The following is a 138,315-nucleotide window of genomic DNA, read 5'->3' as shown; positions in this document are numbered from 1 at the left end:
CCAGCACCCTGCTGAGGATGGGAGCAAGTGAGACTGGTTCATAGAGAGTTGGCCCCAGTCAGGTGCAAAGCACACGGACCAAAAGTCACCCCAGTGGAAAGCTTCCTGCTGTTTCCACTGAGCAGAGTGCTGTCCGCACCAGTTCAGGCAGCATGCTCCGGGACCCGCCAGAGTGGAGGCCTCATCACCACACACTGCCCATGCTGAGCAGCCAGCCCCTGCCAGCAGCTGGAGCCCCGTCACTCAGGAAGTTCTCGGGCCTCGTAGTGGCCAGAGGCCAGGCATGGCGAAGTGCAGGCGAGGGGCCATCCTGGGGCTGGCCCTAGTTTAAAACAAAAACAGGAATATTAGGGCCATCCTCTCACCAGCCCGCCACAATCCACGAGACCCTGTCCCCCTGCTTAGCACATTCCTTCTATTAAATCCAGAAGTGATAAAAACAGGCAGGCATTAGTTTCGTTTTCAGAACCTTGTCTCTTGTGCCAGAGTCCTCAAAAATGAACTCTGCCTGGATGAGACAGCCCCACACAGTAAGAAGCCCCTGGTGGGACCCGAGGCTCCACGGGAACTGGGCTGGATCTAAGGAACAAGGACAAAGGCAGGACAGAGCCGCGGTGGTGCTGAGGCAAGGTTTCTGTCCGTGGGGCAGCCCCACTGTTTGCTGTAGGATCTCAACCCTGTCACACTCCATGTGCCAGGGGCACACTTTGTGGCAGAAGAGGGGTCTTGGGAGCTGACGAATACGAACCCCCTGCTAAGTGGCCCTGGGGGTCTTCCTTAGGCCCATGGAAAAGAAGCGATGGACGCTCCTTGTGCTGGGGTCTGTTTTCATCTTGGGCATGCCCAACAGCCTCAGCAGAATGCCACGCCATTCCCATCCATCTAGCCGTATGTTACAGGTCGTCTGTGGACTCGGGGAAAACGTCTCCACGTTTTGCAGGCGAGGTCCCGATGGAAATTGACCTCCTAACGATTACTAACCCTGTCACTACCAACACCACACCAAGCAGTGGCTCCCGGCCGGAGCGGCATGCCTTCGGCAGCTGCACCCTCATTTCCAAGATCACCCCCAAATGGCCCACCTCAGGTTTCACGTCTGCTAACGGCCTCTGATAAATTCACAAAGGCGGGGGGCCAGAACGGAAGATGGGGGTAAAAGCCAGGGCACTTGCGCAAACTTTCAGCCTCTGGGCCAGGGTGGGCCAGACCTTACTGAAACGGTGCCCTCGGTCCTCTGGGCTCTTCCCTCGGATCTGGGAACCAGGCAGCCGGAGGAGAGGGAGGCGCCAGGCAGGCCTGGGCCACTCAGGCCCCTGTCCACGTTCCCGGAAACATGGCCTCCAAGAGCCAGCTCACAACTCTGGGGTGTTATGGGAGAAAGCCCTCCCTCTATTTTTTTGTGGTCAAAGCCCCCAGCAAGGTTGCCCAAACCACATCAATAAGGTGGGGGAGTGCGGAGGGGAAATCGCACCTGCGATACGATCATATTAAAAAGCGGGCTTAATCCCCCACAGTTATGGGTTTCATTTTAACAGGAGAGGGACCTGCAAGTTCAAACATGCATTTAAAAATCCCCAATAACTGGAACCAACAAAGTAAAATAAAATGAGGACAGTGCTGGCCTGCAGAGACTGCCGTGGCCTCAGAAACCCAACTTTGAAGAAATTAATTTCGGCGTTACCTTAAAACCCTGTAATTACGGCAAACGCGCATTCCTTCACCCCTGCCTCGCTCCCCACAAACTCCCCAGGGCCGCTGGCCAGGCCTGTGTGTGAGCCACCTATAAAGGGGGATTTATTACGAAAAGTTATGAGTTGTTTTTCGTTTTATGCCACCATAAACAACAGCTTCCACACAAGGGCCTTTCACTCCAGCGGCCCCATCGCTGCCAAGGCTTGACCGAGGGCCCCCCGGAATCAGCTCTCCATAAACGCCGGACCAGCAGAAAAAAATAAGAAGTAGCAAAGATTTCGGAAGTGAGTGAAAGACTTCAATTTTTCGACAAAGAATTGTAGCTTCCAAACAAGCCTGCAAACACATCTAACCTGAAAACAGACGTTTTCTCTTCTCGTTCTATTCTGTTTTGGATGCCTGCTAACGCTATTTTACGTGTTCAACAAAATTCTCTCTGGCAAACGGCCCGCACACCTGAGATGAGCGGCTGTATTTCACAAATTCCAAGTTCCAGAATCTTAACGACGGCCGTGGAGTTCTTGAAAGCTGGTGCGGCTTCGGGTTCCAGAGCGACCTCGTCCGTGTGTCCCCTCGTCGGTGGAAGGCCTGCCCTACAGAGGAGCTCTTCTTAGAAATCCCTTCATTAATATTTAAATAGCCACTAAGTAGCGAAAGTGAGAAATGCACTTACCGTTCTCAGGAGTCGCCTTGAACCCGATCGCGACCCGGGGCGCGCAGGTCGACAGCCGTGCCCTTGCTGGAGGAACGCGCTCGGAAGCAGCCGGCGCTAGGCTGCCGTGCCCGCGGCTGCAAAGGCCCTGGGTCATCGGTCTGAGTCCTGGGTTCCAAATGCTTCCCTCCTTCAGGCGCCGAAACGGCAGAGAGCAGAGCGATGCCATCTCCCGCAACTCTCCGCAGCGGGGACGGCTCCGGGGCAGCGCCGGCGAAGCGCACGGCCAGGCCCCACTTCCCCGGTCCCGCATCGCGCCGCTCCTCTTTCTCCCGGCTCCGGCTTTCCTGGATTGAACGACCGGACCTCAACGAAGAGTGGCCCGCAGTACCTGGTCTCCGTGTCTGCGACCAGCGCCGCGAGGACCTTTGTCCCGGACGAAAACGAAAGCGCGCCTGGCGGGGGACGCCCACGCCCTGCCGCGGAGGTCCGGGCCGGCGCGCCCCGCGACTTTCTCCAAGTTCACGTGCATCCCGGGGCGGGCGGGCCGGCGCCGCGGGCCCCAACTTGCAGCGCCGGGCCGTCGGGCGCGCTGCGGGTTGCGGCCGGGCTCGGGGCGGCCGGGCGGCGCGGGCCGAGGGCACAATGGGCGCCGCCGGGCGACCGCGGGGACAGCGCGGGCCCGGCCTCCGCGCGGCCGCTCGTCTGGCGCGGCCCGGGCGCCGAATGCGGCGGCGGCGGCTTGGCACAGACGCGCCGCGCGCCCGGTGCATGCTAATGGCCGGCGGCCGCGCCATGAATTATTCAGCAGCGGCGCGGAGAGGGTGAGCGCGGCGCGGAGGGCGGCCCGGCCCGAGCGTCCCCCGCCGCTGCGAAGCCGCTGCGGCGAGTTCCCAAACTTTCCCCGGTCGGCACCGAGGATGCGGCCCCCGCGGCGCCTCCGTCCCCGCCCGAGCGCGCCGGCCGCGCTTCCCCCGTTGCCGCCTATTTTATGTCTTTTGTCTCGGAGTTGGCACCTGTCCCAGAGAGCGCGTTTCCCTGCCCACCCCTTCGCCGCCGGATCGAGGCAGGGGAGGGGGTACGGGAGACCCGGAGAGGAGGGGACGGTGGGGGGAGCAAGGCGCCTCTGGGCCCCGCAGCTCCGGGAGACCGCCCGGGGGTGGTGGCCGTGCCCGCGCACCCTGGCGCCCCTGTTCCGAGGGGAGGTCAACACTTTGGCTGTGCCCAGAATACCAACGAGGCCTCCCGGGGCCCCCGGCCATGCCCGCTACGGGCGAGGACGGGGCGCGGCCCCTTCCCGCTTCCCCCCTCCGCCGCGCACCCTCCTCTTCGGGCCGGCGCGCGCGGGCGGGGCGGGCGGGGCGAGCAGCGGATTCGCCGCCCGGGCCCCGCGCCTCGTCCCGCAGCCCCGCGTGCGCGCCCCCGCGGGCATGCCGCCCCGGGCGCTCCCCGTCCGCGCGCCCCCGGCCCGCGGCCCCTCCCGCCTGCCCGTGCGGGGCAGGGGGCACCGCTCCGCAGAGACCCATCAGCTTTCTGCTTCGCCCTCTGGGGCCTGCGCGCCCGAGGGGCGCGGACAGGCGCAAGCCCCGGCCCTAGCCCGCCCTCGCCGCCCTGGCACCGAGGCAGCTGCCGAAGCGTGCTCGGCGGCTGCGCTCCGAGGCGCCGGCTGCCATGATTGCGGGCAGCAGGGCGCGCGCGCGCACGCTCGGGCCCGGCTAGGGGATCCCGGGCGGACCGACGGTCCCTGGCCTGACCGCAGCCCCGTGCGCGCCGCGGACAGCAGCCACAGTCGCCGGGCTCGTCCCTGCGAGGCCGCTGTGCGCCATGGATCTCCAGACGAGGTCCCAGGACAGAGGTCGGGGTCGACGGTGGCAGCAGGCTTCCCCGGGGCAGGGCGCGCACCAGGGGCGACCTCCCGGCGGCTTCCCGGACACCGCCGGCCCTGTGGAGGGTGGGGCACGGTGCCCGGGATCTGGTGAAGTGGAGGAGGGCAGTGCACAGTGCCCAGAGATGGAGGGGGTGCGCAAGGTGCCTGGCGAATGGGGGGGGTGCCCTCACGGTGGCCCGGGAGGCGTGGGATGGGCGGGGGCACCGTGCCCAGAGCTGCTGCCCAGCTCCGAGCTCGCTGTCTTCCTTCCCCGCAGAGACAACTTCCTGCTCCCCTGGCCCAGGGCGCAAGACCTGCGGGAAGAAGTTCTAGGCCGCAGCTTTGCTCTTTCGGAGCCGGACGACTACGCTGTTGCCCCCTGGCAGCGCGGTTCCTCCCCGCGCCCTTCCCCGGGGCCGCGACCGGCTGGACTCCAGGGTCCCGACACTGGTTAGAATGCCAAGGAGGCTGAAGCAGCTTTTCCTGCAGCCTCCGCAGGGGCGCCTGAGTGGTTTCCCCGCAGAGGGGCCGGCCTGGGCCTCTGGTGCTGGGGGACGCCAACACGAGGTCACTGCGCTCGGACCCCCTCCCCCAGCTTGGGCATGCCCTCGCCCAGAGTCAGATGGACCTGGCTGTCCCCAGACGCCTGCGACGGGGGCCCAATTGAAACGAGGCCTCCTGGGCCCCATCCCAACGTTTCTGTGCCTGTCTCCCCCCCAGCCCCCCACCCCCCAAGCCGGCCTTGGCATTCTAACCAATGTCCCTTGACGTCACATCTCGCCATTTCCGTCAACCAATTGAAACTTCCCCGTTGTCATAAAAATATATATACTTTTTATGCCATTGGTAAATTCAAAAGTTCCTCGTGTGCCCTGCTTCCCAGGAAACTCTACTTCACGTTGGATTCACTGCTCAGGAAGAGAGAATGGCCACATGGACAAGGCTGGGCTGGGGCAGCTGGAGCAGCTCTCCCAGGGCCTCAGCTGCCCACTGGCCCACCTTCGAGACACCCTGGACCTCATCCTCGAATTGTGCTGGACACCCCCACACCACTGCCACTACTCTATGACATACATGATTTTGAGGCGGGAAAGGGAGGGAGGGAAAAAAACCCAGGATATATTAAGAAATCTCCCCAAATTGCTTTCCTTGGTGTTAGACTCTTACTGTGGCCTCTCCTTTCTAGGGATAGCTTTTTTTCCTATGAGAAAATTCAGCTTTTGAAAATGTAGTAGACATGCTTTCCGGTTAATCTTTTCACTGAAATCCTGACCAACTTTCACTTTCCATAGCTGCTGACAAGGAGCAGAGACAGCCCAAACAGGGGTGATTTCACAGTGGGGTGGGTTTCACTCTTTCCCTGAGGAAGGTCCAGGCTGGCTCTCCCAGTTTCGAGGGCTAGGGGGGTCCAGAGCTGGAAGCCCAGGAATTCTGTGTTCCTCCTTTCTCAGAAAAAGATGGTTCTCTCAGCAGTCTGAGCCTCGGGAATGCCATACCCACATTCTAGCAATACGCACGCAGGGAAAAACAATCTCTCGTCTAGCATAGTCCTTTGTAATTTTCTTCACTATTATAATTCCCAGCCCGACTGGGATGTGCAGGGTGAGCAAACACGTCCCCACGAGATGAGTATGTGCAGGGCAGTCCCAAAAACCACACAGAACCCGCTATCACCCTCCTCCTGCTCCGGCCACACCAAGGAAGAACCCAGCCACTAACGGCCATTATAAATTCCGCCTGTCCCTCATCTTAACGGTATGGCTCAACTACTTTAGAAAACATATTAAAGATATTTTGTGGTTTAGCAAACTTGAGGACTCCAGAACAACAAAACTGCTTTGAAACTAGGCTGAATGCAAAGATCTAAACATCAGAAGTATCGGGCCCTTTTAATACCGAATCTTGTTTTTCCAAAATAATGAGCAAGCTCGGTAACAACTGAACGGGGATTTTGAAAATAAATATATGGTTACTGTTCTCACGTAAAACCGTTCCCAAGTGCAAAACTCTGGAAACACTGCATACCTTTGAGATATGTTCACACACACATAAAAATATTGCATCCACCAACCACACTATAATCTATTTATAATCACTTTCCTAAACACTATAAATATTATAACTAATGTGATATATGTTTTGTGATTAAATGGGTGGATTAAAACATTGAATTAAAAAAGCCACAAAGAAAAAGAGATTATCTTCCATTATGCCACTTACAACTTGTGTTCCATTGGCACAAATACAAATTTGACGACTGTATCATTACAATGACTAAATGCCAGGATATTAGCTTTGCAATTTCCACCTGAAATCATTGTATAATCATACCGGCTTACTAACCTTTTTATTAGCTGATTTATCTTTCCTTGCTCTCACACACAGTAATAAGTTAATTTAATGCCTTTTTCCTCCTCCCAACTTTTATTCGGTAAAACAAGAAATTGGGTGAGTCAGAACAATATTCAAGAACACACACTGTTTTTTTTTTAATCCCCTCTATACTCGGCAAGAATTTACATATAATTTGGTTGCAAATTCAGAAATCAAATTCTGCTTGAGTCAAGGAAAATAATAGGATTCAGGTAATTCCAATGGAATTCAGGAATTCCATTCAGGTTGGTTTTTTAAAGTCTTTTTCTAACTCGCTATCATATTATATTATTCAAAATAAATAATATTAAAAAGTGTGCTCAAATTATCAAAAAGGAAACCTGGAAAATTTACTTTGTTGGTGAGCCTTATGATGGACAAGTTTCCCGAAGGCAGAACTTGGTCTGAGCTCTGGGCCACACCAGAAAAATAAGTCATAGGAAGGCTCTTGCTGTCCCAGGATGTTTATAGTATCAGCCTTATACGGTTATTTTTTCCTGATTTCTCCCAAGATCTGCCTAATGGGAATGCAACCGGCAACTTCCTGCTATGCCCCCCAGCCCATGCGTCCCCGCTCAGGCTTCGGCCGCACTTCAGCCTCAGAAGGCTGGGGGCACTCGGGGTTTTCTTATCTCAATGTAGTGACATTTAATAATTTAAAATTTTTCGTCTCCAAGGCATTCCGAGGACTTCGTAAACAGATGCATCTAGTCTAATTAAAGCAAGTAGGATGAGCGTAACTGAAAGCTTACATTTTCACATTGATTTTGAACATCCAACCTGCACACCCAAGAACAATGATGTTTTTAAAGCCGGCCCAAGACATTTGAGATGGCGAGCTGGTGGCAGCTCCTGAGTAAGATGCCACTTCTTCAGTCCTCCCAAGGCGTCCTTTGGAGGAGTCGCTAAGAAGCTATATTTTTTTTTTCTTTTGCCTTTGTCTCAAAGTAGTCTGCAGCTTTGGGATTCCATTTTGACATGCCTATGTCGTAATCACTTGTACTCCCACTTTACGAAGGGTCCAGTTTTGCTCTCACTTATTTACGCACAAACCTATCATCATCAGTTCACCTTGGGTAAGCATTTTTGTTTTCTTATGCAGATAGTTCAGGAAGAGGAGAGGGAAAAGAAGCCGACTGGCTTAGACAGAAGTCAGACAGAGTTTACAGGGTCTCAGGCTGGGCAAGGAAAAGTGAGGCAGCATCCACAGAAAGGGTTCTTCCTTCCAAACGTAATGAAGGGTTTTTCCGAATCTTTCGCTTCAGTTCACTCAGTTTCATGTCAAACTTGGCATTAGTTAACTAACAACAGAAATGAAACTCTGGCCACAGGACAAGCGTGTTTGCGGAACAAAGCACCGGGCAGGAGGAGGCATTAGCAACCCCTCGCCCTCTAAAAACCAGCACCTGCCATACCAGTTCTATACCTTCTTTCCTTTTTAGAAAAATAGAAAGGACACAGTTAGAGTGCCTGCAGCCGGCAGTGATCAACAGCATGCCCTCTGTTCCCTCCTGACCGATGGGCAGTAACCCCACAACTGGGCAATCACACGTCTGCTTAGAAACGGTCTGTGAGCTGCTGTTTCACCATATTTTACACAATTTGGAAGTCCACACATTCACTTTTCATCATGTGTTACCTGTGTATGTATATATAAAAAAAAGTCTAACAACCCGGAAAGCATTCTTGAGGGGTTATTATTTTTCAAATAAAGGAGAACATAAAACAACTAGACGTCTACGATAAACATGTGTTCAATTATATATATAAATATGGAAATATACTGTATGTAATACATACATGCTGGCATGAAAATTTTCCCCTTACGGATGAGGAATTACGATTAATATTTTCCATTCCAATGTACTAACAACACAAATCAGAAAATGTGAATTGAGGCTGACGGGCCAAGATCTCCAGTTCTATATGCGTACATCAAATGCCAAAACTTGATTCTTGGCTTCATATCAGGAATGAGAAAAAGCACAATACAAGCTAAATTTTGAAAAAATCAAAATTACCTTTCAAAGAGAAGTGGGTGCTGAATTTATTTTAATCTCTCAATCCTGCAATTTCTAAAATGGAATCATCATAAATTTAGAGAAATTAACATTTTTCTAAAGAATTTATCATGCCACTTATAGGAAATGTTTATTAGCAATTAAAGATATATAGAATTTGGAGTTTAACAGTTTCTGGGAGAAGGAGGTACCGATTTCCACGAAAATGAAAGGACATCAGAAAATTTGAAAAGCATTTCATTCCTCAAATGTCCAAAGAATGCCTTCCTTTCACAGTTGCAAAGCACTGATTTATTTGAAGTATTTTTGCATCATATCAGTCCTTTAAGGGGCCTGAAATAGTCGTTATTTTAATGACCCCATATGCTTTTTGAATTACATCTAAGCAGAATTTAGATATGAAAAATTTAAAGCAATTTTAAACTTTAAAAACTATCAAATGTTTAGTTAAAAATGTTTTAAATAATGCTGAAATACTAATGAAAGTCAGTTTAATTTTTTTCTTCCCCACAAATGAAATGAGAACTTCAGTATCATTTCTTAGTCATACAGTTATTTAGTGAGCTAAGTAAATTATAAGCCCTCTAGAATAAAGAAAAAAAAGGAAAGGAAATAAACCCTGATTTAGAACTCAAACAGTTCATTGTCAAATTGCAAGGGACAGCAAGAACTTTTTTTAAATCAAAACTTCACAGATCACTTCTTTAAAATGGTCGCAACGAAACCTAAACTGCCTGCAAAATAATCACATGCAGAATGAGGGTTTTTTTTGGGGGGGGTCAATTACAAGTTGTTTGAAATTTGACCACGCCGGGCTTATTTATTGAAATATTCTCATTTTATTTTTTACAAAATCTAATATGATTTCATACAACACAGGTGAGTAATTTGCTTTAATATGTAATAGTTTCATTCTCCTGACTATGTCTAAATATCATAGATTTTAGATCCAGTTAACAGAAAGACAAGGTTAAGGTGGGATTTTTCACATATGCCCTTTCTACAAAAAGTGAAGAAATAGCTTAACTAAATCTACCACTGCAAAACAGGATAATATTTAATAGCCGCAAAGAAAAATACTAAAAAAGAAAGCCACTGCTTTTGTCCTGTTTTGTTTCCTGCTATTTATAGAGCAACTTTCGGTGTAATTCCCAATTTTAAAAGAACATGAAGTTTGTTTTTTTTTTAACCAAAAGAAAGTGGTAATGTAAGCAATCAGACAACGGATGGCATTAACCTTGAAAATAAGAGTCTATATAATTTCCCCATGATGAACATATATTTTTAAAATGGATTTCAACAGAATGGGAGAGGCGGACAGGCATTTTCACTCCCGTGCTCGGTTTTTGACGATGATCACGGGCAGGGATTGTCAACCACCATCAAAGTTAACGCCCTTGCTCATATCTTATCCGTTAACCAGTTTTCAACTCTGAATTCTAAATATGCTCCAAGATCCTGCTCCCAAAGAGGGCCCTTCCCAGGCTCCTGGTCCAGCCGGAGGTAGTGGACGCAGGCACCCAAGCCTCTTTCCCTCTCTCTCACAATTTCTCCGAAACTGGCAGTCTCTCACACGTAGAATGCCGGAAATTTCTAGGAGGACTCCAAGGCTCACTGGGAAACTTCTTGCGCTGGGAAAAAACTTCTCAACGCACACCTGGATCTACAGATTCGGAAAAATTAACCAGCTGTAGCCAAAAACCAAAACACTCAACCACCCGAACACAGTCTGCAAGAAACACAGAGTTCTTTGACGTGACAAGAAGACTTATAAATAAAATAGCTCCGAGGCAGACAGGCTGAATGAGCCTTTCAAGACAGTCTGCTGGTGCCTCAAACTTTAATATTAGAACATTAAATGTTAGCAACACGAGGATAATATCCTGGGAGGCGTGTGCGCGCGCATGTGTATGCACTTGAGTATGTATGTGTGTAAAGAAACAAAAGTTTTGCTGCCCCTACGGCTTGGGGCGGATTTGAGGGGCTGATGGCGAGCCCCCAGCCCAGCAAAGGCAGGTCCTACCCGCCATCTCCCTTTTTCAGTACACACATACAAACACCAAAGCCGGTGAAAACAGAACCTGCTGTAGATAACAAGGATGGACCTCAGATGCAAGAAAACTTCCCCTGCAGTACGAAATTTTGTGAAGGGCAAACCAAGCTGACCTCACTCATCGTCGTTAGCACAAAGCAGCCATTCGGCGTTGGGGGGGGTGAGGCAAGGGGCCCGGGGCTGAGGTGTGCACTCTCTGCCCAGACGCTCTGGAAGCCACTTGAGCCTGACCCCTTGAGCCTGAGGTCAAATTGGGTGGACTGGGTACAGGTTTGGGCACTCGGACCCTTACCCTAGCCAGGCTGGGCGCGGCTGCAGACAGAGTCTGGCCTTGGACCTTAGGATAAACATTCAGGGTTCCGAGGTGTACAAGCCAGGAAAAGGAGGGCCTCCAAACCATCAGATCCAATCCCCCAAGTTGGGGGCCATCTTGTTGTCATTGTCAAAGGCCTTGAGGGGACTGGCATGCTCTTTATCTTGCTCAATTTCTCATGCTCGGCCCATACCCTTCTGACAGCCACTGCAGAGGATTTCGATACAGTTCAAATCAACACAAACTCCCAAGCATTTGTAAGTGCTAGGTGCCACGTGAGTCGCTAACATTTTAAGCACAAAACAACAGCCTCACAGCGAGGGTTTTTCCTAAAGTGATACCCGAGAGGAAGACAGAACCAGAATTGTCACATCTCCTTACAGGCCAGGGAAACCGAGGCCCAAGAGGGGAAGCAGCGACTTGGCCCAAAATTGCACAGACCTGGGACCCCCAAGCACACATGCCACTTTGTTATTTTTGCCTTTTTTTTAAGAAAAATATCACCACCCACTTCTTCGCACTCATACACACATAGGCTTATTTCATAGGTAAGAACCGTTCCCAGGCAAAACAGAGCCCCATTGAAACGTGGGTCTCGGAACAGCCTTCAGCCGGCCAGCTTCGCACCCCCCTCCCCCGCAGCCGGCCGGTCATCCAAGGTGTCCACCCTTCCCTGCCAGGTGCATCCTGATCACCCCCTCAAAACTGGGCTGGGACGAGTCCATCTCCGGTGTAAAATCGCAGACTCGAGCTCCCTGCTGGGCCTGCCAGAGTCCTCGTAACAAAGCCGCCTCGCCTGAGCTGAAGGGTCACGACGCTCTCTGTCCACTGCCCTTTCTGCTGGGGCGTCAGCGCCCCGCAACCAGGGGCTCCCCGCCAAGCAGCCAGGGGGGCTCTGAGCCCCACCTGAGCCCCACTCTGCTTCTGGGCCTCTGTGAACCTGGCAGGCCCCTGCCCGTGGTCTCAGCGTAAAAGACCGAGCGGGTGACGAGGACGACCTGGGGAAATCTCAAAGTCTCATGTCAGCAAGGAAAGGGCTGATGAATGGCTCCCTGCGGAGAGCCTCACCGTGGCGGTTCTCTCCCGGAGCGTGGCCAGGGTCCCGGGCCCGGACATCAGCATTCTGCAGTGGCACATCTATGCCGACCAGATGGAGTTATTGTTCCTCAGAAAAGAGAAAGGACAGGTGGGCGCTGTGACAGTGGGAGGAAGGACAGTGAGGAAGGGATAAAGAAAGAGGAATTGGGGTGTTTGGGGAAGAGGTCTATGGAAGGCCACAAGAGCAGGGCACGTCTCCAGAGGGCTCCCGTTCCGGCAGATTAGCACCACCCCTAACATTTACTGATGCACCTGCTCCTTCCAACTCGTGGCACACGCAGGACCCCCACCCCAGGCTCGTCCTCAGGAGAGCAAGACACTGCCCGGTGACTCCAGAACACCGAGTCTTCCCAGAGCCAAATTCCGCACTAGAATATTCCACCCCACAAATGACCAGCTCAGAAACAAACAACATTTTTAAAAGTCTCCCTGGCAAAGCCAGGTGAACAAAACAATGAAGTAAATGAAGACTGGGCCAGAGGGCCTTGCCTGGCTTGGCCAAGAATTGGAAGCTACTCAGTCCGTCTTCAAGGGCAAAGGCTTCCAAGACCCCTTTCTCTTGCTTCCTTTTCGCACCTAATTACAAGAGAAAGTGCTTTTAAAAAAACAGGCAAAACCCTTGGGAAAAAAAAGTTACAAGGAGCTAAGTCTCAAAAGCTTCTTGGGATAAAAATTATAACCTTGTCCAGCATTTGAGGAAAAAACAAAGAACCCAGAGGACAAGGAATAGTCAAGGCCGGAACTGAGTGTCAACTGCCTTCACCCACGGGCATCCCCGGGCTTGCCCAGAACTACCCCAGCCTCTGGACAGGCTGTGACGTGGAGGGAAAAGAAGGGTTGAGGGAGAGTCCACACAGAAAGGGTGTCTGGGGGGGTCCTGTCCTCCCTCCCCGGGGATTCTGCTTTCCCCGGCCCCTCTTCTTTCCCACCTGCCGGACTCCCAGCGGAAATAAACAGCAAAGAAAGCAAAACAGACACCGTCGGCCTCTCTTCTCTGGGCCACCACCGGGCTGGCGGAGGTCCTCAAGGGCCCTGCAGAGGCGCCTCCCGCTGCTCCCGACGTGGGCCCCGGGGCAGCAGTGTTGCTGCTGCCCCCTCACCCCGCGCTGGGTGACAGGCAGCCCCCGTGGCCGCCGTGGCTGCTTGAGGTCCGTCTGCGGGACAGGCGCGTCCGCCACCGGGGCGGGAGGCCGGCCAGGGCTAGGCTGGTCAGGGCGGGTCCGGGCGGGGCGGGGAGGGCCCCGCGCGCCTCCTCCAGGCAGGCCCCGGGCTCGCGGCCCAGGGTGGCGGGCAGGGGGCCGGACGAGGGAGGGGCCAGAGCCGGGCCGGGTCGGCCTCAGGTCTGAGGCCTGGGGTCCGCATCCAGGGGGGCGAGGGGCCTGACGTCTGAGCCTGCGGCCGGGTCCACGCGGGCCGGGGGCCGGGTCCGAACCGAGGCCTGGAGTCTGAATCGGGGGCCCGGCCAAGTCTGCATCAGGCGAAGGTCGGGGTCCGGGATCTGGGGTCCGACTCGGCGTCCGCGCCCAGGCCGGGCGGGCGGCGGCGGCACGCGCCCCAATTAGCCGCGGGCGGGCGGCGGGGGGCGGCCCCATTGAGGGCGAACAAAGGGCGCGACCCCGGGGTCAGGGAGTCGCGGGCCGGCGGCCGCCGCTTTGTCCGCCCGCCCTGTTTACTTTGCCCAAGGAAAGCGCACAATATATTGACTAAAGCGGATTAGAGGGTCGCGCCCCCGAGGCCGCGGGACCTCCCAGCCGGCGCCTCCCGGGCCGGCCTCGCGCACGGTCCCTCCCGGCCCGGGTCCCCGCCGGCCCCGCCCGCCGAGGAGCCGGGGAAACTGAGGCTGCGCCGGCCGGGCCTGCGCGGTGAGCGGCGCGCGCGTCCTGGCGGGGGCTCTGCGCTCGACGGCGGGTCCCCGCTGGTCCGGCTCACCTGCGCCTCGTGCAGCCCGAGCAGGGGTCTCTCTGAGAGCCCCCCGCCGGCCTTTGAAGCCAACCAGGGCACTGATATTTCCCGAACCCCCCTGCATGTTAAAGATTCGACCCTTCCCAACGCTGCTGGTCCCGGGAATTCATTTCACCGGGAAGCAAATGGCACTTGCTGGAAGGCTCAACTATTTTAGATGGAAACATGGACAGATTTTTCCATATCACAAAATCCTATAGCATTATGGTTAAAAAGGAAAATTCTTGTGTCTTATCTTGACACAAGCGATGCACCCCTGGCCCTGAATCAGCAGGTGACTTAAGTGTGCAGAAAAATATTTTGAGATACAGAAGTCCTGGGAAGTACAAACTGGGGGAAAAATTTTTTTCGTTCTTTTTTTAAAGAAGGCAAATGATGAGTATAAATAAACCCCTAAGATTTCCACCCAAAGACCACAGTTTATCATGTGGTATTATGAATCCAAGATCCATATACTTCTCCAGATATGACCCTGCAGAATCTTTTAAATTGCCTTTAAACACCAAACAGTAAAAGCAGAAAGCACAACCTCAAAACTGAGCATAAAGTCTAACCATGGGAGGGTGGTCATCCGACCAAGTATCCAAGAATAACGAAAATGCCTTTTTTTCCTTCTTAGTGCTATTGTTTAGGAGACAAAAACACTTCTTAAGTTCACACAAAATCTTAATTGAGATTCTTATGCCTGAGTTGTGCAAGTACATATGTTTGGTTAAGGGAACCCATGCAGTGTTTGATTAATCATCTATCAGTGTACGAATCTTTTATAAGAGAACGAAAAATATTTACTTACTGTTCATATTCGTTGCCTAACGAATATTTCTGCTACATGCCATCTATCCATTGCTCTTTGGAGAAAAATATGCCATTTGTGTATATTTCTACTCACGAGCCTTTAAAAATTTTTTTTCCTGCTTATAAAAATACCACGTGTTTAGAGAAGACAGAGCAAAGGCTAAATAATTTCAGAGTAAAATATAAAGATAGATATTTAAAATAATTTAAGTAGTGAGTATAAAATATAAATAATTCAAGTATAAAATACATGGAAAAAGGAAGATTCACCTACACGCCATTATCCAGAAATAATATTCTATTGTGTTTCCTTCCCAACAGTGAACATATGCATACAATTACATAATTTACATACATATTTACCGTTTGTGAAATGTTGTATCCATACGTCCCCATACCCTTACAAACTCTTTGTCAACAGCATTTTAACAGTGACAAAATATTCCCTTATTTTGTTATGTGATAATTTACCCCAGCATTCCCTATTATTCCAGATTTCATCTCTTGCTAATAATTTCTCTCCTATAACTAACACTACAACCAATGGCTTTGCCTGTGAAGTTTGTCTGCAGTGTGGGTTACTAATAAATCTCTAGTGATCTGTTGTTAAGACATTGACGCTGCTGTATTATTCTAAGGAGGTTAAGGCAGACCCCACAGACTCCATTTATCCTATCAGAAATGAACTTGGAAATTCTAGAATTCCTGTCAGGTCACAGTTACTCCAGAAAGCAATATGGAAATCGGTTTGTTTCCCTCCAGAGGCCTGGTGATGTGGAACTTTTGCCTGACGGATTTGTGGGAACAGCCGAGGCACATGCCTGATTGCGACACAGAGTTCGGGAATTGTGCCCTTGCACGAAAAAGCTGGCCTGTTTCTACCAAGTCCCTTGGCACTAACCCCCAACTGCTTAGTGGGTCTAAGTCAGGACTATAAAGCTGAACACCTTGAAAACATTATCTCAACAGTTCTGATGTCACTCTACTCGTCTAAGAAATAGCACATCCCATTCGGCCCAAGTGGCTTTCTTTGCCGAGAATTCAAACCTCAGGCCTGCCTTTCACCACTGCCCACATGTTGCAACATTCCCGCCGTCTGCCACCTCCCTACCCTCTCCTGCCCGGCTCTCTCCATCTCCACGGCTTGGGCCCTGCCAGAGGCTGTGTCTTATGCCACTCGCCCCTTCTCCCCGACGTCCTGAGTCAGCCTGGGCTCTGCCATGGGGCTGTGTTCGGAGTCTGTCTGGCCTGCCCCGACACAGCTCCCACAACAGCAGGGGAAGAAGGCTGGGTACCAGGGAGCCTGAGGTCTTCTCCCCGAACACCAGGGCCTGTGCCCGGCTTGCCTAAAGGAGGCAGCCTGCAGGCCAGTGAGGAGGAACTGCCCCTGAAAGACAGAAGCGCCAAGAGGACAGGAGGACCCCGCCGAAAAGTGTCACGGAGTTATCCGAAAATAGATGCTATAAGAATCGACAAGGCAGAGAAGAAAGCCTGGAAGGAAATACGTGGAAATGTGACCAGAGCTTGAATGGGGAGGATGCTGAACCATCTTCCCCTTACAAGCAGTTTTCTGCCTTTTCCAAATTTCCTACAATGACCCTATATTGCTTTCATAATCAGAAAAGGATACAACCGATACAACTATAGTTATTTTAAGTAAAACCGATATAATTCATTATAAGAATAAAATGAATTCCTTTTAATATTTATGAGTTTAACATAAATAATCATCATCATATATTGCCAGGAAAGTTATTCAGATGATAACGGTAGTTCACGTGTCTCTAGCACTGTACCCTTTAGAGAAACACTCTCAAACAGAAAATGAAACCGGCCAGCTTTGCTAGGCAAACATTGGCTGCCGTTGTCATATTCCTGCAGCAAGCCTTCACGGTGGGCTGCGAGGGACCCTTTTCTTCTCATTTCACATCTGGGAAACTGAGGCTTGGAAGAGCAAACTGAAGAGTCCCAGGCCTTGCATGGAGGCTTTGGATCTCCCAGGTCCCCGAGGCAGCTCCCAGACCTCAGATCCCGGCTCCTGCAGGGGAGACATTTTCCCCAGGCATCTAGTGTGTTTCCCGTTATTCCATTTTTTTTTTTTTTTCCCATTACTGGAGGAGGTGCCTGCAGCCAGGGCAGAACTGCAATTAGTGAAGATTTTGTTGGGTTTGCTTTAAAATGATAGTATTTGCATAGGCTCTGTTTATCACTCGAGAGGTGTGCTCCAGCGTGCCAGTCGCACCAGGAAGTGTCAAGGCTGAGGTGTGCCGACGCCTTGGCCAGGCAGGGACTGTCTTTTTCACACGATGACATTAGAGCCAAATGCCACACTCCTCCAGGGAAGGAAAGAACACGGAAAGGACAGTGACTCACGCCCACGTCTGTGGAACCTCTGGGGCTTGAGTCCACCCCAGAAGAACTCATTCTACCGGTGTGCGAACACACTTTCTCTTATTTTTTTAAAAACGGGTCATTTCCAGCCCCTTGATAACAATGGCTGGGAACAAATCTACAAATCAAACGTATTTATCTTAAGTATCTTTCTTTAAAAGTGAGTTAAAAGGCAAATCAGCATGCTATTTTCTACTCTAAAAGGCAATTTCTAAATTTGGATTTTGAAAAAAAATTGTACTCCAGCTTGAAAATCCAATGGCTCTCAGAAGGCAAGTAAGATACACCACTCTTTGTGCTAAAATCATCTTAACTGGTTTAAAATAAATGAGAACAAAATGATGTGAGCGGAACATATGTCTCCCATCGCCTGTCCTCTGGAGGCAGAGGTGGGATGAGCTGTGGCACACAGACCGAGTTCCGTCCGAAGAGGGGACAGGGCCTGGAGTCAGTGTTCTGTGATTTTTAACAGACAGAACCACATCTCGTGGACCACAGACCCAGGCTTCTTCTATTCCAAAGACATCCTCAGTTTGAGGCAAGGATTAAATCACAAAATGTAATCAACAGGTAAGATGCATAAATTGGAGACATTTATTTCCTCCAAGAAAAATGCCTGGCACTCGGAATTTTTAAGCTGTTAAGTAGATGGGCACATTTTCAAGAGTCTTTATTTTGCTTGCCCCCCTCACACAGGGCACAGCAAACCATCCCTGCCTTCTACAATAAAAACACATGCCACTTTAATTTAGCAAAGAAAAGCCAAAATACAGAATCTCTGCACAGATAATTTTTAAATTAAAGAGAGAGAGAGACTGTTAACTGCGTTTTACACCTTTTTGGGGGGCAGTTACTGTCTCCCCGTGTTAATAATTTAACTGTCAAATCACAACAAACAGCTAATTCCATCTTTGAGACGCTAGGATTACAACTTAGAAGGGCAGATTTTAACCGTAACTACTAAATAGCAAATGCTGACAGAAGTCCTGCTTTCAAAGTATCCCCAGACAGGGCTGGGACATGACCAATTTATTTTATCTTATCCATCTAACTATGCACAGGATTAAAATATTTATATCAGGCTTCTCCCTTTAAAACATGCAGTGCAGGCACCAGCTTCGGGGCCACTCCTTAATTTTTCACAGTTTTGGCTTTTCATTGTTTCCAGAAATGCACAGCCCTTGCTGAATACTCTCCAATGCTGCTGAGATCTTTAAGCAGGGAGCCAAGCACACAGGGCGCCCTAACTCGTACGAAAACCCTTCCTCGAGCTGCAAAGGCTGCACAGCCACGGTGACGGAGCTGTTACAACTCCTCCTTCCCAAGAGATGCCAATGAAATCATGCAGGCCTGAGGCCGGCTTCTAGAAGGAGTTTGCCTCTGGCTAGGCTGGCTGATAGAAACCAGAGCCTGGTAAGGATGTCCCAGCCAGGCGGCCAGGTAGGCAGCGGGCAGCAGGGGGTTAATCGGGGAGTAGGGCAGGGATGGGAAGCCGGCCGGGAAATTGGGCTGCAGGGCCCAGCCCGAACAGGCGCAGACACAGGGAGCTCTGTCTGCCTGCCCGCTGCCCGGCACTGTGACTAACCGCCCCACTATTGTACCCTGAAGCCAACCCTTTGTACCATCCCCCTGGCGTCTGGGAGCACGGCCGAAGAACCTTTTACAGCAGTCCCCCCTCGTCCTGGAAACTTGCAGCCTCAACACCCTTTCTTTCAGCTCTCAGGGCTGCTGGGGGCCTGACTAGCAGGGGAACTGTCCTTTACTCTGGTCAAGAAGGGCGACCAGCAAAAAAGCAGAAAAATCAGTCTCCCCAGCTCTAGGCGGGGGGTGGGGGGTGGGGGACACGGACAGGGACAACATGACACACAGCTTGGGGACCAGCTAAACCTGTACTGCCCAATAAAGCAGCCCCTGACCACATGCTACATGTGGAAATCGAGACTTTGAAATTCGGAGAGTCCATCTGAACTCTGGGTTTCAAAGACGTAGTATGAAAAAAAGGTGAAACATCTCATTAATAATTTCATATTAATTACACATTGAAATACACTGTTTTGGATATATATTAGATAAAATAAATTGTATAATTAAAGTGAATTGCACTCATTTTTACTTTTTAAAAAATGTGGCTACTAGAACACATTCGATTACAGATGTGGCTGCATTTGCGGCTCACCTTACGTGTCTACTGGATAGAGCCGGGCTGGGCTGTGGGTATGGCGGGTGGGCTGTGAAGGGGCCTCGCAGCCTGCTTTCTCCCAGGGAGACAATGGCTAGAAGACGCCACTGTTGTCTCCCCACCCAGTGACAACCCCTCACCCAAGGGCCAGGAACACCAGGCCCTCCTGGCCACACCTGACGCAGGCTTGTGTTCACCCGTCTTGATAATTAGGTCTTGCACACTCATGTGTGTGGGAATCCTTTGTAAAACACATATGTATGCACAGGAACATGCACACACATGAGAGGGCCCTGGCCCCTCTTCACAGCAGGCAGTGCCAACCCATCCCGGCTGGCCTTCAGAGAAGACAGATTCACAGGGCACCCAGATGGCCCCCAAAGGCCCCCCTGGAGCCAGACATCTGACCCTTTGTCCTGGGACAAACCGGACCAGCCCAAGGCCCCATCATGACTTTCATGGTCCTTCCTCCATAAATATTAAAAATTATATTTTATGACTGCATTGGTATAAAGATGAATATAATCCAAGCTGAAGTCATCATTATATCTCATTATTATTATAGTCAGTTTTTTCTTCTAATTCTAAAAGATGTTAAAATTAAAACATATTTGTGGGCCCCATGCACTGTGCCTCCCTGGACCATCGCTCTGACATTGCGCCCACTCCCCGCCTGCATCCTCACCCTGTGAGGTGCGTGGGCCCCTCCTGCTGCACTGGGGGCCTGTCTGCCATCCCTGTGGTGACCAGACCACCTTCGTCACTCTGAATTCAGTCCTTAAGTCCTGCCCTGAATGTACGGTGTGTGAAGCCCTCATCAGACACTAGAAAACTTTCTGTATTATTTTTAAAACACAAAAATCAGTCACAAGAAAGGCCCAGAATGCTATCAAGGCTGAAAGCCCCAAATCAGAAAGAACCAAGACCCCCCACAGTGCAGTGCTGGGGTCTCATACCCGGTGCCCAGGCACCAGGTGATGAGCCAGTCAAACATGCCTTATGGTGACATGAGAGGTGACTGTAATGGGGCCCAGCGGCCACCACATGCCAGAGCCATGCAGGCCCTGGGCACCCTGACCCCAGTCCTCACACCCCTGCATCGGGCCGTTTCTGGACATGGATGCCTACAAGGCCTGGCTTTTCAGCATCTCCCAGAAAGAGGCATCTAACGCTCTGGCCCTTCCCTCTCCCGCGGGACCACCATGCCAGGCCTGGGCCCAGACCCTGCTGGAGAGGGACGCGGTGCAGGAGATGGTTAAAATTCTGCATCCTTTTTGCATCCGCCTCCAGAGGAAGCACTGCGTTTTTTTCCTCCCAAGCAGGAGGAGAAAAAAAAAAAAAAGCTGAGAGCAGCAATTTGCAGGCCTTGGGATGTTTTTCTCCTTGACAGCGCTGGGCCCCGCCTTGCTCGGCCTTCCCCGGCCCCGCGGCCACAGCGCCGTGTCTGCCTGCCGCGCGGCCGGCCGGGGCCCCGTGCACGCGCGGCCTCCCCGCGGAGCCGGCCGCCGAGGGAGGAGGGAGGAGGCAGCGGCGGGGATGCCTGGCACTGCCCGGCTTTGTGCCCGCCTCCTCCGCGGCCGCGCTCCCCCTCCAGGCCTGCTCCGGCCCGGCTGCCCGCCTGCTGCCCGCCGAGCGCCCGCCCCGCGCCCACCCTGCGCCCGGGTGCCCTCACCTTCTGGGCCCCGGCCTCCCGGCCTCGGGTCCTGCTCGCGCCCGGGGCGCCCGGCCACGTCCTCGGCGGTGCCTCCGCTCGCCCCACCCTGCTGCCCGCGCTCGGCGGCGAGCCTGGCACGGTGCCAGGCTGCCTGGGAGCCCAGCCCGGGCCGGGAACTTTCCGGCGAGGGGTGTGTGGGGAGGGGTGAGGGGTGCAGGCGGTGCCAGGGGAGGGAGAGGCCCAGATGCCCGGCGGCCGCCCAGAGCCCCGGGCCGGCCCGCGGGGGCCTCCCCCTGCCCGCGTCTCCTGAGCCCCAGAAAGGCACAGACAACACGGGCGCTTTAGTCAAAACAGTCATGTGCAGGAGCCGGCAAACAAACAAAAGCCCTTATTTATTTATTTAGTTCACACACTCAGATAAGGAGACGCCTTTTGTGCACATAATTTCACACACACCAGAAAAGAGGCGATGCCATGATGCTCCCCGCAGCCCAGAGCCCCGGACCGCCCGCCCGGCCTCAGGAATAATGGCATCGCCCGGCCTGGGTATTTCCATATTTAAATTGGGCAGCAGCGTATGATTAATTAAGAAGGAAAAAGGCAAAAAGGAAGAAAAGCGGTGGGGGCGGGCAGCACGCCGTGCCAAGGTGCCCGCCGCAGTGGCTTAACTCCTCCCATGCCAGGCCCAGGCCTTGGCCCTGGGGTTGGGGGTGGCTGCAGCAGGCAGCTTGGAGGGAACGCCATCTGTGCCCACGCTGAGTCCCAGCCTTGGGGTGCACATCCTCACCCACCATCGTGGACCGAGTGCCACCCCAGCTTCAAACGTGGCCCTGGGAACGCTCTCTTATTTTCTCATTCAAAGCTGCTCAGCCGTGCACAGGTCAGCATGCTGTGCCGCAGCTGGGGAAAGAGACACCCCGAGGGCCCCCAGTCAGTGCCCAGACCAGGAAGAGCCCCTGCCATTCTGGCTGGGACAGACTGGTCCTTTGCCATCCACACCTTCACCCCCAACATGCAAGCCACGGTGAGGCTCTGCCCCGGTGGGGCTCCCAGATTCCTCCGCACTCACACAAGCCCACTAACAAGGGCTGCCCCACGGCCCTTCTGTCCCTGAGAGAAGCCGGCTGCTCTGGGAACGGGGCAGGAAGGGCTGCCACCCTCGGGAAAGAATGCAGGGCTGTGGCTAAGTGAGAGCCAGGGAAGGCCATATCCCCAGAGGCAGGCGGTGGGCCCCGTGGAGGCCTGGGTTTAGGGTCCAACCATCACTGACGGTTCAGCCCTTGTACTTGCCAGCTATGGGGGAATGAGCACATTTTCTGGCCTCTCTGGGCCTCAGTTTGCCCACCTGTAAACTGGGGATAATAGTGCCTGCCCCATGGAGTTGAGGAGAGGAAGAGAAGCTTCTGGTTGAGCAGAGAATCTGCCCGAGTTCCCAGAACCTCTGCCTTGAGGTAGGCAAAAGATGGGGCCGGTGGGGCCTCTGGCAGGAAGCTCCTCAGCCCAGGAACAAATCCAGAACAGTCCAAATCCAGTCGGCAGGTGGATGAAGTTGAGGGCCGGGGGCTGGGAGAGCAGCTAGGATTATCCAGGTGGGGCCAATCTGATCACATGAATCCTTAAAAGTGAAGAACCTTTTCCAGCTGTGGTCAGAGAGAGGCACAACATCCCTCTTAGGAGATGGAGGAAGAGGCCATGAGCCAAGGAATGTGGCACCTCTAGAAGCCAGAAAAGGCTAGGAAAGGGATTCTCCCCAGAAGGAGCCAGTCCTGCCCACGCCTTGATTTCAGCCCATGAGATTTTTCAGACTTCCCACTTCCACGATGGTACGACAATAAACTTGTGTTGTTTGAGCCTCTAAATCAGCGAACTCTGTTACGGCCGCAATAGGAAACTCATACAGCCCCTGCCCACCAACACCCCAGAGGCCTCTGAGGGAGACTGAGGGGACGCGGCTGCTGACACCTGTGCTCCACGCACCGTGCTCATCTGTCGCGGGCGGGGCAGGGCTAGGATCAGCAGACCTCATCCCTGCCCTCGGAGCCTTCCACCAGGCGGCCAGACGCTCTGCAGAGCCTCCTGTCCCAGGGGCTCTAACCTCACCTCCTGGCAGCTGCTCCTCCTCCTCCTGCCTATCCTCCTTGCCACCACTCACTGAGTGTTGCCCATGAGCAGGCACCGTGCTAAGCATTATCTCGTGCCATCCCCACCCTGACAGGCTCAGCGGAACCCCCAATTCCTGGCCCATAGTTTGGGAGGTCGAGGGGCCGTTTTCTGCTTCAGAATCATTCATGTGTCCTTCTCACAACAGGACAGGCAGGAGGTCCTTGGGCCAGTGCCTCTGCTCCTCGGGCCCAGGGTCCCCGTTCATAAGGGGCTGATGACAGCACCTCACAGGGCGGCTGTCAACATGGGCAGCCGGTGCTGCGCATGCAGTGAGTGCTCAACACTGCCCTGTCAAGTCAGCTCCGGGGAGACTTGTGTTTTTCTCTAAAAATAAGATGCCAGGGCTAGCCCCCCAGTACTGACCCTACACAGGGCCCTGGGGGCTGAGCCCTTGGCCAGGGCAGAATTCAGAGACAACCCTAAGAAGCTTTTGGAACCTAAAGGTCTCTTGTGACAGCCTTCACTCCCTTAGGAAATAAGCAGAAATGTGCATACAAAGGGTTGTTTATAACAGGGAGAACTGGAAATAATCTAAGTGTCCAGTAACAGGGTTAAGAAATCCATGTGATGGAATATTAAATAGTTATTAAAAATCAACTTGTAGAATACTATCTTCTGACATAGGGAATGAGTTGTGATAAAATAGTAAAACAAGCAGAAGACAAAATGATACATATAATAAGATGCTAAGATACTAATTTTGTTTAAAATTCTATGTTTACATAAAAGCTGGGTGAAGTGTTCCCACTGGCTACCTCTGAGTATGGTTTTATAGGTGATCAAAAATTTTTTTTCTTCTTTTGTGAGGATTCAAAATGTTCTAAAATATACATGCAACATCAGTGATGGCAAAAAAAAAAAAAAAAAAAAAAATCGGCACAGAAAAGGAGTCCTGCTCCTTCAACAGAGCTGCCTGTGGGTCCTCAGCACGTGTCACGAACAGGTGCAAGGAGTGGGGCCAGCTCAGTGGGTCTGTGACGGATCTGCCACACAGGGCCCCACCCTCAGGGATGCCCTGTGCTCAAAGGGCCCACGCTTGGGTTCATGCTCTGTCGTCACCATCTTGAAACTCTTAGTCACTGTTGAACAAGGGCTCCACGTTTTAATTTTGCACTGGGCTTTGCAAACTACGTAGCCAGTCCCGGCAAGGAGCCCCGGGCCTCTGGACCTCCACTTTGCTTTCCAGCTTCCTAAGCCGAGCAGCCAGCTTTTCATACCAGGTTTGTTTTACTCCCCACTCAGTGCCTCCTTCTCTTCTTCTCCTTGCTACAAGGGCCACCAGTAAAAACGGGAGATGGGGCTGAGTCCTGTGAAAGTACATATCCATCACTTGCAGCGCTTTTCTTGGAGACTCAAATTAGCACCTCACCAAGTTCTTAGGACCTTCTTACCAGGTGTGTGTTTTCCCCATAAAACCAGCTGCCTCAGACCCAAAGCCACTGCTGCGGACCTGTCCTCCACCTGGTCCTACCAGTGAAGGCTCAGGGAATACCCAGGAGGCTTCCTCCTACAGCTTCTGCAGCAACACTGCCAGAGAGGTGGTGAGCTGCTCATCTGTGGGGGCATTCAACAAAGACTGCACGGCCAACAGCAGGAGCACTATACAGAAAACACCTTCTCTGGATGGGAAATTAGCCTGGAGAACCTCATCCTGGTGTTATAATTGCACGGGCATCTGGCAGCTTCTCAAGGTAGGGTGCATGTCCGACCTACCTCTCATGCCCAGTGCTCAGCCCAGGGCTAAAGGCACAGGGGAGATAAGAAAAGACACACACAAAATGAGGAGAGGCAAGCTATTGAAGGTTGATATGAGATGCAAGAAAGAGAAATTCCAGAACTGCCCCCGAAGCACGTGGTGGGTGAGAGGAGTCGGGATCCACGGTCCACCTTGACAACAGTAAAACAGCAGCAGCTAACGTTTAGCCTGCTGTGTGCTGGTGCCACGCTAAGTGTTCACGTGGCTATCACAAGTCTCCCAACAACTCAACTGAGTCAGAACCATTAGTAAGCCCATTTTATGAATGAGGCAGTAGAGGCTCAGAGAGGTGAAGCTACTTGTCTGGGGCCACCCAGCGAGCACTGGGTGGGGCAGTGCTGGGGTTTGAGCCAGGCCTGGCTCATTGCAGAGCCAGACTTCGATGCAACGAGATGCCCAGGCTTTTGTAACTGGTGGCGGCTATACCGCCTGGGATGTGAAAAAAGTTCAAGTTCAGGTTCACTTTCTGCATCCTGTCTCTCCTTCATCACACACTGAGCACCTCGGGCACAGCCTGGGGCGGGGGGGTGGGGTGGGCACGGAGGCTCCCCAGAGGATTTGGGGATGGGGCAGCAGCTCAGGAACCACATTTTAGGGAGACTTTAACTTCAAATCAGCTCACTTGAGCAGATCTGGTCTGAAAGAGGCAGGCCGGCTTCAGCTACCTGGAGGGCTCAGTGGAAGCCGACACCTCCCCATGATGCGGGGTAAATGAGGTGCAGACGCCCCTCCCTCCCTGTGCCCCACACCTAGGGGGCATCCTCCTCAGACCTTGGGCTGGGGCCGGGGTCCCTAGGAAACTGGCCTCCCTTTTAACACTAACCAGCTCGTGTGTACACAAGGGGTTGCCACCTGGGGGGGCCACAGGGTTCAACCCAAGGATGTTTCCTCTGTCCTGTGGTAGTTTCAAATTTTGGACATTCCACTCGCAAATCTGGATTTCCTTCTCCTCAAGAGTCAGAAGCTCTGGCACTCCAGGCCCTTACCCTCTTGGCAGCAACTGGACGACCCGATGTGTGGCGTCCCCTTAGGGCAGGCCTGGGCGCTCTGTTCCCACAGTCCCCGCAAACTCTTCACTGTGCCCCATCTGGCCTGCCGGACCCTGTAGGCTGCCCGTTTGAGGACCCTGCTGGAGCATCCAGGGTACAGAGGGTGGGTGACCTGACCAGTCCCCGGCTAGCCCAGGCATTCTCACTCCTGTGCGGCTGCTCCCTCCACTGCCCCTGCAGCCTCTCACCAAGGAGGGACTTTGGGGTCCGGGTGATGGAGGTGAGGTTAGCAATGGCCTCTGGAAGGCTGGGGACCTGGCCACTGCCAAGAGCAGGAACAGCCAGATGGTCCGTTCTGTGGTTGGGGGGCATTAAGTCAAACTCACATCCCCAGGCCCAGGTCCAGCGTCCAGGGCAGAGCTCTGGGAGCTTCTGAGGCTTTGCCACCACCATGGTGGGGTGGCTTCCCCACCCTGTGGGTGCCCCCCAGGGATCAGGCCACGCAGAGGGCTGGAGGCTTTGTCTCAGGCAAAGGGAGGGAGGTGTGCAGAGAAACCAGCTGGGGACGCGAGGGCTGGGCCTGGGCCTGTGGACAGAGGCAAGGGAAGACACCAGTGTCCCCATCCCTGTGCTCCCCAGGGACAAGGCCCCACAGGGCTGGGCTCCTTCTCCTCCCCAGGGCTGACCACAGCTGCCATGTTGTGTCCCCCAGCTCCTGTCATGGCGGATTGACACCGGCTGCTCTGGCACAGCTGCCACAGGCAGCACAGACAGGGTAGTGGTGGCCAGAGGTCCTGCTCAGGATGGTCACCGGGGATGGCCACAGGAAAGCCGCTCAGGCAAGTGGGGGGGATCAGGAGCAATGTCCACCCCGAGCCCCCAGGATCCGATTCCATTGCAGGACAAGGAGACAGCTGTGCAGGGGGGGTGCCTCTTCCGGAGCTGTGGGGTCCCCCAGCACGTGTGTGGCCCCTGGGCAGGCCCGCGCCTCGGAGGGTTAACACCTGAGAGCTAGATGGCATCGATGCCCCCTCCTTCTGCCCTCCAGCCAAAGGGGGGGGGAGGGGTGGGCAAAAAAGAATAGGGCAGAAGAAAACCAGAGAGATCTTCTCTGCGCTTTCAGAGCCCTGATGGCCGCCGCCCAGACCCAGCAGCCCGGGGGAGGGAACGTGTCGGGAAAGACTCCCTCCCGAACTTCCCGCGTCTTTGTTCCGAGGAGGCTGGAGGGCCCGGGCTCCGCCGTGCGCGCTGATGGCGGCCCCAGCGGCGGGGCGCCCCCCGCGATTGCCCCCCGGGGCGCCCCCTCCCGGCGCGAGCCCGGGACCCCAGACCCGGACCCAGACCCCTGCGCTCGGACCTGGACCCTGGACCCCCGCGGCCGCGGCGGGCGCCGAGGGCAAGGGCGGGAGAGCGGGCGCCGCTTACCAGGTCGTCCCGGAGCGCCCTCGCGGTCCGGCAGGCCGCAGCCGGAGTCAAGTTCACGTCCGGACGGCGGACTGTCCGAGGTCCCAGGCGCCGCCGGGCAGAGCGAGGCCGCGAGCGGCCGCGGCCCCGGGTCACCTCCGCGGCCGGCCCCGCGGCGCCGCTGTCACCCCAGCCCCGCGACCCCAACTTTCCGCACAATCGCGAGCTGGAAGTTTCCGGGCTTCGCGGGCGCTGGGCTGGGTTTCAGCAGCGACGTCTGAGCTTGGCAACAAAGAGGGAAAGCAGGCCGGGAGAGGGGAGGAAAGAAAGAAATACGGTGGAGAAAGGGCCGGCTACTTAGAAATCTCCAGAACTTGAAATTCCACCCAGAAGTTTTTTCGGTTGTTTTTTCTTAAGGGATAAACCAGCACCCCCAGTCCTCTCTAGCCCTGCTCTGCTCCCATCGCCCAGGCACCCTCCTCCCTCGGCACCTGCCTGGTTCATAACCCACTCCAAAGCGACTTGGGCAAATTTTTTAGGGGGGAGAAAAGTGGGTACAAGACGCTTGCTGAAAGGTAGTTGACACTCAGACTGTATCCCCACACATCCCTTGTCTTGTCCCCTCAGCACAGGGGCTTGAGCCAGCCGCCAGGAGCAGCTACTCTGTGTTCCTGTCCTGGGAGTGGAGGGACAGCTGGGACCCCTGGTGTCCAGGAGAGGATGTGGGCTCCATACTGGTCCTGGCCCAGGCCCACCTGCTCCCGCCCACACCTGTGGTGCATGTAGGACCCTGTTCTCGCCCTTCAGGCAGATGTTCCGCGTGTGAGGCAGGAGGACGCCTGGCCTTACCCTGAGCTGGAAGCTCGGGCCTCCTCTTCTTGGGAGCTCCTTGGCTGCTGGCGCTGTTTTTTGCCTTCTCGGCTCTGCCTGGCAGGGTCCTTGGGGACACGTCTGAGCTGGGGGAGGCTACCAAGTGGCCCCAGGCCTGGGAACCTGTGCAGTGGCCAAGCCCAGGCCCTTTGAGGGCCCTGTGAGCACTGGAACAGGAGCTGAGGGGCACAGATGTCGAGCTGCCGATGGGCCTTGAGATGCTCCTGCACTGCTCTGTTCGTCTATTCATCTGTCCATCCTTCCCTGCCAGACATGCTTACGGAGGAGACGCTTGATCACAGGCCGGCTGTCCCAGAGCACTGTTTCAGGCTGGGGAGCGTGGGGTTATCTGTTTGTTTCTTAAAATTGAGTGAGGGGGCCGTGGACACCAGGGTGAGGGTTGGGGTGGGGGCAGCATGTTGTCTCTTGTTCCACAAAAGTGGGCGGTGTTCCGAGCTCCAGAGAGCACTAGCGATTCTCAAATGTGATCCTTTCTGGAGTCGGTCCTGGACCTCCATACGTGGTTCACGGAAGAGGGTGCAGCCACGGGGGCACTTGATGGTGCTGCCCATCCATCTGGAGACTTCCGGAACTTTTCATGGGGCTGAGGACATGGAGGTAGTGGAGGTGGACAGGTGGTGCCTGGGGCTGGCTGGGGCGGGGGGGACATGGAGCCAGTTTTCAGAGCCGCAAATACTCATCAGCTTACATACACAGGCTGCCAGTTTGTCCCCAGTGCCTGCATTTGGCCTCATTTGGGGGTAAAATCCACCCACCAGTGAACCCCAGGATCCTTTCCCAGAGGGAGTGGAATGAGGTTTCTTATTGTGTTTTTACAGGAGCAAGCATGGGCGTCGGCTCTTCTCATTTCTCCCCAGGATGTAGGCAGGCCAGCTGTGCACACTCCAGCAGAGCGGTTGAAGTTCCATCGAGTCTTGAGGCTCAGTGCCAGGGTGTGACATTTCACAACAATATGCAGTAGATACCCCTCACCTGAAGTGAAAGCTCCTAGCACAGAGGCTTGGCCCTCTCCTGGGGAGGGAAGCCTGCCTGGCTCGCCCTCTCCCATCCTCAGCTGCCGCCACTTGGTGTTTTCAGGACCGGAAAACGCGTTGAGAACCTCACGTCTTCCTGGAGCTTGCACCCATTTGCTTTCTGACATCTGGTCACTGGTGCTGTTCGTCCCAAAAGGGGATGTCGCTCACCCTAGCTCCATCAAAAACCGTCAAGATCTTGTCCCAGCAGGCTTCATGGGCGTGTGACCTGTGCTGCAGCCCCGTGCTCACTGCTCTGCTGTCCCCATCTTAGAATTCTTCATCTTTTGAACAAGCGGCCCTGCATTTCCATTTTGCCCTGGGCCCTGAAAATTATGTAGCTGATCCCTACTTTGGCCATTGGTTAACAGGATCATAAAGTAGGAAAAAAAAAAAAGATTTTTTTTTTTTTACTAAATTCTGTTTACAGGAATAATTTCAGATTCTACCTAAACAAGATAAAATATTTTAATTGAAGATCATTGTAATTAGAGAAAACGTTCACCTGAAAGAGGCAGGAAGTTGTTATGGAAATAGTACAGCTCTGAGAGTCGGAATCATTCACGCTCAGCCCCCAGCTCCGCCGTGTGGGCGCCGGCTGCCGTCTCAGGGCCTCGGCTCCCACGTGCAGGGGGTGACAGCTCCCACTGCAGGGTGTTCTGAGCAGCCGGGACGGTGGGAGAGCTTGGCAGAAGATCAGGCACATACCAGCTACTCAGTAACAAGTACCCTTGATGGTCATGGTAATCATTTGAGCCTCAGTGCAGTCTGACTACTTTTAATATAAGAGTATTTAACTCCTTTTATTGTAAAAGTAATACACATTGTTACAGAAGGTTTGGAGAATATAGAAAAACAAAGAGAGAGAGAGAGACAGAGACAGAGACAGAGACAGAGAAAGAGAGAAAGAAAAAGCAAGCAATTCTTTACCTCTTCGTCTTTTACTCCAAAGCCTTCCACCAGTGACATTACAATTTCTTTCTTTATAGTTATATAAATAGACATGCAAATACATTTCATTCTAAAAGCTTTCTTTTCTTTTACCCCAGGGTCTTACTTTTTAACAGAAACTGCAGCGAGGCCGGCAGGAGGACGGGTGCACGGCTGCGGCCCCAACAGTGGGCTCCTGTGTGCCGACTGCATTCAGCGCAGCTCCACACGCGGGGGTAAATCCACGGGCTCTGCGGTTGCCTGGCCACAGGGACCATAAATTGTGACACTTGCGGTCATGGAAGTGCCGAGTGATAAAAACTCGACGTCACAAAGTGTCCTTAACCTGCTGCTGCCTCATCTTTCTCATTTGTGACTTGGTTAAAGAAAATTTTTTTGTAACAGTTTCAGGCTCTTCTTTTTCGTTTCCTCAGTCTGCTGCAGAACCCCTTCAGTCAGGGAGGGAAAAGCAACCAAGCCAATCTGGTCTCCTTGTTGGCACCTCTGTGAGGCCAGCTGGCTAGAGGGAGGGGGCCCGATGGCGGAGGGAGAGGGCGATGCTGGGGTCCCAGCAGCCCCCAAAGCAGGCGGGGCCCTCTCCTCGAAGAAGCTCACCTTTAACCTCCAAGCCCAGCCGACAGGCCCCCTGATTGTGCAGTAGATTACAAATCGCACAAGAACCCAGAGCAGACAACAGACACAGGAGAAACACAGCCCTTGCCCCCAAATCTGCGCTCCATGAACCAGCTATTTGGGGCCCAGAAGCTCCCAGGAACTGAAGTCTGAAGGTGGTGAGAATCCAGGCATGAGGCCAAGTCTGAGCTCCACTGGCTACTGGCCCGGGGACTTTGGGCAAGTCATTTCTCTCTGAGCCTCAGTTTCCCCAGTTTGGAGAGAGTGGTGGCGGTAAACAATAGCCCCAGCCTCACAAGGCCAAGCCGGGCAGGAGATGCGCTAGAGTGCTCTGGCTCTGGCACAGGGTCTGCCCCCCCCGCCCTCCCCCCAGTCCCTGCAACTCACCAAGGAGGGGCTCCTCCGGTGGGGAAAGTGGCACAGGGGCAGAGAGACCAGAACCCCGCTCCCCACCCTTTTCCCGGGCAGCATGGGAGACTGGTACCTTTGGGAGAGGTGCTCAGAGCTACAGGGTTGCGGCACTCCAAACGGGAGGGTCTGGCTTCACGGCTACCCCAGCTGGTTCAGGGACAGGCCTCCTCCCTTCATCGGCAGAGCCCAGTGGGCACGGCAGCCCTCGAGAATAACCCAGCCCAGAAACGGCCAAAGAGCCAGGGAAGGGGCCCCGCCTCTCACTCTGCTACCAGCTTCCAGGCGGTTCCCTTTCGCTGGACCGGGGCATCCTCGCAGCCCAGTCCTGGACCCAGCTCTGCGTCCCTGACCTGCCACAGCTGGAAAAAAGAAAAAGAGATATTTGTTTTTATTTAATTTGTTTATAAAAAGAAAAGTGTTTGTTACAGAAAATTTGGAAATACAGAAAAGCACAAAAAAGAAAACAAAAATTACCCGTGAGATAACTACCAGGTATGTTTTCTTGAAGTCCTTCTGGTATCTTTCCCAAACCATATACTATATGTACTAGACATGTCTGTATGATCATACTATAGGTTATTTCAGATCCTTTTCGCTTAATATGTTGTGAGTATTTTGTGTCATTAAGTATTATTCTCTATGGGATTTGAAAAATAAAATCTAAATATCAACTAATTTTTTAAATCAACTTCACTGAGGTGTAATTTCCATGAAGATCTCTTTCACTTGTGCTGTTCGACGAGTTTTGACACATGCATACCCCCATGTAACCAGCACCACAATCAAGAAAAAAAATACGATCACCACAAAATGTCCCCTAGTCCCCCTTGCAGGCGGGCCCTACCTCCCAGGTCCCAGGCAGACACCCATCTGAATCCTACCACTGTAGATTAGTTTTACCTTTATTTAATTTAACATAAGCGGGATCAGAGAGTAGGATCTCTTGCTCAGCATAACTGACACTCATGGACGTCGCTGAGTCTCTCACCAGCCCACGCCTTATTGTTTTACGGTATCCCATCGTATGGCGCCCACAGTCTGTTTACCCACTCATCTGTGGGTGGACAGTTGGGTTATTTCTGATGTTCTGGCTATTGCGAACAGAACTTTGTGAATGCTTTAAATTTTTAACGAGCTGTGTCACTGGCACAGGTTGAGGTAGACCCACCGTGTGGGCGTGGTCCGTGTGTTTCCTGCCTGGAGCATCGCGCTGAGTTCATCCTGGGTGGGTTATCACTTTTGCCACTGTTGTCAGACATGTTGTCCCGTTGAAGTGTTTGCTACTGTAAATCATGCTGCTGGGAACAGCTTTATCCTGACACTTCTACGTACGGCTGTGTTGCTTTCCTGAGGGTAAATTCCCATAAGCGTGTTAGGTCAAAGGGTGTCCATGCATTTAAGGTCCTTGACGCACCAGGTCAGGACTTCTAGGCATGTTCCTATCCAGATTCCCCCCATTTGCTTCTCATAAGAAGGACAGGCATCGTGACCCCCATCGTTCAGATGGGAAAACTGAGGCCTACAGAGAAGGAGTTGCCAGCAAGGAGTCACACAGCTGGTTAGGGGCCGAGCTGGGAGGAAACCCCCACCTCGAAGTCTCGCACTCTTCCAAGACGACTTACTGCCTCACTCTCACGCATCTGCCTCTATCAGAAGCGCTTGGAATTTTCCCACAAAGATTTCCATGAAAATCAGATTGTGGGCTGAGGGATGAAAGGCAGCCTCATGTTAATTAGTCTGGCTTTGGTTTGGTTCATCCACCGAGCTTGAGCGTGTGTGACGATCTCTGTGTCTTTATACACACGCACACTGGCACTCTCACACACACCAACACCAGTGGCGGCCCATCCAGATGATCTGGTCCAGATTCTCCTTCTAACCCGCCTTCAGAGTCGGGAGCCACAGGGTCTCCTGACTTTACAGTTGCGATACATTCTGACCCAGGACAGGGGGCCCTGGCTTGGCAACCACGCACCTACTCAGCAGACTTGGCCCAAAGGACGTCTGGTTATTTCCCCAAATCTAATCTCCCCTGGGGGACAAAGATCAGGCTGTTGGGGGGATTCAAAGGAACAATCCTGAGACAGCCGGATCCCTGGCACTCAACGGGGCCCAGCAGAGGACGGGGGAAGTGGAGGTGCTCCTTGGAGTATAGGCATCCCACATACTTGTAGAGGGCTCTCAGGCCACTCTAGGGATGTGGGAACAGCTCAGCACTAAAACTAAGACAAAGTTTGATCCGTTCAGTCATTAACTGGCTCCTACATATCTAAGACACCCGTTATCTTATTTAATCCTCAATGACCAAATATTGTTATCCCCATCTTACAGACGAGACACCTAAGGTTCAGCGAGGTTAAGAAACTTGCCTGAAGTCACACAGCAGTGGGCACTCAGTCTCAGCATGACTGCTCTTTGTAGACATCAGGCCCCAGCCTCTCTTCTGAGTTAGAAAGGTCTCTGCCCCTGGGTGTGGCTGGCAGACCCCAAGGCGCACACATTCGTCTGAAGCTAGCTCACCTAGAGCCCAAGATGATTTGTAATTGCTTGGAGGATACAAATGGTCCAGACTCTCCCTCCCCCTGACTCAATCCTGAGGAGCTTCCTTCCTGGAACCAACCTCAGGGCTCAGGTCCCTGCGGGACTTCCTTCCTGGGACCACACCCCAGGCCCACCCCACTACTGAATAGACCCATTAATGCCCTGTTCCTGCCCCCATTTAAGGTGAGTGTTGCTCGCTGAGTGGGGACAAAGAATCACCTCCTCTCAGCCTGGGGTCCAAGGCCTCCCTGTTCTCGAAGCCAGCAGGTCTAAGGAGGCCTTGTCCACGGGGGAAGAAACCAGGAAAGGAAGAGCCCATTCTCTCAGAAAACATGTGTTTTCTGTTTACAGAGGGGCCTGTCCAGTTCCCATGCTTTGTTCTTTAATATGGAGCCAAAAACAAAAAAATTCAAATTTGCAGCTTCCTCCCCGAGGTACATACATATGGAGGCTGGAAAATCTGGATTGCTGTGGGCACCCTGTGCTGGGCCTCGTGTCTGGTCTGCCGCCAATGTCCAGCATCACTCGGCCTTTTATACCAACCTGGAAAGCCACGTGGATAGCCAAAATGCCCGTCTCCGTGTCTCCCAGGGAGAGAGGGTGGAGATGAGAGAGGCAGGCAGCCTTGGGGTAGCTGGGGTTTGGTGAACGTCGCGGGAAATGCGCTCACCCACACTTCCCAGCCTCATGACACCGGCATGGCAGACTTGGTCCAACAAACTGGGCGTTCTGAAATCACCCACTTTCTCACGGCCTCTCCTCAGATGCTGGACAGACCGTGTCTTTTCCCATCACCTGAGCAAGGAGACCCCGTGTGACAGGTGGGTGCTAACTTGGCATGGAATCTTCAGGCTCCTGGCATAGAGCTCACAGGTCCTGGGCATCGTCAGAATGGGAAGTGGGGCTTAGCTCTGGGTAGAAGGGTCTTCCTACTGGGGATGAGGCAGCAGTGAGCTAAGGTAAGCAACAGAGCTGGCAGCCAGCTGCGCCCCCTGAATCTATTGTCACAGGAGCCAGATTAGCAGAGTGTAAAAGCCTCAGATGCAGAATCAGGGATCCGGCCCAAATGCAGGCTGTGCCGCTTCTCCCGAGAGGCCTGGGGCAAACTGCTTCTGATCTCAGCCCCTCCATCTGCGAAAGGGGGTGGTGGGCCATACCAGCATTTAATGGCGCTGCTACGAGGAGTAATGCGACGACACAAAGGCATAGGTCCCCGGCCTGCCTGGCACGTGGTTCCCAATAACTGGCAGCTGCTATTATGATCGCTGGGCCTTCAAACTTTGATGCGGCACAGTCACACAGCTCAGGCCCGAGTCACAGCCGACAGAAGGGGGGCTCTGCAATCCCTGACCGGGGACCGAGCCTGGCCAGGGCGGGAGTGGGACGCCTCGCCGGGGCCCGGCCTCCTCCCCGTGGAGGGCGAGAGCCGACGCCCTGGCTTACAGGGAGCCTCGCGTCCTGCCCAGGGGCGCTGCGTCCCGGCCTCGCTCGCGCGGAAAGGCCGGCCCCGGCACCGCGCGCTTTGATCCGCCTGCTCTCCCTCCTGGCCGGGCGGGCCAGCAGCGCGCGTCCCGGTGGCGCGCCGGGCCCGCCCCGCTTTGATCTCTGTCCCCCGGCTGTGCGGCCTCCACTGCGGCCACTGCGTGAGGTCCTGCGCACCTGGGGGCGGGTGGGGACATGAACGAGGGGAACAGAAGGAAACGCACGCGGGACCAAGGCGGGGAGCCGCGCCCTTCCCCGAAGGGACCCACGCGGCTCCGGCCTCGGCACCGCCAGCCGCCCGCCCTTCCGTCCCGCTCCGGAAGCCAGGGCCAGCGCCACGGGCGGCGCGGACGCAGCGTGGCGGCGAGGGGGCGGGGCCGGGCGGGGCCCTACGTGCCCGGGGGCGGGGCCTCTGCGCGGCCGGCTCCGGAAGCGCGGGCCAGGGCGCGGCGGGCGGCGGCGCGAACGCAGCGGCGCAGCCGATGGGGCGGGGCCCGGGCTGGGGGCGTGGCCTCCACGCGGCTGGGCGGGGCCTCTGCGCGCTGTCTCCGGCTGCCAGGGCGGCGGGCGGTGCGGACGTAGCGTCGCCGCCAAGCGGACGGGGACCTGGGCGGAGCCTTACGCGGCCGGGGGCGGGGCGTGGGCGGGGCCTCTGTGCGGAGGCGGTGGCGGTGCTGATTCAGTTTCCGCGTCCCGCGGCCTTCGCTCGCTGGCGCGAGATGTTGGAATTGAGTTTCGTTTACTTCACGTTGTCGTTCCTTTAGATTTTCATTTTTTTAAAGTATAACAATTTTGTCTTTTTTTCCTTCTCCCTAACCAGATAACAAAACAGCAGAGAATTTGAAAAACCTGGGAGAGTACAAATGAAAATAAGAAATCTTTCAGGCTCTCACAGCGCAAACCACGGCCGAGAGCTCGGCGTCGACTCTCGTCTTGAGTCTTTTTCTGGTGAATATATGTATTTTTCCGTAATCGGAAGGACACGGTCCATACACCTGTAAGCACCTTAACAAAATAACTCTCTTTTTCTGGCTGTAAAGCGACACGCGTTAGTGCAGAAAATTTGGACAATTAAAAACATACGAAGAAGAAAATAAAAACAACCTGATCCCACCGTGTGAGATTAACATTTTGGCATTTTTCCTTCCTCTTGACACAATTGAACATCTGTTTGAAACAAAATTGGGATTATAGTGTAAATATTGTTTTGCACCTTGCTCCTTTCATGCATGGCTGTGTTATAAGTGTCCCCACATCACTGAGGGTTCGTCTACTATGTTGTTTGTAATCACACAGCCCTGTATTGGGGGGTTTGTGTTTTATTTAACTTATATACTATGATTGGACATTGATGCTGTTTATATTTTCCATCTCTTCCTTGCTTCCTTTTTCTTTTATGGTGAATATCCTTGTAGCTAAACCTGTGTGCATGTTCACGAAAATGCCTTATGACAAATCCCCAGCTGTGGAATTGCTAAGTCAAAGAATGTAATCACTAATGCTTCTTGTACCCCTCTTTTTTACTTTATGTGCTTTCCAAATTTAAAAAGTAATAAATGAATATTTTAACAAGTGATATGACCCAAGAATACTATATATACAAAAAATGATCTCTCATATGGAAAATATATAAAGAACTCTTACAACTTGACAACAACAAACCCTATCAAAAAGTGGGTAAAGGACTCAAATAGACATTTCTGCAAAGATGGTATACAAATGGCCAATAAACACATGAAAAGATGTTCAATGTCACTAAACATTAGGGGAACAAATCAGAACCACAATGAACTACCACTTCACACCTATTAGGATGGCTATTATTTAAAGGAAAAAACCCCCGAAGCTTACAAGTATTGGTGAGGATGTGAAGAAACTGGACCCTCCATGCATTGCTAGTGGGAAGGCAAAATGGTGCAGCTGCTGTGGAAAACAGCATGGTAGCTCCTCAAAAAATTAAACAGAATTACCATCTGACCCAACAATTCCACTCCTAGGTGCATACCCAAAAGAACTGAAAGCAGGGACTCTGGCAGATAGTACCTATCCATGTTCGCAGTAACATTATTCACAATGGACAAAAGGTAGGAACAACCCAAATGTTCATCAACAGAGGAGTGGATCAACCAAATGTGGTCTATACCTACAGTGGAATTTTATTCACCCTGAAAAAGGAATGAAATTCTGACACATACTGTGACATGGATGAATCTTGAAAACATACATGTTAAACCAAATAAGCCAGACCCAAAAGAATAAATAATACATGATTCCACTTACATGAGGTACCTAGATTAGTCAAATTCAAAGTCATAGAGAAGGAAAGTAGAACAGTGGTTACCAGGGGCTGGAGGGAGGGGAGGATGAGGAGTTATTGTTTAGTAGGTACAGAGTTTCAGTTTGGGAAGATGAAAATTCTGGAGATGGGCGGTGATGATGGTTGCACAACAATGTACGTGTACTTAATGCCACTGAAATGATAAAGAGTAAATTTTATCTTATGTATGTTTTACCCCACACACACAAAAGACATTTTTGGGGTGGGGGGAGAAGATCTCTCCCAGATTATGGTTACAAGAAAGCCTGGGTGGGACAAGGCCCGCACATGTAGCAAGCTCCTCATGGGTGACCCTTCTGCTCTGGGGAAACAGGAGCCCAATCAGGCTTTAAACATCCAGCGTTTTCGGTAGTAATTTCCAAGCTAGGACTGAGAAACCTCCTTTGGGGAAGCAATGAGTCACTATGGGTCTTTACCTGAACTTGGTCTTTTCTTTCCGGGCCATTGAAATACATACACACACACGTACACACACACACACACACAGCTCTCTTTGTCTTGATGGCAAACATAATACATGTTCCTTGTCAATAAGTTTGCAAACACAGAAAAGCACTCATGAGAAAAGAGAAGAGATCAAATACAGAGAATCCCAAGTCGGAGAAACCACAGCTGACATTCGAGTGTGAATTTGTGCAGCCTTTTTTCTCTATTCATAATACATACCTTAAACCATTGGCGTCATGTGTCAGGTTCCATCATCTGCATTTTCACTAAGGCGCAATGAACAATTCACCTATCTTTAAATATGTTTCTATAGCCCACTTTTTAATGATTGCAGAATAATCCACTGTTCACATGTCTATATATAACTTTTGTACCTAATTCTTCATTGTTGTCTGTCTAGATAATTTACAAATACGCTGCTATGAACATCCTCCTTGCACATCTCTAATAATTCACTTTAGGTGCTCCTAGCAGAGTAACGGTAACTTCACAGAGGATTTGCTTTTTTTTTTTTTTTTTTTAATTTTATTTTTCCTTTTTCTCCCCAAAGCCCCCCGGTACATAGTTGTATATTCTTCGTTGTGGGTCCTTCCAGTTGTGGCATGTGGGACGCTGCCTCAGCGTGGTTTGATGAGCAGTGCCATGTCTGCACCCAGGATTCGAACCAACGAAACACTGGGCCGCCTGCAGCGGAGCGCGCAAACTTAACCACTCGGCCACGGGGCCAGCTCCCAGAGGATTTGCTTTTTAAAGGCTCTTGACTATATCACCAGATGGCCCTGCAGGAAGGACAATGGCTTATTCTAGCACCGGCAGTGAATGAGTGTGTGCAGGTGTGTTTTTTACACAGCGATGTCTTAGTTCTACCTGCAGGAGGCCTGTCCTAGCAGAACACCGCCTTCCCAGGACAGGCCCGCTGTGGATCCCCGTCTTTTCTCTTTTGCTGAGCAATCCCAAAGAGAGTCAGGCAGGGAGGCCCTGGGCTCTGAGCTCTGCTGGGGCAGTGCCCTGGACCCACGGCACCTGCCTCTGGGGAAGGTTCGACTCCTACCTGCCCCTGGAGGCCCCTGAGGACTTTTCCCTGTGTTTGCTGGCAGTCTTGGGACGCCTGGACCGTTTCCCAGGCGTGTGGTGTGGAAGGCCTTCCAACTTTCCACCAGGCCCACCTGGCTCTTCACTGTGGCTTGGAGGGTGGCAACGACCATTGTAGGGCCAACAGTCTTGGACACATCTCTGCTATGAAGCAGGACTTCTGTATCAAGTGGTCACCGCCAGGAACCCTCCCGTCCCACACACCTGCAATTTCCCTCCATCAGGCCCCCCATCATGGCAGCACAGAGTGGCCACTGCTCTGGGCCCGGTCACACACGGGCTCAGCCCCAAACCTGGGGCTAGTGTGAGGTGCCCCTCCACATCTGTCCATCCTGGTTACGAGCAAGACCACCAGGGACACTAGAGACTCAAAGTCCTGGCCATCCTTCCTCTGAGGCCCTTGTAATCAGCCCATCCGCCCCTCTCTGGGGCCACAACCTTCCTTCAGCTGGTCAGTCGCCTCCCTCACGCTGCCTGCCTCCTCTAGTGCGGTTGCCAGAGTGGTTCCCCAAACCCACAGCTCCTGTTCCCACCCTTCTTAAAACCCTTAGATGCTCCACCCCCCCAGGATAGTCCCCTGCTTCTCTCTCCAGCCTCAGCTCCCATCACTGCCTCCCCCTCGCCACCCTCCCCAGAGAACTGCCTGCCTTTTCTCACAGCTGTTCCCTCGGAAGGGGATGTGCTTCCCACCCATGTTGCCTTCCCAGCTTCTCCTCCCCTTCGTCTTACTGTGAATAACAATACCCGCTAACATTGGTGAGCACGTCAGCTACCACCTCCTCCAGGAAGCTTTCCGGGATGGATCCCCTATGTCAAGCCACTCCTGCAGTGCCTGGCTCTTCTGGCCTTTGGTAACAAGCTGCACGTCCTTGCCTCGGAGCCCCACCGGGCTGTGAGTTTCCAGAGAGCAAAGACTTGAGCCTTCAGTGTCCTCAGTGCCCAGCCAGGGCCTGTTGCAAGTGTCAAGTCACATCCTGTCTGGGGAGCAATCGAAGACAGCGCAGCCGATGAAAGCACGATGGAGTAGCGCTGGTGGGCAACTAATTCAGAGCATCCAGTTTTAAACACGCAATCATCTGGAAACAGGTAAGCTTGAAATCTGTTCTTGACAAAAAGGGATTAAAAGGCAAAGGAAAGCTGGAAACAAGATTACAAGTTCATGTCACCTAAGAGAGCAACTGTTTTTCCAGTATAACCCTCCTGTGTGACCTTGAACAAGAGTTGTCCCTCTCTGGGCCTCAGTCTCTCTTCAGCGCCAAGTTGCCCTCAGTGGTCACCGCGGGCCTCCCAGCTCTGAGGCTGGGTGCAGGATCTCAATGCTAATTACCGATGGTGCCCACCCTCCAATCAGCAAAATGTCCACGGTGCAGCCTGCGCTTGGAAGTGAGGATGCGTCTCCTTCTAGAACACTCCGAAAGGTTCAGTGCAGACCTGTCACTCGTGCTGGCCCTGCCCTCCCCTCCCCCTCCAGTGGTTGGAGCCTGCTGGCCTGTGCCCGGAGGACTGAATGCACCACCGACACTCATATCTGCACGTTCCTCGTCTCCCCAGGGGGACGGAGGGGCATCTGCGCTGTCTCCTCTTCTCTGTCCTCGTAAACGTCTGTCCCTCTTAGTGGCCTGAGAGCCCTGTCACAGCTACAGGCCACTGGGCCCACTGGACTGGACAGCCCAGGTGCCCCCGGTAGGCCTCTGAGAGCCGCCAGGTTAGAGGGCCCAGCGGAGCTGGGGGCTGTGAGGAGACGCCCCCGGTCCAGCGGGGTCAGGAGAGCAGCGGTTCAGAGAGGAAGGGATGCCGGAAAGAGGACCCACCCTCGCAGGGGCCCGGCCGTAACCACATTCGCAACTGTTGGGGTGAAATGACAAATACGAGGACCACGTGCAAGTTATTCCAACACCACGTTTGTTCCGCCTGAAAAGATGGCCTTGATCTGGAGGTTGTCTTCCTACTTCTTTTGGTTTAAAAATATCCTTTCAAAAAAGGAAATTATAATTAATTGTTTTTCTAAAGGTTCCAACATGGAAAAACAGAAAGTTGGCTGTCTTCAGTAGCTCTGCGATGTTTCCTTTGAAATTTGACCAGTCTGAATTCTGGAGGTCTCTGGACCGCTTTCTGCATGTTCCCCGCTGAGGCCACCAGGGAGAGTCACCGGGTCTAAAGCCTGCTGTGGCTCCCTACTGTCCTCAGGTTTGGAGCCAAATTCCTCAGCATGGCATGGAAAGTCTATTCTGGTGGGAGAAGAGAGGAGGGTAAGGGGGGGGGCAGCTTCCTGGAGGAGGTGGTATCTGGACCAAACCTTATAGGTTGCGCTAGTTGGCAAGGAGTGGCTGGAGAAGAGAGGGGCTGAGAGAGGACAGGTTGGAGAGGCGTTCCACGCAGGGGAGCATTATGTGCTGGGTGATTGAAATACAGCTGGTATTGGGATGTGGCCAGGTGGGACGGGGTTAGGGACACCCTGGAAACTGAAGCTCAGGAGACAGAAAGGAGGCTCGGGAGTGTAACACCAGGGTCCTAAGGCATTCTCAGAGCAGTGAGGAAACTATCACTGCGCCCATTTTGAAGGGGAGGCCGAAGGGAAGGAGGAACCCCCCAGGGGCACATAGTCAGTGAGTGCTGGGGAAGGCATTTGAACTTGGATCTTTCTGACTCACAAGGCCACACTTGCTACCACCTGAGGGTCTGTCTGGAGCTGGGGGTTCCCTCTTGGTGGCTCATGCCACCACCTCATCTGGGTCTCTCCTTCCTGGACCCGGGCCTGGCTGGGGTGGACTGGCCAAGAGGCCCAGCTCAGCCCTGGCTGCTGCTGGAAACCCCATGGAAATGCACCCCAGTGTATGATGCCCCCCAACCTTCAGGCCTCCTCTGGTGCCTGGAGGGACTGCTGGCTTCATACAGATGTCATGAAGACAGATGCAGCAGAAAGGTGAGGGTCCTTGGCAGCCTCACCACCAGGGGGCCCTGGTTCTGCAGCACCAGCTCTAGACCCCCTGATGGGCCTGGGTGGGGCACGGGTGCCGGCTCCCAGCCTCCTGCAGAAACACAACTTCAGAGCCACCCCAGAGGGCTGGAGGAGGGGACCCTCCTGGGGGAACAGGGGAGCTCGGAAGCCCGCTCCGCCTCCCAAGAAAGGCTCTTAGTAATCCACACTGGCTGACATCCACCCACCGGATTATGAAGTGGACAAATGCATCCTGGGTGCTACTGTGTGTGGGGATTGAGCAGTTCTTGCCCACAAAGAGCTCCCAGTCTAGCGAGGGACAATTAAACACCATGTGCCCAAGGCCTTGATGGGGGGTGATGATAACGATGCCACACTATGACTCCTGCAGAGCCCTGTCAAGCTCAGATCGCCCTCAGAAGGTCGGCAGGGACAGCAACCCCAGACTCAGGACAGGGGTGAGGCTGGAGGGCTGCAGAGGAGGCCAGACCCCAGGGGAGGGCTGTCTTAACCACCACATTCCCAGCAGCCTGCTGGAAGACATACCCCAGTTCCAGACGGGCCTCCAGAGACCATCAGGGTAACCTGCCCCACCGTTGGGGGGAAACAGGCCCAGAGGGGATGCCCTAGGCCCCAACAAGAGTCCTGCCAGAGCAGGGGCAGGGTCCTAGGCCTCGGCTCCCCGGCCAACCACTCCTCCCACTGTGGCCCCGCCTTTCTCACTGGAGCAGGGGGACTCCAGCAGCTGGAGAAGAGGGTCCCCGGCAGGAGGGCTGGGGGGCTCCCGGTAGGAGGGGTGGAGGTGGAGTGGGTGGAGGGCACCTGGCAGAGGGGTGGGAAGTGGAGGCCCCTGGCAGGGGACTTGGGGGCCTCTCGGCAGCACTGGGAGGCTGGGGGGCTCCTAGCAGGGACCGTGGGGGCTCCGGGCCGGGCCGCCCGCCCAGTCGCGCTGCCAGGCTGATTAGCATGGGCGAGGGGCGCTGGCGCGGGGGCGCCGCCGGCCGAGCTGGCACGTCCCCCGCGGGCCCAGCTGGCCAGGCCCGAGACACAAAGCGCCTCAGACGGCGGCGGCGCTCGGCCATTCACGCGCAGGGGCGGCCCGGGCGCGGGCGGCGAGGAATTCCCGCCGCCGGGGCGAAGAATAGCGCCTGGGCCGGGCGGGGCTCGGCCGCCCGGCGCTCCTGACCTTGAACCTTTGTGACTGGAGCGCATGCAAATCGCGCCGGGGCCGCGCCAAGCCCCGAGGGCGCTGCGCCGCCCGGGGTGTCCGGCGAACAATGCGCCACTGTCCCCGCGCGGCGCCGCGGGCTGGGAACGGCGCGGGCACGCACCCGGCGGCGCGGCGCGGAATGCCAATGCGGAGCCGCCGGCGCGGCCGGGAGCGCGGGCCACGGGCGGGGGCGACCCTCGGGCCTGGGGGCGCCCCGGCCCCGCGCCCCTCGCCTCGCGCCCCGCGCCCCGCGCCCCCGCCCTGCGCCCTGGCCTTCGTGGCTCCGTCGCAGGTATCTTAGGCTCTTTTAGGTGACGGTCTCTGCCTCCTTCCCTCCTGCCCTCCTGTCTTTGTTTTATTCCTTTTATTTCGTAAGTCCTCTAAATGGTCGTCTGAAGAAGAAACGTGACCCCAGTAAGCGCCTTCCCCGGAGAGAACTTGTGCTGCCCGGGCCGAGCTCCTGCCGCCTTCTCGCTCCTTGAGGCTTATGCCTTCTCCCTGGGAGAGTGACCTCTCCTACCACTCAGCATCGTGCCTTTGTCACTGGGCACAAGCGTTTCCTTTGTCATCGACACCCTCCACCAGTGGCCCTTTTAAAGCCTGAGCTGTATTGTTCTCCTTGGCTGAGCCTGGTCCCTGACGCCCTGGTGTCCCCATCACGGGGACAACAGCCTGTCAACAGGGTTGTACCACTCCCGTAAGTAGCCTACAGGGAGGAGAGACCTCTCCGTGAGTGGCTAAATTACAAGTTGCTAAATTGAACCCAGAAGGGTTGTGTCAGGCCAAAATGTGGGTGCTACAGCATCTGTCCTCAGCGGCCTGGATATTGTCTTTATTATGTGACTGCGTAGGCAAGAAGCAATACCTCAGAAAGCGCGTATGCTGCATAAAAACCTTAAGCTGGTTTTTACGCGCATGTGCATGACCAGGCCACTCTAGCACCTTCTATTAATTTGAATTGGACACATTCGTGGTAGGAGACAAATCCCCAGCCCAGAGTCACATGTCCTAGCCCTGAAGCTGGCTAGTGACCAGTCACTTGTCCTCTTGGGACTCAGTGTCCACATCTCACAAGTGGTCTGGCGCCAGCTTGCCCATCTTGCAGAGGCAGTGCGGGTGAGGGCTGGTTCTCTGGGTCCATGAGGCTGCCCAGGTGTGAGGGGGGCCCCTGTGTGTGCGTGCGTGTGCGCAGGGAGTGCACATGAGTTCATTTCCGTTAAGGCGCCTGGGAGCTCAGTCCTGCATAGAGAGGGCCCAGGACAGGAGTGAGAGGTTCAGAGAAGGTGATCTTGGGCAAGACACTTCCTCTCTGGGCCTCAGTTTCCCCAGGTGTTAAATGAAAGGGTTGTAGAGAAGATCTCTAAGGGTTCTTCCAGCTTTCTTAGATGTAAATGAGTAAGTAGGATGCCTTCTTAAAGGACGGGAGTAGAGCACAGGGCTGCGTCCGTCCAGCCAGGCTCTTGAACGTGCTGGCGTTATTGGTTTCCGGCAGCCAACTCACCCGCTGAGGCCTCCTTTGGGCTGGACACTGGGACAGACCCCCTGAAGGGCATGAGACTTTGTCCCTGTCCCTGGGGAGCTCAGAGCCCGGCTGGAGGCAGGAGAGGTGGGAGGGATGGAGAAGCAAGCAGACGGTGAGTGTGGTGAGGGAGGAAGCGTGGTGGGTGGCGACACCGTGTAGTGGAGAACAGAGGAGACAATGGAGGCGTCCGGGGAGGCTCTTGGGAAGGGGCTGCCTGAGCTGAGTCTGAAGGAGAGTGAATAGCTTCTCATCGGGAGAAGAACAGAGAGTGGAGAGCTCTTCAGACAGAGGGAAAATGAGGGCAGAGGGAGCTTGCAGGACATGGGGGACACTCTGGAAAAGGGAGCGATCCTGACAGAGGGAGCTCTCGTGGCAGAGGGAACACTCCTGGCAGAGGGAGCACTCCTGACAGAGGGAGCACTCCTGGAAGAGGGAACAATCCTGACAGAGGGAGCACTTTAGGAAGCAGGAGTACTCAAGGGGTAGGGAGCACTCCAGGACACGGGGCACTCCTGGCAGAGGGAACGTTCCAGGCAGACGGAGTGTTCTAAAAGACAAAGGACACTGAGAATGCACTTCAGAGAAACCCCTTCCCTGGGAAAATTTTCCTACTTCTTTGCATTTATACACGCTGCCTCATGGGTGGCCCGCAGGACTAGAAACACCAAAATTAAAATAAAACATAGGAGCCAGTCTGGCTAAGGGAAATGTCAGGGTAGGAAAATGAGATGGGGGAAGGGGGTGAGGTGAGCAAAAAGCTTCCTCTGGCCCTCAGAGCAAAGGCAGCCTTCGCAGCCCGAGATTCGGGGTGCGTGCGGCTAAGGAGCGGCTGCGTGCACAGGTGGCGGCAGTTTGATTCTGGCCCTGGAAGCGGCACCAGGGCCTCAGCTGGCCTGGCAATCAGGGCAGCAAGCATCACGGGGCGCGGTGCTGAAGCCTGGGCTGCTGCTCTCAGCGTGGGCACAGCCCAGGGGGTTGGGGAGAGTCTCGACACGATGGGACACACACTGAATGGTACGGTCCACGCGGCTGGAACATGCCCAGCAGGGCGCCTGGGCTGGGCTTGGGGGGGTCAAGGAAGCCTTCCTGGAGGAAGTGATGGCAAAGGGTTGGTCTGATTCTGGCAGAGAGGGAGAATGGCTGCAAAATGGCAATAACAATGGTGTACACTTGCAGAGCAGGCCTGACACACGGCGAGCAACCTGCCATCCCGGGGCAAAAGGCGAGCACGCCCCTCCTTGGTTTGCTGAAAATCTGGCTGCTCCAGGGACAAAGCGGAGACATCCAGAGGGTGGCTGGGGGAGGGAGAAGCCACGTTCGAATTCTCAAGTCCTTTGTCCTCCTAATAGTGAAATACGGTTTCTGAAATAAAATTGGTACGTTATGGTTGACTGGTCTTCACTCCCAAAGACACGTTTCGAAAACAAAGAAAACCCAGCAAGGTTGCAGCCCCAGATGTCCGCCGGCTGCTGTCCTTAAACCTCCTTGGCCCCACCGACACCTGGGCCTCTTGGCCTCTGTTTTCTGATCGACTGAAAGAGGGAGACTGAGGCCCTAGGGGGTGCTTGTCTAAAGCCAAGATGGGGCGGGAGAGAACCAGCTCTCCCGCCTTCTAGGTCTTTCCACTACTTCACCAGATTCCTCGGAAATTAGCAATGGAAAAGCGATCCCACGCTGGGGGAAGAAGCGAGTCATATTTTCCGTCCTGGCTCCTGGCGAGCACCTGGGATGTGGTGGGTCCCCCACCGATCCCGTGCAGAGGAGCTGGGTTATGTCACCCGAGGGGGAGGGGGGAAGTGCTGATGTCATGGGTGGGGCTCCTGTGTGAAATCAGCCCCTGAGGCCTCTCCTGCTGGCGGCAGTACGACCTCCCCCGTTGGCTGCCACTGCCCTGGGAGCTGGGTCACAGGCAAAGGGGATCTGGAGGGGCTGGCTGGGCTGGCCGGGGCGCGCCCGAGGGTGATGACAAGGTCTTGGAGCCTCCCAGGTCCAGGACAGCAGGAAGGACGAGCAGGCATTCGGCTCTGGTCCCACAGTGCTGTTCTACTCTTGGCCTGGGAGCGCGTGGAGGTTAAGAAGCCAGTGCCGGAGCCGGCCTGCCCGGGCTTGACCCTGGCTCGCTACTTACTGGTCCTGTGCCCTTAGACAGGCTGCTTCACCTCCCTGGGCCTCAGTTTCCCCTCTGTGAAGCCAGATAGTAACCATAGCCTAGTGCCTGGCACAGAGTAAGTGCTCAGTAAACACTCGCATTGATGCAATACTCATCCTGGACTCTCTCGTTCAGTCCCACGCCCAATCATGGAACCTGGTCAGTTTTGTCCTTTCTTCCCCATTCCTTCTGGTCCCCAGACCTGAGGCCCCAAAGTGCTCCATGAGGAATGAGCTGGGGGCCAGAGGGAAGGGGCCTGAGTCTCCCACACCCGTCGGTGGAATCCAGGCAAAGCTGGACGGGCAGGGTTGTTCTGCCCCACCCCACCGGGAGAGGGGGTTCAGGTCCTAGGGCACAAACTGACTCAGACACTGAAACCCGCAGCTCCACCGAGAGCCAGGAGGGCTACGAGGGACACAGCAAAGGAAGGCTTTGGTCCGCGCAGAGCCGGCAGGAAATCTCCCTCTGTGCTCATGGTGAAGCCGGTCTTCCTTCCGTCCTTCCGCCTTCCTTCCTCCCTCTCTCTCAACTCTATTAGTATCTGCTTGCGTGCTGGTCCCTGTGCTAGTTGCTGAAAATAGACAGTAAAACTGAACAGATATCTACTCTGCCATTTTCATACTCACAATCTAGTATAAAGCAGAAGGTTTTGACCAAATAATCCGGAGCAACACCATGCAATAGAAGTTCCTGGGATGGTTGAAATGTTCTGTACCTGAATTGTCTGATATGGCAGCCGCTAGGCACCTGCCACTATTGAGCAGTTGAACTATGGCCAGTGCTACTGAGAGCTGAATTTTAAATTTTATTTAACTTTAATTAATTCAAATTTAAAAGTCACATGTGCTAGAGGCTACCATATTGGACGGCACAGATCGAGAGTCACATCTCCGTCCCGTCACCCTGTGTTACTTCTTCATAGCCTTTACATTTGTTCAAATCTGTGAGCTTATTTTTCTCGTAATCCTTCTCTCTGTGATGGCATGTGCCTGAATCTGGGTTCCTTGAAAAGGAGACAAAGGCTTCTCTGCAGGCAGCTCAGCTGGGAATGAGATCCTAGGAGAAACCAATAGAGAATGCTGTGTCGAGTGGATCATTGCTTCTGGAGGCTGGCACTTGATCCTGTGGGAACTTCTGGGTACTTACGAAATGCATCCCAGAACTGTCTACCCATGGCATGAAAGGGGGAAGCAGTCACCCAGCAGCCCCTGCTCACCCTTGGTCAAGGATGGCTCCATGGATGTTGACTTCCCGGTACTCCTGGGTTGTGTGAGTGCAGACTGGGTTCCCCCAGGGGTCCTAAGTCACATTCTCAGAGAAGCACAGGACAGAAGCAAGAGATGGGCCCAAGGTAAGGTGCTGTCCAGTTATACCTGTCCAAAGCTGGCCAAAGCCATTGGGGAACTGGCTGCAGTGGCTGAAGGGAGAGGTGGGGCTCAGAGAACTGAAATGGTGCACAGGAGGTGTCCAACAGCGTCCACTCCTTGCATCACTCATATTTGCTTGTGCCTTTGATGAAGTCTAATCTGCCATAGAGTTCCCTTCAAGTTGGTGGCCAGCAGCAAGCTCTGTAAGCTTTTAAATGAAGACTAATAGTGGGGAAGCTACAGTCTCCACCATTGCAGCTGCTCTGGGGCCGTGACCGGTCCACCCATCGCTCTCCATCCTCCAGCACAAACTCCAGATGAGCATCTCACCTGCTCTAGGCTGCTGGCTGGTGAGAGGACCCAGACCTTCCCCACTGAGGGACCCAAACCCTTAGTGGCATCACCTTTGTTGGGCTGTGGTCACTGCCATTGCCTACTCTTTGCCGTCTTGGAGGTGACAGGAGGCACTTGGTGAATTTTCTGGTTCTGAAACATACTCCTGCCTGCCCTCAAGCCTAGCTCTTCTTGAAGATGAGGGTCAATTATATGCCAGTATGGTGACTAATGTTTGCCTGTTGGTACACTGGCGTGAGGAGGCCACAATGACCAATAGTTAGTTGAGGCCTCAAGATCCGTAGAATCTTGTTTGTCCCCTGGTGGGAGAATCCCCCTGTAGGAACCAGGACCTTGAATTTAACAAAGCCTGAAGTTGTGGGCATGGCGGAAAGCCAATCCAACTTCCTGGACCTATGTATTCCTCTTGGCTCCTGGACCGATGTATTCTTAATACTGGGGTCACGGTACCACGTGACCAAGTCGATCTCCCACCCTCTGGCGCTGAAAGTACTTGCCACCCACCGTTTGCCAGATTTTGAGGGGATGAGCAATGAGTGTCTGAACAGAATGTAAGTTTCATGAAAACAGAATTCTTGTCTGCCTCGGTCGTTGCTGGATCTCTAGCACCTAGAGCAGTGTCAGACTCAAAATAGGAACTCAATAAATATTAGCAGAATAAATCAACTGAGTAATTGCAATTGGAATTTAATATCAGTAAAATTTATCATAAAGCAAACATTTTCAAAAACGTATAGAAGTGTCGAGCCAGCCCGGTGGCATAGTGGTTAAGTTTGCATGCTCTGCTTTGACAGTCCAGGGTTTGCTGGTTCAGATCGTGGGGTGTGGGGGACCTAACATCACTTGTCAAGCCATGCTGTGGTGGCATCCCACATAAAATAGAGGAAGATTGGCACAGATGTTAGCTCAGCAACAATCTTCCTCAAGCAAAAAGAGGAGGATTGCCAACTGATGTTAGCTCAGGGCCAATCTTCCTCACACACACACACACACACAAAGTATACAAGTGTCACTGGGATGGTAGATCAATAAACAGAATAGAAAATCTAGATAGAGATGAAGGGATGTAATCTCCACGGAATTCTAAATATATTACGATGTACATCTGAAAGCTATATAATATTATAATCCAATGTTACTGCAATAAAAATAAGTAAGGAAATAAATAAATAAAAGAAAGAGATGAAGGTGTGGAGTACAAGTTTTTCTGTTTAGGAAATACTTTTTTATTTTTAAATCAAGGATGGAGCAAGTGGTAACTATTTTGAAAAATGACATGACATTAGACCCAGGTCTCTCTTCTTACAACAAAATAAGCTTGAGATAGATTAAGAATCTTAAGGTAGGGGATGGCCCAGTGGTGCAGCGGTTAAGTGTGTACATTCCACTTCGGTGGCCCGGGGTTTGCCGGTTCGGATCCCAGGTGTGGACATGGCACCGCTTGGCACGCCATGCTGTGGTAGGCGTCCCATGTATAAAGTAGAGGAAGATGGGCATGGATGTTAGCTCCGGGCCAGTCTTCCTCGGCAAAAAGAGGAGGATTGGCAGCAGTTACTCAGGGCTAATCTTCCTCAAAGAAAAAAAAAAGAATCTTAAGGTAAAAAAATGAAATCATAAATACATGGGGGAAAAATACAATTATTTACATAATTTTGATGTGGGAAAAATCTTCCTAAGCAATGACACTCACATCAGGGCCTTCAGGACAGGAAATAAAGAAAATAATGGAGATTTTTGTTATGTAAAAATAAAAATTTCCTGTGGGTAAAAAAAAAGAGTTTAAGCAGAGTTGAAAGGCAAACAACAAACTGGGGAAAAAAATACATGCCAGACAAAATAGTTCTAACTCAATATACAGACAACAAATCAACAGAACAAAATATTTGCAAAGGACATGGGAGAGAAATTACAGAAAACGAAGTTAAAATTGCCAATACGTCTCTGAAAAATGTTCAATTTCAAAGCATGCAAATTGAGATAAAATTTCCAGCTATTAGATTGGAAAAGCTTATGAAAAGATTAAAGAAAGTACTTATAAAAGGTTACAAGTACCAGTGAGGGTTCAGGGAATGAAAGTTCTTAAGTGATGCTGGTGAGACAGCAGATTGGGAAAATGTCCTGGAGGCAAAGTGGGCAGCATGCACTCATTAAACAAATATTTATGGGGCTCCTCTGTGTGCCAGGCACGTGGTAACACATACGGCTCATCCTTGCTCTCGTTTCTCTTCCAGTGTAGTGGAGGAGATAGACATGAAAGAAGAAAGTACACAAACAAGTTTGTAATTACAGCAGTTGTAGAAAGTACTCATAAATGTGTTTAACAAGGGGTCCTAAGCTGGTCACGATGATTGGGGAGACTTCCCCAAGGGGGTGGTTCTGATGCCAAGTCTAGCACTATGAGGATTTAGTGAGGAGAAGAGTGAGGCAGAGTTCTGGGTAGAGGAAACAGCAATGTGAAAGTTCTGATGAACTCTGGGACTGTCCTCTACCCTCTCACACCGTGATTCCTGGCATCCTCTGGTCTCTGCTGATCTTCCTTGACTCAGCTCCTGATTGCAGACCTGCTACAATGTGTTATCTCCAATAGCCAGTTTGAACCAAAAATTACTAGACCATCAAAAACAACAACAACAACAAAAACCAGGGAAGCGTGCCTCACAAAGGAAGTCAGCAGATATGAACTGTGAGTGGACTCAGATTTCAGGTTTGGCAGTCACATACTTCAAAGCAGTTACTGTAAATATGCTCAAAGAGATAAAGACAAATATGCTCAAGAAATTAAAAGAAAATATGGTACCAATGTGTGAGCAGATAGGGAGTCTCCACAGACAAATGGAAACTATTAAAGGAAATTCTAGAACTGAAAAGGACAACAACTAAATTTTAAAAATTCACTAGATGGGCTCCGATTCTGGAGATGGAAGAAGAAAGGATCAGTAAACTTAAATCAGCAGAAAATATTCAACCCAAAGGAAAGAGAGAAATAAGATTGGAGAAAAAAGACTAGAATGTCAGAGACCTGTGGGACAATATTAACTGGTCCAAACTGATGTCACTGGAGTCCTAGAAGGAGAGGAGAGAGATATAGGGGCAGAAAAAATTTGAGGAAATAATGGTTGAAAATGTCTCAATATTAATGGAAAACAGATTCAACTTACAGATCCAAGGAGCTCAACAAACCCCAAGCATAGTAAAGACAAGTAAAGCCACTTCTAGATAAATCATAGACAAACTTCTGAAAGCCAGAGGAAAAGGGAAAATCTTGAAAGATTTGGAGAAAAAACCCACTTGTTCCACAAAGAGGACTTACAATGTAATTAACAGGTGGCTTCTCATCAAGAAACAAGGAGGACAAATATAGAGGTAGTCATCTATCTAGTAAGAGTCCCAAGGGTAGCTATTAGTGAGAAGGGAAGGGAATTAATGTTTAGTCATGCACTAAACAGGAATTCCCTTGAACTGAAGGAAGATGTCAGTGCTCAGATTGGAAATGCTCAGTGAACACCAAGCAGCATAAAGGAAAGAACAAAAATAAAAATCTCAAGACTGCCCAGTGGCAGAGTGGTTAAGTTTGCATACTCCGCTTTGGTGGCCCAGGTTCACAGGTTTGGGTCCCGGGCATGGACCTACACACCACTCATTAAGCCACGCTGTGGTGGCGTCCCACATACAAAATAGAGGGAGATTGGCACAGATGTTAGTTCAGTGACAAACTTCCTCACCAAAAAACCCCACAAAATAATAATAATAAAAAATAATAATAAAATAAAAATCTCAACATTCCACACGAAGGAACATAATTGCATTTCAGAACACCCAGGAGAGAGAGAAAAAAATTCTAAAATTATGAAAAATTATAAAATCACTATACTACTAGTTTTTACAATTATAAAAAGATTATAAAAGTAGTATATTTTACAGAAAGCACTTATAGAAGTTTATAAGTAGCACCTCTGTCATAGGAGAAGTTAAGCTGTAGAAAATTGCTTATAAGGTAAATGATTCTTGTCCGTAGAAATGCAAACGAATTTCCCCAGTAGAGATGAAATTGAATTCTGCCTTATAGTAAAGATAATCCCAAACAGTACCGTTTGTTGCCCTGTAGGCTATTAACCAGTTTTGCACTATTGGCAAGTTCATTTCAGCATTCTCGATTGCCTACACAGATGTCCATCCTTTAAATTCTCCTTTGAACTGGTTTTCACATCTTACTGCTTCCTTCATTAATTAATGAGTTAAGTAAAAGCTTAGATGTGTTCATTTTCTATTTACATGAGAATCATGATTTCACCTCTTTAAGAATTTGAATTTATAATATATGATATATAAGTACAAAAGGCGCTCCTACACATAAAAAAAGACAAAAATCCAATTAAAAACGAGCAAAGTTTTTAAACAGAGAAGTAACCTCATTAGTAATGAGACAAAGTAAAATTAAAACATCAGTTTATCATTTTTTCCGTCACAGCAGGTTTCCATTGACCCAAAATTCTGACCGTTGCTGGGGGAGGGGCCCATGGTGGGGGAGAGGCTTGCCAGGAGCGGATTTATCTGAACGTCTTAAAAGGATTCTCCAGGTGCTGGGGGGTGGGGAGCATGGACTATAGGGGACACGGGCAGTGGCCCAGGTGAGGGATGACAGTGGCTCAGATCCAGGTGGTAACAGAAATAACGCACTGAGAAGTCCCGATGACTTGGGGAGTCTGGCTGGGGTCTGGGAGTGACACCATGAGGGGCTGACATCTGTCTCTGCCCTGGGACCTGAATGGCAAGTTCAGTCTCATGCCAAAGTGTGAGTCAGAGGTCAGAAGTCATGAGGGCGGCTCCTGGTCCGGAAATGGCTGGTACCCTGGCCCAACTCCAAGAAGCCCTGATGGGGCGGGTTAGGACGTCCGGGAGGCATTCGAGATCCCAGTAGGGCGCCCAGGTTTCCTCTGCCCTGGAGATAAGCGGAACCACAGGAGGCTGGAGGCGGGAAGGCCTGCCCACGAGTGGACGCGTGCCAGACGGCCGCCCCCGGCACAGCAGCAGCTCAGGGCATGAGGAATCTCATGGCTGAGGCCTCGTTGCAGCTCACTCAGCCGTCCTCCACAGGCTCCCAGCCCCCTCCTGCTGTCTGGGCGGCTGACACTGCAGAAACATCCCAGGGCCTTGGCCTTTGGGACTGGGGCAGGGCTGAAGCTTTGGACATGGGAAACCTCAGGGGGTTCTGGTCTTTGAAGTCTGGGAGTGGTTAAGGTCAGCTAGGAGCCGGGCAGCCACTGCACAGAGGAGGCGTGCCCAGCCAGGTTGGGGAGCGTGCAGGCCCAAGGACAGGAGCTTCCGGAAGGAGGTGTGTGGGCTGCATCACATGCCGTGAGATGGAATCAGAGGCCACCTTGGCTCTGGCAGGATAGAGCTCCTCGTTGACGCTGATAAGAGCCATTTCGGTGGAGAGTGCAGCCCGCCACTGAAGCCGGCTGAGGAGCGTGCTGGGGGAGGTGTCGACGGATGCAGGTGGAAGGGAGGGACAGTGGCGCTGTCTGTGCTGGGTGTGGCGTCAAGAGGTTTTTTCCCTGAAGAGGGAGAGACCTGAGCGTGGTGGGTGCTGGAGGGAAGGGAGCGGTGGGAGATGCAGCCGAGATAGAAGAAGGTTGCCAAGGAGGTTGCCAAGGAGGCGGAGGGAACGGGCCAAGGCCTGGACGAGCAGGTGGGGACATGGAGGGGAGGGTGTGGACTCATACGTGGCGGGTTTGGTGGCAGGAAGGTGAGTGAATGCCACCGACAAGCAAGTGGGTGAAGCAGCAACTTGCCCCAGGTCAAGGGACCGCCTTTTACCTGCCCCCCCAGCACCGGGGTGATGACTTATCGGTGTGTCAATCTGATGGGCTGTGGCACCACCGTGGGAAGGCGGCTGGAAGGACATCTGAGCTGAGAGACGTACAAGTTCCAACACAGAGCTCGCTGAGCAACGGCGCGGGTGGCCGGGCGCCCAGGGCTGCGGGTCTCAGCCGGTGCTGCGATGCCAGAGTGCAGCCCGGAGCAGACCCCCCCTCCCCCCAGGGAGGCAGGCGGGAGGCGGAAGCTGACTCAGGCCCTGACTCAGCAGGGCTGCCACTGAGGAGGTGAAGGGGGTCCTGTGGGGTCTGCCAGCATCACAAAGCCACTTAGCCCTGCCTGAGTGTCCTTTCCTGGGAATGTTCCAGAGTGTCTCTTAGTCCTGAGTGAAGGATGGTTTCTTTCCTCCTCCCAGAGTTCAAAGACATTTTCGGAGCCGGTCCCATGGCCTCTGAGCTCAGGCTTCACCCCTCGTGGGGCTCTAAAGGGAATCCGTCACCATCCCCAATGGGATGACATTCACTTTCACAGTCACCTTTACTGTCACCCAGACGTCATTCACTCATCCATGTCTTCCTTCCTCCCTCCCTCCCTCCCTCCCTTCCTTCCACCCATCCTTCCTTCCTTTCTTCTCTCCACGTGTTCGCTGAGGGCCTGCGGGGTCGCAGGCCTGTGCTGGGCCCTGGGACACAGCATGAAGGAGACAGACACGGCCCTGCCCCGGGAGCCCACGCAGGCGAAGCTGCCTGCAGCCGCAGAGCTGGCAAAAGGCTGAGAATCCTGAGTTGGGGCCGAGGGCCAGGGAAGGCCTCCCAAGACTTCAGCCCAGGGCTCGGGGGTAACTCACGGGGGCCGGAGGGTTAGGTGGCAATGGAGGTGAGTGGAACGCACAGTCAAGGGCTACAGGCCACTTGGGTGGCAGAGCGAGAGTGTGAGTGGAGGTGACTGAGGGTAGGGACCGTTTGGGAAGGTCACTCTGGCTGAGAAGTGGAGGCTGGGGGCCTGTGAGGTCAGGCCCACAGGTGAGGTGGGGGTGGAGAGGTGGGGAGGGCCAGGCTGGCCCCGTGGAAGTAGGGCTTCACTGGGACCAAGCAGGAGGCAGGAGGAGCTGGGGAAGGTGATGACCTCAGTTATGCGAGGCTGAGCGTCAGGGGCAGGGGGATTTCCAGGGCCAGCTGGACAGGACAGAGACCCCCAGGCAGCGCTTGCCTGTGGGTGCCCGAGCCTCACCTTCCCCCACTTCGGAGCTCCCTCCAGCGCATGCAGCCCTCCGCCTGAGCCCCTTCGGGGTTGGCCTCAAACTGCAGAGACCAGCCTGTCCCAAGGTCATGACCTCCCTGGGCCGGCCACATCCAGTGACGGATGCAGGGAGAGTCAAGGCCTGGCCGCTTCCACCCAACTCAGGCCAGCTCTGGTGGCTTCTAGTTCCAGACTTCCTGCGGGGTCAGGCCTCTGCCCATGCCTGCCTCCTTCCCCTCCCAGCCACAGTGGTGACCCCAGGCCATCCCCAACAGACATCCTGCTCCCTAAAGCCTGGCTCAGAGTGGCTTCCTGGGAGCCCACACTGCCACACAGTGTGCGCAGAGCACACCACCCCTTCTAGCTGTGGAGGCTGAGACGGGGCAGGTAGGCAGTCCGCCCCAAGTGGGGAAGGGGCAGGCGAGGGGTGCAGGGAGCTCCACCACCCGCCATGGAGGCACGGACGAAGGGGCAGTAAGGGGCTTCTGGAGGCCTGAGAGCTGCGATTTGGGCAGACCCCCAGCTCTCAGCGCCTTCCCCGTCTCCTCCAGCCTAAAGCCTCCTTCCCTTAGGCGCAGCCCAGGACCCCCCTTCCAGGGCTTCTGGCCTCCGTGCCCTCCTCGGTGACACTTCCCACACGCCCCAGGGTCACAGTTCCTGGGAGGACGTTGTGGTCTCAGCTCCAGGACACAGAAGCCCCGGGGAGCTGCAGAGATCCTTCTGTGAGCTCATGGCCTGCTCGGGGTCTCCCCAGAAGGCGGCCCTGAAGCATCGACTCCTGCGAGCACGGCTTATTTGGGAGCCAACCCCAGAAGACATGGGGAGGGAGTGGAGAAGTGTCGCAGGGAGGGGACACAGCCAGCACAGCATATGTCATCAAGCAGGTCACCTCTGAGGCCGCTGGGGCTCAGTGCCCCCGCCCCGGGACATTGTGCAGAGCGCAGCTCTGAGTTGGCCTGGCTGAAGGGCATTCGTCTGCCAGCTCCATCCGGCCTTGGGAGGGGGCTGCCTCTGGTGCTTCTTGGGTGCTCCGGGCACCAGCATGCTGCCACTTTAGGTATGCCCAGCTCGGGGCCAGAGACAGCGTCTGTCCACAGAGGCTGCAAACACATACCTCACACATGGGCCCCTGTCTGGTCACTCTTTGGGGGTGCCCCTCGGAAGAGTGGGAGGCCCACTGGGATGTTGCCACTGACACCCTGGTCTCTTGGCTCCTCACCCAGAGACGGAGGGGGAAACCCTATTCCATTATCCAAGGAGCTTCTGCTGTCTTCAGTCTCCTGAGAGGCTGCGCAAGAGGACTGTGCACCCGGAGGGCGGAGCTGGGGGTACCACCTGCCCCAGGAACCTCCTTGCCTCCCCCGCCCCTGCCCCCAGCCCCGGCTCGGTCCCCAGGGACAGGCTGTGGGGCCTGGCAGCTCAGCCCCAACTGGCCTAGACTAAACCCATGTCCCGCTGGGCAGGCCCAGTTGGCCGCCATGAGCGCCTAAACAGCCTGGCCTTTGTCCCGGGCGGTCACAGGCGCTGCTTGCTCGGTGCCCAGCCTGTTTTTCCCAAGCCAGGCCGGGCAGGCAGAGGCATTGAAGCCATGGAAACAACACAGGCCACCTGTCCCGCCCTGCTCTTCTCTCTGCCCAGCTGCTTTCTTAGTCTCCGCAGACCTCCTGGTGTGCTGGGCCCTGGGCACCATGGCACTCGCTGCCCGCAACCTACCCACCCCAGGACCCCAACCGGACCCGTGCAGAGAGAGCCAAGGGGTTTCGAGCACCCCGGAGTCCCCTCACCTGCTCCCAGCACTCATCAGACGTGAGCCCTGAGGACCGGGTTACTGAGGGCTCCTTCCTCTGCTGCCCCCCCCTTCCCTCCTTCTCCAGCCACTCACCCCTGGGACCCAAGGAGGAGGCCAGCTCAGGGAAATGCTCTCTGATCAGAGCTGCCCCAATATAAAATAGGGTATCTTGGAAGGTGGTGAGCTCCCCATCACATGAGACATACAAGAGTAGACTCCTAGAGCTGCTATAAGGGAATCCTTATTGTGTGGGCTGAAAATTAATTGATTGAATGAATGAGCACAGAAAGAGGTCTTTCATTCATTCATTGACTCATTCATTCATTGAGTAAACACCAGTGGTGTCCATCCTTTGGGCTAGGCCCAGCGCCAGGTGCTGAGCAGGTAATGGTGAGATGACAATCATGATCCCCACCTTCATGGGAAGTGGAGTCACATGGATAAAGGGACGTGGAGGGGAGACATACACTGCCCCCAGTCAGGCAGATTAGGAGCCCAGAGGGACCACAGAAATGATAAGTTCAGTGTCCTATTCCATGGGTGGGGAAATTGAGACACAGAGGACAGAGATGCCACAAAACCTGGATACCTCCCCAGAGCTTCTGGGTCCACAAGTATGCAAGCCTCAAAGGCCCATGGGGGTTCTGAGGAGGGATGACCTCCTTCCAGGTTTGGGGAGTGACTCAGGAACAGCTCTGTGAATGGGGCTGCAGTGAGGCCAGACATGGTTCACCCACCCAGCGAACCTTCCCGAGCCCTGGTGACATCAGGGCTGTGGAACACCGAGAGCATTTGGGGAGCATCTGCTGCTGGGACTGGAGTCCAGGTCAGGACCATCGTGCTTCACGGGGCCGTGCAGCTGGCCTTAAGGGCCAAGAGGTTCTGAGCTTCTCACCTGTTGGAGTCAGCTGGTGCTGGATGACAAACCACCCTAACGCAGCGATGGAAAACGACAGCCACGTGATTCCACTCACAAATTCCGTGGCTCGAGCATTCTGAGAGGGCACAGTGGGGACAGCTCTTCTCTGCTCTGATGTCTGGGGCCCTACCTGGCACGACTTAAATGGCTGGAGCTGGAAGACCTGAGGCTGGGGAGCTGCCTCTGATGTGGCTGCCTCATCCACACGTCTGGCGCCTGGCCTGGGGTGACTCGAAGGCTGGACTGCCCGCCAGCGCACCTCCACGTGGCCTCTCCAGGCGGCCCGGGCTTCCTCACTGCATGGAGGTCTCCCAGCATTGAGCTTCCTTCCCACATGGCGCCTCAGGACTCCGGGGTAGAAGCTGTGTGGCCTTTTGACTCAGCCTGGGAAGCTACGCGGCAGCTTGGCTGTGACGCTCTGTTGGCTGAAGTGGTCACAAGCCTGTCCAGATTCAAGGGGAGGGGTCCTCGAGGAGAGGAGGACCAAGGAACTGGCAGCCATATTTAAACCGGCCGCATGACAGCCTATTCCAAGCCTCCCATTTCCTCCTCTCCTTTCTGAAAACTGTCCCATCTGCCAAGGCTGGGCTTGAAACCCAAGCCAGAAAACCTTCCTGCTAACCACTATCCCTCGGAGCACTCCTGCTCACACATGTGTGCCCTTGGTCACCATCTTTATAATTAATGATAAGGACAGCCTCGAGCGTGGTACTCCTCCCCTGGGAACCACGCCCATGTGTTCACACATGTACTTTGGGTTTTGGTTCTCAGAGAAACCCTGTGAGACATTTCAGAAGAAGGGGCAGCTCACCTGGAGTTTTGCAGGATGAGTAGGAGTTCTCCAGAGTTTGAAAAAAGGTATGGTGAGCTTGGGCACGTGTGGGGTCAGCCATGGCTGGAGGACAGTTTCACTTATCCTGGGGCAAGGGGGTTTTTAGTGAGGAAGTGCACCAAACAGACCTATGTCTTAGGAGGTCCCCTGTGGTGCCAACAGTGTGAAGACAAGAAGCTGGTCCAGGAGGAGCTGGTCCAGGTGCTTGCCCACAGGCCCCCACAAGAGCCTGTCCACCTGGGCCTCCGACTCTCTCTTTTACACAGTTTAAGAGTGTTTTCAGCCACTCTCGGGGGGGGGGGGGGGCGGGCGCTGCACTTTACAGATGATAAAACTGAGGCTCTGAGAGGCTTCTCTGGAGTCCAAGCTGGGCGGGGGCAGGGCTGGGACCAGGGCGGGAGCTCCCCTTGTGTGGCCCCTACCATCGTCCCTACAGACCCACCTCAGGCAGGGCAGGAAGCTCCTCCTCCCTCCCCAGCACCCCAGCTGGCCCCGCAGCGCCCCACCCCTCCCCGCCGGACCACATGGCCCAGAAAGGCCCGCTCAGAGCCAGCTGCAGGCCGCCTGGCCTCTGGTTTACATCAGCAGGCAGCAGGGAGCAGGTCACGTGCTCACTTATGTCTCGTGCTCCTTGTAGTCACGGGAGGGGGAGGGCAAGCACCCAGGGGGGAGGGGTGCTGGGCTGAGGGGAAACTGAGGCCCAGGACGGGGGAGGGGGAGGGCTTGGCGTCTGCCACCAGCTTGCACCTGCCTTCTCCTCCTAGCCAGCCATTGAGTGCCGGCTCTGGAAATGAATCCTCTGCCCGCCTGCTGGCCAGCCGGCCGTGGGCAGTGCCATGCTGCCTGCCTGCTCCGGCCTGGCCTGGTCACCCCGAAAAGCGGACAAAAGCCAGCTGCCTCCCAGCGGTCGCTAGGCCGGCAGACACCGGGGGTGACGCCTGCCTTCGCTTGGCACCGGCGGCCGCCAGGAGGGCCCTTGGAAAGCTCCCTTCGCTCCCGCTCCCAGGGGCTCCGCAGCCCCTTTCCGGAATGGCTTCCCGATGAGGTCATCGGCCCGGAGCGGGGGAGGCCGCCGGGAAGGCGGCCGGCGGGCCCAGCGCCGGGATGGGATGGCCGCGGCCGCCTCGCCCCGCGCGCGCTGCCAGGAGGGGCCGGGCCGGCGGGAGCGACCCCGGCCACTGACTCGGCTCCCCGCCTCGCGCCGGCCCGAGCGCCCCGTGACCACGCCGCCCGCGGGGCAGCGCAGGCCTGGGCGGGCGCCCCGGGGGGCACCGCGTCTGGGAACCACGCGACGTGCCTGCTCCGACCTGCCAAGCTGCGTGTTCCTGGAACCCCAGCCTTTTCCGGCCGCAGAGCGGGGAGCTCGAGGCCGCCGCCCCCTGCGCGCAGCCGGGAGGAAGCGCGAGCGGGGGCGGGCGGACGGGCGGGGGTGCTGCAGCGGCTGGCCACCGGCGTCCCCGGCCTCGCCCGCCTGGGGAAGGCAGCCCCGTGCCCGTGAGCCCGCGCCTCTCCCGGCCCGCGGCTCCCCGCCAGGCTCCTCTGCAGGTGGGCCCTGGCGGCCCGGGAAGCTGCGGAGATGGGAACTGCGCAGGGAAGTGGCCCAAGCAGTGACTCACCTCGCAGGCCCTGCGCTGGGGGGCGGAGGGGCCACAGGACCCAGCAGGACCCAGCAGGACCCGGACCTCCCAGGTGGAGGCAGGGACACTAAGAGCTGACTCTGCCCTGGAACACCAGCCCCACGAGAGCTCATCGGGCGCTCAGGGGGCCCTGGGAGCCGGGGGAGGGTCACCTCCCCCGAGGGTGGGCCCAGCAGGAGGCTGGGCAGGACCCCCGCTCCTGGTGGGATTTGGGACGCCAGTGATGTGCAGAGGGGCAGGGCAGGCCTCGGCGTCGGCAGGCCCAGCCGGGTGGGTGCGTGGCCGCCTCTAATTTTTCTGTGTGACGTCGATCGCGCCCCTGCTCCTGGCTGGGCCTCAATTTCCCCATCTGCAGACCGGAGGTGGGGGGAGCCTCAGCTGGACGCCAGGAGCTCCCAGGGCTGCCGGCCCGGGCCTGCCGCTGTGTGGGGACGCCTCTCCGCGGCCTCGCCCCGAGTTTCCGCGTTGGAAGAGCCCCAGCGACCACAGCGCAGCGCCCGGGGCACGGAGGAGGCCGGCAGACCCCAGTCGCGCGGAGCTAGCGGCAGGGCCAGGATCCCAGCCCAGACGCCTCCGCTGGCCCCGAGTGACCCGCGGCCTCCTCCCCTCCCGCCTGCCTTCCCGGCCCAACGCGCAGGCTCGGGCGGGCTGCCGCGCGGGGGCGGAACCGCCCCCCTCTGCCGCCCCCTGGTGGCTGCGGTGACACACAGCGGCCAGTTCACTCCCTCTGCCCCGGGCGCCCACAGACCCAGGGGCACCCACAAATACGAGCACCCAGAGGGCTGGGGAACCCGCAGGGCCATAGGCGCCGTCACTAGGAGCCCTGGCTGAGAGCATCGCCTGCGTTATCTGATTGAGTCTTCCGTCCTCCCCTAGGTGGGGTATCATGATTACCCCTTTAGATGGGGAATCTGAGGTTGGGGGGTGGGGAGTGGCGCGTGGACCCTGGAGGGAGATGATTCATCAGGTGGCTGATGACGTTTGCAGTCAGACCCCTCAAGTGGGAAAGTGCCCCCACCTCAATCAGCAGCCCCCCAACTTGAGGCTGTGGGAGGGAGAAGGGGGTGGGAGGCTGGGGCTCACTATTCTGTGGGGGTGGGGAAGAGAAGGACCCAGTTCACCAGGACAGGAAGCTGTGTGTTTGGGATGGGCTCCCAGGTCCTGGGTGCAGGGGCGAGAGAGGGTTGGTGCCATGCTCCCGAGGCCCCCAGCCCCAGAGAGAGGGTACCCAGAGCCCACACCTGCACTTGGGTGCCAGGACAGGCAGGCACAGGGCAGGGGGACTTTTCCCAAGCCCTTCCACCCACCCCTGGGGTTTCCCACTGGGAAGAGGTCTCCTGCTACAGCCTGGGCTGCCCCTGGGAGACCCAGCCTCGGAGGCCAGTACCCGAGGGCCCAGTGATTTTATGTGCCCTCTCCCCAGCCCCCACTGCTCTGGGAGACTGGCCTCTGAGTGAATAGACACTTGGGAAGCGAGCGTGTCGTGAGCTGGGTCCACTGGGGGCCAGGACCCGAATCGCGTGCTCTGACGTGGAAGGTGGGGACCCACTCAGGTAATCCAGGTGTGGTTGCTTTGCCGTCCTGTCACCTAGGCCTTCAGGTCAAATAAGTAACAAGGCCCAAGGTGGTCATGCCACAAGCACACTCAGGGCTGGCCACTGGTCCTTCAGCCACTTGTCTGACATCCTTGGGCAGGATGCACAGTATTTGGGGCAGTGCCCGGCTCCCTCCAGGCCCCCGCCTATGCAGCTGTGTGTCCCTGGGCGGCTCACTCAACCTCTCTGTTCTGAAAGGGTAATGACAGCGTCCACCTCACAGAGCACAGTGAACTAACACAGAAGATGCTGTAGCGCCTGGAGCACAGCAAGTACTGAATTGATCTTAGGTAGTGTTGTTGTTGTTGACCCAATGATCAGGGCTGGGGATCTGGAGAGGAACAGGACGTGGCACTGCTCTTGGGGGGGTCTCCCAGGCTGGGGGGCAGACACATGGCCGATGTCAAGCCTCCCGGGCAGCCTGGGTCGAGGGAGAGTGATTCATTCCCGGGGACACGGGGCTTGGCGGGGAGGGTGGGGCGGGGCCCAGTGGCCCTGAAGAGGTGCACAGCGTCTCAGGGCGAGACACTCAGCACACAGAGGGCTGAGGGCGCAGGGAGAGGTCAGTGCTGGCCGGCAGGCTCTAGAAGGCCTGACTTTGCATTGTAAGCGGCCTATCCATTCGTTCCCCTCAGCAGATGGCGGAGCCTGAGGGGAGCTTTGCCCACGTGGGGCCTGGTACAGACAGGAGGCATCCGGCTCCTGTCACCCCTGTGTCCCGGAGTCGCCCTTCTCGGGTCCAGGCTGGGGATGTTGGAGCCTCTGGGGTTTCTCTCTCCCAGGTGCCCCTCCTCCCTGGGCACACAGGAGCCCTGCCTCCCCGCCTTTGCTAACACAGGCCCCTCTGCCCCATCAGCACAAGTTGACAGGGCCACCTTCAGAGGGCCTTCTCAGCTCCTTGGTTTCAGAAAGGCCGCCGATCCACCTGGCCTGGCCCCTTGTCACAGCCTCCTTGCCACCTGCTATCCCCTATACCCCTTCCTGCCAGTGGAGGTGGAGGTGGGAGGGGAAGCTGCCGGAGTCTGGAGACCCTGAGCGGCTGGATGCAATTAGGAAACGGAGAAGTTATTATTTTGGGGTTAAATCAAAACTAATCTTCCGTGATGGCCAGGTCCCCCCAAGGGCATGTTCTCATGATGTGGCCTCTGGGGCCCCAGGAAGTAGGGTCCCCAAATTCCAGGGACATGAGGATAGAGGATACCAGGCCTGGTGGCACCTCCCACTCGCTGGGGATCTGCCCATCCCACCCTCCAAACCCCAGCTCCTTGCACCCCGAACCAAGGTCCTGCCCTGGCTCAGGTGGACAGTTGCCCCCAGCCCCACGCAGCCTCCCAGAGCCTCCCCTCCGCCCTCCGCTCCTCTTCCCTTCGGCCCCCAGCTGCCACCCAAGCAGTTTTCCTAAAATTCCAAGTGGGCCCTGCTCCGGCGCCACGGCCCTTGGGGCCAGTCCAGGTCTTCACGTACCCCTCAAGCTGTCCCCAGCCTGGACCCCACCTCACCCTCCCCATTCCCGTCGCCTCTGACACCCACCACTTTGTTTGCCCTCATGACACTAGTGGATGTTTCAGCCCGTGGCACACTCAGAGATGTCGAGGCCAGGGCGGAGGAAGGAACGTGCAGAGGTCCCAGCGCGAAAGTGGCAGAGCTGGGCCTGGGAGGCTGGGTCCCCGCACCCCGGCTTCCTCTCTCCCTCCCTCCCTCCACTGTCCACCAGACAAGGCTCCTGCTGTGGCCCCAGGAGCTGGGGAGGGGGCAGGGCTGCCACCATCTCCACCGAGGGACACATCCCGCTCTTGGCCTTGAGTGGCCTCCGGCGTGCGGGCAGCCAGGCTGCAGGGGGCCTGGAAACGTGACCGTGGCTGTTTATTCAGCTGTCTGCGTTGGCGCCGGCCCCTCCAGCGGGGCCCGGTCTTTCTGGAGTTAAAACAGTCAGTGCTGTCCCCACGGCTGGGCAGTGACCTTCTCAAAGCGGGATTTCTCTGTGGGAGGCTTAAGGGGCAAGCCACCAAGTGGAGATCCGCAGGCCAGCCCCTCGCCAGAGCCCCGTGGAGACAGCAGGACCCCGGGGGGGCACCCTCTCGGAGCATGCATCTCCTCCTGCCCTTGCCGTGGTTTGTGTGTCAGGCGAGGTCCCCGTGGACAGGAGGCAGATAGCACCCTTGGTCTGGTCCTCTGAGGAGCGTTTCATGAAGGGCCTCAGGCATGGCGGAGCTGAGGAGAAGCTGCAAGGAAGGAGCAGTTGGCTGGGGCCGGGGGCCTGGGGGGCGAGGGGGACAGAGTCCCAGCTTGGAGAGAGGGCCCGTCGGGAGCCTCCAGGCTCCTCAGTCCCCACAGCCCTGTAGATGCCCCCAACTCAGAATGAGTGGATTCCACCCTGGGGAAGCCTGCCAGCGGGGCCCTGGGATGCTCCGCCCTGAGCTGGAGCTCGGATGCCTCCTCCGGGCTCAACGGGTTGTGTCAAGACTGGCCCTCCACTTGCTCGCACACGTGCCTCCTCAGCGGTCAGTGCCTTTTCTAAGGCTGCGAGATGAAAGGACCCGCGCACGGCAGCCCTTCTGTGGTAGCTATCCGTGTCATTTCTATTTCTCCTCCTATTCTGATTCTCGGCTCATCTTCTCCTTCAGCCCGGCCCCCAGGTTCCTGAGCGCAGGAGGCAGGAAGTGTGCATGAAAGTACCCTCTGGCCCCCACCACTGAGCTGTCCCCTCTCATCGGAAGATACCCCTCAGATGGCACCCCAGGCCTCTGTCCCAAGGAACTCACAGTCTAGCCAGGAGACAGGGTGATGGAAAAAGTCTGAGGCAGGGAGAGCCTCAGAGTAGGCGGGGGGGGCCATCAGGAGAGGCTGCCTGGAGGAGGGGGCCTCAAAGGTGAGACCTGAAGCTGAGCAGGGTCAGCTGGGAGGAGGGGGTGTAGGGGATAGCAGGAGGCAAGGAGGCTGTGACAAGGGGCCAGGCCAGGTGGATCGGCGGCCTTTCTGAAACCAAGGAGCTGAGAAGGCCCTCTAAAGGTGGCCCTGTCAACTTGTGCTGATGGGGCAGAGGGGCCTGTGTTAGCAAAGGCGGGGAGGCAGGGCTCCTGTGTGCCCAGGGAGGAGGGGCACCTGGGAGAGAGAAACCCCAGAGGCTCCAATATGCTGTGCCTTGAGGGAGGCAATGGGGAGCCACGGAAGATTATGGAGGGACTGTTGCCAAGCACGTGGATGCTCACACCGAGCAGGCAGCTCTGATATGATCATTGAATCGGACCAACGACTCCTCTGACGAATGGGCATGGCCATCCTCGCCTGGTGTGGGGGATGTGCCTTTCTCCCCAAGATTGGCCCCAACCCAGCCTCCCCCCTGCCAGGCAGCAGCAGAGAGAAGGGAGATATCTCAGGAGGGATAACAGAGATTCTGGCCAGCTTTTGACATCAAAATAGACTTTGAAAAGCATGGCTGAGAAAACATTTGAAAGAAAAACAGCAAAAGAAGCTTCTAGAAACCAGAGCCTGGCCAACATGAGTTCATGTCCCAAACAGTGGCTCTGGGGAGAGGATGAGCCAGTGACCCTGAGCTGGCGCTGCTGCGGGCCTTGAGGGGGAGGGGGCTGCACCTGAGAGGGGTCCAAACCCTGGGGACAGGGTGGGGCTGGTCTCTGAGGGCCCGGCAGGGCCAGCCTGTGCCCACCACCCGGGGAACCCAGCAGGGTGGACCTGTGTGTGGGTCCCCAGGGCTCCGGTGAGGGCGGGGAAGGGGGGTTCCTGGAGTGGCCAGAGAGCAGGTCCACATCTCCAGACTCCCCAGGAAAGATGCGCAGTGACCGAGGCCTGGGGGAGCCAGAGGGGCCTGTCTGGAAGGACCCCAAGGGCAGGCCTGGACGGATGGTGTAGGAGTCAGATGCCACTGGAGAAGAAGGACTCTGAGCTGACTCAGTTTACCCCATGGCCCAGGATCCCATGTCTGCTAGAGCTGGAGCTCCAGATACAAATTCAGTTCTAACAAATGAAGTCCGTTTTCCCCAGCTGGACACAGCCATCGTTCCTCAAGGATGCTCCAGGGGAAAGTTCTCTGTGACCCTGAGGCCTCGGAGGCTGGGGCGAGTCAAGCTGGGGTGTCGCAGCCCCCCTGCAGCCCCAGTCCAGGGTGGGCACCATGTGGACCAGGGGACACGGATTCCCCCCTCTTTTTTTCCTTTAAAGATTGGCACCTGAGCTAACATCTGTTGCCAATCTTTTCTTCTTCTTCTCCCCAAAGTCCCCCAGTACATAGATGTAGATTCCAGTTGTGGGTCCTTCTGGTTGTGGCATGTGGGACGCCACCTCAGCATGGCCTGACGAGCGGTGCCATGTCCGTGCCAGTGACTGGAATCAGCGAAACCCTGGGCCGCCTAAGTGGAGCGCGTGAACTTAGCCACTCAGTGGCTGGCCAACCTGGTTCCCAGGTTTGACCTCTGCGCCCCCACCCCCACCGACCCCTGCGCCCGCCCAGAGTCTTGGTCTGACTTCCCCTGGAGCCGGGAATCAGGCCTCTGGCTACACTGCCTTGGTGAGAACCTAATTGCTGGATTGTTTTTCTTTGGAGAGGCGGTGGCGGTGGCGGCCAGCGCTGTCATTTCACTTGTAAATCAGGTCCCGGCTTTTTCTCCCATCTTCCCTCTCTTGGCTGAGCGGTGGCTGCCATCTGCAGGAGGGGCAGTGGTGGGTCAGTCACCCCCAGCTGGGTGACTGGGTGGCTCTGGGGAGCATGGGATGGACCAAAGGACAGGGATGGGGCCCCAGCTCAGTGGCTGTGCTGGGAGACAGGGCCCGGGCCGCCACGTCCAGCCTCCTGGCTTCAGGTTTGGGGCAGCCCCAGGGTGGAGGGCCGGACGGTGGCGCTCCCCGAGCCCGGCTGTTCTGGCCAGTGAGCGCGGGCTGAGCGGAGGGCAGCTCAGCGGGTCCTCTGCGCAGACGTGAAGCCCCACAGCCGCCTGGTTCAAGGTCCCCACGGCCCCGCCCGCCTCGGGCAGGAGCCGCTTCCGGCCGCAGGGCAGACAATGCGCTGGCGGAGGAGGGGTGGCCCAGGGCCAGATTCCCCCACCCCCATCGCAGCCACACAGGAAGACGGAACTCAGAAGACGGCGTGTCCTGGAGTGAACCCGCCGCCAGGCGCTGTGATTTAGGGGGCCGGATTCCCGGAGGAGGCCTGTCCAGTTGAATCAAACTGATTCCTTTCAGCCTTAAAATGAGGAGGGGCCCTAGGACCCTGCCTAGGGGGTGAGGTGGGGGACTTCAGAAAATCTGAGCCCCATCTTCTCCCTCTCCGGCAGCCCTTGACTACCCATGGGCTGTGCTGAGCTTCTTCCCACCACAGGACCTTTGCACTGGCTGAGCCCTCTGCCTGCCTTGCTCTCCTCCTGGTCCCTTCAAGGCTGCTGCCTTCAGGTCTCACCTCCCATGGCCAGCCTCCCATGCCTGGCACCCCTCTCCGTTCTTGCATTAGCGTCCTTCCTGTTGGGGTGCTCCCTGCTGTCTGCCCCATCCCCCCAGCCAACCAGGCTGTGGCAAGACCTGCCTGTCTTGGTTCCTGCTGTATCAGTGGGACTGTAAGTTCTCCCCAGTCACCCCCGCCCTGTCCTGCTGCCCACTCCTCCTGGCGCTTCTCATGTCCACTTCCATTAGGGCACAACCCCTCTGCGATCGGCTGCTGGCTGCCCTCCCCACCCTGGAAGCGCCCCAGAGGGCAGGGCCACTGCAGGAACCCCCCCCCACTCCTAGCCCTCAGCAGGAGGATGGGCAAACAGCCTGCCCCCTGGGCCTCCTGTCCCTCCCCCTGGAGGGAGCATCCGGCAGCTGCGGGCTGGGTACCCGAGTGACCGAGCAGGGTCAGAGAGCTGCTGGTGGCTCCCTTCCTCTGTGACCCCAGGCTGGCCCCTGGAGACGGACAGTTGCCCAGCCACCAGGCCTGGGGACAGGGGCCGGCCACTGGGCCGGCCGCGAGGAGCTGTCCTCATGGCGGCCGGGTCCAGCCATAGCCCGGCAGCGCAGTGCAGTGGGCAGCCTGCCCCACCCGCCTGCTCCCCGTGCTGCCTCAGGCCTCAGGCCCTCAGCCAGAGCACCCTCCAAGGTCCCCCAGCCCAGCCACGCGGCCTCCTTGCGGCCCGAGTCACACCCAGGGCCTAGCCTGTCCCATACCCTGTGCCAGCAGCGCCCCCTGCTGGCTCCGCAGCCCTCCGACTCGGCTGGCTGCACCGCCTCAGGGAAGCCCTCTGGGATCTGCCTGCCCTGCTCTCTGGAGTGAGGACCCTCCCAGCACCGAGATGGGGAGTTTGTGCAACTCCCACTGGGTCGGCCCAGACTTGCCTCCGTTTTTCCCCCGCAAGGGGAATGTGTTAGGTATTTCGCTTATTTCGGTATCTCCAAAACTCTTAGCACAAAATCAGGCACATAGGAGGCCTTGAAAAGATCCTTGTTGGTTGACGTATTGCTGAGTGAGTGAGCTGTGATGGCGGCACAGGCCCTGGTCCTCAGAGCCTGAGGGAGTGTGTGCACGTGTGCATGCATGTGCGTGTATGTGGGATGTGCGTGTGTCTTTGTGTGCATATGTGATGTGTGTGGTGTGTATGTGGTGTATGTAGGTGTGTGGTGTGTGTGGTGTGTGTGTGCTGTGTGGTGTGTGTAGGTGTGTGCTGTGTGTAGGTGTGTGCTGTATGTGTGCTGTATGTGTGGTGTGTGGTGTGTGTAGGTGTGTGATGTGTGTGGTGTGTGTGGTGTGTGTGTGGTGTGCGTAGGTGTGTGGTGTGTGCTGTGTGTTGGTGTGTGCTGTGTGTGCTGTATGTGTGGTGTGTGGTGTGTGATGTGTGTGGTGTGTGTGTGGTGTATGTAGGTGTGTGGTGTGTGTGTAGGTGTGTGTTATGTGTAGGTGTGTGGTGTGTGTGTGCTGTGTGCTGTGTGTAGGTGTGTGCTGTGTGTAGGTGTGTGCTGTATGTGTGGTGTGTGGTGTGTGTAGGTGTGTGGTGTCTGTGGTGTGTGTATAGGTGTGTGGTGTGTGGTGTGTGTAGGTGTGTGGTGTGTGTAAGTGTGTGTGCTGTGTGGTGTGTGTGTGCTGTGTGGTGTGTGTAGGTGTGTGCTGTATGTGTGGTGTGTGGTGTGTGGTTGTGTGGTGTGTGTGTGGTGTATGTAGGTGTGTGCTGTGTGCTGTGTGTTGGTGTGTGGTGTGTGTGCTGTATGTGTGGTGTGTGGTGTGTGTAGGTGTGTGATGTGTGTGGTGTGTGTGTGGTGTATGTAGGTGTGTGGTGTGTGTAGGTGTGTGGTGTGTGTGGTGTGTGTGTGGTGTGCGTAGGTGTGTGGTGTGTGGTGTGTGTGCTGTATGTGTGGTGTGTGGTGTGTGTAGGTGTGTGATGTGTGTGGTGTGTGTGGTGTATGTAGGTGTGTGGTGTGTGTAGGTGTGTGGTGTCTGTGGTGTGTGTATAGGTGTGTGGTGTGTGTAGGTGTGTGGTGTGTGTAAGTGTGTGTGTGCTGTGTGGTGTGTGTAGGTGTGTGCTGTATGTGTGGTGTGTGGTGTGTGTAGGTGTGTGATGTGTGTGGTGTGTGTGGTGTATGTAGGTGTGTGGTGTGTGTAGGTGTGTGGTGTCTGTGGTGTGTGTATAGGTGTGTGGTGTGTGTAGGTGTGTGGTGTGTGTAAGTGTGTGTGTGCTGTGTGGTGTGTGTAGGTGTGTGCTGTATGTGTGGTGTGTGGTGTGTGTAGGTGTGTGGTGTGTGTGGTGTGTGTGTGGTGTGCGTAGGTGTGTGGTGTGTGTTGGTGTGTGGTGTGTGTGCTGTATGTGTGGTTGTGGTGTGTGTTGGTGTGTGGTGTGTGTTGGTGTGTGTGTGCTGTGTGGTGTGTGTAGGTGTGTGCTGTATGTGTGCTGTGTGGTGTGTGTAGGTGTGTGCTGTATGTGTGGTGTGTGGTGTGTGTAGGTGTGTGTTGGTGTGTGGTGTGTGTTGGTGTGTGTTGGTGTGTGGTGTGTGTTGGTGTGTGTGTGCTGTGTGGTGTGTGTAGGTGTGTGGTGTGTGTGGTGTGTGTGTGGTGTGCGTAGGTGTGTGGTGTGTGTTGGTGTGTGGTGTGTGTGCTGTATGTGTGGTGTGTGGTGTGTGTTGGTGTGTGGTGTGTGTGCTGTATGTGTGGTGTGTGGTGTGTGTAGGTGTGTGGTGTGTGTGGCGTGTGTGTGGTGTATTTGGGGTGTGGTGTGTGTAGGTACGTGTGCAGGTGTAGCTCACACCCCGCCTCCCTCTAGTCCCCTCACAAGTAAGCAGGACCGTCAGGCGTCCCGGGCGGGGCAGCGTCCCCCGAGCCCCGCCTCCCCCGCCCCGCCTCCGCCAGCCCCTCGCCATGCGGGGTTCAGGGTGGTTTGGGTCCCTCTCCCTCCTGACTGTGCGCCCCACGGGAAGAGGGCGTGGTGTTGTTCAGCCGTCAAAGGGCAGGAAGCACAGAGAGACGGCACGTCACACTCGCTAGGAGGCTAACATAGTAATAATAACAGTAATAATAATAAAGCCCGAGGGAACGTAAGGAGCCAGGGCGGCTGTGGAGAGCGGGACCTGGTGCATCGCTGTGGACAACAGTTTGGCGGCTCCTCAGAAAGCTGAGCCCCGTCTCTGACCCGGCAGCCCCCTCCTAGGCCCACCCCAGGAGAAGTGACAGCGGGGACTGCGGACTCTGCACACCCGTTCACAGCAGCCCTGTCACGACGGCCAGAAAAGGGGAAACACCCCGTGTCCACCCGCGGACGACGGATGCACAAAGTGTGGTCCGTCCACAAGCGCACTCAGCCACTCGGCCGGGCTGGCCTCTGCTGCGTCCCACTCACTGCCCTTGGCCCCCAGGGGACCGTTCCGGTGCCTGCAGACCCCCTGGTCCCCAGGAGGACCCCCCATTCAAATACTCATCCGCCATTCATACCCGTCTGGGCCTCCGTCTCCCCGAGTGGGGTGGGGGTGCAGCCCAGCGCTTCCCGGGTCCTCACCATGTCTCCTCGCAGCCCCCTAGGCAGGCCCTTGACGGAGAGGCGAGGGGACCTGCCTGCCGGGGTCACACAGCCTCCCTTGCTGTGTGGGTCCCTCCAGCGCCTGCCTGTCGCGTGGCCTGGTCGGAGGGCCCGTCTTTTCCTGGCCACCCAGCGCCCTCTGGTGGGCACGCCGGAAGTTGTCGGGAACTGATCCCCAAGGTCAAGGGCCAGAGGCTGGGAGCTGCCTGAGGACTGTCGTGGCAAATAATCCATAATCAATCCATAAATCAAAGTTGGGGTGCGTTTATTATGAGCCAGGTCTGAGGACCAGCCCGGGGCCTTCGCTCCCCAAGGAAGGAAGGGCTCCAAAGAAGCGGGGTGGACAGAGTGGTTACATATCGTCCTGGAACAAAGAGCATCCATCACATATGATAGGAATGTCCCTTTTACAACTGTCACGAGATGCTTAGCTGGCACAGCAGGTCGGGGTCAGCAGGTCAGTGGTCACAAGGTGAGCACAGCAGGTGGGTAATCAATCCTTAGTTTCTAGGAAGAGATGCTTATCCTTAAGGGAATGCTGATACAGGGAAGCTGTATCCCTATCTTTAAGGGCATCATCTTGGCTTTGGAACAGCATGAGTGTTTAAAGCAGACGGACGATTCCTGCCCAATGGGCCACGTCAGGCCCTTTTGGAAAAACAAGGTCAGGTGGGGTTAGTTATAAACCAAATGGCTTCCTCACATACTCCAATATATACTATTGCTTGTCATTTATTTAGCAGGTCAAATCCTGCCCACGTTTGTCCTGGGGGGATGGGGGCAGGAAGCACAGTGGTGGGGGCAGGTGGAGGGCAACGGCCTCTGATTTCTCAGGAAAGAGTGGTGTGACCATCCCCATGGTACAGATGGGACCACGAGGCCAGAAAGGGAGGCGTCCCCCAGCCCCTCATCCCACAACCACCTCTGGGTCCTCATCCCACGGGGACCTACTTCCTCCCACTTGCCTCTGCCCCTCAGGCTGGGGCCATGCTTTGTTGGGGGCACCGTGGACTCTCAGCCGGGGCCAGGCCACCATGTGGCAGGCAGGCTCAGACAGCCCTCAGGGCACAGGGGTGCCAGGCCTCCCCCACTCTCCTGCCCGGCCCGGCTGCGGTCACCCAAACCTGACCGTGACTCTGCCCAGTGAGGAGAGGATGACCCCGCCCACTGCACAGAGCCAAGAGGCGTCAGGCACCCAGGACTGAGGGGCACGGCCGGGGGGGGCGTGACATTGTGATTCATAATAAAAAATGTATGTTTGGTCTTTGTCCCGTCCCCGTTTCTGGCACAGAGCTCTTAAAACTCTTGGAATTTCTGAAGTGCTGAGAGTGATAGTGGTGCCTTTTGCTGTGTCAATGAGGTGATTTTTGGACCCCCCCCCCTAAAAATGGGGGATCCTCACCAGAAGGACCAAGCTTGTGATTAGGGGGTTGGAACTTTCCATCTTTCCATCTCACCTCCTGACCTTGAGGGGAGGGGAGAGTGGCTGGAGGTTCGCCAATGGCCAAGGATTTCTTCAATCGTGCCAGGGCACGGGTTCGGAGAGCTTCTGGTTGGTGAACACGTGGACATGAAGGAGAGTCGCGCCCGGGGAGAGCGCGGGAGCTCTGAGCCCCTTCCCCACACCTGCCCCGAGTGGCTCTGCCATCTGGCTGTTCCCGAGTTACATCCTTTTATAATAAGCTGGTAATCTAGTAAGGAAATGTTTCTCTGAGTTCTGTGAGCTGCTTCAGCAAATTAGTTGAACCCGAGGAGGGGGTGGTGGGAACCTCCAATCCACAGCCAGCCGCTCAGAAGCACAGGTGACAACCTGGACCCACTCCTGGCGTGTGAAGGGTGGGGGCAGGCTTGTAGGACTCAGCCCTTCCCTGCAGGATGTGACGCCGCTCCCGGGAGACAGTGTCAGAACTGTAGGACCCCCAGCTGGGGCCTGAGAATCGCTTGGTGGGAGAAAGCACCCCCACATCAGAACTGGGTGCAGAACCTTTGAGAGGGTGAGCGGGTCACCTAAGGCCCCCTCCGCCCCACTACCACCCATTACTTCCGTGGAAAACTGAGGCTGAAGTGGTCCGCTCTTGTGCAGGGACTGTAACACATAAGGGTAAATTCAGGTTCAAACCTGGATGCAGTGGGAGGAAAGGAGATTTTCCTTCTTATTCTCTAAAATACCACCATCACCTCCACCGTCATTGCCACCACCACCACCACCTGCCAAAGAAGCCCACTCAGTGATGGTCGCTGGGCAGCCCATGGTAGCCCCGGCCGTGCGGTCATGCCTGTGTCTCTCCCACACACACGGCAGGCACCCCCTAGACTCGGGGTGCTGGGGGTAAGGCGGAGGGCAGACAGCCATCAGCCCCAGATCTGCCCAGAGGTTTCTCCTGCAGGGACAGAGACAGTCACAGTGCAGTGGGAGCCAGGCCGGGATGCGTGGGTAAAGGGGCCGTGGGGGCCAAGGAGAGAGAGCATCTAAGGCTACTGGGGCAACCAGGAGGGCTCTGTGGAGGAGGTGCCCGCCACTTCAGTGGGCTGAAGAGTGAGTGGCTCAGGAGTCTCCTGATGAAGAAGGGTGAGGACAAGGCCCTCTGGGCAGTGTGCCCAAAATCAAACACGAGGGGTCGCCGGGGACAGTCTGTGTGGCTGGAGGGGGTGGTGGGAGCTGGGGCTGGGGGCTGGGGGCTCAGTGCAAGTGGGTTTGAAGAGGGTGGGGTGCAGGGACTGTGCTCCTGGGAACGGCAGAGAGGTGCCTGCAGGCGCCTGTGGGGACAGGAAGGCATGGTCACCCCATCTTACAGAGCAAAACCCTGGAGCCTCTGAAAGGAAGCCGCTCAGCGGACACTGGGGTGAGGCTGAGGCCCGTGTGGCTGCCACGCTCGGCCAGCAGGCCTTGTCTCGCACACCTCTGTGCCTTTCCTCATGCTGGTCCCTCCGCCTGGAAGACTTTTTCTTGGACTCTCTACCTGGCTCATCCTTCAGGCCTCAGCAACGGCCGCTCTCCTCCCGGAAGCCTTTCCTGGACACCCCCTCCATGCAGGTCCCACTGGGGCTCCCGCAGCCCCAGGCTCTTGTCGGCTTCTGCAGCATCTCCCACGGAGGGCAGAGGCACCTCTGTTTTCTTCCTGGGCCCCTGGGTTCTGGACGGCATAGCCTCCCCATCAAACATAGTTTGATACATAGTTTGAAACATAGTTTGATGGTCCCCTTCCTGCTTCTGCTGTCACCAGTGCCGGTGAACCAGCCTCTGTCCCAAATGAGTGGGGACGCTGTGCTGGAGAGGCTGGAAGCTTGCCCACGGTCTCCCTGCTGGGATGGGACAACAGGCCCCTCAGCTCCTCCCCCATCTCTGGCCTCCTCCATGCCCACCTGCCCACCGGCCTGGGCCACAGGTCCCAGGAGGAATGGTGGAAGCCTCAGGGTCTTGGAAAGTCTGCCCCCGTTTCTCTGGGCTCACAAAAGTCCAACAGAAAAGGCTGCTCCCTAGCCAGAGACAGACGCATCTGCCCGGTGGACCCCGTCGACCAAGCCGACCAGTAACATCCTTGCTGTAATAACCCAGTGGCTGGATGGCCCAGGACGGCAGCCCCAGCTGTCCACACCGTGTGCAGGACCGAAAATGCAGGATAATTCAGTGACGGGCCCATCCCGCCCCCTGCGAGCTAGCCTAGCGGTCCAGCTACACGTCCTTTTACCTCCTGGGTCTGGAGAAATCTCCTCCTGGCCTGGCTCTGAGTGAAGACCCCATTCAGACACTTTCACCAGCCAGGAAATCAGTAGGTGTGCATGTCTGAGGCACGCTCTTTTGCATCATGCCAACTCCCATCCCCCCAAAATCTTTCCCCTGTTGTCTCTAGTTTCTGGGGAGGCTGTTGTAACAGCCCCAGCCCCACCCCCCAACAAAGGGGAGGAGGATGGAGCTTGAACGGGCCTCCTGGGCTGGGCACTACTGCATCCTGTTTCTACCCATCGCCCACCAAGCAGGGAGGGCAGCGGGCACCATGGGCGCCAAAGGGTGGCTCCAGAAGTGGGAAAACACGTGAAGTGAAAGGCATCTGGGGGTTCAGGAGCTGCGTCCCCCAGATCTCTGGGGCCCAGGGAACGGGGTATGCCGGCAGGACCCACTTTCCCGGAGGCGGAGCTCTGTCCTGGCCCTGGCCTGGATCCGCCCTGTCCCTCCACAGGGGTCCCAGCACCCACCTGGAGGAGGAGGGCCGGGCTGTCATCCCCACGTGCCACCTGCTCCCTCCCTCAGTACAGTTCCCCAGAAGAGGAGGGGTCCCCAAGCAGCTTCCATGTTACAAGCACCCTGGACATGCCCTCGTGTTTGCAATCACTGTCATCTGCAGGCAAGATGCCTCTCGCTCACTGGGGCACTTGGTGTGTGCCAGGCCCCACCTAAGCGCATCACACTCCCGACAACCAAGGAGGCAGCTCATGTTTCACTCATGGGGAAACTGAGGCCTGGAGTCACAGAGCCTGGTACCCACAGTCCCCATCTCCAGACTCTGCCCCCTAACCCCCACTTTCTGCTCGCTCACCGTGGACCCAGGAATCGGCTGTGATGGTCCCCCAGGAGCCCCCGCCCCAGCACCATGCTGGGTGCTGCAGACCACGTCTGTCCCCTTGAGCCTCCTGGGACCTCTAGCGACGTGGGCAGCAGGCCCCTTCGGATGAGATGCCCTGGAAGGAACGGCTAGTCCCCCAGCTCTGAACGGGTGTGCATTTTCCTCGGTGAATCCTGGCATGGAGGTGAGGGGGGAGCAGCCGGAGAGCGCCCCAGGGGCCAGGGGGGAAAGCAGGGATTGACAGGCCAAGGAGGGTCCATCACCTTGTTCACCCACTCCCTCATTCATTCACCATTGTGGGGACGCTGCCCAGATGAGGGGTCCCAGAGTATCAGGGCTGGCCAAGGCCTCAGCATCCGTGACAACCTCCCATTTCATAGCTGAGCAAACTAAGGCCCAGAGCTTGCCAGATACAAAGGCATTTTCTGGGCCAGGATGGGAGCCTACCCTGACACCCCAGACACTGCCCCCTGGTGGCCTGTGTGCATTTCAGGCCGAGATGGGGCACCTCCATGGAGGGGATGCTGCGGAGTCTAGGTCAGTGTGCTTACCTCCCTGGGGCCATGCACCGGGGAATGAATGCAGGCGAGGAAGCCCATGTGGCCAGGCCGGGGGCCCAGCTCACGGGTCTGCTGGCTGCAGCTACGGGAGGGGGGTGGTACAAGAACCCCCAGGACCCCCTTGGGTGCTGGGGCCAGCATGCTTGGGTAGGAATCCTTCCTTGGCCCCTGGATGACCCTGGCAGTCCTTCCCCTCCCTGAGCAAGGGGCTTCCCACCCTTGAAGCAAGGGGTTCCAACCAGATACTTTGACCATGAGTCAAAGCGTTTGTTGTTGATGAGTCAGGAGGGGTGTGGGGTCAGAATGCAGGTTCCCAGGCGCCACTGCCATCAGCGGTCAGCCCTGGTGCTGTGGCTCTCGGTGCCTGAGACAAAGAACAAACACCCCATTACTTTTAGGAGATCAACTTGGCAAATAGGATTACGGCTACAGATGCAAGTACATTTCAGACAGTTAATCCAGCTTCTTAAGGACGAGTCTCTGGTTCAGAGGCCAGCTTCCTCCTCCCCCGAGTGATTGGCCGGTCACTTCCTGAGAGGCTGGGAAAGCGAGTGAGTCATCTCTGTTTTCTAAAGAATACACTGGGCTTAAGAGGCATGAAAAATGCATGAAGTTAAATGTCATGGCAGAGTGAGGACAGGAGAAAATGGAAATGTTTGCATGAGACAATGACCCTCTTCCACACCTCCCCTGCCTCGCGGCTGCGGCTTTGACCAGATCAGCCCAGAGCGGGTCTTAACTCGACACTCTTCTTATGAACAGGGAGGGGGTGTCCACCTGCTCCTTTATCCCTTTAGCATGGACTTTCTGGACCTGGCCACAGGCTGGGGTCCAGGTGAGCCCCCAGGGAGGAGGTCTAAACAGTTGCCCACAGGCTGGGTGGGTCCAGGATGGGGACATCTGAGTAGATCGCAGGGTGGGGAGAAGTGGGTGCCTGTATGCCTCAGTGTCCATCTCGCTACCTGCCTTTGTAACAGAGCTCCAAAGTTATCGGGGGCAGAGTGCTACTCAGCTAAATGATTTCATTTCCCAGCCTCCCTTGCAGCTAGCTATGGCCATGTGACCAAGTTCTGGTCAATGAGAAGTAAGTGGAAGTATCCAGGAATGGGGAGAGGCATGCCTTTTGGTCTTTCTTCCATCCAGCAGCCTGGAAAGCTGATGTGATGGTGGAGCTCTAGCAGCCATCTTGGACTCTAAGGTGAAGGGACACATGCACAGGAAGGCAGAGCAATGGGCTGGCAGGAGCCTAGGTCCCTGATGACATGTGCAGCCTTTATGCCAGCCCTAGTTTACCTACACCTAGAATTCTTTTATGGGAAAGAAAAATACATGTTTACCTTGTTTAAGCACTGCTGTTTTGAGTTTTGCTAGAATATGCAGTCAAATCTAATCAGAACGGATGTAGTGGGCAAGAGCATCTAGGAAGTGAGAACAACATGTGATCAGTGCGCAGGACTGTGTACGGTTTGGGTGGATCACATGGCACCAGTGGGATGGCTTGACAGGTCAGTGCGGGACCTGACGCTGGTACAAGGCCTTCTGCACTAAGCTAAGGAGCAAGGGCCGCACCCTTTAGGCCAGGAGCTGCGGAATCAAAGGCCTCAAGGGGCTTGTAGGAATATGAGTAGTGGGGGAGGGTGCCAGGCAACGAGTGTGGGGAGGACCATAGTGGGGACTGGAGTCTAGAAGGCCTGCCAGCTGTCCGCCAAAGTCCATTGTCCCCTTCTCCCCCGGCCAGGGTCTGTGTGCCCACCTGTCGTGTAAAGTGGAAGCTGGTCCTGGCCAGCCCCCTTGCAGCCAGGCATGTCCAGGGCCAGGCCGGCATCGGTGGAACGCGGGCAGAGACAATGTGGCAGCTGCGTCACTGGCTGAGAAGGAAATCGCTTGTTTGGACATTTCTGCTTCCCCCAAGCAGGAGCTCAGATGCGCCCGTGGGGCAGCCTGAGCGTGGCCCACCAGGCCCCGTCCTGGGATGTCCGGGAAACAGGATGCACAGAACCTGCACCCTCCACACCAGGAAATCCAGATCTCGTAGCCGAGACCCACGGCTCTCAACCAGGCCGACCCTGCCCGCTGGGGATATGTGACAACGTCTACAGGTAATTTGTTTTGTCACAACCTGGGGGCAGAGGTGCTACAAGTGTCTGGTCGGTGGAGGCCAGGGATGCTGCTGAATATCCTACAATGCACAGCACAGCCCCTGCTGCAGGGAACAATCCAGTCCCCAGTGTCTGCGGTGCCGCCATTGAGGAGCCCAGCTTACTCACGCAGCCAAGTGTGTGATGCTCAGGCCCTGTCCAGGACAAGGCGCAAGGTCTTTGCCTGGCTTTCGGTGCCCTTTACAGCCTGACTCAGTCTCAGGGTCCAGGAGGTCAGTGGTCAGAATTGGGCTGTAAATGTAGTGGAAAGGAATTCCAGGTAGGGAACAGCATGGAACAGCATGGAAAAGGCACAGAGGTGGGACCGAATCATGGACCACAGACTACTGCTCCAGACTCCAGGCTGAATGACATTAGGGGCGCATGTCCAGAGCCCAGAATCCCCAGGGCTCTAAAGGCTGGCCTTGGGGAGCAGGCAAATGAGAGATGGTGAAGTCCAGTTCTTGCTAATGAAGAGCTTCCCATCTAAATTTCTGAGTTTCTGCTTGTTGTGTGTTTGTTTTTCAAGTCAGGAAGGAGCCCTGAATTTTTCTCAAGGCCTTGTGGGCATCTTTGGAGACGATCCTGTGGCCTTTCTTCTTTGACCCTCTCATGGGCCATGCAATAGTAAGTTTCCATCTTGCATTACCCTCAAGGCTCCTATGTGCTCCATGCCTCAGTTTCCTCCCTGTAAATGGAGGTGAAGATAACACCTTGCTCGTGAATGGTGCCTGTGCTGTGTGCATTTGTGAATACAAGATTTTCAGTGCATAGTGGATCCTGGTTATTCTTTCGGTCCAGCACTCACCCTCCTCCTTCCAGTTTCCTCTTGGAGCCACGACTTCCCCTTTCTCAGTCTACGCAATCTAGACGGGAATGACCCCAGCCTGGGCTCTAGGATCCCATGTGACCCAGGCCAGTGCTTCCCTCTCCAGCCACAGTGACTGGCTCAGGGACAGGCATGTGACCCAAGCCAGACCAGTCAAAGACAATGACAATCCTGGAACTTTGTTGGACCCTGGGAAAGAGAAGCTTTTTCCTTCCTCTGTAGTTGTCAAGCTGCAAGACAAAAGCCTGGAGCTGTGAGGGGCCATTGCATGGAGAGGACCTGCCTGAGAATGAGGCTAACTTCTAGGTGAGCAGACAGAAGGAGAGTCAAAAATCACTGGTAATTTTATTTGAGCTCTGGATCCAGCTATGCCTGAAGCTGCACTGCCCTTGGGCTCTTTATGTGAATCAATAGTTCCCCCTTTTTATTGCTTATAGCTTGGCTTCTGTCATTTGCAATAGGAAAAGTCCTGACTAATACAGGGTCAGAGAACTAGGGTCAGAAAACAAGCTAAGGACGGATTTTATGTTGTTAGAGTTATCAAAAAATTAATAGATCAAAGATGACTATGTGGCAGAGACTGCATGTGGCCCTGCAAAGCCTGAAATATTTACTATCTGATCCTTTATAGAAAAAATTTGCTGACTCCTGGACTAATACATTACTTATCAAAATGCTTAATCTCCATACTCGGGTCATTTATTTTCATTTTTCCTTTTAATGATGAAAGCAATGCATTTGGCCTCTGAGTACAGCTTTGGCTGCCTTCTGCAAGTTGTGGCATGTAGTGCAATAGAGTTTATTTCGCAATCGTCTTCTCCCACTCCAGTACTGAAGTGGGGACTTTCCTTTCCATACTCACTGTCCATCACTGCCCCCACCCACTGTCCTGAGGGGCTTCTGAGTATTCTGGGTCTTTGAAAAGAAGGAGGGGAAGATATTTGCACAGGGAAATTTGGATAGAGAGTGAAAAGTCCTGGGTCCCAGGCAGACAACCTTTCACTGGAAAATTCATGGATTATGGGCTGGGAGCTACTGATGGAAGGTTCTCCCTCCACAGCAATGAGGAAGAGTTCTGCTCCTGCTAGGGTGATCAGCCTGGCCTGGTTTGCCCGGGACTGCCCAGTTTCAGAACTGAAAGTCCCTCACGGGAACTCCTTGTCCTGTGCAAGTCAGTCGGTGCCCCTAACCTCCCCGACCTGGGCGAGGCTGCTGCATCCTCCTGAACAGCGGTTATCTCCAGGCACTGACTGAACGGCTGGCGATGGATCATGCCCACGTAACTCTCAAGGACTGGCCCTCAATGTGCCCAAATTTCCTCCCAAGGCCAGCCCCCAGCCCTTCTCCCTCCTTCTTCCTCTCCGGCCACATCTGCTCTCCTCTTCACCTGTCTCAGCCCCAGTGACCTTCCTCCAGGAGATGAGGTGTCTGTTCTTTCTCTTCTCTCCCCAATTCTATTGTATGATATACTCTGTCCCCTGCTTTTCTTCAACCTTCCCTTTGGGTTGTAAAAGCCTGTTTGGGAAGTCACAAAACTAGGTATGGACTGTTTCCCCTCTTTTCCCTCTATAACAACCCTGCCTCTCTTTTGGGCAGGTGGATGCTTCTGACCAATCAGAGGAAAATCACCAGAAGGCCGAGGGGAGCAGCCCAGTGATGCATGCTTCACGAGGCGCCCTGCTCTGAGTGAGCTCTGATGTCCTTTGTTCCGCGGGTGCGTCAAGGGCAGCGGGGAGGCTCAGCACACGCACTGTAAGCTGGAGGACCGAGCGAGGGGCTGGGCCGCGTCTCCCAACCCTACGCCCTAGCTGCTGCTTCTCCGGCCTCCAGGGCCATATCTGGGAGAGTGAGCCCACCCTTCCAGACAGGTGAGGGCCACATCAGTCAGGGTAAGTGGCACTAGCCGCTGGAACAAGCAACCTCCCATCTTGGCGGATTGACATAATAACGGCTGATCTCTCTCTCACATCACAACTCGACAGCAGATGGTGGGGTTCTCTCGGCTCCTCGGTCTGCCCAGCAGCTGAAAATGGAGGTGATGACACTGACCTGAGAGTCTGAGACACAAGGAGGAAGGGAACCTGGGTCACCAACATGACAATCGATGATGCTTCTCTCTGCAGGGGCCAACCCAGCCCCTGGCACTTTTGAGCCAAACAGCAAGTTTGTTCACAAGGTGGTCCTGAGCCCCCATCAAATGCCTCACCTCCTGGATGCATAACCCCTGCAGAGGTCAGAGGTCAGAGGGTAGCCCGCACACTTTATTCTCAGTGAACTGATGCCGGCCTCAGGTGCTCACTCCTTCCAGTTCTCGGGGCTCCTGGGTGCCCCCGTGGAAACTTGTTGAGCTCTGGGACTTGCCCTGTGGGGTTCCTCATTCTCCCCTGGGGAGCCCAGAGCTCCGTCTGCCCTTCTCTGGGGGAGGCCTCCGCAGCACACAGAGGGTGGTCAGGAGGGCCCCCAGAAGACTCTGGGGCTCCTCCTAGAACTTGTCCATCTTCCACAGCCTCTTCTCCCGGGGGGGCTCCAGTTCTGGCTCATCAGAGGGCGCTCTGCCCCTCCCACGATGAGCTGTTCCTCCTCACGGGGGTCCCCACTTGACAGGGGCTCAGGAAAACCTTGTACACAGAGAGGATCTGGGATGTGGACTCAGAACTTTCAACTGTGTGTACAGTTGTCCAAAGAGAGCATTTCCCAAATGTGCTGATCTCCAGAGCCACACGGGTGTTTACTAAGCATGCAGGTTCCCAGGCCCCTTCGCAGGAGGCTGGAGAAAATAGGTCTGGGAGATCCTAGGAGTTGCTCTCCATCACCTCCGGTGGCCCTCTCTCCAAGGTCTTCCATAGCTCCCTGGTGCCCATAAAGTCAAGTCCCCCCTCCTCAGCCTGACATGCTGGCTTCTCGGTCTGAGCCCCTTCCCCTTTCTGGTCTCATTTTTTACTCTGCTCCATGACCTCCCCAGCGCCCAGCAGCCATTGCTCATGCTGTTCCATTGTTTGGATTTCTGCTCCCCTATCTCTGCACGTCCACATCATGCTGTATCAGTTGTCTATTGCGGTGTGTAGAGCACCACGAACTTAGCAGCTTAAAACAACGTGCGTCTGCTCTCTCGCAGTTCTGTGGGTCCGAAGTCCAGCAGGTGTGGCTGAGTTCTCTGCTCAGAGTCTCACAAGGCGGAAACCCAGGCATGAGCTGGTCCAGATCTCACTTGGAGGCCCCGGGGAAGAAGGCAGTCTCATTCTGGTTGGTGGCAGAATTCAGGTCCTTGGGGCTGTAGGACTGAGGTCCCCATTTCCTTGTGGCCGTCAGCCAGGGGCTGCTCTCAGCTCCGATACACCGTCTGAATTCCTCAGCATGAGGTCCCCTCCGTCTTCAAAGCTAGCAATGTCACGTCAAATCCTTCTTCTGCCTCAAAGCTCTCTGACTGCCCCTTTTGCCACAAGCCAGAGAAAATTCTCTGCCTTTAAAGGGCTCATGCGATTAGGCCAGGCCCACCAGGATAATCTCCTTTTGATGAACTCAAAGTCCACTGATCTTTTGCCACATAACCAACAGAATCACAGGTGTGATATCTCATCATACGCACTGTCCCTGGGATTAGGGCAGGACATCTTGGGGGACCATTTAGGCTTCCGCCCATGCACCTCCCTTCCTTTCCAGGCCCTGCTCACACACCTCACTCCCCTTGGGGTTGGCCCAGTGCTAGCAGCACTGGCCTCTTGGCCTCCTGTCCTCTAACCTCTCACCACATTCAGAGTCCCACCTGGAACAGGGGGCTCCTGGCAGCAGGCTGTGGATGGTTTACCCTGCATCCTCTATCCCATGAGGGACAGGCCCTGCTTCCCTGGAGGCTGAGACGTACAGTAGAAGGAGCCAAAGCTCTGGGCCTGATGGGCCTGAGTTCGAATCCCAGCTCCACCAACTGTCTGACCTTGGCCAAGCACTTCCTTCCTTGCCTCAGTTTCCTTATCTGTGCAATGGGTCTAGTGGCACCATTTCACAAGGCTGTGTGAGATCCAATAGATAAGCACTGTTCCTTATCTAGAAAGGGCCCCATACACCCTCGGTGAAAGCCAAGCAGGCATTGCGGGGTCCAGGAGATGCTTGTCAGTGAAACCAGTCATAGGATGCAAGAAGGAGGCAGAAGAAAGGCAGCAAGAATGGGGTGTGGGTGATGCTGGAGATGGTGGCTCAGCTCAGACTCAAGGTTCATGGCAGCCAGTGTCAGGTCCCTGCTCTGCACAGCTTGCAATACTGCAGGTCCCGGATGCCAGCTGCTCCTGGAAAATCTTTCATTCATTCCACAACTGCTTATTGAGCACTAACTTATGCCAGGTTCCATCTGATGCCTTGGGGATAGAGCAGGGACCATTGCAGACGTGGAGAGGGTCCCCATGGAGCTCACAGGCTGGTGGTAGACATTCAGGAAACAAATAATGACATACCATCCTCAATGTGACAAAGGGCATAGCAGAGTGTTATATTAGAGAATATGAGTATATTTGGGGGAGGAATGTGAGGGCCCCTCTGATGTGGGATGTTTATTTTGGGGCCAGATAGATCCAGAGGAAGAGCACTGCTCTAGAAGGAATAGCATGTGCAAAGTCCCTGGGGCAGGAACTAGCTTGGTGTGTTCAAGTAACAGAAGGAAAGACAATGGAGATGGAGAGGAGAGAACAAGGGGGCTCCTGTATGTGATGGGGCTGAGGGACAGGCAGGGGCCAGAACATGCCAGGCTGAACCTGCACTGACTGAGTCCCCTTCCTGTGCTGGGCACTGTCTGAGTACTTTCACATGGGTTAACGCATCCAAATGTCAGAACCCCATGGGGTGTAGGGGCTGTTATTGTCCCCATGTGGAGATGAGGGGACCCAAGGTGCAGAGTTTGAGAGCTTTGCCCAAGGTCACAAAGGCAAGAAGTGGCTGAGCCCTACTGAGCCCAAAGGTGGCCTAAGACCCATCTGGGGTCCCCAGGGTGCCCTGCCTCTGGAGATTCCTGCCCTCCGGGCTTGGGCAGCTTTCCATATTGATTGGGAACCAGAGCCCGATCCCAGGCAGAAGCCCCCCTCTGCTTCCTCCCACCCAATCCTTCCCCGACCCAGACAGATGCGTGACACCTGGAGCCAGACACTGGTGGCCATCCAGCTCACGATGACTGGAGCTGCAATCCCATTTAGGGAAGAGGCGTGTGTGTGTATCTGTGTGTGGGTACACAGACCTCGGAGGCCCGGAATCCGCCCTGGGGGCCCAGACTGGGTAGGAACCTCGGGCACAGCCGCCCTGCTGCCTCTGTGGGTGTGTGTTTGTGTCTTTGTGTGTGTGTGTGTGTGTGCGCCCCGGGCGCGGGGAGAGGGGATTCATAGAGTTCTTACCCCCGCCCCAGATTTTCCTCAGCCTTGGAGCCATTCAGATCCCCTTCCAGACGCCGACGAGAAACCAGACGTCGTCGGCGGAGCGACTTGCAGGAGGTCACGCGCGCGGGGCTCGAACCCGGCCCCGGAATGTCTGCTCCGCGGACCTTTCTCCGGACGCCGCCTCCCTCCTGGGGCCGGCAGGGGGCAGCACGATGCTGCGAGGCCGTTCCTTTGCGTCCGGAGAGGCGCGGTCCTACGTCTGGTTCTCTGGGGAAACTGAGGCACGGAGTCGCTGGCCGAGTCAGTGAATCAACCCAGGCGTCCCGTCCGCCGGTCATAACTCTCTCCTCTCCCGGCCCCACCCCGCCCGGCTGGTACAGAAGCCAACCCGACCTCCGGCCCGGGAGCAGACGAGTGGGCGGCAGGGTCCGCGCGGCCCGAGGGCTGGGGCAGGCGCGGAGCCCCGGAGCCAGGAGGAGGCGGCCACTGCGGTCGTGGTTTTCGGAGCCCTGCCACGGCCCCACCGCTCCTGAGGATTCGCCCCATGAACCGACGCAGAGACTGAGGCTGGCGGCGGTGGGGCGCGGGGGGCGGCGGGGCGCCTGGAACCTGTGCCAGAGTCGGGGACACTGCCCGCCTCGCAGTCTGGCGTGGCCCAGTAGCCCGCGCCCCCGGCCCTGGCGCGCACACGTCCCCGTGTCCGAGCGTCGCCGTGTCGCCACCGGGTGGCAGCATCCGCCCGCGCGCACGAGCTCCTCCCGCGGCTCCCCATTCCCGAGCCAGCCCCGCTCCAGCCACCGGCTGTGAGGGCTCGACCCGGACCCTCTTGTTTCTAGGGTTCAGCTTCCCGTTCCGTGAAATGGGGTGACATCTGGGGACTCAGAGGCGCGGGGGACACTCGGGGGCTGAGGCCGCTATTGTCATTTCACTTCTTTCTGTGCCTCAATTTCCGTGCCCGTGATTATCTCCAACGTCCCTTTCATCTGGGAACGCTCCCCATCCGCCCGGCTCCGCACAGCTGCACCGGCCCCGCCTCTGATCCAGGGGCCGAGGACCGGCCCGCGCCCGGGTCGTGGCAAAGGTTCAGGGGATTTGAAAGGATTAAGAGGGGATCAGGGGCAGGAGGTCGGGCGGGACTGCGGGGGACGGAGGGAGGCAGGCAGGCTCTGAGTCCCTGCCTGGGTTTAGCTCGGTTGGACCAAGAGTTGCTGGAGTCAACACCCCTCCCCCCAGCTCCCGCACACATTCTCACACCCCAGTGAGACTCGGGTCCTAGCTGGTCCTTGGGGACTGAGCGCTTCTCAGTTTCAGCCGCTCGCTCAAGAGTGGCACGCTCCAAGGCGTCCAGGGCAGCGAGCCGCGGAGCAAGAGAGGAGCTTTGCCAGGACAGCAGTGAGGCAGCCGGTCACCGTCCCGCCCCCTCGGAACAGCCAGGGCTTGGGCGGAGCAGCAGGGTCTCCCGGGCTCGGGCGCCCACTCGCTCCGGACTGAGCGAAGCCAGACGGCTCTGGGTGTGCGAGGCACCGCGGCCGTCCTGACCTCGCGCTCTGGGCGCTGAACGTGAATTCCCAGCCTGGCACGACAGAGGAGACCGCGCAGACTGCGGGACCGGGGCCGGCAGGGAGGGGTGGCAGGGAACCCCTGGGGTCCAGGAGCCTCCCCCAAAGACAGAGAAGTCCCCTCAACATCCTCCTCTCTGCCCCCTTAAGGGTGCCCAGACCAAGGCATTGGAGTTATCCCCCTGTACCTAGCCAGGCCTGTCTGTCCCTTTCCTGTCCCCACTCTGAGTTAGCGCCACTGGAAGCAGTGCTGACAGGTGGGGATGACCCTGGATGCTGGGAGGAGGATTCCAATCGAAATCTTCGGGGGACACAGCGACGCCTGGGCTAAGGGTGTGGCCCAGGAGGACCCCTCGTGGATAATTGCTAGGGGGAGGGGAAGCGTGCCCAGAATGGCTACGGGAGTGGGTGGTCTCTCCCTCCCCCACTAGCCAAGTGGCCACTGCGACCTGTACCAGCCATTCCCCGGCCCCCCACCCCCGCGGGCTCAGAGGAGCGGCCGGCCCCGCCGCAGGTGTCTCTTGAGAGCCGCACCCTCCCCTACGCCCCCCCCCCCCGCCCCCCCGCGCCATCGCGCACCCAATCCCCCTTCCCCCGCCCAATCCCGGGAGGGCTATCGGAAGGGAGCTGGCTTGGGGAGGGGGGTCCGGAGGGTGGATGCGTTTGTGTGCCACGGGGGAGGGAGGAGAAAAGGGAGGGGAGAACCAGGGATCGACAGAGAGAGAGAGAGAAAGAGAGAGAGAGCGCGGCGAGCGAGGAGGGCGGGCGGGAGGCGGATCCTCCTACCTGGGGCGCGCTCGCTTGCTCGCAGCTCGCTTGCCGGGGCCGCGAGTCACCTGGGAGGCCGACAAGTGCGGACACATTGGCCGCCGCGGCGCTCGGCGAGGCGCGCACGGCCCCAGGCGGCTGCGCCCAGTGGAGGCAGCGCCTGCCCGCCCGCTGCGCTCGGGCCCTGGCCCCGGCTGGCGCTCGTAGGGCCCCGCGGTTGCCCAGCCCGGCTCCGAGGTTGAGGCCCCCCGCCCAGGTCACTCCCCCAGGTGCACGCGGCGGCGGCAGCGGCGGCGCCCCGGGCTCACCATGGTGGCAGCGCGCGCCGAGTGCCCGCGCGTCGCCGGCCGCCCGAGCCGCAGCGCCGGCTGAGAGCTGTCCGCCAGAGTCCCCCGCCCCTGCCCGTTCCCCGCCTGGCCTGCGCGTCCCCTCCGGCCGCCGCTGTCTATGGCGCAGCCCCCCTCTCTGGATCATGCACAGAAACTTTCGCAAGTGGATTTTCTACGTGTTTCTCTGCTTTGGCGTCCTGTACGTGAAGCTTGGGTGAGTATCCCCGTGGGCAGGGGTCGCCGCCGAGGGTTGGGGCAGCCAGCAGAAGCCGCCTCCAGGGGGTCCTCGCGGGGACCAGGGGACGGCAGGGGGCTCAGGCGGCTCTCGGAGATCCGGGTCTGGGCTGTGTGCGTTGGACCCTCGCCTGGCCCGGCAGAGACGCAGCCGAGCCCCCTGAACGGCGGGTACTCCCAAGGGTCGCCCAGCCCAGGGCTGGAGGAGGGAGAGGAGGACGCGCGGGCGGCCGCGGCCAGGCTCGCGGGTAGCGGCGAGCGTGCCCGGCGCGTACTTTCACCTGTTTGGGCTCTAGGCCCCGGGGGTGGGACGCGCCTTCCCTCCCCCGGGCTGCGCTGGGCGCCGAGCCCGGGCCGAGCGCTCGCTGCCTGGAGGGCGCGCCGGGGCGGGGGGCGGGGGGCATCGGGCAGCCGAGGAGGCCCGGGCGGGCGGGGGGCGCGCACCCCGACCGCGAGCGCGCAGGCCGGGGCACCCGCCACGGCCCTTCGTCTCTATCCATCACCCGGACGTGTTGAAATTACCTTGACAACTCGTCCGGCTGGCTCGGGATGGGCCGCGCGCCTGGCTCGGCCGCCTCGGGCTCGGTCCGGGCCCCGCGCCCCCGCCCGCCCCGGGGCCCTCGGCCCGGCCCCCTCTCGCTGCGCTCCCCCTCGCCTGGCCCGGCGGGCCGCGCTCGCTGCTCGCTGCAGTAGCTGCTCCGAGTCGTATTTCCACATTCCTGAACCCAGCCGAGTCCTTACCTGTTGAGCTGCGATCTCCTTTAGACAGAATCTGTCTCGGCCTCGCTCGAAGTGGGGGTGGGGGTGTGTGACCATACGGGGGTGCGGTGCACCTCGCCGGGGGCGCCCACGGCCCCGCGCGCCACGGCGCCCTGCGCGCCTACTGTGCGCCGCCAGCGGCTGGGAGGCAGGCCTGATCCCGGCCGCGGCCAAAGCCGGTGAACAGCCCACGGGGAAGGCCCAGTTCAGGTGCCGCTGGCGGAGACGCGGCTTCCCAGGTCCTGAGAATCATTTTGCCCCTCGCACCTCCGTCCATCGCCCCCTCCGCCGTTTTGCAGATGGAGAAACTGAGGCCCAGAGCCTGCTGGGAGTGAGGCCGGTGGCTGCAGAGGCAGGGCTGGAAGCCCCCTGTCGCAGCCTCGGCTCTGCAGGCCTGGGCGGGCGTGTCTGAGGCCAGTGGTGGCTTTGTTTATCGTGGGTCTGTGTGTAGGCTGTGTCCCTGGGTATTTATTTATGGGAGGTGAGCGTGCGCGCGTTGAATCTGGGGGGGTGTGGGGGTGGGGAGCCAGGCGCTGTTTTCAGGCCTCTCCAGCAGCCCCTGCAGTTACTCACCCGTGCCCTCTAAAGCAATGGGCAGCCCCAATGAGGCTGGCTCTCTGCTGCCTGGTTCTCAGCACCGAGGCCTTGTCCCCTCCTGGCAACCCTGGAGTTAAAAGCTGTTACTCTTCTCGTTTCAAGGTTTAGGAAACCCAGCAAAGGAGGCAAGTCACTTGTCCCACAAGAGTAAGTGGAGGAGCTGGGACTGGAGTTGGCTCTGGCCTCCATCACTGATCACACTTCCTAGCACCAATTCCTCAGCAGGAGTCATCTGAGAACAGACCCCCTGCCCCCAGCTTGTGGGAAGAGGTCGGTGGACCACCTCTCACCTCCCCACCTCCAGGCAGCAGAAGGAGCTGAACATGGTGCCCAACCTGGGCTCTCAGGGCTGCTCCCAGGGCTCCGAGGTCCACATGGCCATGGGCAGGTTCCCCTTCCCCCTTCTTTCTTGAGCCGCCCGGGCCCCTCTATAAATGGGATTCCAGCTCTGGCCATCCTGAACAGAATGGTGGCCAGTGTCTGAGTAGAAAGCCCAGTGAGTGAGACAACCTGTGCCCCCAGGCACCTGTGCCAGCCTCTCTGGGAGTGGGTAAGAGAGCCAGGCAGTGGCCCTAGCTCTGCCCTCTGCCCCCACCAAGGAGCCCTGGAAGGGGGACCTCCTCCCTCTGCTGTGCCCTCTAAAACACAGACTCTCTCACTCCTAGCGGGGAGAGGAAAGAACGTGGTCTCCAGACCCTACTGTGGAGCCACATCCAGAAAAGCAGAGAGCCACCGGGCATCTACAAAGGAGAGGGCGGGGAAGGGGGAGGGTCAGCCGCCCCCCACCAGCAGCGCCATGGCCCCCGCCACCCCATGGTGGAGTCATGGCGCCTGCTTTCTTTGCAAGCCATGGCTTCTTGGCTGCACAAGGTGGGGAGGAGGGGGCAGCGGGGCCCAGGTGTGACCTACAGCATTAAATGACCTGGGAGCCCAGTGTGTTAAGGATGAGGTTTGGAGTCAGTCTTCCCCCTCACTCCTCACCTGGTGGCCTTGGGTGAGCTCTTTAACCTCCTGGCCCACCTACCTTCATCCAAAAAACGGGGTAACAGTAGCACCTTCTTCACCGGGTGCTGTGGAGGCTAGGCCTGGGGGCCTTTGCCCTGGGGTGGGGGGTGTCCTGATAAACACCTGTGTGCACCAGTCAAGCCCTTCTTCTTGTTAAAGAGCACGATGTCACAGCCTGCAGGTACCCTGGGGGCTCCTTCAGGTGATGTATTCCAGGGCCTCGGAATCCCAGGAGGGGGGATTGTAGGGCCGTGAAATTCCAACCACGTATCAGAGACTGAATGTGTTGGGCGGCTATTCGGCGACCACAGCCCGCCAGCTCACACCCGCGGGCGCGTGTTTATGAAATGTGCACAGTGAGCCTCTTCCCCCTCCTACCTGCGTGCACCCAGCTGCCACGCACACCTGTGCCCTCAGCCTGGGTGCGAGTGCAGATGCGCAGCCCCTGGGGTTCCGGAGCTCCCAGACGAGCAGGAATGGAGAACTCCGTCCTGGCAATCCCTTCGGGGCTCGGGGCCTCAAGAGCAGACGTGCCTTGGATGTGGGGCAATTCCAATGGCTTTGGGGAGTCACAGTCCTTCGCTTTTGGACTGAGCATCCTCCAAGCTGCAGCCCTGGAGGAGGCCACGCCAGGGCCGTGAGGAGCCATCTGGAGTCTGGGCACTCTCTGCCCACTGGAACTGGGGTCGTGAAGTCCCAGGGACAGCCCTGCTTCATGCCTGCCCCCTGCTCTCGGGGCTGGGAGAAGCAGGCGGCTCTCGAGGGGCCTGAGAGCCCAGGATCCAGAGAGGTGAAGGTGCAGAAGGCGGCTGGGGATGTCTCCACAGCAGGTCTGGAAGCCAGCGGTTCCCCCTGGGACCTCTGGCCATATTGTACCGACTGCTCTTTTCTTGTCATCGTCCCTGCTTTGTGCCTTCACTCCAGCTTACACTAGGGTCTACACTGCATCTGGAGGGACGTTCAGAGGTAGCTAGGCTTGGCAGACAATAGGAGCAGGGACTCAAAACCTCTGTTTGAGGCTTTAAAAAAAATCACTGGAAGAAGGAGGATTGTTCATTAAAGTGTGTCCTTGTGAATCTGCTCTTCAGCACACCTCCCAAGCAACTCCTCAAAGGAGAGCAAAGGGGAAGCCCGAGTTGGGGGCCTCTGTGCACTTGTTGGGGATGCCTTCCCACTGGCAGCCCCTCCAAAGAGACTCAGAGGCAAGATGCTGCAGAGACACCAGTGAGCAAGTGCACAGGTGAGCGCTGCCCGGCTGGGCCTGGCTGGCTGTGGCAGTGAGTGGGGCGACCCACAGCCAGCCTCACCAAAACTAGGGGCGTAAGCAGACAGTGGTGCGGCACACACGGTGCATTTGTGCACACACACCTGCGCCCGCGCTCCCGCAGGCACACACAGGCACATGGAGGCACATGCGTGCACACACGAGTACACATTGCTAAGAGCACAGCCCCCAAGAGGAGCGCACGCCCCCGCGCGGTTACCCCGTGGTGCCTCGCCCCAAGGTGCACCCTCTAGAGCCAGCCAGAGCTGTGTGGCTCGCTGAACTTGAGGCGGGGGTAGGGGGAGGTTCCGAGCCAAAGCAGTTTGGGCAAGCCCTGGGGGCGGCTCCCGCCGCACGCTTGGGTCAGCCTCTCCTTTAAAAAACCCGCCCGCGGAGGAGGCGGATGTAGGGGTGGCCTGTCCAATGGCAGCTGCGCGCCTCGGGAGACTTGGAGACGTGAGCCAGAGCGAGCGACAGAGCCGGTTCCGATCGATCGACGGACGGAGGGCCAGACGGCGGCCGAGGCGCACCCGCTGCCCACTGCCCGCTGCCCCTTACGGCACTCCAGCCCCAGCGCTCGCCGCAGCCCTAGCCCCAGCGCGATGCGCGGCCCTGGCGGCGGGGCCCGGGCGACCACTGCGCCGGGGCCCGCGCACGAGGGTCCCTAGCGCGCCCTGCCGCCACCCTACCTCGGGGAGACCCCGGCCTCAGCTGACCCGGGCGCCCTGCCCGCGGGGCCTGCCCAACCCCGCCAGGAGCGCCGGCCCACCATGCTCCTGCTGTCGCCGCGCAGCGCGCTCCTCTCCGTCTATTGCCCGCAGATCTTTCTTATCCTGTCCAGCGGCAGCTACCTGTGAGTGCCGCGGGCCGCACGTGGGGTGGGCGGGCAGGGGACCCTCCTCCCCGGCCTCCAGCACTGGAGCGGGGCGGGCAGGGAACGCAGTAGTCAGGACCCTGGGCGGGGCGCCGGGTGCCCGGAGCGCGGAAGCCGTGGGACTTTGGGTCGCCTCGCCGGCGTAAGCAGCCGAGGTGGAGGACTTGGGGGGCGGCTGCGGCAGTGAGAAGTTCCGGCTTTGGGGTCAAAGAGAGTGTGGCCAGCTATAGAGGCCCGACTGCCGGGGTAGACCAGGCTGTGCGCATCGACCGCAAGGTCCGGAGGGCGAGCGGGCGGCGCGGAGATTCCCTGCGTGTCCCAGTCGAGTCCTGGACCAGCGGGATTCGCCTCCCTTTGGACATCCACGCGGCCCGCACGGCTGCGCCGCATTCGAGAGAGGCCAGGCACACATCCGCCCCCCGGCGTACACACTGGCACACACGTGCACGCTGCGCCCCACTAGACAGCGCCCAAGCTGTCCTCGGAGGTTGCTGCGGCTCCTCGCTCCTCCCTACCGCGCTGAGCGGCCTGATCGACTCCTCACCTGGGGCGAGGGGGGCGCGCAGTGCGCGCGTGCAACCGGCCGAGGTGCGCCCAGGTGTCTGAGCCGGGGCAGCGCGCAGAGCGTGCGCGCGCGTGTGCGTCGGGACGAGCAGCGGCGGCCGGGCTCCGGGAAGCTCCCGGCAGAGCCCGGCCTGGCCCAGCGAGCCGAGGGGGCGCGTCGGCGCAGCGGTGGCTTCGCCCGATTCCTAATGGGACGCATATGCTCTGGCCTCTGATTTAAAAAGAAGTTTGATTTATGGAACCGCCGTTTGGGGGAATTTAAGCTGGATGCTACTGATTAAACCTCAGAGCCAGCTGTCCCTCCCTTCTTCTTTCCCCTCCCCCTCCCTCTGCCTCTCCTTTACACGCGGGCCACGTCCGGGGTCGCCTAACGCGGCCAGAGGGGGCAGCCGCTGCCTTCCCGCTCCCTGCGCCGCCCCCTCCCCCCGCTCGGCCGCAGTCCTAATAAATCGCTGCGCCCCCACCCCCTTTTAATAGAGACGCAGCCAATTTCTTCTCCAGCTCCTAGGAAATTACTATCCTACCAGTTTTCCTTCTATAAATAGTCGCGCATCTTGAAACAAAAGTTCGCAACCGCAGCCAGATGCTGCGAGGCCCGCGGTTTCCCGGGCTGTGGGACATAATTACAAGGTCGGGGCGCGGAGAGCGCTCCAGGCCCGGCGGGCAGCCCCGGCTGCGGAGGCCTCGCCTGGGGTGGGGGGGGGGCCAGGCCGCCCGGCAGGGCGCTGGCGGGTGGGGAAGCCTGATCGTTGGGAGCTCAGGCTAGGGAAGTGCCAGGCCAGAGAGTCCTGCTTCTCGAGTCCCTCCCGGGAAATGGATCAACCCAGGGGGCCTTGGAATCCCAGGCTCTGGTTCTCAGGCCGGGAGGCTTCTCTGCCCCCGGAATCCCCAGCACCTCCATCTCGAGCCTTGCTAGAGAATGGGCCGCTACTCTGCTTAAGAAATCATTTTTGGAGCCAGCTGGCGGAGGTTTGGCGTTAACGGGGAGGTGTCCAGGACTGGGAAACCAGGAGTCCTCCAGGATGGTTTGGAGAAAGAATCTGAGAGGAGGAGCTGGGCAAGGGGCTCAGGAGCTGGTGAGAGTGGGCGCCAAGGCAGCAGCTCTGGGGGCTCTGGGGCAGGTGGTGGCCAGTATACCTTCATAGACCCCAAGTTTTCCTTTGGGGTCAGCCCCCAAGTCAAGGCCTGCAGTGACTGCCATCCCACACAGGCTCACCCCCTGAGGGTGCACTGCCAGCTTTCTTGGCAGAAATTTTCCTAAGGCAACAGCTTTCCCAAACTTTCCTGGGCCAGTGCTGGGCTCCCGAGGGGGTGGGCGACCATAAGGCAGACTCTGCCCCTGCCTTGAGCCACCCGGCCCCAGCGCCAGCCCAGCTTAGCCTTCGGCCCCACGGTGAGGAAAGTGCTGATGCCAGGCTTCCTGAGCAGAGGCCCACCCAGGCGTTCCCGGGAGCAGGCAAGGGAGGCTCGGCCCTCGCTGGGATTTCCCCTGCCCTGTTGGGGTGGGCACAGGGTTCACCAGGTGTGTAAGATGCCATGGGTGTGAGCAGAGCCCCAGGGATGCAGATGAAAGTGTGCATGGTGAGAAGACCCTCTTGAGCGTCTGTGAACAGATGCCTTGATGCAGGGGAGGCAGCCAGTGCGGAAGTGCTTTGAGAACTGTTGGGGGTCACTAGCGAGCCCACCTGAGTACCGCAGGAATGTCAAGAAGGTTGGCTTTGTAGGATCTGAGGATGCCAGGGGCAGAGGCTTCTTTCTGCTCCAGAGAACTTTCCAGAAGGCATCCCATTGCTGGGATGACAGACACTGGTGGACAATTGATCCTGCCCCTTTCATCTGGGCTGCTCTCCCAGCTCCCTGTCCTGGGCTGTGGTTCATGCACAGTGAATCCCAGATGCATGCCTGGGCCCCTGCCACTGATTGGGTCGGACGGGTGTGCTGGCCTGGAAGGGCCTTGAGCCCCCGTTGGACGCTGAGCTTGGCCCAGCCAGCCATTTAAGGCAGCTCTGGCCAGCTCTGTCCTTCTCTGAGCCTGTGTTGTCAGAACAGGAGGTCCCAGGGCTGGTGGGGATCATCAAGGGCCCAAGGGAGGGCAGGTGGGGGACCACAGGCCAAGAGGAGGGCCCGTGGTGCCGGATCAGCTGGTATGGGGGCCTGGTTGAGACCTTGTGCCAGGACAAGCCTGGCCTACTGTCCTGGGCAGGTCCTTTCCGGTCTTGGCCTCTCCCTCCCAGATGTGGGGGTTGGCTACGACGATCCCCCAGGTCTTCCGGTACGAGGCTCTCATGGTGACCGCCCGCTCTGGGGAGCCGAGTGAGTCATGGGTGACGGGGCGGTTACTCACCGACCACCTGGCTGTGGGGGGGTGGGGGGCGCTCACCACTGTCCTGCCAAGGCTGGGCCTCTTCCCGGCTTTGCCGCTGTGGCTTTATTGGTGGTGCCAACCGCAGTCCCAGAGCCCTGTGGGCATGACCCTGGGGGGGCGTGGTGCTGAATCAGGCCCACTTCCACAGCGTCGCAGCCCATGTAGGGGGCAGAATGGGGCCGTCCGGCTCAGGCGTGGACAGGTCACCCTTGGGAGGAGTAGCTCCCAGCCTGGAAGACTGTGTGTGTCCAGGTGGGGGATGAGCTCTGCTGTGTGGCCTCCAGCAGGTCCGTGGGCTCTCTGGGCCTCAGTCTCCTCATCGATGGCTGGGAGGGAGATCCTTCGGTGGCCAGGTCAGGTCGGGCCCGCACCCTGTTGGGACTTGGAAGCACGTGTGGCTCTGTAGAGTGGTGTGCACACAGAGAGGTGTGAGCGGGGGACCGTGGTAAACTCTCAACCCCCAAGGGACCTCCCCCTCCCCCGCAGCTGGAGATGTACAAATGGAGCCGCTCTGATCACAGAGACTCCAGGAAACCACTGACATGGGGGTGAGACTCATTGACTGCTAGGTAAAGTGGGGAATGGTGCATTCTGGAAGTGACTCCTTTCGAGCCCCTGGATGTAGGGACAGAGGGGCGGGAGGAGAAGGTGGGTCCTCGTAAGCTTCCTCCTGGGGCTGCAGTGGGCTCCACAGCTGTGTATGAGGCCTGCAGGAGAATGACCCATTCTCTAACCAGGTTTCCCATGAGTCCCTGTGAGGCCAAGGGGCCTGATGGAGACCGGGATCCCAGGTCTCCATCCCATTCCTTCTCTTACTGCCTGGGTGCATCCCGTAACCTTAGCTGTGTCCTCTGTACAGTGGGGACCATGAGAACTCAAACCTCCTGGGGGGGTTTGAGAATTCACCAGGCAAGTGCAGAGCTGTGCTCAGCTGGGTGCCTGGTGTACAGTGAGGGCTCAGGAGATGTGGTCATTCTCAGCTATTAGGAGCAGGGAGGCTGGCCATCAGTGACACAGAGGGAGGCTCAGTTGCCGTGTTTGTTCAGGGGGGAGTGATGAACTCTCTAGGGTGTCTCAGAGGGCTTCCTGGAGGAGGTGACATCTAGACAGGATTTTGAAGGATGAATAAGAGTTGCCTAAAAAGGAACATACAAGAGACTCCTAGAAGAAAGAACAACACCCACTGTCAAACATGTTCACCCAGCATTCTTCTCAAGGGAGCCTCACAGCTCTTGCAGAGCTGGGCAGACAGGATGCTGGGGTCCAGCAGAAAGGCCCTTGGCTGAGGTCACCCAGAGCCCAGGGTAACAGTCCCCCTGGCTCTAGGGCCAGCTCCACGCCACCTCTGAGAGGAGATTCTCTCTATGGGAGAATCCAACAGGGAGAAGAGTCCTGGGGTCTCTCGGGGAGGTGCAGGCAGCCGATGGAGGTGCCCTGGGTGGGAGGAGATCACCATGAAGGGAGGTAGTTTTCGAGGCCCGGACTGCACATTGGTTCTGCGTTCGGCTTCTCTGGGGACACCGTGGACACAGGCCCAGCAAATCATGCTCCCTGCCCTGCCCCGTCCACCCCCACTGTGTCCCCTGGAGCCTCACGCCAGCCTTAGGGGGTAGGTGGCCAGGGCTGCACAGCCGAGGGGAGTGCAGACACCTGCTGGGGATCTGGACCAATGCTTTGTGGTCCCACTAGCCTGAGTAGCTCCTGAGGGTGGTGGCAGGGGATGGAATGGGACAGGAAGGGATGGACGTCTTGATATGGAGACGCAGACCCTCTGTCAGCTCAGGATGGGGCGAGTATCCAGAACAGGGCCCCTCCGTGTGGCCTGTGGCCAATCTCCTAACCTCCTGGAGCCTCTCTCCCCCTGGGGCAGATGGGGGGCGGACGTCAGCTGGCTCCCCTGAGGCCTCCAGTTTCTGTGGCCCTGGGTCCGGCTCAGATAGGGTTCAGGCCCCCCCACTCCTCCAGCAAGGGGACAGAAGGCCGGGCGCCCTCCCTTGTCAGATGAAACCCCGGCCCAGGGCTCCCTCAGTCTGATGAAAGGGTCATTGTGTGGTGCGGGCCGCCCGCTGGCCAAGGACAAAACCACCGTTTGTCCTCCTTCCCTAGCTTGGGCTGGGGCCTCCCCTCGAGCAGGCCGCGGGGTGGGGGTGGGCACAGGTGCGCTCCCTCCTCCCTTTCTCCGTCTTCCCTGTCTCCTTCACAGAGCTCTCCACTTGCCTAGGCCCTCTCCCAGTCCTTTCCCCCCTGCAGGGCATCCTCACCTTCTGAGTGGGGAGCCTGCAGCTTGGGCCAGCCCCACTGTTGGCAGGGAGGCAGTGAGCTCTCTGGCCCTGGAGGCATACAAGCAGATGCAGGAGTAAGGGCCAGGGATGCTAGGGAAGGGCTCTGCCTGGAAGGAAGCCAGCACTCATAGGTCCTCTGTGCAAGGCAGCCATGTGGTGTGATTGACCCACTCTATGGATGAGGATGCTGAGGCCCCAGAAGGTCATCCCACAACCTCAGTGGCAGAGCACAGCATGGAGCCTGGAACCCTGCCCACTGAGGCCTCTCCCAGCCTCCAGTGGAGTATATGGCCTCTGAGGTGCTGGGGATGCCACGAGGGGCTCGCTCTGAGTCTGTGAATGCAAGACACTGAAATTCTGCAGCCTCCAGCCTTTGGCGCCACAGACCCTAAAGCCCACCAGCTGCTCAGAGCGGGACCAGGTAGGACGCCCCCCTGACTGGCAAGCAGCTCCCCAGGCATCAGCTGTGGTCTGGAAGAGACTGAGTCAGCATCCCCTGGCAGCCCCATCTCGATGACACCTGTGGACCTCCACCGCTTTCCAGAGATCACCCCCTACCCCACCCCTGCCGTGGCCCTCCCTGCTCCTGACACTTCCCCACATGCCTCCCAGACCAGAGTTATTCCCTATACTGGAGAGTGTGGCGAGGCTGCGAATGGGCCAGGCCCCTGGAGGGAAGGGGCCCTGGGTGGTGTCTCAGCTCACCCTACCTGTAGCAGGTGTCAGTGCTGCCAGGGGGCTGAGTGTCCAGAGCTGGGACTTAGGCCCTCACTGTCCCAAGTGGTGAAACAGATTTAAAAACTCTTTTGAGTGGGAATTCCTCTGGAACCTACTACCATCCCCCAGGCCCTGGACTGGGGGACACAGGGCTTCGCTTTCCACTGCCGGAGGATTGGGGTCCCCTGGAAAGGCCTCCTCTCATGGGGCTGATGTGTGTGCCCCGGCCGGGGTCTGCTTTGCATGTGTTTCCTCCCTGGCTGCCAGAGAAGGGGAGCTTAGCAAGGGCCACCCACTTGGGAGGTAGTGGAGTGGGGAGCGTGAGGGTGGGAGCACCAAGGAACTTTCCAGGTCACGCTCAAGGGGGCTGAGCTCAGATTTGAACCCGGGTCTGTCTGGCTCTTAAGTCTGTGCTGCCTCTTGGAGGGTCCTGCCGATGTGGGATTCCCGCGTCCGGCAGCTCCACTGCCTCTAATTTGCTGCCTGGAGCCTCTCATGGGTTGAGAAACCAACTAATCCAGCTGGTTAGGGTTGTCTGTTGACCAGGAGTCTTGAGGCTCCTGAGCGAGGGCTCTCTCAAGGCCTCAGGGGTGCCTCCAAGTTCAGTTTTGGAGCCAGAGGGGCAGCCTTCCCGGTCGGTGTGGGGGAGCCAAGAGGCCCTCAGGTTCCTGCTGCGGACCCCCTCCTTGCCTGGGCCCTGACCCAAGGGGCTCAGACCAGCCTGAGCAGAGAGAGAAGGTAGCCCCAGCTAGCCAGCTGGGGAGCTCTGTCAGGGCAGCGTGTGTATGATGCTGTATGCTGTGTGCCATGTGCCCTGTGCTGTGGACTCAAGGCAAGCTTGGGGGCAGCCCTCCCCTTCTCTGGGCCTCGGTTTCTCCATCTGGCTGAAGGGCCTAGATGCTCCCAGGGGCCTACCTCTTCCCTCCTCCCCTTCCCGCCAGCCCTCCCCACCGCTCTGAGCTTGCGCTCCACACCCGTGGTGTCTACGGCAGCCCCTGGACCCATTGAACAAAACTAGCCATGTGTGCAGGTATAACTGGGAAGCCCCCGTTACTCCTCCCTCCCTCCCTCCCTCACCATCATTTACACGAAGCCCTGTGGTGCCCACAGCAGGAGCCCCTAACCCACCTGCAATGACGGTGGGCCAGGGAAAACCTCTTACAGAAGGTGACCTCCGACCTGGGTCCTAAAGAATGTGCTGGAGAGAATGGCATCCCTGTTGGAGGGAGGACTGTGGAGTGGGCTGGGGGCTGGGGAGTGGGTGGCAGCCGGTTAGGGTGGGAAGTGAGGTTGGGTGGTGGCGGGGGCATCGGCCCCAGGCCTGGTGAGCTGCAGCAGGTTTTAAGCAGGGCAGGGATGGGCAGCTTCCTCCTGAGCTAAGAAAGACCCTCTGGGTCGGGACCAGCAGTGGGGGAGATGGGAAGAGGCTGGTCTCAGATAGAGGGCCTGGGCCCCTGGCGGCTGAGGAGAGGGGACAGATTTCAGGATCTACAGGGCTCGTGGGTGGCTGAGTGTGGGAGGGAGGCACTGTCCCACGCAAGCTCTGAGAGGCCAGACCTGTGGTTGTGTGTTGACCGCTGTCCTCTCAGTGCCCAGCGCAGCACTGGGCACTCCGTGGGAGCCCAGTAGCCGCATGTCGGATGGTTGGATGATGCTTGTGTGTCTGGGGCCCAGTGAGGCCCACTGACCTGGTCAGGGCCTACTGCTCAGTGGTGGCAGAGGCCTCTGGGCCCCAGATGTGCTGGCCCCGGCAGGTGCAGTCTGGCACAGTGGATGGGCTGGGGGCCTGACTCAGGCCCTCCCAGGGTGACTTCACTGCTGGCAGAGTGTGCTGGGAATTTCCAGGTGCTGCTGACACGCCCCTTCTAGAAGGCGCCAGATCCATCCCTTGCAGTCCCCATCTTCCCGGGGCCAGTTCTATGTGCCCATGCGCCCATATCAGGCCCTGGAGTGGGCTGAAATGCTGGCTTGGCCACACCCATGGACCGAGCCCCTGTCACTGCTCCGGCAGGGTCATCACTGCCTTGGTGGCACTGCCCTGGGGGTGGAGCATGGTGTCTGGCATGCCCAGCTTCCTTTCCTGAGCCTCAGGCCCATGAAATAGGCTGGGGTGCCAGGCAGCCAGTCCATGGAGGGTGCTCAAGGAGTATGCATGGAGGGGGCGACAGGGCCAGGAGCCCAGGGCTGGCCTTGGAAGGCTGGAAGGCTGCTTGGGACCCTGCGCCACCTCGGTCAAGGCCTGGGGTCCATGAGCCCAGGGAGGTCTTCTGAAGGTGCTGGCCCCTGTAAGCACTCACCACACTGTTTAGGTCCTCACAGCCAGGGGTTGGGTGTGCTGTTCCTGGGGGAGTGAGCACGCTGTCCTCCAAGGCATCCAAGCTGAGGCTCTTGGCTAGGAGGCCCTGGTGGCCCAGAAATTCTTGGCTAGAGCAGCCCCAGGCAGTGGGCTGCTTAAAAAGTGAGATGGATGGTGAGGGAGCTGGGCCCAGGGAGTCCTGGCTCCGAGGGGGTCCCCAGCTTTGTTGAGAGCAGAGGGCAGAGCCATAGAGCTGGGGAGAGCCTGGACGGGGCTTATATTCCACCCTGAGGTCCTGAGTGGCCCAGGCAGGCCCCCACCCCCATCTCTTCCTGGAAGAGGGACGCTCCAGGATGCTGGCCCTGCCCTGCAGGCTGCACAGAGCTGATGGCTCACTGTCCACTGTCCTCAGGGTCTTGGCCCCCAAATCTGCTGCTCAGACTGTGCCCAGAGTAGCCAGGAAGGCCCAGGCGCTGGCTAAGCCACGAGGTGCCCAGACTCCCAGACTGGCCGTGGGCCAGTGGGGCCTGCCAGCTTCCTCCCACCTGTTCTGCCTGCCTGTTCGTCCATCCGTCTGTCCTGAGGTTTCAGATTGGCGTCCTGGTCACCCAGGCCTGCAAGGCGCCCCCGCGTCTGACAGATCTGGGGCATCGGGGCTGAGGCCAAGGCCGGGGCTAGGGTCTCATCCCTGCCGGGGCCTCAGCTCGATGTGTGGCCTCAGGTGCCGTGGCACCTCTGGCGTTAGTGTCCCCATCTGTCCCATGGGAAGCAAGGAGAGAGGTCAGGGGTAAGGCCTAGGGGAAGTCCAGGGCTCAGCAGAGGGTGCAGGAAGCATGGCCGTGGCCTGGCCAGACAGGTGGTGCTGAATCTCAGCCCCCAACGGCCTCGTTGGGAGCCTGGCATAGATGCGACCATGCTGGGAGGCGGGAAGGGAGAGCAGAAGAGAGACTGGGTGGGCTTCTTGGAGGAGGAGGCACCAAGCTGGGCCTTGAATCTTGCCTGGCTGCTGGAAGGGGGAGGGTGCCCCTAGAGGGGGAGTTGCTAGTTCAGTGTGGCTAAAGCCCAGGACTGTCAACATTGGCCCTAGATGCCCAGCAGAGGTCTGGAAGTTTCTGAGGTCAGAGGTCAATGTCCTGAGGTTTTGGGGTCACAATGACTGGGTGAGGTCCTGATTCACAGATCTGACAGATGTGGGGGCTGAATGGACCCCCCCAGCCCTCTGTGCCCCCTCAGCCACAAGCTCCCTGTGGCACTGAGGGGTGTGGAGGAGCCCTGGCTGGGCTTGCTTACCTCTGGCAGCCTCAGCCCTGCCCAAGACCCCCTGCCCACCACCTGCTTTCTCCTAGGCTGCGTGGTTTCTCCCCAGGGTGGGGTCCCAGGATACCAGGCCAGGAATGCCAGCTATGTAGGGAGGGTGGGCGGGCAGCTGACCGCCGGGGGCGCGAGGGAGCAGGCGGACGCTCTGCTCTCTTCCCTGGGAACACTGCGGGCAGCGAGCTGAGCGGAGCAGTGGCCTGGAAAGATTGCAGCAGGCAGGACCCACGGTGGAGGCAGCCGGCCTGTGGGAGACCCAGCCTACAAGCAGGGACAGTTCACCCCATTGGACAGATGGGTAAACTGAGGCTCCAGGAGGCCAGCGAGAGTCAGCAGTGGAGCAGAACTCGAACTCAGGACCTCAGACCCAGGGAGCGCCCTTTCAGATGCAGCTACAGGTACCTAGGTTGTTGCCTCAGCCCCTCACTGTGCAGACAGGAAATAGGCCTGGGCGGGCCAGGAGGGGCAGGGGGATGGGTTCATTTCCCAGCTGGGCCCCTTCCTGCCTCTGGCCTCTCTCTTTGCCTCCTTTTGGGACACCCTCAGCCCTGCCCAGCACTCACGAAGCTCTCTCCTGGGTGTTCTCTCGCATCCTCAGTTTCCTTATCTATGCAGTGGGATAGCAAGACCCACCCTGAAGAGCCGCCCTGGGGATGGAGTGGGACAGGGTGGGGGACGCCGCTCAGGAAGGGTGGTCTTCTTGGCCTGTCCCTCTCCCGCAGGTGCAGGCCTTGTGTCCGGGCAGGTGAGGGGACAGGTGGGATGGCCAGGGTGGGCTGTGATCAAACCTGCCCTCTGCACACATCTCCCCGACCCGCCATTGCCCCATTGGGTCCAGGTTCTTCCCAGCCCAGGGCAGCAGAGGGAGAAGCCATTCGCCAAAAGAGGGCTGACTGTCCCCTATTTTCAGATGAGAAGACAGACTCAGAGCAGCCTGGGTTGGCCTTCCCGAGGTCTGGGGCTGTCCTTGAGCCCCATGCTTCCCACAGCGCTGGGCCTAGAACCCCAGCAGGGGGGACGGAGATGAGCAGATTCAAGGAAGACCAGAGGTGGGACAGGTGGCCTGAGTGCCACCAGGCCCTCGCGCCAGCTATGTCCAGCTCTGACCCATCTGTTCTGGTCTGTCCTATCCCATCCCACAGAAGAGGGCTGTGGGGACCCTGCTGGTGCCAAGCTCTGGCACTGTGACAGTGGCTTGGGGGGGTCTGCAGAGTGACCCCAGACCTGGAAGACATTCTTACCCCCGTTTGGCAGGCAGGAGCACTGAGGCCACCACTAGCCCCCACCCCCCACTCTGCCCCATGGGACTCTGCTGGGCTCCAGAGCCAGAGAGGAGCTTCCTCTGGCCCATTGGTGGCTGGAAAGCTCTGGGCCAGCCCCTGTCCACCTGAGGGGGAGGCTGGCAGAGACAGACTTGGGTGGGCGTGGGGGCCAGGTGCTGCCCTCCCAGGTATTTGCTGAGTTACTTCCTGGACAAGTGGACCCAGGCCCGCCTCCCTGGCTGATCGCAGATAATTAGAACATTCTTCAAATATTTTGCCCGAGGATGCCCGAGAAGGAAGAATTGCAAAGAGCCCCAGGCCAGGAGCGTGGGCTGGAGGAGCTCAGGGCATCTGGGCAGCCGCGGCCAGGGCCAGGGATGGGGGCCCGGAGGGAGGCCAGGCATCCAGCCCAACTTGGCCAGCTTGTCCCCACCTCCCAGGGAGCTGGGGCTGGGGTGGGGGCTCACATCCAACATCAGCCCAGGGCTTGGTTGGGTGCTGGACAGTGTTGGGGATCCCCACTGTGGGGAGCCCACAGCTGGTGTCCCAAATGGCATTAGGAAAAGCCTGAGTGGCTCAGGCATAAAGTCCTGGCTCCCTGGGGTCCAGTGGGTGGGTGGGCCTCCTGGAGGAGGGTGTCTGCAGTGGGGAGGTCAGCAGGCCTGGGAGGAGGGCGTGTCGGGAAGGAGGACGGGCTGAGAGAAGGTGCAGAGGGGGAACACAGAGTGAGTGACTGGGGTGAGCCTGGGGCCCACCTCGTGGCTGACACCCACGGCCTGGGCCCATGAGGAGCAGCCCAGGCTGGGGCTCAGAGGCCTGGCTCAGACAGGCCCAGGGGCTGCCATCCTGTTGGTGTTGGGTGGGTGGGAGGGGCAGGCTGGGGGGTGGGTGGCCCCAGAGGGCAGAGGGGACCTGGTGTGCTGCCAGTGCTCATCATGGCTGACCTGCCCAATGGTGGTACATGCTACCTGGGGAGGGGGAGGGAAGGAGGGCCCACGTCCTCTAGTGACCCCCTGCCAACTCCTGTGGCTGGGCAGGGGCATGGGAGGGGTCCGGGATGTTGAGGCGCAGCCGGCTCAGTCATGAGGTCCGGGTTATGGGAAGTACTTGGATCCTGCGCCTCCCCCATGGAGGGCTGCCCCCATCCTCGCCTAGGGAACACTCCCAGGGTTCTGTGGTTGGTTTGGGGCAGGGGCTGCTCCAACCTAGAAACCTGGGGGTGGGAGTGGGCTGCGTTAGAGCTGGTGGGGAGCTCGGGGCCGGGCCGGTGGGAGTCCCTGCCCTGGTGAGGCCGTTTGCCCTCCACTGGGGCATCTCTCTCCCTCCCGGGATGTGGTTTGTGAGGTCAGTTGTTGGGGAATTTGTAGGAGAAACAAGATGCTGAGGTGGAGGTGCCTGGCTCCTGCGGCCTCCTCGGGACACGCGGCCACATCCGTGGCTGTAGTTTTATGGCCCTGCGGACAGATCAGATGGCTCGAGGCTTCCTCTGGGTCTGAGAGGTTTGTTCTGTCACGTGGCCCTGGGCTGGCGTGACACCATTTCTCTCGGGTTTTTTCATCAGAAAGACACGGCTTTTCCTGTCACTGGCAATGCCAGTGGATCAATGGCCTTTCGAGGGCTACTTTGGGGTGGCTTTACCCCCATAACCCTCATCGTCACCCTGCCCACCCACCCCAGGTTCAAGGGCTAAGCCTTCATAGGGAAGGCTGACGTTTTCTCAGCCGTATGTAGAGTGGGAATAAAAGCTGATTTTATCAACCTGTAGCAGTCTGAGTGAAAACAGGGCACGCCATGACTGCCCCCAGCGGCCCACCTGCCCAGCCCGCAGCCTCAGCCCCACGGAGGAGGTCCCAGCTGCCTCGGTCTGCTCTCTGCTCGAGCTGGGGTCAGATGTGTCTGAGCTGCACGCATTCCCCTCGCTCACTCATCCGTCTATCATTCATTCACTCCTTCCACGAGGACCACCGAGGGTCAGGCGCAGCACACAGTGAGGAATAAGACAGGCCCTTGCTGTCCTGGAGCCCCGGGGCTGGCCTGTCTGGGGAGAGTTGGTGACCCAGCCCCTGGCCTGAGGGACTCCTTCCAGCCTGGTGCAAGTTGGGGCCCTCCTTCAGGAGCACCCCAGGGAAGGCCCTCCAATGCAGCTCACCCCCAAATGCAGCCTCCTGCCCCTAGGGACCAATGGGGAAGATGGCTCTCCAGGTGGACAGGTGACCACCCCCAACTGTCTGTGAGGCAGGACAGGGGGTAATAAGGCACTGACCAGCTGGGGCGGGAGGTGTGGGTCTCAGCCCCTGCTCCCCTCCCTCCCTCCCTGAGCTATGGGCCAGGTGGTTAGACCTTTCTGGACCTCTGGTTCTTATTCTGAAGGAATAATAATAATAATAATAATTATTATTATAACACTTGCCTCCCCACTGAGGGGACCTCTTAGCCAAGCATCCAGCACACAGTAGGTGCTCACTCTGCCTTAAGCCTCTAAGAACTCTGAACAGCATGAGAGATTTAGGTTAGACTCCTGGCTACTGGGACAGGCTTCCAGAGTGGTTACACCCTGAATGGAGCAGGGCGTCCTATGCGGAGATGGGGGGGCGACGGGATGGCTTTAGTTCTGGGCGTAGGGGACACCCTGGCCCCCCATCCCACTCCTCTCTGGGCCTCAGAGTCACCGACTGTAAGGTAACCCACGTGTTATCCCTCAAGGGTGTTGGAGGAGGGAGGCTGCCCCGAGGAGCCCCCAAGCCGGGCCTTGGCAGGAGTGGATCTAGGCCTGGATGAGGGTCTTAGCTACAGTGGCCATGGCCCAGAGCCGGGTCCCCTCCCAGCCTTGTGCAGCACCAGGAGAAGCTGCCTGTTGGGGCCTGGCCCCGCTGCTGGGCCCAGCTCGTCTGGGCTGAGGCATGGCCAGCAGGTGGGCAGCTCTGCACCCTGGCCCCAAGTGCTGGCTGGGACACAGGCTGAGGGCAGGAGGGCACCACCTGGCACAGCCTCACTGGTGCAGGGCCCCTCCGCCCCACAGCCCCCGGGTCTCCTGTCCCCTCCCTCCTCACCCCCCTGGGAGCCGCTGAAACAGCCCGGCTCCTTTATTTGGGGTTCACAGAGGCCGAGAGCCCAGTGGAGACCGGCTGGCAACATCTGTGGACCGAGTCCAGGCAGGAAAGAGGGCAGGTGGGCAGCCAGGCCCACAGCGCTGCCAGGTGGGTAGTCTGGCACCTGGCCAATGCCGCAGCAAAGGTCCTGCCTTCTTGGCCACTTCTGTACCCATCTGTCACCTGGCATTGGTCACCTTGCCCCTCACCTCCGCTGCAGCCCCCTCGTCCTAGGGGGACCCAATCCTCTTGGGACCACTCTGGCAGGAAGGAAGATCTTCCTGCTGTCCTGTGGTGGCCCCCTTCCTTGCATGGTGCCTGGCTCGAACCCAGTGCCAAGAAACACTGCCGGCCCTCTGCTGGCCTCACTGCCCTCTGGTCTGGGACTGGAGGGGTCTGTCAACAGACCCTGGGGATGAGGCTGGAGCTTCGTGTCTGCAGGAACCTGAAGCCCCTTCTCCTCCCAGCTCCCTTTGGGACTGGTCCAGGCCAGGGGTGAGGAAAGTTTCCAGACTGTCAGCTTTGCCCACTCCTCCTGGCATCTTGCCTGTGTCCCAAGGCCCCTGAATAGCACAAGGGGATGAGCCCGAAACAGAATTTTCCATGGAGAAGGTCAGCGGCTGAACGCGAGTGCCCCGCCCGGCCTCTCTGTGCTCACAGGCCGTCCAGAGCCTCCGGCCCTCCCCTCCGGGGCACCTGGGCGGGCCGCTGCGGCTGGAAGCTGCCCAGAAGTTCTTCCTGCTTTGGGGAGACGGCTGGGCCCACCCTGCGGGGCAGCTGGCTGAGAGTGCCCACAGCGTGCCCTCACCCCCAAACTGCCAATTATCCTGGGATGCTGCCTCTGCCCACCCACTTTTCTCCAGAGCACCAGTTATTTCGTTGTTATATATTTTTGCCTTTTCTCCCACACTGATGGTTTCCTAATGAGGGCCAGTGTGGATTGCCTATATCTTCAGCCCCCTCCCCTCTAGGTGAAGGAGCAGTGTGGGCAAGGCTGGGGGTGGCAGCCAGGCCTGCTCAGGGAGGGCAGTGGTCAGACTGGCTATGCACATGCGGGCTGTGGGGGAGATGATGGACAGGGTGGCCGAGACGGGTCACCAGACCTTGAACGCTGGCCACAGAAGCCGTCCACAAACCCAATGAATGAGTGAGTGACCTGGAGGATTTTAAGCAAGGGAAGGACGTAAGCTGTGTCTTGAGAAGGAAGAGTCGGCGTTGTGTCCTGCTCCAGGCTGGCTTCTAGTATTCGTAGTGCACCTGCTGTGTGCGCTGGTCTGAGTCTCGTGCTGCCTCCATCTGAGTTCTGGAAGCAGAGACAGGGCTCCGAGCCGGGCTGTGCGGCCTCAGGCGGGTTCCCTGGCCTCTCTGCACTCCAGTCTGCACCCCTGTGATGTGAGGATGGCCAGGCTCACCATTCCAGGAGAGAATTGAGGCACAGCTGAGGCCCATGTTGGCCAGGGTTGGTGCTCAGGTGGGATCCTTTGATATCATCAGGGGAAAAATCTCCACGTTCTAAGGGAGACAGTTTTGAAACGACTTCTGAATTATCGACCTATCTGGTTATTTATGCTCCTGGCACAAAATCCAGTGTAACTCTCCTCTCTGATGCCTTTGCTTCCCTTTAATCTGTGCGCTGGCATGCTGTGGGGTGTGGGGGGGCTCTCATCCCCTCTACTCCATCAGCCCCTCACTCCCCTGGGGAAGCATACAGGCCAGTACAAGCCGGGTACCTGCTGCACAAGTTCCCTCTCGTCCCCTCGCACTGATCCCACCTATGGCCCGGGGTGTAGACGTGCTATGTATAGCTAGAATTTTTTAAAATTGTGGTTAAATACACATAACATAAAATCTACCACTTCAACCATTTTAAAGTGTACAATTCAGTGGCATTTAGTACATTCACGATGTTGTGTCACCGTCACCTCTATCTGGTTCTGTAACTTTCTCATCCCACCAGATGGAAATTCCACACCCATTAAGCAGTCACTCCCATTCCGCCTCCTCCAGCCCCTGGCAGCCGCCAGCTCCTTTCTGACTCTGTGGATTTGCCTTTGCTGGCCATTGCATATAGGCGGAATCGTACAACATGTGGTCTTTTGTGGCTGGTTCCTTTCACTTAGCATAATGCTTTTGAGGTTCATCCATGTGGCATGTATCCATGCTTCATTCCTTTTTTATAGCCAAATAATATTCCTCAGTGTGGACAGATCACATTCCGTTAATGTGTTCATCCGCTGATGGACATTGTGTTATTTCCTCCTTTTGGCTGTTGGGACTAGCACTGCTACGAACGTTTGTGTATAAGTTTTTCTTTGAACACCTGTCTTCAGTCCCTTTGGATAGATACCAAGGACTGGAATTGCTGGATCCTATGACAATTCTATGTTTAACTTTTGGGGGAACTCCCCAACTGTTGTCCACAGCGGCTGCACCATTTCACATTCCCATCAGGAATGCACGAAGGTTCCCATTTCCCCACACTCTCGCCAGCACGCGCTATTTTCCATCATTTTGATTACAGCAGTCCTAGTGGATGTGAGGTGGCCCCTCACCATGGTTCTGATTTGCATGTCCCTAATGATGAGTGATGTTTAGGGTCTTTGCTTGTGGTCATTGCTGTTTGTTTCTCTTCTTTGGAGAAATGTCTATTTAAGTCCTTTGCCCGTTTTTAAGTTAGGTTGTCTTTTTGTTATTGAGTTGTAAGAGCTCTTTTAGACGTAATCTTTGAGTATTCACTCATTCATTCCTTCATCCATCCCACAAACACTCATGGATGGCTACACAGGTTAGGCCAGGTGGCCCCAGAGTCAGCTTAGACCTGGCACTGCCCTCGAGGGGCTCACCGTCTGATGGGGAGGCTGGGTGTGGAAGCAGTGACCGTGAGACCAGGGGTGAGGTCAGCACATGACAGACAAGTACCTAGTGTGTGTCCTCGATGCCTGGGGTCGAGGGGTTTGAGCCCCCTGGGGCTTGCACTTGACCCTGGAAAGGAAGTATAGTTTGCCAGACAGAGAAAGCGGGGGAGAGGTACGTCCCAGGCAGAGCGACCAGCACAAGCAAAGGTGACTGGGTCATCAGAGGCCAGATCCCGGAGGCCTCCCATTCTAGTAAAGGAGCTTGGGGAGCTTGGGTGGGCTCTGAGCAGGGGAGTGACAGTCAGATCTGGGTGCTGGTGGGAGCTGAGGTGGCCTGCTTGGAGGCGGGAGACCTGGGCTGCAACGATCTGTTTCTACCCCCAGGGTCCATCCCAAGCCCGACCAAAGGGCCCCGATTCAGACCCCACTTATCCGAGCTCCTGCCCCCAGCAGGCGCTCTGACCCCGGGCAGTGGGGGCTTTGCAGCCTTGAGCTGCTGGAAGAATTTGGGAATTTGGAGCGTGCTTTCAGCCTCCAGGATCCAAAGCGCCTGGACCTGCGGCCTGGAGGCTGGTGCCCAGCAGGGTTCCCATCCATCTCATTTCCCCGGGTCAGCTTTCTGAGGCTCTACAATTACTTTGGGCTGAATTCTCCAGATTCCAGCCCGCTCCCAGCCCCACCCGCCCAGATGCTCTTCCTCCACGCCAGCCTCGGGCGTTTCTGCCCATTGTGCCCGTGGGAGACCCAGGGGGATCTTGGCCAGATTAGCGGCGGGGCAGGCGGGTGGTGGGGATTGAGTGTCTGTTGGGGCGTCCTGGGCGCAGCACGTGCTGTGGGCTCACACCACACGGGGACTTTCCCAGCTGGCTGTGGGTGCTCAGCTGCCCTGGAAAAACACTGACTGGTTTCTCTCAAGGAAGGGGCTGGCAGGCAGTGGTAGAAGGAGGGAACTCACTGCCCTGGGAGGCCAGGGCCTTGGGCGTCAGCTCTGGGGAGCCCCTGGTGGTCTCCCCCACTCTTGCCTTTTGCCCCCTCTCTAAGCAGACGCAGTCTGTTGCTTGGAAGCCAGGTGTTGCTTTGAGAGCCAGCTGTTGCCCAAAGGTCTGCTGAAGCGAGCGCCCCCTCCTTGCAGGCGGCTGCGCCTTCTCCTCCAGGTGCTCAAGACCCCATAGTTGGTGCAGCTTCTATGGAAAACAGTCGGCAGTTCCTCAAAAAGCTAAACAAACCACCTTAGGACTCGGCAACTCCACTCCTAGGCATATGCCCCAAAGAGCTGACAACAGAGACTCAAACAAAACTTGTGCATACATGTCGCGGGCAGCACTATTCACAACAAAGGTAGGAGCAACCCAAATGTCTGCCTGTGATGGATGGATAAAGAGAATGTGGTCTCTGCAGACAATGGAATATTATTTGGCCATAAAAAGGAACAGAGTACATACTGATTCATGCTACAATGTGGATCAACTGTGAAAACATGATACTAAGTGAAAGAACCTGGACATGGAAGGTCACGTAGTGTGTGATTGCATTGGTATGAAACGGCCAGAATAGGCAAATCCGAAGGAACAGAAAGCAGAGCGGTGGTTGCTGGGGGCTGGGGGAGAAGAAAATGGGAGCCACCGCTAACCCCCGCTGGTGTGGGGTTTCTTTTCGGGGTGGTGACAATATCTTGGAACTTAGTAGGGGTGGTGGTTGTACAACATGTGAATATACTCCATGCTGCGGAACCGTACCCTTTAAAATGGTGAACTTTATGTTATGTGAATTTCACCTTGTTAAACAAACAAACCATCATGCGATAACATGTCCCGTAAAGAGGGAGTGAGCCTGGCGAGTGCCCTCCTGTCCCGGCCTCAGTCCCTGGGGGTTGCCAGGAGATTCAGTACCAGGCACCCTCCCCAGTCCCACTGAGGATACCATGTTGTAATAAAGCTCACTGCTCAGCCCAGCACACAGTAGGTGCTCAATTCACATCAGCTCCTGTTTCCTCCTCTAAGTGCACCCAGTCATCCAGAAATGAGTGACCGATAACAGCAGCTGTGCCTGTGTGCGCAGCCCTTCTCCCCAGTTCTCTGATCTGAGCCCGTGTGGTGGTGGGGTCAGGTGTTTTATACCCCATTTCATGGATTTGGAAAGTGAGGCTCAGAAAAGTTGAGTGCCTTCCCAAGGTCACACGTGGGCTGCAGCTAGAGTCAGGACTCGGTGGGCTTGTGGCGAGTCTGCTCAGACGCCTGCCTGGCCCAGGCACCTGGGGGTGGAGGGAAAGGGAGCAAGGGGTCTACAGATGATGGGAAAGCGCCCCCTGTGGAGTTGGGGTTTGCTGTTCAGGGGCCACTGTGGACAGTCCGAGTTGATGGCTGTCAAATCCTAGGTGGGTTATCACGTCCCGGAAGGAAGGGTCCATGTCTGATTCAGAGGTGTAGGGAGCCGTGGTTCTTGCAATCCTGTAGGACTAGCAGTTGGCAGGCCTTGTGATTCCACGGTTCTTGCGAGTCCCGGGCTGAGGGGGCGTGGGTGTGTGTGCCTTTCCAGGCCGGGATCACACGTGTGAGTCAAAGGAATATGGCCCCTTGAGGGCTGGGATCTGTGCTTTGTTCCCTGGTGGGCACAGCTTGGCCTGTGGCAGGCCCCTAGAACACACTGGCCCACTGAGCCTGAGTCGGGAGGGCCTTGCCTGGCCATCTCACCCTGTCCTCTCCCCTCTCTGCAGAGCGCTGTCGTCTGTCGTGGCCCTGGGCGCCAACATCATCTGCAACAAGATTCCTGGCTTGGCCCCGCGGCAGCGCGCCATCTGCCAGAGCCGGCCCGATGCCATCATCGTGATTGGGGAGGGGGCGCAGATGGGCATCAACGAGTGCCAGTACCAGTTCCGCTTTGGACGCTGGAACTGCTCCGCCCTCGGCGAGAAGACTGTCTTCGGGCAAGAGCTCCGAGTAGGTAAGGGCGCCTCTGGGATCCGGGGGACCCCGCGTCGGGGCTTCGGGGACCAGGGCCAGTACCAGGCCACCCACCACCCACTGAAGGCCAGGCCAGGCCACCTATGCTCAGTGTTCTGCACTGGCCCTGCTGACCGACTTTTTGAGATAGCAGCTTTCCCTGTGTCTCTCTCTGTGCCTGGCCTGGGTGGGAGCCCGAGAGCCCCAAGGATACCCAGACCTGGCCTGGCCCTCTGGGACACCACTGCGTCTGGGGCAAAGAAGGTGTCCATGGGAGCCAGTGCATAAGAGGATGAGGGTCCTTGCTCTGAGCTGTTGGGGACGTGGTCCCAGTGTGGATGTGAGCTGGGCAGGCTGGCAGCATGGCAGTATGGTGCAGTGGCTAGAGGAATGCTCTGCTACTGCTTAGCAGCTGTGTGGACCTAGGCACACTGCTTCATCTCTCTGTTCCTCCACTTCTGGATCTGGAAAATGAGATAACAGTTGTAGTTCCTGCAAGGGGTTGCTGGGGGGCTTCGTGCGAATGGTGCCCAGCCCACAGGAAGTGCTGTATGAATGTTGTGATTCCTAGAGTAGAAGGGTCTCCAGACAGAGGGAACAGCGTGAGCGGAGGCACGTAGGATGCTGTGGCGCGATGTGTGTGGGAGCATCGAGTGTGTGGGAAGGGATGGGGGGCAGGGGTGAGCCTCCAATCCCGTGGGCAGTGGGAGCCCCTGAAGCACATCACAGGTGGAAAGAGGGCCACACACCCCCTCTTCCTGTCCTCAGAGCCCTACAGGAGGATCCGTCACTCCCATTTTACAGGGAAGGAGATTGGGGCCCAGAGAGGGGCTTAAAGGGAAAAGCGTGACTTCTGGAGTCTGACCTGGATTTGAATGCAGCTGTGTGACGTTGGGCAGGGCACCCGGGGCTGCTGGGGCCTCAGTTCCCTCGTTTGTAACACGAGCTCTGAGCGAGCAGGCCCTCCTCTGGGTCCTCAGAGCCTCTCCCCGTGCCTGTACACAGTAGGTGCTCAATAAATGGCTGTTGAACAAGTAAGCGTGGGAATAGTGACGTGACTGGCCCCTCCAGGCCATTGTGAGGGTCAGATGGGGGAGAGGAATACTCAGGGGCACAGGGCTGGGCACGCAGGGGGGCCCCTGCTATTCCAGACCTCAGCCTGCGGGCACAGGTAGGCCCCAAGCATGTGGGCACAACACATCCTTCCGATCCCAGAGGGCCCAGGAGCCTGGGACTGCCGAGCAGAGCCACAGCCACCGGGACCCAGGCCAGAGCCGAGCTCTGCAGGGCTTGGAACGCCTTGCGTGGGGTTGGGGGAGGGTGCGGGGGAAAGCCCCCAGGGGCCCCTTTGTGGTGAGCAGCCTGTGGGTGGCACCTGGCACAGCCAGGAGGGTGGCACCGCCCCTCCCTAGGGCCCCACCACCCAAGTGCAGCTCCCTTCCTCCAGGTGCCAGCTGGGGAGGATGCGGCTGCCCACCCCGTCCACCACAGTCGGGAGGACGTCGGCATTGTGCCCACTTCTTGCCGGGTGGGCTCTCATCCCACTGCACGGCTGAGGAAACTGAGGCCCAGGGGAGGAGAGGGGTTGCCCGTGGCCACACGGTGTGCCCTCGGTGGAGCTGGACGCAGATCCAGGTCTCTGCCACCCTCTCTGGTAATGTCGCTGCCCCACTGTGCAAAGAGAGATGGACAGTGAGAATGGTCCTGTGGCTGCACGGGGTGGGGGCTCCATTTGGGACCGTGAGACACAGGCGGTAAGGGAGATGTGGCCCCCGCCGGTGACTGCCCACAGTGGACGCTGGCGGTGCCCCTGCAGATCACCGTGACTGAGCGTCACCCACCCCTGGAGCCGCGAAGATGGCGGCTAACAGCTCCCAGCTGTTTCTTCTTGGAAACTAGCCCTCGGCCAACATGAACCTGGGAGGGTCCACAGCTCTGGCCACTGGGAGGGGCAGCCACAGCCAAGGCCGGCCTGATGCGGGGGGTCGGGGGCTGGTGTAAATGTTGCCCCCTTCCTGCAGGTGGGGCTGCTCTGTGGCGCTCTTCGTGCCCTGAGCTCCCCTCGGGACAAGGCATCACACGCTCAGCTTCTAGAGAGCCCCCACGACGCTCCCTCCAGCATTCACGAGCATCTCAGATGCAAACTTTTAGGCAGAGCTGTCCACACCTGCTATCCCCATCCATCACCTTCTCTAGCTCCCATCACCCCTGTCCAGGCCATTAGTGACCTTTGCATGGCCCACTGACCCCCTCTTCCTCGGCTGGGCCCCACCTCTTGTCTCTCTGGCTGCCCCTTCTCAGCTCCGCCCCGACCAACTCTCCCCGGGCGCCTAGACCAGTGCGGCTGCTCCCTGTGGGCTGCTCAGTGAGGCTGACTCAGGGGACCACTGGCTTGACATCCTTACCATCCTTCTGCTTAAATCTTCTGTCCCCAGCCTTCCTCCCCACCAGCCTGACCCCCCAGTCATCTCAGCAGAAACCTGATGTCGTTTCCCCTGTCCACCCCTCCACTCTGCCCCATGGCCACTGCAGGACCTGCCTCTGTGGCCCTCCCCCTGGCAGCTGTCAGTGCCTCCTCCTGCCTCCTACCCAGCCCCAGCCATGCCACGTCACTCCCTTCCTTCAAAACCTACAGTATCTCCCTACTGCCCAGGATAAAGGTAACTCCTTAGCTTGGAGTCTGAGTAGCCCCTCCCTCCCTGCATCCCTTCTGAAAACCAGAGCTTCAGCCGTAGCCAACTGCCTTCTCTTCCCTCCTCTGGGACTTTGCTCCTGCTGCCTCTCGCCCTGGGAGTCCCTCCCGTCTGCTCCGCTTACTCACATCTGATTTCCCCACGCCTCCCTGGCTCTTCCTTGTCCACAGCCAGGCCTAGTCACATCCTGGTGCTCCATCCTCCCTGCACCGCTCAGCCCCGGGCCAGCTCAGCGCCTGCCTCAGGCTCTCCCTGCGCTCCACCCAGGGCCGGTGGGCTTTCCAACGCCCAGGCTGAGGTGTCCCGTGAGGCCGAAGCCCTCCCTGGCTCCTTGCTGCCCTCTGAGGAAGGGCTGGCTCTCTCTCGTGTCAGCCAGGAGGGCTCTGGCTGCAGGCTGAGCTGGGCCGCGTCCTGAAGGCGGCGGAAACCCCGCTGGGCACTGTGATGGTGGTCTGAGCAGGCACCTTGCTCCTCCGGGGGCTCAGCTGCTGGGAGTCACCAGCAGGAAGTGGGGCCGAGCAGTGAGGCCAGCCCCTGTCAGAGGCATGCGGGTGCCCCAGGCACGGGATGGGAGCCGGGCCAGGAGCTGGCAGGCAGCCGGGGGCACTCGTGGGAGCAGCCACTCAGGCGGTGCCAATTAATGATTGGCCCCAAGAGGGGGAATGGCCTGGGTGCGTGGGATGGCCCCTTCAGGCCTTGCCCATGACCTTGGACCATGCCTAAATCTTGAGAACTGATGGGAAACCCCTTAAAGGGGCAAATCAAGCCTTGTGCAAAGATCCAACCTCTCCACCAGCACCTGGTGCTGTTGCTTCTACGCCTCCTGGGATGGGGAGCTCACTGCTTCACGTGAGATAGATCTTTCCTACGAGGCTCCTCTGCTGGCTTTGCCCTGGGACCCTGCAGGTGCCATTTCCTCTGCTCCCTGCAGGGAGTCCAGGGTCTCCCCTCATCACTGGTGGCCTCCACCTTCTGGCCACCCAAGCCCACCCCAGGCCTATTTCCTCATCTACGGAGCGAGGCTTGTGGCCCAGGGCCCTCCTGATCTGTCTCTTCCTTAACTGAAAACGAGCTTACGGGGAGGGAACGAATGTGTCCCAACTCAGCTGTCTTCTGCCATGGGGTGGGGCAGGGGCCTGGGGGGAGACGCGAGAGTCAGGGGGTGAACCTTGTATTCCAGGGACGCCTGTTAGAAACTCGGGTACCCCGGGGACCCCAAGCAAGGCAGGGCGTTTCCTGCAGGCTCCATAATCCAGCCAGGACTGTTGGCCTGGGCTTCTTTGACAGGGTGACATGTAAGCTGAAACTCGAGGGAGAATCAGAGTGACCCAGACCAGCCTGGAGGTGAGCACAGGAAAGGGGGCTGCAGGTGGAGGGAACAGCAGGCACCAGGGCCCAGAGACCAGAAAGTGGATGGTATTTTCCAGAAACTGCAGGCAGGATCATCGAGGGTGAACTGGAGGATGGGGAGACCTGAGGCTGGAGGGGCGGGGCAGGGCTGGGGCACTGTGAACCCAAGGTGTGAGTGCTGTGAATTGCTGGAAGGCATGGAAGGTTCTGAGCAGGAGAAGGACTTCCCTCGGCACACGGGCGCCCTCCAGCCACTGCCCCACCCCCGCCTGAGCCCAGAGTCCCTTGGGACCCACTGGCACGGGGCATGGGGGCTGCGGCTGTGTGCACTCGGGCTCCCACCCCCCACCCCGAGCTGCCATGGAACACTGAGTCCCCCCCATCATGTGCCGCCTCAGACATGACCAGGCATAGGGGCTGCCCCTAATCTGGGCTCACGTGGCCACCCGGGCGTGGCAGGGGCCGCTGGCTCCGCTCAGGTCTGCTCTGTGGTAAGGTTTGCATTGGGACTGAGCCCTGGGCCCACAAGCTGCAGACAGTAGGGGCTCAGGAAACGCTGTCAGTTCCTGGACAATCCGAGGGAGCAGAGTGGCTTGCCTCTGGGAGTCTGAGAGGCAGATCTGGAGTCAGCCACTGGCCGGGGCCTTGGAGGAGAGAGGGTGACTGACGGGCCCCCTGCCCGGGACTTCACAGGCCAGACCTGGGGAGGTCTGACCTTAGTCCCCAGGAGGGTCTAGGGCTCGAGGGCTACGCTGTCCACTCAGGGGTCCCACAGGCGCCCACTAGCCAGGGAGCACTTGAAATACGGTGCATGCAGACTGCGATATGCTCTAAGTGTAAGACACAAAGATTTCCAAGGCTTTGATAGAAAAATGCAAGTAAAATATCTCTTTAATGATCTTTACGTTGATTACATGTGCAAAAGGTACTATTTGGATATATGGGCTAAATAAAATGTTACTAAAATGAAGTTAACCTAGTTTTTTCACTTTTCTGTATTTATAATGTCCTACGTGGCTCATGTGAGACTTCTGTTGGGTGGCGCTGCTCTCAGAGGAGTCGTAAGTGGCCCAGAGTCACCCTGGTCAGGGTCTGAGTGGACATTTGAAGCCAGATCTGACAGTCTCCTTCCAGGACACTGTCCTCCAGCTCGGCTGAGGGCAGAGGGTCACTAACCAGCTGCCTCCTGGGGCAGTGCAGGGGTGTGAGCGTGGCTCCCTTTGGCAACCCCTGTTCTTGTTCAGCCTGCATGCATTGAGTGCCTGCTGTATGTCAGGCCTGGGGCAGGGCCCTGGGAGGTGGAGTGAAGGCCACTAGCCCTGCTCTTGGAGCCCTGTGCCCAGGATGCCCCGGGTGAGCTGATGGGGCTGGGTTGGGCACGCCCTCATGACCTGCAGGCCCCGAATCTGAGGGATGCACATCTTTGTCCTGTCTGCTCCGGTCACTCCCCACTCCCATCCTGCTGGCCCAGCCTGAGGCAGCAGAACAGACATTTCTGAGGCTCAGAGTCCAGGCAGTCAGGACACAAGGGCCAATTGGGGCCTCCAAAGTCAGAGTCAGAAAGACTTTTCTGGAGGCAAAGCCACCCACGCCCACTCCTGGTGCAGGATAAGAGGCCTGAGGTCACTCCAGGTAGGCTCGAGTTCTGTGCTCCTCCACAGAAGGCCAGATTGCGCCCGGGAGGGGCGGAGCCCGAGGTGACTGTGGAAGTGGCCAGGCTCTGCACCTGCCGGTGGGTAGCATGGAAGCCCGAAGGTCAGCAGGCCTTTGACCGGCAAGGTGCTGGGCTGGGTGCTGCTTGCTCCTTTCACATGGTCCCTCGGAAGCTGCCTGGAACTCGTCCAGGATGGGGATTTTCCACCCTCTTGGCAGGACCCTAACAGGTGGGACAGGCTGTGGGGTGGGTATGGAGTCTGGGCGGGAGAGGGCACTGCTGGGGATGCAGATGCCACCTGGGCCAGCTGTCTGGGGCCTACTGTACGGGACACAGCCTTGTGCTCTCTGGGCCTCAGTTTACCCACCTGGACCAGGAACTGAGGATGGGGCCTGAACTCTGCCAGGACTTGAGGTCTCTCCTTGGAATGGGGGTCAGGAAGGTGCTCCACTTCTTCAGTGCCCACCCCGGGGTTCTGCCAAAGGGTCCCTCGGATGAGGGGTCAAGGGCTCTGGACTCTGGTTCACGGAGGCAGGACACAAATCACAGGATGGTGGGCCACCACCCTTGGCCTCCAAGGGGCAAGGCCTGGCCCAGCCCTCAGCCCATCTCTGAACCCGGTGCCTCCTGCCACCATTTCAGGAGGATCATTTCTCTTGTGACTGCAGCCATCTCCTGCGCCATCCCCACTGTGCCTGGCCCTTACACAAACGTCACTCATTCCAGGTTCTATGTCCCCACATCATCCATGGGGAGACTGAGGCTCATGGGTGCCTGTGACTCACCCAAGGCTGCATGATGGTAAGAGCCAGGGATCTGAGCCCAGCAGCCCAGCTCTGCGCCCTGGTGGGGGTCCAGGTGCCAGGGGGCCCTGCAGCAGCCCTGGGGACAAGGGGCTCTAATTCCACCAGTCTCCACACCCAGGCAGTTGCTGATTTTGCTGCGAGGCCTGATGAGGAGGGAGCATCCTGAGGGCAGGCTGCCTGAGGCTGACCTCCTACCAAGAGAGGCTGCAGGAGAGGCCTTCTCAGCCTCCCAGAGCCACGGGGCAGGGGCACAAGCTTCTGCAAGGCCAGCTCAGCTCGGGACACAGACCCTGGGCTCCGGCCCATGCTGCTCCTCGCTGTGTGGCCCTGGGCCAGCCTCTGCCCACTCTGGGCCTGGTGCCCCCCATGTCCCGTGGAGCACGACCCACCTAGAGGGCCACTTTGCAGCATGTGAGGGCCTTGCTGGGTCAGAACAAAGGCCCCGGGCATGCGGGCGTGCCGGCGTGTTTGGACCTGGCATGAGTTTTTCCACTGCTCTGTTTATGACAACGGCGGGGAAGAGCTTAGCGTGGAGACACTGACTCAGCCGGAGCTGAGCCGGGGTGGGGGCCAGGGTGGGGCTGGAGGAGACAGAGGGACAGAGGGACAGAGAGAGAGACAGAAACCAAGAGGGAAGGACAAACAGAAGCTACAGAATGGGAGAGACAGAGCGAGCTCTACACACGGATCCACAGGCATGCACACACGTGCACACGTGCACACATGTCCGCCAGCGCAGGCCCTCGCCCTCCCTCACCCACCCCAGGCCCACGGGCTCGGCCCGTGCTGAGGTGGGCAATGAGACCAGGCACTGCTCTGAGCACTTCCTGTGCCCCGTCTGTTCTGTGCCGCCCGTGGCACTAACTCTCTTGGGCTGCACAGGACGCTGGGAGGTGGATGATGTGATTCCCTCCCTTAAACAGGGGCAGAAACAGGCATGGGGGTGTGAGGCAGCCTGCCCAGCTGCCACTGGGCTGAGCCCAGTTTGGACCCAGGTGGTCCAGACCAGGTGCCTGCCCAGAACCCCAAGGCTGGCAGGCAAGGGGCCTGGCAGGCCTGGGCTCTAGGCTTCTGATTCTTCAAGAGCACAGAGAGCGGTTTGGGGCCTAGCCGGGCCTCTAGGCCTCTCTGGGCTTGCTTGGCCCCCTGTCCCTGCCTCCACCTCCCTGCCTTACCCGGACCCCAGCCTGAGCCACGCGTGTGCTGGGACGCAGCTCAGGCAGGGAGCTGCAGGCCCAGGCCCCGTGACCGAGCCCAGGCTGGGTGTGAGCAGCTCCAAGGGGGCTCGCTGACCCTGCCCTGGGTCCCTGGGCTTCTCTCTCCGGTTTCTATGCCCCTAAAAACCTAGACGTGGGCACTGCCACTGCACCCACTCGGCTGGGTGACACTGGTGTGGCCTAGGGTGTCTCCTCTCCTCCCTGGCCTCAGTCTGTCCACCTATAAACTGTGTGTGGGAGGGGACAGAACTCTCCCACTCACTTCTAGGCTTGTGGGAGCCTGGGGGCCAGAAGGGTGGGCGTGGGGCCTCAGAGGAGCAGGGGAGCTCACTAGCTAGCAGTGTCCCACTGGCTGGGCCTCAGGTTTGGAGGACTCGGGGGCCCCACCCCAACCCATGTCCCTAGGCCACTTCAACTCCAGCAGCCCCATTCTGAGCTTCTCCTCGGGAAGATCCATCTGATGAAAGCTCCTTGCTAAAGAGGTTTGGAACCCCCTGTCCTGGGCCTTACCCCCATGTTACGTGGGGAAACGGAGGCCTGGTGGAGCGAAGGACTGGGCCGGGGTTACCAGGAACCCCAGTTCCGTCTGGGATTGGCCCCTGGTGATGGTGATCAGGAAGGACTGGGGGTTTCCCGGGCAGGGCTGGGCTGCCCAGCTGCCTCCACCTCCCTTCTGCGGTCCCCTGGGCACCCCAGACTGCCTGTGGCCAAGGCAGCTGTTTGGGTCCCCCAAACCTGGTCCTCTCTACCCCTCTCTTGGGGACGGCCCCACCAGCTGCCCGGGCCCCGCATCAGGAGCCCTTCTGGGTTCATCTTTCTCTAAACTCCTCACGGTTCACCTGCTAGTCTCGTTGGCTCCACCCTCAGACTGTGTCCCAAGCCTGGCCACTCCCTACCTCCTCCGCCTGGCAGGCCACCAGCATTTCTTACTCAGACCCTTGCGACCGCCTCACAGTGGGTCTTCCTCTTTCTTCCATCAGCCAGAGGGTCCTTTTCAGTGTCTGTCACAGAAGCACCCTCCAGGGGCTCCTCATCTTCTTAGAATAAAGTCTAAATTCCTCCCCGTGGGCTCCCAAAGTCAGCACGGTGTGGCCCACTTCATCTCCCGCGGCTCTCCGCTGCGTCAAACCACCCGCACACAGCTCATCCCCTCCTCAGGGCCTTAGCGTTGCTGTTCCCTCTGCCTGAACAGAGTTCCCTGTGCCTTTGCATAGCTCCCTTCTCTGGTCATTCAGGACCTGCCTTCAGCATCTCTTCCTGAGAGGCACCCTCACTGGTCACTCTCCACCCCAGTCCCTCCAGCCACCCTGTCCTGCTGACCCCTCGTTGTTTGGAGCTCGACCCTCCGCCTGCATTCTCTGTGAGCCCCCTCCCAGTGCATCGGCCCCCTGGGCTGCTGGGTGTCGGCTTGCCCTGCTGTTTGTGTGGCCTTGGGCTTGGGGATGGGTGGTGCTGGGGGCCTTTCCCCTGGGGCTCTGGGGTCACTGATGCGGGTGGGCTGCACTTGGTGCTGGGGAGACACTGGCTGGTAATAGTGAGTGACAGGGGCTGACACGGGCGATCTGGGGCCGCAGGCCTGGTCAGAGGAGGCAGACGGGACTGGAAAGGTTTCCCTGTCCCGGTGGGTGGGGAGTGGTCTGAGAATGGGCCCTGGGGTCTCGGTCAGATGCCAGCTCCGTGGCTGGCATGCCATGTGATCTGGGACTTGTCACTTGCATCCTCTGAGCTGAGCATCCAAACTGTTAGGTGGGGCCCTGTGAGGGTTTGGGTGGAGTAGGAGAAGTGGTATGTAGTCCCCGAAAAGCCATCAAATGCTGTGTGTTTTCCTAACAGCTTTATCGCAATAGAATTCACCTGCTGTACAGCTCATCTGTATAAAGTGTCCAGGTCGATGGTTTTCAGTGTGTTCACAGAGTTGTGCAACCATCACCACAGGCCCTTTTAGAACATTTTCATGACCTTGAAAAGAAACCCTGTACCCCTTAGCTATCACTCTCCAATCCCCGCAGCCCTTGGCGGCAGTCATCTGCTCCCCATCTCTATGGATTTACCTATTCCGGACATTTCACATAAATGGAATCGCACAACCTCCAGTCTCTGTGGCTGGTGTTGCTCACGAGCACAGTGTTTTCGAGGTTCGGCCCTGTTGTAGCGTGTGTTGGTACTTCCTTCCTTTTCTATGGCTGAACGAGTTTCCGTTGTGTGGATGGACCACATTTTCTTTATCTGTTCGTCCGTTGATGGACACTTGGGATGTTTCCACCTTTTGGCTGTTGTGAACAATGCTGCTGTGAGCGTTCATGTACAAGTTGTTGTGTGGACACGTGTTCACTTCTCTTGGCGTATGTATCGGAGAGGGATTACTGGGTCGTATCCTAACTCTAAATTTAATATTTTGAGAACCGTCAAACTGTTCTGTAGTGGCTGCGCCCTTCACCGTCCCGCCAGCTGTAGAGGAACGTTCTGATTTCTTCGCATCCTTGTCAACACTTACTCTCGTCTGTCTTTTTATTTTAGCCATCCTCGTGGGGGAGAAGTGCTATCTCACTGTGGTTTTGCATTTCCTTGATAGCTAATGAAGTTGAGCATCTTTTCAGGTGCTTATGGGCCATTTTTATTGCTTCTTTGGAGAAATGTCTATTCGGATCCTTTGCCTCATTTTAATTGGGTCATTGGCCTTTTTATTATTGAATTGTAAAAAATACTGTGTTTTTTTAAAGAGAGGCAAGACAGGTTGGCGGAGGGACAGGTGAATTGAACTGTGTTGGCCACAAGCATGGGCACGTGCACTGGGACACAATTTCGCTCACACTCATGGAACCGCATTCGTGTCTGAGCCCAGGGACACATGCAGAGGTACACACACGGATGCCCAAACATGTATATGCCCACGGAGATCCTGTGTGTGGTGTGTGTCACACATGCAGGCGTGAAGCTCAGTTCAGTGACCCTCTCGGTGCTGAGGCTAGGCCGGCCCCCCTGGGACCACGCGTGGGCCCTTCTGGCACGGCGACTGGGCCATGTCAGAGTAATCATCCTCATTTTGCGGGTAGGGAGACACAGAAAGTCCCCTTGACTGGTCCAAGGTTGCCAGTTGGCCAATTTTAGGGTCTGAACTTAAACTCAAGCCGTCAGGCTGTGGGACTCTCTGGGACTGTGTGTGGCTGCCAGACCTTTGACCTCACCTCAGTTGTTTCAGAACGTCAGGTCTGGGCTCCCCCACTTCCCAAGCCACTGTGTGACCTTGGCAGCGTGCTGCCCCTCTCTGGGTCTCAGGCTCTTAGTAAGATGGTACAGGATGGTCCCAAGTTCCTCCCCAACTGAAGCTCCAGATTCTCGGCTCCCCTTCTAGAGGGAACCGAATGCCTTTCCCACCCAGCCTCCCCAGGCCTGCAGATAATCGAGTCATTGTGAGCTCAATTATGGCTTTCTGAAAATAGTGTGCCCCTGAAAATAGCCCCCCATGGATGCTGGGAAGTGGCAGGCAGCTTTGAGTGGACAGTGACGGGGGGGTGCCTGGGACGTGGGGAGAGCAGCACCCCTCCAGCTCTGCCCGGGGATGGGGAGGGGAGCTCCATCCTGCCCAGGCCCTGTGCTGTCCAGGGGACACATTTGTCCGCACCAGGAGCTGCTCACAGGGATCTGCCTGGTCCCCAGCGTCCTCCTGGGGGTCAGAGTGAGGGGATGACGGGGTGGGCTAGGCCCTGCTGTCCCGGGCTGGCCACCTTTCCCTGGGCGTCGGGTCTGGTTGGCGTCGCTGAGGGCCTGGAGCAGGGCAGGGGCTGTCTGTCCCTCTGAGCCTGGTGCCCAGCGAGGGCTTGAGTTTGAACGGCCAATAGGAAAGAGAGAGCAGAGCTGGGTGGTCCCCGAGCGGCCTGGTGCCTCAGTTTACCCACGTAGTGGTGGTCTCTGAGGGTTCTGCTGCTCTGACGTTCTAGATTTATCCAGAATATGTGTGGAGGCGGCAGCTGGGCAGGGCTGACCGGGAGGGGACTCTGGATGAGCACAAAGAGCTGTGCGGGCCAGTCCTGGGAGCCCTGCGCTACACGCGGTTGGTCCCCGGCCAGGCCTGGCTCACTTGCCATTTGGGGATGGTGAGGGCAATGTCCATTTGTCTATTTGCTTTCAGAGCTGCTCCTGGGCCATGGGGCGGGGTGAGGACTACGAGCCCCACTTGGCAGATGGGGATATGGGCTCAGAGAGGGTTTGTGACTTGCCTGGGGCCACACAGCGGTTGTGAGACTCCAGGTCCAGTGCTCCCCTCCCACTCCTCCCAAGTCTCTGGGCACCACCCTCTCTGTTTTCCCGAAACCTCAGGGCGGGGAACTGCAGGGCTAATGGTGCTCACCTTGCCCTGCCGGGCGCCGGAGACAGGCTGCTCTGGAAACAGTGGGCCAGTGTGCTCAGGGACCTGCCCAGGGCTCACGAGGGCTGTGGGATGGGGTGGCCAAAGTGCAGGCTGCCTGCCTGTCTCCGGCATTTTCCAGGGATGCTGCCAGACACCACTGCTCGCTCCGGTGTCTGCAGGTGCAGATCCGTGCTGGGGTGGGCTCTGGATCCCAGACCCCCCCAAGACCAAAGTGAGCCCCCAGGACAGGTGCTGGCCCCATCAGACCATCCCTGCTGCCTCCATCCAGCTCCCCAGCCCCGTTGCCAGGCACTCCTGCAGCAGCCGGGGGCTCAGACGGCTGCTGCAGCCCCCTCTGGAGCAAATCACGTGCCTCCTGTGAGGTGGGTCCCCTCGAGGACCTGTTCAGGGGGCGTCATGCAGGTCGAAGGAGGGGAAGTCCAGGAAGCTGTCCACCGCGGACCTGCTCGTGTGCAGGACTCGGGAAGCAGCCTTGCTGGAGGCACACGACAGAGTCAGACGTGGGTCCTGCCCACCATCCCTGCAGCCTGCGGCTCACCGCACGAGAGCCCAGTGGAGGGGGCCTCACCCTGACAGGGTTCCCAGAGCAGGAGGCATCTCGGCTGCGTCCAGGGCCTGGGGAAGCTGTGGACGCGTGGGGACACGGGCAGGCATTCCCGGTGGAGAGAAGGCCAGCATCCGCTAGGACTGGCAGCAGGGCACCAGCCCGCTCTGCAAAGATAGTGATATGTGCTGGAGGGGGCTGCCCCTGCCCACAGGTGGGCCTGTTGTCCGGCCTGGCCAAGCTAAGCTGTAGGGAGCGGTGGGTGGGGACAGATGAGGTCAGGCCTCCAGAGCTTGAGGTCCTCTCAGAGGCCTGGGGAGCCGTGGATGGTGGCTGAGCATGGCCCACGGGTTCGAGGAGCTTCTTTCTAAACCTGAGCACTCGCTCATTTTCAACTTGGAGGATGTACAGGCGATGCATGGGGACTGGCAAGATGGCCCAGGAGTGATTTTGGGAGGGAACCATCTACCCGCACCGCGTCGGGCACACTGTGACCTGGGGCGGGTTGGGAAGCCCTCCAAGGCAGTATCCAGGTCTGTAGAACGGGGCTGTGGTCCCCGTCCCGAACCACCGCCGACTGCTGTGGGGCTGTTGTGAGAGTAAATGAGATGCGCGTACAGAGTGTGGGCACACGGGAGCCCCTCGATCCGGGACCCGATGTCATCCTCCTTGATTCTCCCCAAACTACTGCTCTCTTGCCTTTCACCACCTCTTGTCTCCGTGGCGAGACGAGAGGGTTTGGCCCATTAAAACCAAATAAAGAAGGAATTAGTGGGAGTGGCGGCCCGGTGAGTAACTGATGAGTAACCGTGCGTCTGAGCCGGGTATGGGCTTAACCAGGCGGGAGCAGGACCTCGCAGAGAGGACGGAAGGGAGGTTTCCGTGAAATGCTCTCCACACGCACGGCTCGCCTTCTGCCGTCTCCTCCCACCCAAGGTCACTTGGCTGCAGAGGGGCCAAGCTGGGGACAGGATGGTCTCCGATGACCTGTGCCCCAGGCCCTGAGTGCCTCCCTCTGCCTGTCTGGGGTTTGATTCCACTGCCTGGGTTCCAATCCTGCTTCAGCCACTCATACCTCGTTTCATAAGCTCTCTGCGCCTCAGTCTTCTCATCTGTAAGTTGGGAATAACAATGAAACCTGCCTCGTACAACTGTCATGACAGTCGTTGAGAACATGTGTGCGGGGTTAGAGCGGGGCTGGCCCACCGAGAGCGCTGGCCAGGGACAGCAACGACAGTGTTGGAAACACAGCTCTGCTCACCTCTTTCTAAATAGTTCCAGAATCCCCATCCCCTGTGTAGCCAGAGTGAGCGCTAACATCAAAATCCTACAGCGGCTGGCCCGGCACCTGCTTCTCGGGATGTCCCTGGCCTCTCATGACCCAGCTCACTGGGACCTTGGCTGCCTCTCTCCTCGTCACCCTTGACCTGGTACTTCCAGCAACACCAAACCACTTCACACCTTTGCTGTGCTGTGGCCAGCTGTGTGCATTTACCATACACACATATGCATCCCACACATCTCATACACGTACGTGCTCGGACACCACACAGTCAGTCACACCCATCACAGGTGAGTTAACTCATACGTCTTGGTAAGACTTACTTAAGATGTCGCCTCCTCCAGGAAGCCTTCCCTGACTCCATCTCTCACGAGGCAGGTCAGGGCATCCTTTGAGGTTCCATGACTCCCTGTGCCCCTTCTCACAGAGCCCAGTGGTCACCTCCTTTCCTGGAATCCCCCACCTAGTTTACTTTTCCCTTGCCTGCGTGTGTGTGCCTGCGTGTGTGTGTGTGTGTGTGCGCGCGTGCGCGCGCACACGCACACGCACCAGCCTGTCAGCAGGCCCTTCTGGGCTAAGGCAACACCAACACCAACAGTAAGGAGTTCAATGACCCACTTCCCCCTCGATGGACTTCTCTTCAGACGGTCTGCAGCTGATTTAGAGCCGGGAGGTCGAGTCCCACATTTTCCCTGGCCCTGTGTCTGTCTGGGAGTCCCTGGCCAGACCAGGGCTCCTCCGAGCTCCTTAAAGGGCCACTTCTTATGGAGCAGTGACAGAGGGGCTGGGCCCGTGTGGTGAGCAGTCCCCAGGGGGCTGTGCACTGACCCGGGGTTGGGGGAGTGTGCGCAGGAGGGACCCGCAGGGGAGGAGATGCTGGAGCCAGGTCACGGCAAGGCCCTGGGCAGGCAGGAGCTGCCCTGTGCCCTTTGCAGACCCGTCTTTCCGGGGAGGAGGGGACAACCACCCCACCCTGCCCACAGCTCTTCTCAGAGGAAGGAGGTTTTCGGGAAGCTGTGGCCCCTCCTTGATGGCAGCCCAAGCCTCCTCTGCCCTGGGCCCCTGAGACCAGCAAGTCCCACCCTGGTCTTTGCCCCAGATGGGAGAAACCCCTGGAAGAGGGACCCCATGTAAATGAGCCCCCAGGGAATAGGGGCCCACTGAGGGTGAGCCCCCCAGGGGAACAGGGGCCCCATCTAGATGAGCCCCTCCCAGCTGGTTGTTGGGTGAGGAGGTGGAACTCAGAATAAACAGCCAGCACCCAGCACAAGGCTGGGTATGCAGTTGGTGCTCAATGGATGTTATGGAATGGACTTGACCATCAGCCCTCTCTCAGTCTGGGGGGATCACCCCAGCCCCTAATAACAGAGACAGCAGCCAAGGACTTGGAGGGGCACCTTGGCCCTCGCAGGGCACAGACGCAGGGCTTGTGCAAGGACAGTGTCGTGGGTTTCTGGTTGCCCCTTCTGGGACTGAAGGCTGGGCTGCACCTCGCTGTGGCTGAGATGGGCAGTGAGAATCCCGCCACGGGCTTGGCTGTGGTCCAGCTGGTGTCCCTGAGCTCTGGGCCCCCAGTGCCAGGTGCTGGGGACGGACCCAGCCGTGGCCCAAAGAGAACATTGGTGGTTGTGGGCAGGGTACGAGGGGCTCCAGAGGCTGGGGCCAGGACGGCAGGATGCGTGGGGGCCCGGCTGGGGGCTGTGGACAGCAAAGAGGAATTCGAGCTGGACCCATCCGTCTAAGGGGCTTTGGACCCACGTGGAGCCAGGAAGTCCCGGTGGTAGGGCTACTAGGTGGACAGTGTCAGAGCAATGAGAGGGTCAGATCTGCCACTGACGGAGGTCAGCCAGCCAGGGCTCCCTTCTGGCTGGTGGTCTGGGAAGGCTGCCTGGAGGAGAGGCCATTGGAGCCCACCTTGGAAGGTTCTTGGGATTTGGGCATGAGAGGGAAGGGAATTTCACCAAAAGGCCAGGCTCTCCCCCCCACCCCCAGCAGCACGTGAGCAGCCTGGAAGGAGTGGTGCTGTTTTGGGTGGAGGGTCGGGAGGAGAGGGCTGGGGGGCCGGCAGGGCTGGGACTGCCGCCTTCCCTTCCCAGCTCAGGCAGAGGAGAGCCCGCAGAGGTGCTGGGGAAGGAGCTGTGCCTGCACTGGAGGCCCGCCCGATGGTGGCTGGGGAATGAGGGAGGCAGGGAGGACTGGCACCCAAGTCTGGGCAGTTCAGGGGCCCCGAGCCTGGCAGGGGTGCTGGAGGAGAGGGCACACTCAGCAGGCCAGGGCCTGGCGACGGGGTGATGGGTGGTCAGAGAGAGGGAGGCAGCAGCAGAGAGCCTGGGGCAGGGGGAGGGTTGGCTCTGAGCTGTGTGGACTCTGCCTGGGTCCTGGCTGGTGGGCTGGGCTGCTCCACGGGGGTCAGCACCAGTGGCTGGTGCGTGAGGAGCAGCGCTGGGAGGCTGGCAGAGGGCAGGGGGCAGAGTCACGGACCCCACACGGCCCCTCCCGGGGGCCTCCCTGCTGTCTCCCAGGGTTGGGGAAACTGGGCCCGTCCAGCTCAGGCTCTCGGGACATACTGGTGGCCTTCCTTGAGCGCTCCCTGGACACCAGGTACTGTCCTCACCACAGCCCTGCAAGGTGGGTTCCATCAGCCTCACTTTGCTGAGACAGAGGTTCAGAGAGGGCAAGTGCTGAGCCCAGGTCACACAGCTGACCAGCAGCAGACCCCAGGCCTGGCCCTGTGTCCCCTGAGCCCACCAGGTGGAGACCTGCAGGGCCTCCCTGTCCACTCTGTCCCCTCCCCGCAGGGAGCCGTGAGGCCGCCTTCACGTATGCCATCACCGCGGCTGGCGTGGCCCACGCCGTCACCGCTGCCTGCAGCCAGGGCAACCTGAGCAACTGCGGGTGCGACCGCGAGAAGCAGGGCTACTACAACCAGGCTGAGGGCTGGAAGTGGGGCGGCTGCTCCGCCGACGTGCGCTACGGCATCGACTTCTCCCGGCGCTTCGTGGACGCTCGAGAGATCAAGAAGAACGCACGGCGCCTCATGAACCTGCACAACAACGAGGCCGGCAGGAAGGTAGGGCGGGCGCGGCCACCGCGGCACCAGGGGTCCCAACCGCCCTGAGCTTTGGGCGCCTCTCCTGGTGGCAGGAATCAGTGACGCGAGACCCGAGGGTGCGAGGTGGGGGTGCTGGGCACGGCCTCGCCGCCCACCCGCCTGGCCCGTCTCTGAGGCGGCCTCGAGTTCCCATTGCAGCGGGGTGTGAGCAGAGGCCGGGAGTGGGAAGCGACGTGACCCTAGTCCCCCACGGGCAGGCGGCACGGATGGGACAGGGCGCCTGTTTCCACGCGGGGTGGGAGCGGGGCCTGGCTGGGGATCCGGGCCACAGTCCCACGTCCCTGCCCTGGTCCCAGAGGGGTTGTGCCAACAGGCTGAGAAAGGCTTTCTGGAGGAGGCGGCCTTTGGCTCAGATTGCATGAGAGACTGGAGGAAGGGATGTTCCCAGGAGGCAGGAGCAGCCGGCTTCACGCATGGGGTGGGATGCAATGTGGCGGGTGATAATGGAGGACATGCAGGCAGGGACACACTGGGGAAGAAGTCAGGGCGAGCCCGGTCCCGCCTGCAGGGAGATGAGGGCCCCAGATACCGGGCTGGGAGGAACGGCCTCATGGCGGCAAGATGGCCCAAGATAGGGCGGCCAGCCGAGTGGAACGCCTCTCTGGGTCTGGCTCCCCAGCCCTGGGGGCTGCACCCAGGGCTCGAGGGCCGGAGGAGCTCTGCGCGCATGGGACAGGCTTGCCTTTCCAGACAAAGAGGAGTTGAAATGGCCCTCTGCCCCAGGGACCAGAGCTGAGGCCACCAGCCACTCACTTATTCACTCAACCAACGCTCCCTTGCTCCTGCTGTTTCAGGTGCTAGGCTGGGTGTGAGGGTCAGAGATGAGCAAGACACGGCCCTGGCTGCGGGAGCTCCCACAGCGCTGTCTGGGTCTATGTGACGGGTTTGGGGGCCATACCCGGGGCAGCAGGAGCCCAGGGACCCACGAGAGAGAGCAGAAGCTTCTTGGAGGCGGTGATGTGAAGTGGAGCCTTGAGAGACATGCCAGAGCTGCGAAGAGCAGAGGCAGAAGGAGCTGGTGCTTGGCGGGAGGGCTGCAAACGGTTCAGGCTGGTGGGAGGGACAGGGCTTGAGAAGGGAGCCTGGGCTGGCCCGGAACAGGCCTCGAATGCCAGGTCGAGGGTGTGACTTGACCTTGTAGCTGTGGAGGTTGCTGTGCAACAGGCAGTTATGAGGTTACTGTCCAATAAACTGATGAATGAAAGGACAGGTGAATGAATGGGGAAGGAATGAGAGACAGTCTTTGCCTCCAGGGAGCTCACAGACAGCACATAGGCATCATTCTCCAGGCACAGGCAGAGTGCCGTCTGGGCCTCGGGAGGGGAGAGGAAGGCACTGTGCACTTACCTGGAGGCATTGGAGGGCTTCCCGGAGAAGGAGGTGCGACTGAGCCCTCAATGGAGCCACCACCCCTTGAAGCTCTGCAGTAGCTCAGGTCCCGAGCAGGCGCTTGCCCACAGCCCTGGGAGGAAGGGCTCACATTGCCTATGTTACCACGCGGACAGTGGGCCCAAAGTGAGCAGCAGAGGCGCTGGTGGCCCCGAGGCCTGAGCTCCGGTGGCTGACCTGTGGGGGTGTGTCTGAGTCAGCAGCAGAGATGTCAGGAAGGGCCCTTGGGTGGAGGGACCGGCGTGGGCCAAGGCGTGGCGGTGGGTGAGGTCGGGTGTGCAGTGCAGTGCAGGGGCCCGGCTCTGGGTAGGCTGGATGGGCCTTGTGGGGAGGGGCTCTCGCAGCCAGGCTGGATTTGGCCTCTGGGCCACAGGTGCCATTGCAGGTCCCTGAGAGAGTGACACCAGCAGCTCGAGGTCCAGGGTGGTGTCTGGGTTGGCTCTGGGGTCCCCTGAGAAGCCCCGGCCTGGCCTGGTGCAGGACTCAGGGGGGTGTTTGGCGACTGACAGGTGGTAAAGGGCATAAGAGAAATAGAGGCCGGCTGGACTGGGCCCGGGGAAGACAGGAGGCGGGAGGACAAGGAGGGTGGTGACAGGCCGGGCTGGCCAGGGGACGAGGACCGAGGCGGGTCAGCGCATCGGGGGGTTTTGAACTGGGGTGAAGCCGTGACCCGAGATAGGGAACAGGAGAGGAGAAGCAGGCTGTCGGGGAGCAGATCAAGGTGAGGCCCTTCAGGGCCAGGGCGTCCGAAGGAAAGAGGTATAAGGTGGTCAGCAGCCAGGATTCTCATGCCAGTGCTCTCCCTGACTGTGAGGCCCTGGCTGACCCCATCCCTCTCTGGAGCCTCAGTCTCCCCATCTGCACAGTGGGTGTAATGCACTTTGTCCCCCTCCCCCCACAGCCCTCTAACAGCCCCTCACCCCCTGGAGCTGTGGGGTGGGGCATGGCTTCCGAGGTTTCCATAGGAACTGAGCCCAGGTCTTCACGGTCACCACGGTAGGACATCCAGGCTTGCCCCTGTCCCTTCCACTTCCTCGGGGCCATGGAGTTCAGCAAGTGAGGTGGGAAGCAAGATGACTGTGGCCCAACAGAGTCCCACAGACTGGGGCTTAGAGTGACAGAAATTTATTCTCAGAGTTCTGGAGCCAGAGTCCCAAATCGAGGTGTCAGCAGGCTCCAGGGGATGATCCATCCTGCCTCCTTCCGTCCTGGTGGCTCCTGGAGCTCCTTGGCTCGTGGCTGTGTCCCCTAGTCTCTGCTCCATCCTCACATGGTCTTCTCTGTCTCATAAGGACGCCTGTCCTTAGATTTAGGGCCACCCTGATCAAGGATGACGCCATCATGAGCCTCACCTTAATTATATCTGCAAAGACCCATTTTCAGATAAGGTCACCTTCGGAGGTTCTGAGTGGACGTGAATTTTGGGGGACACTCTTCTGCCCACCTCATTGCTCGTTCACGCCAGGCCAGCATGTGACCCAGCCGCATCCCTGGCTGAGCGTGGGAACCAGCTCACTGCCCGCTTCTGCCACACCGAGGCCGTGGCCACCCTCACGGGCTGTGAGGCCTTTGGTGCCTGTGCAGGGAGCATCCGCTGTGGTTATGAAGGCGTGTGTGGCCGGTGTCCGCTGGGTGCTCTGCCCCTGCTTTTGGCCCCGGCTTTGTGGCGTGGGAACAGCGGGGCGGACGGAGGGGACACCCGAGTAGCAGAAGTGCAGTGTCCTCCCCTCCACACCGACCTGGTGAAGGCGGGAGCCTGTCCAGCTGGGAAACCCTGGGGGCTGTTGTCAGGATGGCTCTGGGCTCTACTTTTGGTGATGTGAGGTCCAAAGCCATCACTGACCAGTACCCCCAGCACCGGGAGCCGGGGGGCAGGAACAGCCCTTGCCTGACCTCATCTAGGGTCCAAGCCGGTCCTGGGCCGGGGGCAATGGAAGCCTGGAGTCCAGGGAAGGATGACTTATGCTGAGAAGCTGCTGGCCAGGCTGGGCCCCCCACTGGCAGGGTTACATGGCCACTTTCGCCATCACGGCCAGGGGCGCTAATGTAACAGCTTAACTTGATGACCGCGTCCATTTTACACTGTGGGCCCAGGGTCAGAGGGGAAAGCAGATGTGGACTGCATCCCCCAGGGTCATGCGTGCCCACAGGGAAGTTAGGCCCCCACTGAGGGTCAGGAAACAAAAGGCGGTGTGAGATGCGCTGTGGGAGAGAGTGTGGGGCACCTCCCTCTGCGGCCCCAGGCTTGGAGCCGCCTGCCCGAGTGGCGTGTGAAGTGTCTTCCGCTGGCACCAGGATGCCACGACTCCACCCAGCCTGGCCGTGACTGAGCTCTGTTCCCAGAGTGTGGGCCACACCCTCGTTTCAGAAAGAACACGAGGTTGTCCCTTTCCTGGAGGCCCCCACCCCACCCTCACACTACCTGGGTCAGGGGGAAACTGAGGCCTGGGGGTGGGGCCCTGCACAGCCCCAGCTCCTCTGGGCAGGGCTGGGTCTCTCTGCATCCTCCCAGGTGGTCTCCTGGGGCCACAGAGGCTGGTGCCACCATCCCTGTCGCTCTTATTGAGAGGGCGCTGGAGACGGAAACGGCACATTCTTCAATGCTGTGGTCACCTCCCAGGAGAGGCTGAGGCCCAGGGGACCCAGCCGAGCGAGGATGCAGCCCCTTGCTCTGCAAACAGCTGCCCAGTCAGCTTTATCTGCTGACAATCACGGGCCTGGCTGCTCAGGATCCAGACATCCCTGGGCCAGCAGGTGGAGACTGGCTTGCCCAGGGAGACGGGCACAGAGGGAAGGGGTAGAGGGGAGGGGTTCAGGGCGGACAACAGAGCGAAGTGGAGGCAGCCGTCCAGCAGGCAATTGAGGTTGGGCCACCTGGCCTGTGCAACCTCTAGCCTGGACTCCCCTGCCGGGTCTCTGGCCATCACGGTCCACCTGAGGAGGAATCAGTCCCCTGGGTCAGCAACCTGGGGAAGGGTGAACACTCCCCTGGCTGGGGCCTCTGAGAAGGGCGCCTCCTGGTTGGCTCCTGGCCTGACGGGCGCACGTGGCAGGCAGTGTGGCCAGGACATGGGAAGCTTTTGGGCCTTGAAGAGCAGCTTGGTGGAGGGAGCGGCTTTAAGCGGAGGGCAGGGTCCAAGCAAAGAGAACTTGGGGTTGGGGTAAGGGCGGGGGAGGGAGAGGTCTGACTGGGGTAGACAGGAGCAGGGAGAGGGGCAGGAGGCAGAGGAGGCCCAGATGTAAGTTTTCCCCTGGGGGTGGTCCTCCCCTTCGCCCGGACCCCCAGACCAGCCTACTGGCCTGTGCCCTCGACCCAGACACCCCACTGTCCAGTCACCAGGCCCTGTAATTCCAGTTCTGAATGTTCCCAAACCTGGCCCCCTTCCCCTCCTCTGGACACGGGGCCCTCCCCTTTGCCCGGCCCTCCCCTGATGGAGCATCAGCCTCGGCCTTCCAGTCTCTCCAGTCTCGGCCCCAGGACGTCATCCACGCAGGAGCAGAGGACCCCACCCCGAGCGCCAGTCACTGGTCTCAGGGCCCACCCAGCGCCAGGCCACTCACTGGGGCTGAATCTTCTCCTCGTGGTGATGGGGACAGCTCTCCAGCCCTTGCTCCTGCTGCGCCCCTCCTGGAACAGCCCTCCTCCTTGCATAATGACTCCTCCTTCTCCATCAATGCCCAGCGCAGGCACCGCTTCCTCCAGGAAGCCTCTGCCCCAGGCGACCTCACCCTGGGCAGGGTCAGGCTCCCACGGGCTCTCCCAGTCCCTGCGTGTTGCCATCTTGTGTGTCGGTTTCCTGCTGTTTCTCACAGTGGGCTGTGGGTCCTGGACGTCCTCGCTGAGGCCAAGGGCCCCATGCACCAGGGTGGGGAAAATGATTGGGGCTGTAGCCGGCCCTGTGGGTTGTTTCTCTCTCTCTCTTTCTCATTCATTCATTCATTCATTCATTCGCTGAAGGTCTCCTCTTCTGGGCCAAGGCTGGGGTTCTGGCCCAGGGGGCAGAGCGCAGCCAAGTTCCTTCAGGGCTGGGGCCCCCGAAGTGCGGGAAGTGAGGCCAGTGGGAGCTCGGACAGCTGACAAATGGCCCTTCTGCAGCCGCAGGGCAGCAGCTAACGATCCCCTGTCTTTAATCAGGCGCTGCTGGCAGGGCCCTTCGATCCGGGTAAATGAGTACCCGGGTTCAGGGCTGGCGCTGGGAATCCGCCTTCCAGGGCCATGGAGGGAGGCCCCAGGAAAACACACGGCTGCGCCCATCATGGGCCCCCAGGGGCTGGGGGGAAAGAACAATGCCGGTCGGGGGTCAGCTTCCCAGAGGAAGGCATGGCTGGGCCCCGCTGACCCATGCACTCGCCTGTCCCCCGCTCTGTCCTCCATCAAATGTGTACAGAGCTCCACGCCATACCACGCTTTCATTGAACAGCCATTTATTAAGCACCGACTACATGCCAGGCCCTACACCAGGCATGAGGACGTGTTGGAAGAGATGGGGTGGGGGAGCTGCACTTATTAGGCACTTACTGTTGCTGGGCCTGGTACCAGCGGGAGACGCCTCCCGCCGGCCTGGCTGGGTGCAGGCACCTGCTGCCTTCTGACCTGCACAAGTCCCACGGTGCCCCGAGCCTCAGTTTCCTCATCAGTGTGTCCACCCGCAGCTTCCTGAAGGATTCTTGTGTGAATTTAGTGAAGCATGTTTGACAGATGGATGCCGAGCTCTGCCAAGTCCTGCATATTCTCACGGGGCCCTCACAAGGCCCTGTGCAGTAGGGACCTGTGTCGGCAGCCCCATTTGACAGATGAGGAGACGGAGGCTCAGAGAAGGGGAGATACTTTTTTGTGGTCACACAGCGGGAGGTGGGGGAGTTGGCTCCAGGTCACCTGGAGGTTGGGGGGACCTGGACGGCACCCAGGCCCGGGTCAAGCTCACACTGAGCCCCTGCTCTGTCACCACAGGTCCTGGAGGAGCGCATGAAGCTGGAGTGCAAGTGCCACGGCGTGTCGGGCTCGTGCACCACCAAGACGTGCTGGACCACGCTGCCCAAGTTCCGTGAGGTGGGCCACCTGCTCAAGGAGAAGTACAACGCCGCTGTGCAGGTGGAGGTGGTGCGGGCCAGCCGCCTGCGGCAGCCCACCTTCCTACGCATCAAGCAACTGCGCAGCTACCAGAAGCCCATGGAGACGGACCTGGTGTACATCGAGAAGTCGCCCAACTACTGCGAGGAGGATGCGGCCACGGGCAGCGTGGGCACCCAGGGCCGGCTGTGCAACCGCACCTCGCCCGGCGCCGACGGCTGTGACACCATGTGCTGCGGCCGCGGCTACAACACCCACCAGTACACCAAGGTCTGGCAGTGCAACTGCAAGTTCCACTGGTGCTGCTTCGTCAAGTGCAACACGTGCAGCGAGCGCACCGAGGTCTTCACCTGCAAGTGAGCGCGGCCCCGCGGCGCGAGGCACCAGCCCCCACCTGGCGGCGTTTTGCACATCCTCTCCTGGTCCCCCCTGCTCCGCCGGCGGCCGGCCCGAGGAGGTGGAAGCTCCAGGCGGGCAGGGGCGGGCTCCCCCTGGGGCTGGCACCTTCTCCCTGCCCCCAGATGCTCCTTCCTGCCATCCCCGTCACTTCCTGGGGCAAAACAGTGCCCACGACGCAGCAGCCGAGAGGGCCAGACCAACGGCTCTGGGTCCCTGACGGGGCCACTGACTTCCTTTTCTTCTCTCCGGGAAAGTGAACCTCACGGACATACACGTATCCTGGAAAGCAAAGGGACACCAGACTCCGAGTGTCCCCCTCCCCCGCCTGGTGGCCCAGACACAGAAATGCTGTGCCGCCAGCCTCCTGTAAGACAGTTTCCCAGGCTGCATCGGCTGCCTGGCTCCGGGGTGGTCTGGGCAGATGTTGACAAAAATTATTTATGTTTTCTTAGTATCAGAAGAGGATTCTTAGCACTAAGGCATAGCGGGTCCTAACTCTATACCCTGTGTTCGCGCATCCCCTTGCTGCTCTCTGCTTCATCTCCTGGCCCCTCGGGACCCAAGGGAGCATCCCTGTGCATCCTGGCCCTGCCCCAGGGGAGGTGGCTGTGTGTGTGTGATCCCCAGGTGAGGTGGCCACAGACAGGGACCTCCGGCCCCTCTTCCCTTCTTTTAGAAAATCATATAAACAAATCAAAATGTCACCAGTGTCAGGTTCCAGGAGTGCCACATCCCCTCCCTCATGCTGTTGCTCTCCCAGCCCCCAGCCAGCCTGGCACCCCCCAGTTTACAGAGCCCCCTCCCACTCTGAAGCCAGCCAGACCCCCAGGACAGCGCTGTGCTGGGGCTGAGATGGGGGGCCGGTCAGGGCTGTTGTCCCATTTGATGGATGGGAACACTGAACCCAGAGTGGCTTGAGCACTGGCCAGAGACCCTGAGGCTGTGAGTTGGGGCTCTGGCCTTGCTCGGACATCCTGACCCCCAGCCCAGGGCTCCTGACCCTGGAGGACGTGCTCTGGGGACGCCCAGGGTGGCGTGAGATGGACCTCATGCCTTGAGGAGTCTGGCTGTGCCCCTGACCCGCTGCCAGCCTCCCTGGTGTCTGTATCACCCCCAAACCCCCGAGAGCCGCCTTTGAGGGTTTCTCCGGTGGTCTCCTTGCCCAGTCCTGGTCCTTTCGCCCTGACTCCGATGCTGAGAAAACTCGAATCCAGGATGTCACGCTGCCAGGGCCTTGTCTGCTGTCCCAGCAGATGCCTTCCCTCCAGACACCTCCCCTGGGGCCTGCACACCACACAGACCCTCCCTTGAAGTCTGACTTGCCCCAAAATCTTGGAGATGGGAAGGGAAGGGGTCCTGTTCAGTTCCAAACCATGTGCAGGGCGGAGAGAGATCAGAAACCGAAGATTCCGGGCTGGACGTGTCTGCGAACGCTCCCATCGCTCCCCGGGGAGGCTGAGGCACAGAGGAGGTGACTTACCAGAAAGGGGATGATGAGCAACCAGCTTCTGGGGCGCCCTCCACTGCCCACGTGTCCCCACCCGAATTTAGGGTATTTTCTTATAGAAACCAGTGGAAATGTGTCCTCAGGCAGCTGACCAGCCAAGTGGGCTGGACATTAGCCTGGGGTGAGTGACATTGTCTGGGCCCTGGCGTGCGCCCCACATGCCCCTGATGATGCCAGGACACTCCATCAGCTGCTGTCCTGGGAGCTTCCAGGCCCCCCCAGTCCTGGCCCCCTTCCTCCCCAGGTGCCAGGACACCCCTGAGTCCACAGGCCTGGCGTCCTCTGCTAAGGAACCTGGTTAACTTATATTGTTATATAGCGTCGAAATGTCTATAGTGTCTTTTAAATTATTGTGACCTACACTGGGTACTGGAGGCAGGGGGACGGCCGCATGGTGTCCCCCAAGCCAGGCTCCTCCTTCTGCTTGAAACAGACTCTTGGGGCCCCTGACGCCACTGAGTCATGCGCACTGTCCCCCGGCCGCCCTTCCTAAGAGTCTGTCAGCAGCCGCCCTTCCCTCAGGTGAGGCGGGGGGTGCATGTGATCTGGGCAGGGGCGGTGGCGGCCGAGGCTCGGCGTGTCCCTGCAGTGTCCCCACTTCAGGAGAGCCGGTGGGTTTCTGACGGGCTGTGCCGGCCTCCCCTGGAGGGGAGTGCCCCGCTCCAATAAAGCTGGAACCAGACCAGTGAGTGTGTGTGGACCACACGCGACGCCCCTGCAGCTCTTGTCCCGGGGGTGGGGCCACATGTGCCATCCACAGAGGACGAGCCCCCAGCCCCCTCGGCCCTCACATGCCCCGCCTTCAGACTTCCTCACCCTTCCCTCTGGCTGGTCTGGAGCTGCACCGATGTCCCCTTCAGACCTGCCCCACCCAGCAAGGGCCACTGGTAGGGGCTGGACACAGACCCTGAGGCC

At 57.9% G+C, this 138,315-nt stretch overlaps 2 protein-coding genes and 5 long non-coding RNA genes across 12 annotated transcripts; 3 read left to right on the top strand and 4 right to left on the bottom strand.

Annotated features, from left to right (window-relative positions):
• Window positions 1-2,704: 2,704 nt before the first annotated feature.
• On the top strand, window positions 2,705-5,273 carry LOC111771032 (sterile alpha motif domain-containing protein 1-like). Its single transcript, XM_023631324.2, has 2 exons — window positions 2,705-4,295; window positions 4,489-5,273. The coding sequence occupies exons 1-2, from the start codon at window positions 3,265-3,267 to the stop codon at window positions 4,664-4,666; spliced, it is 1,209 nt and encodes a 402-aa protein (XP_023487092.2). The 5' UTR covers window positions 2,705-3,264; the 3' UTR covers window positions 4,667-5,273.
• Window positions 5,274-11,438: 6,165 nt separating this feature from the next.
• LOC138921273 (uncharacterized) lies at window positions 11,439-13,249 on the bottom strand. Its single transcript, XR_011433719.1, has 2 exons — window positions 12,999-13,249; window positions 11,439-12,645 (listed from the first exon to the last, which is right to left on the bottom strand). It is a non-coding gene; the product is annotated as an uncharacterized lncRNA (long non-coding RNA).
• An 8,174-nt stretch (window positions 13,250-21,423) lies between these two features.
• Window positions 21,424-29,950, bottom strand: LOC138921274 (uncharacterized). Of its 2 annotated transcripts, XR_011433721.1 has the most exons (4): window positions 29,772-29,950; window positions 28,212-29,614; window positions 27,384-27,639; window positions 21,424-21,950 (listed from the first exon to the last, which is right to left on the bottom strand). It is a non-coding gene; the product is annotated as an uncharacterized lncRNA (long non-coding RNA). The 2 variants fall into 2 exon arrangements; XR_011433720.1 differs by lacking the exon at window positions 29,772-29,950 and having other exon boundaries at window positions 21,424-22,690; window positions 28,212-28,329.
• Window positions 29,951-30,039: 89 nt separating this feature from the next.
• Window positions 30,040-35,588, bottom strand: LOC138921272 (uncharacterized). Its single transcript, XR_011433718.1, has 3 exons — window positions 34,325-35,588; window positions 31,314-31,599; window positions 30,040-30,457 (listed from the first exon to the last, which is right to left on the bottom strand). It is a non-coding gene; the product is annotated as an uncharacterized lncRNA (long non-coding RNA).
• LOC111771033 (uncharacterized) lies at window positions 35,130-36,203 on the top strand. The gene is made up of 2 exons (XR_002804595.2): window positions 35,130-35,429; window positions 36,084-36,203. It is a non-coding gene; the product is annotated as an uncharacterized lncRNA (long non-coding RNA).
• Window positions 36,204-65,917: 29,714 nt separating this feature from the next.
• LOC138921206 (uncharacterized) lies at window positions 65,918-71,615 on the bottom strand. Its single transcript, XR_011433582.1, has 2 exons — window positions 71,472-71,615; window positions 65,918-67,168 (listed from the first exon to the last, which is right to left on the bottom strand). It is a non-coding gene; the product is annotated as an uncharacterized lncRNA (long non-coding RNA).
• A 15,600-nt stretch (window positions 71,616-87,215) lies between these two features.
• On the top strand, window positions 87,216-138,082 carry WNT7B (Wnt family member 7B). Of its 5 annotated transcripts, none has more exons than XM_005606783.4 (4): window positions 87,216-87,805; window positions 111,782-112,008; window positions 128,721-128,992; window positions 135,375-138,082. In XM_005606783.4, exons 1-4 carry the CDS (start codon window positions 87,735-87,737, stop codon window positions 135,852-135,854), a joined length of 1,050 nt encoding a protein of 349 aa, XP_005606840.1. In that variant the 5' UTR covers window positions 87,216-87,734; the 3' UTR covers window positions 135,855-138,082. The 5 variants fall into 5 exon arrangements, with proteins under 5 accessions (XP_005606840.1, XP_023486933.1, XP_023486934.1 ...); XM_023631165.2 differs by having other exon boundaries at window positions 87,302-87,805; window positions 111,782-112,004; XM_023631166.2 differs by lacking the exon at window positions 87,216-87,805 and adding an exon at window positions 91,880-92,303.
• The last annotated feature ends 233 nt before the right edge of the window (window positions 138,083-138,315 follow it).

Source organism: Equus caballus, chromosome 28 (genome assembly GCF_041296265.1).
Source record: "Equus caballus isolate H_3958 breed thoroughbred chromosome 28, TB-T2T, whole genome shotgun sequence".
NCBI lineage: Eukaryota > Metazoa > Chordata > Mammalia > Perissodactyla > Equidae > Equus > Equus caballus.
Note: the sequence above shows the minus strand (reverse complement) of the source record. Positions and strands in the feature narration are given on the sequence as shown.

Coding starts and splice junctions, on each gene's coding strand:
- WNT7B (XM_070253618.1), top strand. CDS start 102,157: ATGGGTAAACTGAGGCTCCAGGAGGCCAGCGAGAGTCAGCAGTGGAGC. Junction 112,009..128,720: donor CGGGCAAGAGCTCCGAGTAG/GTAAGGGCGCCT, acceptor CCCTCCCCGCAG/GGAGCCGTGAGGCCGCCTTC. Junction 128,993..135,374: donor ACAACGAGGCCGGCAGGAAG/GTAGGGCGGGCG, acceptor CTGTCACCACAG/GTCCTGGAGGAGCGCATGAA.
- LOC111771032 (XM_023631324.2), top strand. CDS start 3,265: ATGCGGCCCCCGCGGCGCCTCCGTCCCCGCCCGAGCGCGCCGGCCGCG. Junction 4,296..4,488: donor CACCGCCGGCCCTGTGGAGG/GTGGGGCACGGT, acceptor CCTTCCCCGCAG/AGACAACTTCCTGCTCCCCT.